This window comes from Sardina pilchardus, chromosome 7 (assembly GCF_963854185.1).
Source record: "Sardina pilchardus chromosome 7, fSarPil1.1, whole genome shotgun sequence".
Taxonomy (NCBI): Eukaryota; Metazoa; Chordata; class Actinopteri; order Clupeiformes; family Clupeidae; genus Sardina; species Sardina pilchardus.
In genome coordinates, this window is record NC_085000.1 from 19,770,381 (window position 1) to 19,906,631 (window position 136,251).

Below are 136,251 nucleotides of genomic sequence, written 5' to 3' on the forward strand. Positions count from 1 at the left end.
TATACAATTGACATTGTCATCCATATAGGCTGTTTGGTTCCTTTGGTTGGTGTCTTTATGGAATCCCATGTGACTCTCCTTCTGCAGCACCTCCCAAATCTTCCACAGGAATTTCCATAGAGATTTGTGGACATACTGTACACTCACATTCACACGTGGACGTTTTCACAGTGTCCGTTATTACTTCTGCAGACAATTCAGGACAAATGATCTGCTACCCTGATCTATTAGTTTGGTTTTATGAGAGTCACCATCACAGTCAGTTACCAAAGATGAATGATCTGCATACTGCTATGGAGATGGAATGCCCGACCACCGCCTGTGTTGGCCAACTGTACAGTTACAGTCTAGATACAGTAAGCAAAATGCAAAAGTGATGGGGCGTGTGAAAAGAAGCAAAGCATGGAACATATGTTATGGGGTTCTTAATCTGAGCATAGTACCCTGTGCTCACGACGTGGCTTCAGAGTCACAGGAGGACTGAAGAACAATCAATGAAGAACACGCCTTCCACTTTCTGTCATATCCTGTTGAGACCTACATCCTTGAAAGCTAAAAGGTGGTATAACGAAAGACGCAGAATACTTGCCATAACAGTCTTTTCCTTTGCAAATGGCTGAACACCTAGTAATGGTCAAGACATCCCCAGAGGATTAATTCCTGGAAAGTCTTATGATTCAATTTGTCAAGCACTGGCTATGAGCTCAGCTAATTAGCCCCACAGAAGAGGCTTTTCTTCACTGCTTGACTGGGGGAAAACATCTTCCACACATGTTACGCTATGTGAGCCCACCCTTCAAGTCCAGCCTGCACCACTAGTCTGCCGAGTCCAGAGTAGGAATGCAGTAGACTCCAATTAGGTGTCTGCGGGTGAAATAAGGAGTTGGTGAAAAAAAAAACCCTTGAACTTCGAATAAACGAGCAAACTTCTAAAGCTTTAGTATCAGATTTTCAAAGCCGTGTTGTTAAAATCTCTGTGGACTCAAGACATGCCGAATGCTTGAGCGATATGAAACAATGATTTGTCTATCACAGTACAGTAATAATGGCATTTCATAAAACATGGTCTTTTAAAAAAAAAAAAAAAAACTGACAGGAATCTGCAGCAACTGTGTCATTAAGCATAAGTGCACCAATGCATGGAGTTATCATTGTTTCCCAGAGTAAATTCATAAATAGATCTCAGAAGAACTCTCACTAAAGCAAATGATCCCTACTGTATGTCTCCCGGGAGTACATATCGTCTCCTAACATCAACGTACAGACAAGCATACTCAGAACCAGACTCAATTGCTAGAGGCCAACAAAAACACTCAAGCTGAGCCAAGTAAATAGATTGGAAGTACGAGAATTGTTTGGAAGTACATGCTTGTTGGCTACTAAATCAGAGGAAATGGTACATCCGTTACATTTGTACCTCTGTTGAGTTGTCCAAAGGGGAGGTTTAAATCGTTCTCTGCATTCCTTTCTGTCCTTTTTTTTCTCGTCTGGTTTTGTCTTCATGAAGCTTTGGAAGCCTTAAAGGGTTGAACTCCTTCAAGTGCCACGTGCCAATTAGTTTCCTCCCACACACCACACATCCAGATGCTTCTTGGAGTAATGCAGAGACAACTAATTAAACTCTGAAGGGTATTTGTGTGTATGGAAGCGCTGAATGAAGGGGTGTTCAGCAGATATGCGAATGTTCCAGTGGAAGAGAGAAAAACAACCACCCCTCCCAGTTCCACTCTCAAAGGGTTGGGAGAGGAGAGAATAAAATAGCTTAACCTTTAAATTGAAGGTCACCCTGGTTGAAATAATTGCATCGCCCACATGTACTGCATTCCAAGGCTAAGCCCAATTGATCAGGCAATTATTCATAATTACATTAAAAAATACATATCAAATTAAGGTGCATTGAAACTGAAGAAATTGTTCCTTTTCTCTTCCTTTTCATTTATTTCTGCTCATCCTCGACCAATTGTTTAAGCTAAATTGTTGCAATGGGACTAGCTCGTAATGAGTGTGAGCTTGCAGATTAAGTTAAAATACCTAACTTATAACAGGCCTTATAGAATTAATGTTGAATCAAACTAGAAGATAGGGCTATTCTCGGTAAGTGACATTCTTGCAAAATAGTTCCACCTCATTTTATCATGTGTCATTGCATTAATGTAAAAAAGCATGCTCTTCATTAATTCCATAGTGCTGAATTATCTTAAATCACACCTGGTGTCTGTCTCAACTGTTCTGTATCCTCATTTTTTTGCCAAGTGCACCCAAGTCACTTTCTGGAGGTTAACTGCAAAGAGTATACGACTTGTATGAGTGTGTCAAGGCTTTTCAAAATATTAGCTCAACTGAAATCTGTTCCCCTTCGGCAAAGTTAGACGTGAAGCGACGTGGTGTCTCTGTGGAGCGCAGCTTCCTCCCACACCCCTGCAGCTTTAAGATCTCTATAGGCTGCCGACGCTCACAAAGGGGTCCCTCTCTGCCATCAAATCCTCTGTCTGATAACAGTGGAGGGGAGGCTTAGGTGCAGTGCCCCAATTTTGCTGCGGAGACTTTGTTCACGAGGTTTGCGAGGGTACAATATGCAACAGGAGGGAGGGAAACACAAACACTGGGCTGTGGCTCAGAGAGGACAGAATCTGTTCTCCGTTAGTTTGTTTAGGGCAGTGTTCGTATACAGTCTGTTCTGCACATTTACATAACACAAGGTGGAACAAATGGCCTCTATCTGCAGTTATTGGCTTCTGTGTACAGTGACAACTTTAGAATGCTCTCACCACAGAAATTCTTTCTTAAATGTTGTGTTTTTCTAATGTACAGCATGCATCATTACATTAATTAGTTAAATCATAATATAATACAATCATATTATGATTTAACTAATTAATGTAATGATGTTTATTAGTTTATTAGAATGCTACCATTACATCTGTATTTTAAAAATAGCCTGTAGCGCATTCAGATAATGGGTATGACGCTGTATGTACCTAATAGTGTTTTCAGCCTTTCTGAAGGAGGAATTAAAAAGTTTAAGTGTGAACATTCCTGTCTAGAGAGTACATTACCACGTCCAAAAATATAAGTGTGTTTAAATGTGTCAGTCAGTGTACAATGTGTGTGTGTGTGTGTGTGTGTGTGTGTGTGTGTATGTGTGTGTGTGTGTGTGTGTGTGTGTGTGTGTGTGTGTGTGTGTGTCTGTTTGTTTGTCTGTCTGTCTGTTTCATGGAAGCTTCACTGACCATCTGCAACTCTTTGGCTTTGCCAAATTCACTCAGAGGGACTAGGCAACGGAGAAGAGAAACAAGCCCATACACATTGGATCTGGAGGCATCCTGGCTCCATCTTGGACGTGTTGGTGGACTGTGCTGTTCTCAGCAAGTGCCTGCCTTATTTGCTAAAGTTCAGAAGTGATTCATTGAACCCGGGGTCACGTCTGTTCTCTCAATATTGAAGGCTGTTTGTGCCATGGCCATAACCTTCTGAATTCTCTGTCAAGCAAGGGTGATTTTGAGCTACCCTGTCGCATCTTTTCCCAGTATACTGTAAGCCACATTATTTTTTTCCCTCACATTTCCATTGCTGGTGCATGCAGGTTGGCAGGGTTTTCTTTTTAATTTGCTTGGAGACAAAATATTTAGGCAGCAAGCCTGAAAGCATCAGAGAGGGTGGTGATCAAGCGAGAGCCATGTGACAGGCTCATTGCTGTCCAAGCAGTGTAGATAAAAGGCATGGAGAGGAAAAAAAGATCTCTTCATTCCAGAGAGATTCAGGGTGTGTGTGTGTGTGTGTGTGTGTGTGTGTGTGTGCGTGTGTGTGTGTGTGTGTGTGTGTGTGTGTGTGTGTGTGTGTTTCAACCTGTGTCTGCTGAGACACACCAAAGTCTTCAGATTCCATTGCCCCTCACTGGAAGACACATGATTAATATCTCAGAAATACAGGAAATTAATCAAATTCCAAATCAGGTAACTGTATGATATGGGATGCATACTGTATGATGCAACAATCTTATCATTTTCATTTTCTGTCCATTTATTCCAATCTCAATCAAGAGTAACCAAGTGTGTCTCAGAGTAATATGGATCTTTGTCCTATACGGTCTCAATATTGTCATAGTATAAAGATAGTAACTTCACTCATAGGTCCAAATAAATGGGCCCAAAGACGAGGACACCATTTGCCAAGTCACTGAGCCACTGTTGTGTTTTATCCATCATTAAATGTATGTTTTGGCACAAGGCTACTTTTTTACAACATTCTCCTACTCACTGTGGGCCAAGGGAGAGACACGTCACCGCTCAGGTGATTGCAGTTTGCAAGGCAGGATGTTAGTTTTAGATTTCATCATGCCGTCAGGTTAGTGGGTTGGATTCAAACACAGGTCAGGAGTTGTACACTCAAACCACAATCACCTGAGTGACCCAAAACAAAGACAGACATCAGTTACCAAAACAAGGTAGTCCAAAACAGGCAAACAGTCCAAAACAGGAAGAGAATAATCCCAGAAACTGGACCAGATACTCCAACACCGAGTCCGGTATACTGGCAAACAGAGAATTCGAGAATACAAAATCTAAACAGCCAAGGACTCAAAATCCAAGCAACAGAAACAGTCAACAATGGCAACAAGAACACGCTTAACAAATAAAGATTGCTTGAAGGTTGGTACAACTCTCTGCAAATACACAGGGAAATTGCACATAATGGGAAACAGGTGCAAACAGAAAAACAGGGGACTGGACAAAGGCGGGAAGAACAAAGGTACAGTTGGCATGGTCAGGTGACACAAGTAAACAATAACAAACAAACATGGCAAGCAACAACAGGCATGGCCATTCATGCAGAAACTCACACATGCATCAAAGAGGGCTGAAAAAGACTAAGGGCTGTGTCAGCTGACAACGTTTTTATAATGCCATCAAGGCATATCTTATGCTAGGGGACATTGGACATTGAGGGTTAAGGATAACCATGCAACATCTGCACAGACAGAAGATAGCCTACCTGTTTTGAATGCATCCACGTTCATCCACACTGGGCTGAGGCGGCTATGGTAGCATGGCGGCTAAGGAGCTGGGCTATAGTATTGTAGCCAGGTGAGCTCAGTTTCCCAGCTGCCACCGTTGTGCCCTTGTGCAAGGCACTCAACGCCGAGTTAAGTCCTAATTCATAATTGAGGAATGTAAGTTGCTTTGGATAACAGGGTCAGCTGAATGAATAGTTCCATAAGAATCAGCAGGGGATACCACAGAAGAGCTAAATCTTTCCATCTTGACTTATGGAGTGATGACTCATCCCTGTACCTCATTAGGGTGCCTTGAACTGCAGCAAGACCAGGGATGGTGCTTTTTGAGTCAAGAGAAACATAGCTGCTTTAATAACAACATTAGTAGTCCCTGCCATGTTCCACTAAAAGTACGTTGCTATGAATAGTATTACATTAGACGTACAAGCAAGTTGTCTTAAACTAGCAATAGACACTAAACATATTATTTAATATATTTATTTAGGGTCATTACGCATTTGTATGGCGAAGCTTATGCAGCAACTTGCTGCGTTAGCCTCAAACTGTATCATTATCATCATCATTTTCTTCTCTATTACTGTCTTAGATCTTGCAAATGCACTTTGAACTGCAGTATGGAAGGTGCTATACAAATGAAGGTTATTATTATTATTATTATTATTATTACAAAGCCATGCCTATCTGTATTGGCTGATATACAGAAACAAAATGTCAAATACTAAATAAACACTAAATTATCTATGCAAAATATTCACTCTGGATTGTACTGAACCAATTCGCTACTCCTACTAGATGTTCAGCCTACTCTGCTTGAATTCGTTTAAGTGTCACTACCTTGTCAACCTTTGACTTATGTCTGACTTCTAACAAATTTACTTCTTACTGGGGGTAACACTTTTGAGTATTTTTGTCACTGCTCACTGTGGTTTGCAAGGAGCGAGGATTATAAATGAGAAGCTATGACACAACTGAAAATGACACCTAGGAAAAATCAAATGCAATGTTGGATCACTAATACAACAGGTGGAGAATTTGTACTTCCACATTAGCTCTCTCCCCTTGGAGAGGTACAAAAATAATTGCTCATATATTGTGGCCAGACCCCTGCACAAATGTGTTGAAATGAGCTTTTTATTCATTGTAATATGTCTTGAGCGTTTAAGCTCAGGGTCATTGGTGTGACCCATGTCTGACAGTGTGAGGCATTTAACACCAGTAACTAGGTGTCGAGGACATTCAGCCAATCTCATTAAACTGGACAGGCACTGTGAAATCGGACAGGCTTTCTGATTAAAGTGTTACTGCTCTGAATAAAGCCTTCAAAAACCACAGGGATCATAGATCCTGGGGCCAGCAGGTATGCTAGCTAAAGCATGGGGGCACCAGAAATGTGGGGTGTAGTGTATGACAGGCATGTGATGTGTGAACGGAGATATGAACCCCACACCTCCACAGCAGGCTTTAGAAATAGTTCAATTCACTTCTGATCATCACTGTAATCTTTTAAACCTAAATGCACAAAAACAGCTCGATCATGTGGATGTTCAGAGCTATCCTTGAGCACTAGCTGTGCTTGGCTGTATACTAACGCGGAAGTAGTAGGAGAGGACAGTAATGGGAGAGGCCATTTCTCAGAAGTGTGTAGGAGTGTGTAAGCGGTGTGTACAGTACAGTATGCACACTACATGTGATACATCAGCATGAGATGCATGGCCATGTCAATGGGACAACGTGGCAGGACTTGAAGCCACGTTCCCCCTTTCTTTCAAACGGCACAGATCCATCAATGTAAGAATGTCTAACCTGCCTGGCGAATGAAAAGACTACAAAAGACATACTCGTGATGATGAGGCTGAGAGAAAGTCTGCTTCACAGAGCCACAGCCAGAAATGGAATGGATTGGAGCGAAAGTTAAAGTGAGGGGGAAGAGAGAAGGCGAGACGCAGAGGGTGAGGAGAGAAAGGAAGAGTGAGAGGAGAGGAGAGGAGAGGAGAGGAGAGGAGAGGAGGAGAGGTGCCACTGCAGCACCCACTTCTCCCTTTATCAGCCGCACAAGACTCAGCGAAGATGACTTTTTGGGGTTAGTGCAGCAGGGAATCCCTCCACCAGGCACCTACAAGCTGCTCGCCTCAAGACACACTTCACACAAACGCATGAGATTAAAGCAATGAACCAGCCCTGGGAAAACACATACAGCTTTACTTTGGTGTTTATTACGCAAACCAAAATAATTACCCGTGCAATAGAACGTTATAATTGGTTGCACCTATTGCCATAGAGAATCATGTGACTTGATTCTTTAAGATGAGCCATACAAATGCTCTTTTATCATACAATACACAAAATAACATGCTAATTTGGCTGGGGCTAACTAGGAAAGTGTGAATCTGTGTAAATTGGAATGAGATCGTTACTGAAGTCAAATGAGCTGTTTTCTCTCACTTGGATATCAAAGCATGTCACAAGCGGTATGAATAACTTCTTTCATTTCAAGTAGGATGAAAAGACACAAGTTGGCACCTTCTATGGGTGACTGCTACCAAGGGATCTATTAAACCTAAGCTTTTCACTGTGAATAATGAACACGTGCAGCAAGGAGAGCAAGAAAGAACATGGTTTTGATTCGAATGAAAATATTTTATCCCCCAATCTAATATTTTGTATAATGCCAGATTGTTATACGTCATATAGTGGACTATTGCTCATCTTGGCCTCCCATGGCGTGGAGTGATCTTGCACTGTGTTTTATTTTGTGTACTGGTCCTTGTCTGTTTGTGTTGTAATGCTGTCTCATCTGTTATTTATGAGCTTGTGTGTTGTGTTGTTGGTTATGTGTTCTTAACACCTGGCTGCAACTCATTTCGCCCCTGGGGGATAATAAAATTGACTTGACTTGACTAGTGTTAATGCTTTGGTGTTTTTGCTCATTGCAGCGATAGCTCTTGTCCATGTCTTGTCCATCACCAAAAAAAGAAGTGTGAGCAAGTCAATGGAGTCCTAAGATTTGGATTAGGGTCATGTCTAAACAAAATAAAGACCTGCAGGGATGAATACATACTGTACAGTACAAGCCTTTCCGTCTTCAGCTTCAGTGGCAGGGTAAAGTGATGTGTTTTTGCAGGTCAGATTGCTGGATAGAGAATTAAAAAGGATTGTGGTTAAAAAAAAAACAGTGAAATATGTGACTGACAATGACTACATTAGCTGCGTTTCTAAAAATATGCCTCCTGAATACGTCTGGAGGATGTGTAAACATACTTTGCACAGACTAATTTTAAAAACTCACCGTATCTTTTCCTTAGCCTCAAGGAGGGCTGGAGGTAACAAATCAAACAAGGAGCCGGGCCCCAAAACATTCCCTCCTGGAATCAGCATCTTCCTCTACAATGGTTCCTCCTTATCTCCCCCAAAACACCTGCCATGTTGGTTCCTACTTATCTTGTGATTACAGCTGTAGCTATTTTCCTGTAATTCACCGCAAAATTATTGAGGAAATAAATAAATAAACAAGGCAGTGCAGTGACTGTGGCCCTGTTGACTGAAATACTCTTTGAACATGTTGCACTGGGCTTAAACCAAATAGTTCCCTTTAACATTCAATCCTCTCTCCTTTTTCCAAACAACCATTGCTGAATTAGTGGATGAGAGCAAAGGTGACTAGTCCTTAAGCAGAATGGACTGACATGGGAGCTGTGCCAAAGCACCCAAATGATCTCTGTCATGGTGTGATGTGGAACATTCTTGAAAGACTATATGAAAGCCCATAGGGACCATGCATAGCCAAAATAGGTCAATTGTTCTTGACATCAGGATTTTTAAAGATGGTATTTTTTACATACAAAGAAGGCTTATGAATTGAATTATCTGTCATCTATAATTGTAGGTATGCCACTCTATAAAGAAAGGTGACAGCAGATTCCTCACATGTGTAGAGACAAAACAACATGTTCAGGAAGAAGACGTACATTTTTCTGTATATAAAGGGAGTATGAGATAAAGTTGTATTGTGTTGAATCCTGGTGGTCTTTCAACCCTCTCTCTAATGTGATAAGTACTGGGACATCCACATAATTGCAGTTTGACAAATTATGACACACGGACGGTAAATTATGCTACCATATAGTCACATTATCTCTTTGAAAACAAAAGCTATTTCACATAATTAATCCCACCTCTTTCTGGTTTAAATCCAGCAGGGATGTGGGATTTGCATAAAAGTTATTGTGCTTTTCAGGATCTTTCTTTGTGTTACATCACTGATGTCATGTAGACACATCCTAATCTGTATGTAAAGAAATAGAATACATACACCATCTCACACAGCCATCCCTCATCACAAGATATCAAACTAAAGCTATGAATCCTTTTCCATATTCTTGGAGGTATAGTAAACGTAGGTATGGACACCTTCTTATGGGTATGAAGACATATTCTAGTCTTGAGTATATCAAATATTAATAGATTGGTAATGGATGACACTTCATCATGCAATATTTATCTATGGACAGCAAGGATGGCAACACAGTTAAGGCAATGATGTTAAATAATAGTGGATTTAGGCTACAGTAGTTACAGGGCTCATCATGTCTGAGTATCTGTGTCCCTATAGACAACTAATGATGACAATCATTAACTGGTATGAGGCACAGAGCCTGAGTATCAGTGTTGGATGGCTGGGCCGTGTGTGTGTATGTAAAGGCATTGACATGAACTGATAAATGTCTGATAGGATGCAGTGCCTTGCTGCCCAATCAGAGCCACTCTCCTGATGCTGTGCTGAGTACAATACTGCCCTCTAGTGTCTATTTGTTGGCATGGCTGCTATTGATTGACAAAACATTTCACTGAAAATAATAGCTTGTAAGTTGAGGTCTACCTAAATCCCTTTCTTCCATTGTTCTATGTTGATGTAATAGTATTGCATAATCAAACATGTTTTACTTTTGCTTGCTGTGTCAGATCTGCAGAATTCCTGAGGAAAAGAGTAATAAACAAGTCTTGAGTTAATATTTGACTATACGTTATAAACCCAAAGGACCATTTTTAGAGGCCAGCTTGGGCTCTATGGCACTCACATGTCCCTCACACCTAATGTAAGGTTCTGGTCTGTGAAAAGCCCATCGCATTAATCAACCCTGTAGGAGACCTCGAGGTTTGGCAATGTTATCTAAATCTAAATCGCATTCCAAATCAAAATCTTATATATATATAAAAACACTGCAGTTTCTCGCCGTTCATTTTGTCCTGTGAGCTGATGTCATCCCACTTGGTGTCGTTAGAAAAGTCATTTCCTCTATGTCCTCCATATTGTCATTGAGGTCATTTCCATATAGTGCTGCCACAGGATAAAGCATTCATCATAATGAACCTCAATCCCACAAGTTATCTCGTCCAGACACTTTTGAGACAACGAGCACAAACAGGCATATTCTCATTTTCATATTATATATTCAAACATCAGTTTTGTCTCGATGGCAAAGGATCCGACAGCACCATGCTTTTGCTCTCTCTTTGGCCAACAAGTGTATGTGGGTGTTAGTGTCTCAAAATGGAGGAAATCAATTAAGTGATATTACTGAGTAAAGTTTTTCTCAACAGTCCAATGGGTTGTCAGACTAACGGTTCTGTTGAAACTTAAGAAATGGAAGCCAAGAAGAGGAGTATAAAAAGTACAAAAATCATTCTAGTCCGTCTGGAGAACTATGTATTCATGGGTTTCCCTCCTAATATGACATTTAACAGAAAAAGCACTGTGCAGTCAGCCTTGAGTGGGTTCTGAAACTACTTAATTGGTCTGTGCTTGATTGATTGTGGGATTTCAGGCTGGAGATGACTGCAATGCTGACCTAAAAGCTGGAAAATGCTAAAGAGGGTTTAAGGAATACAATAGAAAAGGTCAAAGCACTGGCAGGGAAAGGGCATTGTAAACAGTCTATTAAAAGAGGATAATTGACACAGTAAGACAACTTGCTTGTTTTACTAATTTCCTCAGTGTCAACAGTATGCTTGTGAACATACTGATAAAAAGGCATTGCAGACTTTCAGCCGGCACATTTATACGGTAACAGCAGGATGGGAAGATGTAAACAGCCAAGGCCTAACACAAGGTATGGACATAGACTCGTTGCTCTCTTTTGAATGAAATCTGCACTTTGCACATCCAACCAAGTAATCAATGACTGCGGTGATGTGTAACCAGTCATCCTTGTAGGTGTATAAAATAGTTATTTTCAAGATCAATGAAAGTATGAATATGTAGCGTCTTTGTCAAAAAGCTTGTTTGTTTTGCAGCACAGGTCATCATTCCTTTCATCTAACCCTCATAGTAAAAATGTCTCCACTGAGAATAGAAAACAGACATGTCCATTTTTTTTTTTTTTTGAGAATGCTGCCTCTCATCATTTAAACATTCACATCTGTTTCAACAAAGAGGGGCACTGGAGCAGTATGGCACCTAATAAAGCTTTAATAGCGTATACAAACAGGACACAAGAACCAGATGGCGTCTCTGAATTCAGCACTGATACGTAGATTAAACTCTATTAGTGTTATTATTTAAGCAAATGCTATGGAGGCAGCTGCTTGATCTCAGAGTCTCTCCCTGGAAGTTAAATAAGCACGATAAGAAAAGCGAGCGAGCGCACAACTGCTTCCTCTGGATGACAAGCGAGGAGCCCAGAGAGCTATCTGCGGCGGCTCTAATTCTGACATTAGACCTTGTCCTCTCACGAGCACAAGCGGCGAGGGACGGACTAGAGAGGAAAAGAAAGGAGCCGTGTCTAAGTTGCAGAACTATAGAAGAAGATAAAATCAGCTTTTTTCCCCCTGAAAAACCCTTCAAGAAGATGATCCCATTTTGTCCAGCCAAGCATTGCAATCCATTTGAGGTCCCACTGTTTGGCTACAGTGGCTGCACACCACAGCATTCTGCAAACACAGACTGGGCCCCATGCAGTGATTAATGTATTGAGAGTGGAAGCCCTGGTGGGACCTAGTTATTAACCACACTTGCTGTCACAAGATATTCTCGTGTTCCAAATGTTGCCACTGCAACGGCGGTCCTTTCCCAGCAAGAACACAGTGTTTCTGCATTGTTGTTATTTTTTTTTAGAGACCATTGTTTTGTGTTTAGTTACATATATTGTTTACACCATTTGCAGTGCCCTATTTTCTTGCATGTGTTGAAAAATAATAATGCATGTTCAGTCATGGACACATTTAGAGGGAGGTTAAGGAGGTCTGGATGCACTTAAAACCAAGAAAGAAGAATCTTTATGAGATGTCTGAACACAGCTCTGTATGCCCCCACACTACAGCTTAACATTTTATGAGTGGAGACATTTATGAAGTCAGACTATTTATGAAGTAGTTCAATAGAGTTATGGAGGTTGTTATGCTCCAATATGAACGCTTAATAAACATTTATGAATGCATTTATAATGCTTTAAGGGCACATAGAGAGTGCTAGAGTATCCTCAGCATTCTCATAGGGAAAGGGCAAAGAATGAATTCACACATTCAATTGAGATTTTTTTTTTTTTTTGCTTGCTTGTTAAATACTGAATATGAAAACAGAGATGCAGGTGGTTGGATAGTTGGAATAGACCACGCTGTTATATTGGCAGCCTGTCATTGAAAATGTCCTCGGCTGGCAGGAACTTGCTTACAGAGGCATCCCATTCTCTAACATAATAGCAATTTTACTCTGCTTTCCTCCTCCACAGTAAAAATGCTATTCTAATTAACATCCCCACTGACCTGGAAATAAACATTTATTTTCTCATCTTCGGCACAAGTCATGGATTTTTGACACCCTCCTTTGATGGAATCTATGATTTACATGTCCCCACCCCTCCCTGTCTCTAACTAATTTATGCATCAAATTCATGCATAATTAATTTTGAATTTACCACTGTCTGAGTTCTAAAATAGCCAAACAAATTCAACAGTAATGGAGGTGTGTCGAGTAAGTCTCCCTCAAACTAATATGATCTCTTTTGCAAATAGATGAAAAATATAACAACTTTTGGAGAGAGGGTGAGATGGCAATTATTTATCTAACTGTCAAATGTCTTTGCTAGAAGCCTGAATTAACATTTTGAATAAAATGTTTCCCTTGAGTCAAGCTGTAAAAAGCAGAAGCTTTCAGAACAAATCATCTCCAAGGATTATATGGCAAAATGTCTCCAAAACCATCTTCCATCAGAGAATTGAAAATGAATCAACGTGAGAGATGACACAGCTGAGCAGTTATGAATGAAAACAATCATACATATAGCTTGTATGTTTAGCTGTAGCATCAAAAGCACATGCATGTGTTCGACACATGTACATGACTTATAAGCAACAATTTATATTCGTCAAGCTCCGTTCTGGTTCACACTCTAAATATTAACCATTTACTGTATAGAGCATTTCAACTCAAAATAAATTGGTTTAGAACCTGAAACGTTGGTGTCGGCACCAAAAATCAGTTGTTTTCTTCCTGTGAACTGTGGTGGGTGTGAAATTCTTCAGTTATGCACGCAACACTCTCAGCTAATATGATGCATCCTTAGTTTTATTCAAAAATAGTGGAAGTGTAGGCCAGTTCTAGATACTGTAACACCACATCTCACATTGATGGACCAGTATTGATTACTGTATGTGGGAGATGTAACGGACGGACGGAGACATTTTAGTGATGGAGCATACGCATTCAAACAAGCAGACATTGGCAGAGTATAGTAAAGATGACTATGTACAGTATGTGCCTTTAAAATCTCTCCCTGACAAGGGATCTACACACCGGTGCTGTAACAACACACTGTCGCTGGCTGGACTGTGTACTGTACTGTACTGATCATGGTCTGTTCTGTCTGTTCCAAACTTCGGACAAAATGAGGATTCAAAACAGATTTTTGGAAATATTCCTTCATACTAGATGTGGTAGATCACAATAAGCGAGAATAAACCCCAAAAGAAACATGTAGAAACAGTCCCATGAAAATGCTCAAACCAATATGTTCAATGCACATGATGCTTTTATAAAGTACATTTATTTTGAATGTTAAAGCCAGCTTCATCATATATTCAAGAGAGCTTATTCAATGAGGTCATTATTGTTTATATGGTAGGAAATGAGTAAAAACATCAAGTGTCTAATGGATGCAGTGTTTCTTTGTCTCGGCACACAGCATTGTCAGGGGCAAATCATTGCATACTTTCTATCTGGCTTCAGAGGGTCCTTCATTTCAACAACAGCAGGATGCATTTAGTCTTGCACACAGATCAGCATCTGCAACCACAGAGTCTATTTTCATTTGTCACTCAGTAGCAGTGGGTGTCTGGGAGTTATTTTGCAAGATTACATGGTGTGTGGGTCTCATTTTAAAAAGTGCTTGGTCTTGTTTCAGATGGGTAAACAATATTCAAGTGACACAGTCAAATGATAGAGTGACAAACAAGACAAAAGAGGCATTGGTAAAAACATGATTTTGGTGCAAATGTCTAAATAAAACAAGCATTGTTGTTGAAGTTGAATCGAGTATTTATGCATGGTTGGCTGCATGTACTTCACATCTCATTGTCCTATGCAAACTACAGTGGGGGGAACATGTATTTGATACCATGCTAAAGTTGCCTAAAAAGAGGAATATAAAAATATAAAATCATTTGACAATATTGATCTTAATGCCTTAATTAAAAAATGGGTAAAAATAAAACCACTAAGGACACCAAATTGCTTTGTGATTGAAAAAATAAATAAATGTTCTTCCTTAAGTGCTAGGGGGCATTAAGTATTTGACTCAGGGGCGTCACTAGGTGTGCCAAAGATCCGGGGCTATAGCCCAATGTTTTTTTTTTTTTTTTTTTTTTTTTTTTACGGTCCGGGGGGGGGGGGGGGGGGGGGGGGGATGATTGGGCTGTTAAAGATGCCGTTTCAACGTAATTTGAGAATGAAAGGAAGGATATTCGTTGGGGTCCTCCTCATCATATTTTAATAACAAATAAAGCTAATTTCCCTCACTAGACCTAGGCTATGGGTACTGGTATTTATGGGGGATTAAGAGGGGGGAAAATTGCTCAGAGACCTCACACCCAAACATTTTTTTATGCCCGTGACATGAATGAATGCGTCATTTCCAGGTGCCACTTCACATTATCCCCAACAATCCCCACCCTATTCAATTCAATTCAATTTAATTTTATTTATAGAGCGCCAAAACATTACACATGCTCACCTTCAAAGAGAGCCCATGAGCAACAGGGGCAAGGAAAAACTCCCTAGAATTGGAGATACATATAGGAAGAAACCTCAGACAGATCTACGACTCAAGGGCCCAACCCATCTGCCTAGGGTCAGTTACAGTAGAGTAAAGTCGTTTGCAGTATCAGAAGGTTCAAACAGTCCAGTATAGGGAACAAATAGTCCATCAGTAATCCATTAGTAATTTTGGAGGGTAATGGGTCGCCGGGATGCGTGGGCCGGGGCCCGGGGATCCTGGCAGGGAACCACAGCAGGTAATGGTAGGGCAGTCATAGGGATGATGATGGCAATGGCACTCAGGGGGATGGGACTTCAGGTGTGATGAGGGCCAGGCACAAATATGTATTTAAGATCTCGATGTTCGTCTTGGTCTTTGTTTGATCAACTACTGTGAGATAGTGGTCACTCAAATGGTTTTGTTTGTAATGCTCATCGGACCATACTTATTTGTATTGAACGTGGTGCCAGTGAGACATGGTTGGTTATTCTGTAGAAGTAACAGATACTGTATGTTTGATTACAAACATCCTTGTTGTGTATCAAGACGCGGATGTCATTATCCATCACATGAAGTTGGTGCTGCTGAACAAAAGAATCATATGTCTTTAACCCCTCATAATATTAGGCACACGGAGAGAGAGAGTAGGTCTCTATGAATAAACTATGGCTGAACTATGAACTATGTCTAAGTGTGGAGGTGACCTCTACTATGGAGGAAAACCTGCTGAGCTTCAAAATGAAAGGCAAACTATGCAGGTTTGGCTATTTCATCGCCGGTTTAGTTTTTTGTTTCGTCCCGGTGGCACAAAATGTGCAGGTGTGTTTTTTCTACTCAGAGGGGCTAGGGGAAAGCGAGACAGCCATCACACAACATAATAAGTCAAATAGCCATTCTAATGACTCCGAAGCTGATTAGTTAGTAAATTAAGAGAAAAAACTTGCTTCTGCTTTAATCTAAATATTTTCTATTTGCATTTGAATGGCTGAATTTGAGCAATTGAAATCCCAATTTAAATAGTGTATTTTGAAATTGAAAGTTTGAAACTAAATCCCAGTAAATTGAAACTGATATAATGCTTTGACTCAATCAAATGCATTGATCCAATTAGAATGCAGGAAATCGCTTAACTTAACCAACATTTCCTTCTCTGATTTCTGAGCCACCAACTTGTGTGACTGCATTCGCGACATAATTTTGGTCACTGCTGACAAAATATATTAGCCTGTTCGATGCTCATTGAGCTCAATGCAAATCAAACAGGCTAACAGGCCAACTGGGAAAAACACCATGCCAATCTCTAGCTATGGTGAAGGGTATATGTGATGATGTGGGGCTATTTTAATTCCAAAGGCCAAGGGAACTTTATCAGGATAATATCCTGGATTCATGAAATAGCTGGCCTGTAAAAATAAAAACATATACAAAATCCTCCTGCTCCTTTAACATAGGGGTCAAATACTTAATGCCCCCTAGCATTTAAGGAAGAACATTTATTTATTTACGATGCATTCTTCAATCACAAAGAAAATCGGTGTCCTTAGTGATTTGATTTTTACTATTTTTTTTAATTAAGGCATTAAGATCAATTGTCAAATGATGATCTTATATTCCTCTTTTTAGGCAACTTTAGCATGGTATCAAATACATGTTCTCCCCACTGTATATGTCCTTGATCAAAATAATATATACAGTTATTAATGAAGGTTTCTCCTTCCTGCTTGAAACACAGTCGGGTAAGCTAGACTACTTCTTGTGTAGATCTTGTGTTCGTCTTGGTCTTTGTTTGATCAACTACTGCGAGATAACGTTCACTCAGATGTCTTTGTTTGTAATGCTTATCACTGTACTGGACCATACAGTACTTATTTGTATTGAACGTGGTGCTAATGAGACATGGTTGGTATTTCTTTTTGTACTATTCACTAGAATTTAAGGATATGTTTGATGAAAAACATTGACATCCTTGTTGTATCAAGACACGGATGCCACTATACGTCACATGAAGTTTCTGCTGCTTACAGAAATCTGGCAAGTTTTCACATATGGTTCGGTGTCTCAAGGTCACAGGCTGTCGGTAAGAAGAAAAGGGAAAAAAAATCAAGTCACCAGCTTAAGTTGCTACAACCAGCAACGCCACCAGGCAGCTACAGTGCATGTAAAACTCTGATTTCTCCTTTAGGCTACTGTAATATGTGGCTTGACCATTGTGGGAAAACATGCTGTGTGTCAGTATGAATGGCGCAACTGTTGAAAAATGTTGAAAAATATCCAGTCTCTTGCAATCAACCCCATGGGCTCCACACTGTATATTGTACACTGGACTCCAATGAAGTTGTAAGCATCTCAAGGATCACTGATAGAGGTAGGCTGCACCAGAGCTCAATTGCAAGTGTCATAACAAAGGGTTTGAATGCTTATGTGAATGGAATAGATTGATGAGAAAAAATATATAATCCATTTAAGATGAGTCTGAAACATAGCAAAATGTGGAAAACTTGAAAGGGTCTGAAATGAATAATCCACAACCCTTAATTTGATCAGAAAACTCAATTTTCCTTAATTTGACCGGGATTCTCCACCTTAATTTGATTGGAATGCACATGCCTTCATTTGATTATGGCTTATTCCAACTATGACCTTATTCAGTTTAAGGCAATCAGAAAGTGCTGTTTGGCACCATTTTATGGAATATTGTCTTGATTGGATTAATAACAGAATATTATTAGAGATGTAAACATGCTCAGTGTTTTGGCATTCCTTGAGAAGGATGCCGTGAAGGAAGAGGAGCTCTTTCTGTGTATTCTCACCATCCAACCATGTCTACTTTCGTTATCAAAACAAGGAAACATTTGCTGTTGGCAAATATCAAATTTCCACTGAATACTGGTTATTTTAATAAATGTATTTACCTGATGGAGCTGCTCTCCACTGATGACTATAAAGGCAGCGTAGCTGTCCTCATCCTCACCAAATCTTCCAGTGGCTTCCAGAAGATCCCTTCATCTACTGAACAGGTGAGCATCACACCACCGACTTTGATATTTCTCTCTAAGATCATGTTACATTGTAAAAATGTAATTGTTTGCTGGTATGTCACTGTGTGTGTGTGTGTGTGTGTGTGTGTGTGTTTCAGGATAATTAACCGCCATGGCGATTTTGCCTGTTATCTCTCTTCTCTATGCCATGTTTGCTTTGAGCATGGCTTCAGGTCAGTAGAGTGCACCATTAAGCAATCTTGCTGTTACAGTCTCAGAGGATTCTTTGAAAGTGTATTCAAAATGTGCATTGATATGAACAACAGTCAATATAATTCATTGGTAACACTTTATAATAAGGGTACAGGAATTCTCATGAACTAATGCATGAATTAATGCATGAATTATGCATTAGTTAATCCATTAATATATCATGAATCATTATGACTTAACATGAATTCACTGATTGTCATTAATGAATTAATACATAAATAACTCATCATCTTAAGCATTAAGTACGGTTGGCACATCATCATGAATCCTGATTAATTAAGCATGATCATGATGACTTTTTGTCAGACAAAATTTTGGACATCACCGTCATGGAGAAAAAAGAAAAGTAATTACACATGAATTCATGTTAACTAAATGTCATGAATTATCATGAGTTAATTCATTAACTCATGCATTAATTATACATGAAAATCTCATTAATAAACATGAATTAATAGTATGTCATTAATGACATCAGGTATGGACAACAAATTCATGTTGAGCATTAGGTACAGTGGGTAAATCATTATGAATAATGATCAATTACACATGATCATGGTGATTTCTAGGTTTTTGAAATGTGCTCCAAGGGGTAAGTAAACTATACATTAACTCATCATGAACTAATTAAGACCATTTTCAGAGAATATCGAAGAATCCACTTCTTTCATCAGTGATAAAGAAGGGTCCATTTACCACTTTAGGTGAGGGGCCACAAACATGATGAACTCATGAGTAATTCATCATTAATTAATGTAAATTGACCATTTTTGCATGACTTCAAACTTCATGCATTTAAAGCACCACCTGTTCATCACTTTTTCTGAGGGGCCACAGACATGATTAACTAATGAAAAGATAATGCTTAGCTAATGAGGACATGCCTATATTTGAACGATGTGGATTCTTCAATATTCTCTGACAATGGTCTTAGTTAGTTCATGATGAGTTAATGTATAGTTTACTTACCCCTTGGAGCACATTTCAAAAACCTAGAAATCACCATGATCATGTGTAACTGATCATTATTCATAATGATTTACCCACTGTAATGCTCAAGATGAATTTGTTGTCCATACCTGATGTCATTAATGACATACTATTAATTCATGTTTATTAATGAAATTTTCATGTATAATGAATGCATTAGTTAATGAATTAACTCATGATAATTCATATTTAGTTAACATGAATTCATGTGTAATTACTTTTCTTTTTTCTCCATGACGGTGATGTCCAAAATTTTGTCTGACAAAAAGTCATCATGATCATGCTTAATTAATCAGGATTCATGATGATGTGCCAACCGTACTTAATGCTTAAGATGATGAGTTATTTATGTATTAATTCATTAATGACAATCAGTGAATTCATGTTAAGTCATAATGATTCATGATATATTAATGGATTAACTAAGGTGTAATTCATGCATTAATTCATGCATTAGTTCATGAGAATTCATGTACCCTTATTATAAAGTGTTACCAATTCATTTAATTCAAAAAGAACTGGGTGTGGGGAAACATACTGACACACTGACCCTCTTGTTCTCCAGAGGCTGTGTCTGATGGTCCAGGTGATTCTGAGGCGTCTCCAGGTGAGCTTGTATTTCCTGTTCCATAATTCAAGTTTTTGAAGAATAGCGTAGCATCATGAATATTTTATGTGTGCTTGTTTTGGCCAACTAGTATTTTACTAGCTATTTTACTCATAGCACAAACTGAGTTTAGGCAGCTTTAGTGCTTCACCACCCTTAAATTTGAATATTTATCTTTGAATACTTATTTGAATATTCAAAGAGATGAACAGTGTAAATTTGCCAGATATCTGATATTCTCTTACATTGTAAAGTTGCACATTTCAGAATACAAACTCCTACATTTACGAGGAATCATCTTATCCTTCACTCTGCAACATTGGAGAAGAAGCTTTCTAGGCTGTAGGCTAGGCTCAAACATTGCACAGGATTACAGATCATTTAGGCACATTATCTCACTGCTTTCTTTGATATGACATGTATGATATTACACTTAGGCCAAGTTTAGCTTTTCTCTCTCTCTCTCTTCACTAAGGCAGGCCAGATATAGTTCAGGCTTGAGCTTGGCAATGCACAATGTCAAGAAAGGCTATTCTGAGTATTCAGTATTGTCTTCAAATGTATTTGATAATTTCAGGCACAAATATCATATGTCCTGTCTATCAGCCCTGCTAGGTAGTTCTCGACCTGCATTAGGCCAAGGCTTGGTGAACCCTGCCTGACCTGCTGGTGAATTTGGATTTCACTCGGCAGCACAGGCCGGAAACCTGCCCATCTATCTCCCCTGCTTCCTGTTCACAACCTTTGGGTCCAATCACAAACTAGCTTATCCAAAAGACGCACTGGAGCATTGGTCTGATTGGTTGAAGGACTATCCAAATGTATGGAGCCATTTAAACAATGCCCATTGACCACGCCTCTTGTGCAGTAGAAATAAAGCGCAGACTCCCCACAATAATGTTCAATCTTAAAAGATTGAGCTTAGTATGGTGATAGCCAGTATACATTAGGCCTATTGTCTACTTCCACCAACAGCTAAAGAAATGCAACAGCATTAGTAAATAGATTGAACGCACAAGTTCAAATTCATGCATGGCAGGATGTCAAGGAATAGCCTAAGCGAACGGTAATCTAATGCACTAACGTACAGTATGTTATGATGTAGTCTAAAATGTCCTGTACAAAGAAACCAGGCCGTCACCTATGGTAGTGGCAGGCAGTGCAATCACAATACATGCCGCAATAGGAAATTGTTAACTCTTGTTCTTTAAATCTTGACCTGATATGTGAAGCTGTACAACAACAAGACCGACTACATTTCCACCCTCAATATTCACTATACTTGTAGTAGCAGAAGTAGAAGTAGTTGTAGTAGAAATAGTAGTGGAGTAGTACTGCGGTCTCCATGTCATGCTGCACTTGGTGATCTCTCAGTTGAGAGTGTTGACCTCCAGATCTGATTCTCTTGACTGCTGTTCTCAGAGCTGACCGGTGTGGACAAACGTGCTGTGTGTCAGAGTGGATGGAGTAGATGTGGAAATCGCTGCTTTAAGTTGTTCAGTAACAAGCTTACTTGGTCTGAGGCAGAGGTGAGTGACAAAATGTTAAAACAGAAAAGCAAGCAAAAGAACATATTTCATAATTATGGTCTTTCTCTGTTTCTGAATGCTGCCTATTTTTTTATAACAGATTTAATATTAACATAATATTTGGTATTTGGATTGACTTAAAGGAATATTTTGGTATTTTACACTTTGAGCCCGTTTTCTGTATAGCCTAGCATGAAAATGAGTGTTTGTGTGTAGTGGTTACTGGTCTTCAACAATCTACTATAGCAAGTTTAGCAGCGAAATTCAAATTCTGTTGTGTTATATTAACACACGGTTGTGAGGTATCTGAAAAAGTACTTCCGGGATTTCGAACATCATGACAAAAGATGACAAGCTGTATTTCGCTGCTAAACTTGCTATAGAAGATCGTTGAAGACCAGTAACCACTCGGTGAGCTGCACATTTTTAAAAACGAACATTTAGGGGTGTTTTAAGGGCAGAATAGTGCATGCACAAAGGCAAAGCGAGCAATGTTAAAGCAATACAGAGCTCCATTCTAAAGCTGCCAAATTCCACAAATAGGCTCAATCGTCGAGATTTCTGTGTCAAACACTCGTTTTCATGCTAGTCAATAGAGAAAATGGGCTTAAAGTGTAAAATGCCTAAATATTCTTTTAATAACCTGCCTTGTCTCTATTTCAGTTATATTTGAATATGCCTTATGTTACATTCTGTGCCATGATCTGAATGCCGGTTTACCTTCAGGGACATTGCGTGCGTCAGAGAGGTCATCTTGCATCCATCCACAGCAGGACTGAGGCAGAATTTGTAGGGAGATTGACAAATAATAAGGACTGGACGTGGATTGGGGCTGGGGGATCCTTTGAGGTAAACTTTCGCAGTGTGTCTAATTTATTTTACTGTAGGTGGTCAATTGTTGACTATTTCAGGCTTTACTGTGTCATTCCTAAATCCTATTTGATTGAAAAGGGTGAGCTATTCTGATTTAGCTAGACTTGTCATTTTTGTCAGATGTCCAAATGTCCATATTTACTTTGGGGTAAAGTTGAAAGAGACCTTGTTCTGTTTGCAGGGTCACACATGGTACTGGACTGATGGCAGCCCATTTGACTACTCCAACTGGGCTGCATGGGAGCCTAATAACTATCGTGGAAACGAGCACTGCGGCCACACCAACTTCATAAGTACTACAATTTACTTGTACACTCTATTAACTCAGATCAATCTGTAGTCTGTCCATTTTCTCAACCCTATCTCTGTTCATCATGAGTAATATCCTTTAATTGTTCCTAACTTCCTATATCCTATAATAATGAGTGACTAAACCTACACTTGCAAGATGGCTAACTAGAAAGACTTCACTTTTTTTTGTAACCTGACCTTTTGGTTTGGTATTTGCTATCTATGTCATATGTGTATCTGTCTTTGATAGACAACTGTGTCTTCTCTTCCAGGTACTGGTGTTTGGAATGATCTTCCCTGTCACGAGCGTCGCCCTTTTGTGTGCGCCAAGTGATCAGGCATCTTGTGTGGAGCTCCACCCACAACCTGTGATTTGAAGCCTTCTTTCCTTCCTTCCTTTGAAATTATAACACAACATTGAGCAGTAGGGCTCTTAGAGATCAGTCACGGGTGGTGTGTGTGTTTGTGTCTAAGATCTGTGTGTTTGAGTGTGCTGGGGGAAGTCCAGTGGTTATGACACCTGGCAGCCACTTGTGCAGTCATCACCCTTGTGTGCACCACACACACCTGTGTAGTCATCACCCTTGTGTACTCCACCTGAGACTGCAGCCAGTCCAGACCAACAGGTGTTGGTGTACCTCCTGCTGAATTCCTTCTTCTCTTTCAGTTCAATCTTTTACTGTCACAATTCACAAATCTAATCAATAAATGCAGCATCAAAAGACAATTCTGGTGTTTTTTCTTCTTACCTCTCCATCTGTGTTCTCTTTTGTTAATGGGTACAGGCTCATAATAGTGCACATAACATTGCAGTTGCAGTTGCAGAATAAAATGATATACAGTATGAGCTCAAATGAAGTTGTCAGTTAGAGATATAGCCTACACTTCATCTGAATTTTAGGAGGAGATATGAAATATGAACTTTTCCAAAATGCCTATTTGTTAAGGTGTTACAACCCGCTCCCGGTGATTTGGTGGAGTGTACTGATCCAAAGAGGTTCTGTAGACATGTGAGCATGGGCTGCACACCGGCTCAAGGATGTACAGTAGAATTGGGTGGGAGTGGCTTATAGCAAGCAACTGCTGAAGTGGGTGGGCGTGGCCTATATCCAACATCTCGAGATCTGAGAAGGGGGTACTCACGGTATTACAAAAAGACTCTGTAGTAGTCGACACTGCTGTAGTCGAAATGAATGACGAACGTTGGGAAATCCCATTCAAGTCAATGGAGCGTTCTACTTGCATTGTGAAGAGCTGTATACTGTAATACAACAGGTCAACTGTGGTAAGCAAAGCTGGCAAAGAACCTCAGTTCAAACTTATTAAAGACTAAAGAAGGGACATCTCAGACTGGACAATGCAGACATGTAGTCTGACCCTATGTTAAATTCCCATAGGAGCAAGAGGATTTTTTTTATATGTTTTTTTCTATTTTTAAAGGCCAGCTGTTTCATGGATCCAGGATATTATGCATCCTGATAAAGTTTCCTTGGCCTTTAAAATTAAAATATCCCCACATCATCACATACCCTTCACCATAGCTAGATTGGCATGGTGTTTTTTCCAGTTGGCCTATTAGCCTGTTTGATTTGCATTGAGCTCAATTAGCATCAAACAAAAATTAATGTTCCCTTTGAGTCCATTAAGCTTTTGCTCATAACTCAACTGGCACAGCTTTTAGGTTTAAAGCGTTGATGACATAAACAAAGTCATTTGTTGGATGCAAAACTCCCTTAAGATAAAGCATACTTATTTCCATAACGCCCCCTAGATAACTAATTATCACTATTAAGGCTCGTTCACACCAAGAACGATAACGATAACTATAACGATAACGATAAAAGCGTCCACACTGGCCAACGATAAGAAGTGTCTCTCCTCATGTTAATGAATGTGATGGCTAGAATATTATGGGTTCTGATTGGCTGTTAGCTTTTTATCGTTCTCAAAATCGCTCTGAAAGTGATCAACAACGATATCGTTCTTCATGTCGTTATCGTTATAGTTTAGGTGTGAACGTTGTCATTCATATTAACGAGAGCGATATTTGTTTATAGTTATCGTTATCGTTATCGTTCTTGGTGTGAACGAGCCTTTATCTTGAGTGACGGGAATATTTTAAAACAAAAATTAGGGATGCTTGATACTGGAATTCGGCAGATATTTGATATGTATTTTCAAAGCATAGCAGCTCTTTCGCGTTTCGATTTCAAAAGGTGGGAGGGGACAAAACTATGACCTTCTAGGTGGGTAATCGCCTACAGAGGGCCGTTCAGACAATGACAGAAGTGCCGTTAGTCACTTTGAGGTTGGACATTTTGAGGTAAAAAAACTGTTAAGGATGCCTTTAAGAAATAGGGAAAATAGGGGAATAAATGCAACATGGAGCAGATGTCAAATGTGCAATTTGACACAACCTTTTCAAAATAAAAACTGGGTCTCATCCTGGTTCATGCTTTGTCTGACGCTTCCTGTGAAACTGTAATAAGTTGCGCTGAGTATAGTGCCAACACCAATGCTGATAATACAATTCTTTATCGGTCAATGTTGTATCAATGCTGTACCAATGATATTGTGCATCTCTAAGAAATACAGTATTTCATGAGGATAATGTGGTCTACGAAGGTACAAGAATCCTTGTTAGACAAGTTCTACAGTAATGGTGGTGGATGAGCAGGCACGTGGTCCAGGGTTAATGGCCTGCAACATCAAGAACTGTAAACAGAGCTATAAGCCGGAGAGGGGAAGAGCAATAGGTCTATAGGAGGACAAGAAGGGGCCACTAAGGGGGCACTTTTGAAAGGTAAGGCTTTTGAATGTAGGTACGCACAGGTTCAATGATCAATATATATTAAAAAAGAAATAGATATAAATACAACCATATTTTAAAATAGTTGTCTCATGGTTGATTAATTTGCTATTTATACAATTAATTTTGTTTAAATAATTCCACAATATAATTGTCTCTTATCTTGTCATTTTACTCTTGTCATCTGCGATTAAAAATAAATGATCAAAAATGAATAGGGGGAAACCTAACGGGGACAAAAGTAAGAGCCTAAAAAAAGCCTGGGGGCCTAAAATGACAGTTGCTTGTGTACAGTTCCTGAGTCTGTTATTTGTTTTGTGCACAAACTCAATTGAGCATGACTCAAGCCATAGAATTCCACTGAGCTGTTGCTGCTAGTCCATTTCCCTGCACCTTACTTCTCAGACGAAGAGGAATATGACAACATATCTCCACAAGCTACGGATATATCACAAGATGCCTTTTAAAAAAATGGAACCACTTGAAATAAGCTACACATAATTTTGGTCAGATTGCTGTCGTGTTCCAGGCCCTTTCATATGTGAAAAGAATGTGTGCATATGTTGATAAGGGACAGGTTCTAGTGCAAGTTCTGCCTCCGATTCTCATTTTGGAGTTTGTGTTTGGCGTCATGGGCAATGGCTTGGCCCTCTGGATCTTCTACCACATGAGGCCGTGGAGGAGCAGCACGGTGTTCCTCTTCAACCTGGCCCTGGCCGACTTCCTCCTCAACGTGGCGCTGCCCATGCGCGCCGGCTACTACCTCTCCGGCATCGACTGGAAGTTGGGCGATCCTCTCTGCCGCGTCTCGCTCTTCATGCTGGCCATGAACCGCGGCGGCAGCATCCTCTTCCTCACGGCGGTGGCGGTGGACCGCTACTTGCGCGTGGCGTACCCTCACCACGCGCTCAACTCCATGACCGTGGCAAGGGCGGCGTGCGCGGCCGCGCTGCTCTGGGTCGTCACCATCGCGCTCAACGTCTCGATCCTCGCCGAGTCCAAGCTCAAGGTGACCAACGACACGACGACGAAGTGCGAAAGCTTCGGCGACGAGAACAAGTACCACAACGTGGTTTTCTTTGTGATCTTCCTCATCTCGCTGAGCATCATTATCTTTTGCACGACTCACACCTACGCCCAGCTGCGCAGGAGACGCATGGACAGAAACGCGAGGATAAGGCGCATTATGCGGAGTCTCACTCTGGTCACGGTGATGTTCACCGTTTGCTTTTTGCCCTGCAACATCACACGGCTGCTCATCTGGCTGAGAAACGCACAGTCCACTGACTACGAAAGCGTCGAGTCTCTCGAGATGGCCTTTTACATCACCATTAGCTTGACTTATCTCAACAGCATGCTGGATCCTGCACTCTACTACTTCTCTAGTCCCCCTTTTCAAAAGACTCTCAATGAGATGGTGACCAACCTCACGCAGAGAAGAAGAAGAAAAACACTTCAGCAGGACCAGAGAATTGAAATAAATGGACTATTCACTGCAATACTGGATTTAGTGCATTTGAAGATATGACTGGTTCAAATCTTTCACATAAAAATGGGCAATGGAAATGTGCAAGAACATAACTGCAGCAAAAGATACAGCCAAAGAAGTGATGATGAAATTGCGCCTGAAGGTATTATTGCTTACACTTATTTACCTATTTAGATATTGAAATAAATATTTCAGGTTCCATTGGTACCATTCCTTTAGTTTGTTTTATGTGAGAAATCTCTACTTAGAAATACTACGTATACTAAATAACTTTTGAGGTTAAACAGCTTAGCTTTATTGCTATAAAGTGAACAGTATAGACCTGGTGGGGTACAGTGCAGAATACAAACATATGTGTGCTGAAATACTGTATACTCCCACTGAGGTTTAAAGTTACAGCAAGTAAAAGTAGAAGTCAGCTACAAGCCTAAAATACACAATGTCTGAATAACTGTGATGTTGAATTTTAGAATTTTTTTCCATGCCTGCTTATTATCATATCCTGACTATTCTACTGTGCATAGTTACTATACACCGGTAGTTATAAAAAACATTACTGTACTGTTCAGGGAGTTCCCTCTGGCTACCTTCAAAGACTTTTCCAGAAACAGTTGCCATTAACTAAACTTAACTATTGTTAACTAGACTGGAAAGAGATTTTAATTTCCACTACTGGAAAGGAATGTTGCAAAGTAGCTGGATAAATAGCTTTAATATGACAAAGGTGCAAATGACAAAGATAATATAATAGTAGAAATAACGTTTACATGTCTTTCTGTCCTCCCAGTGAGTCCAAGGTCTTCTCCATATACTCCTAAAGGGGGAGGGGGAAACACTGACTTTCAGAGGAGTCTGTACTGTTTACATGCCTATACACACACACACACACACACACACACACACACACACACACACACACACACACACACACACACACACACACACACACACACACACACACACACACACACACACACACACACACACAACAACGAGCTGAAGAGGAGTTTTTAAAGGAGTCATGCTGCAAGGAACCATTTTTGTTGTTGTTGTTGTTGTTGTTGTTGTTGTTGTTGTTGAAATAAGAGGTCAATGTGACTAGGGGATGTACTGGACTTTTCAAAGTGGACTGTTCCCTTCCTTGCCTGTAATGGCCATGGAAAAGACAGTCATAGAGCATGGGCCAATTAGGAAAGCACGTAGCTTCCTCCACTGATCTATAAAGAATAAATGGGGCAGCAACAATGAGATAGTCTATCCAGGTATTCTTTATAGATCAGTGGTTTCCTCACAGAAACTGCACTCATCCATAACACTCTGTCCCCTTGTAACATTGGGCTGCCCATAGCAATCTGAATCAATAAGACTGAGCCATAGCAATCAGCAGTCTAGTGACACAACTGGAAAATGCCTAAAGATATTGGCCAATCAGAGCCGAGCCAATTATAAATGCAAATTCAAAATATAATATAAAAGCACAACCGCAAACCATTTTTTCCCCTCTCTCTGTAAAATGTCAAGAGAAAAATGAGCTGAGGCTCTTTTTCCCTCCTAATAAAAAGCGCTTGCAGACTTAACTTTGTTAAGGAAAGTGGTAAAATAATTGAAAAGTGCATGACATGACTCCTTTAAGGCATCCCAGGTACTAAGAAAAAGAAACATTTCATGGAGAACTAGAGGGCAAATCATTAATTGGGTTGAATCATTTTAATTTGACACTTGTTTATCATATGAGACTCATTACATTTTGAATGTGGATATTGTGGCTACCCAACACTGGTAAATAATAATAAACATTTTTATTGAACTCAGAATGTGGGAGATGTATTGTGACTTGTGTTACTTACAACAAACTACCACCGTGAACTGCTTACCTTGACAGGATCATGTTGTGACATTTGTTTTCCGTCTCGATGCTCCATGGACTTCAGATAAACCTTGGCTAGGCTGATGGCGTCCTGTTGCCTACATAAAAAAAAAACAATCTAGCTTTATCTTTCATTTATTCAGATCCTGGCTATCTGCTGCATACATTACTGGTGGGGGAAATATCAACATGGCCATGTACCGTATTGTACAACTGCTTTTTGCGACATTATCAATATGCTGAGGCCAACAACTGATACATTACCAGAGTCACTACTCCATGTATCCATAGGGTGGCGCCCATCAAATGAATGAGGGTAATCCTCTATACACTGTCCAATTGTTTAACAGTCAGTATATCACAGGGATGCAAACACACATGTGGTCAAAAAAGAGAGAGCCTCGGAGCGGGGGGCCATCTTGGAGGAAGGCCTATATATGGTCACTACGGTGAATGTAGGGGGGTCATGATGTTCAGTACCTTTACTCTGAGTCAAAGTTGCTGTACCATCATCATCTTCTTGGCAAACTACTGCACCTTGAGCATGCAGTGTATGCCGAAAAAAAGCCATTGTAGTAATGTTTGGGCACTGAAATCTTGAAAGAACACCCAGTGCAACCTTTTTTTGTTTTGTCCAAAATTATTTTTGCAAATTGCAAAATCCCCCTAAACTTGCTGTTTAGGCCTACATAGCCTATTAGCCCATGCCTACACATTCTAAGGTTTCAGTGAAATATTGGCACACCACTAATAATATAGACAAAACAATTACTGCCAAGTACAAACAAATGATGGGAATACTATGTTTTATATAAGCTAATGTCCAACCAGCTCCTCTATAAGACTAGCTCTTCTCAACATTGCTGTATTGTGTTCTATATTCTATACTATAGCTATTCTTTATGCAAGTCCCATATACACTCCTACAAGTTTTTTTTTTTTTTGTCAAGGCAGGTTGCTGCACTGCCAGCTACATCTAATCCAAACATAGTAGGCCAATAAAAAAAGAGGATATAGTTGGTTGGTAATCTAAATGCAAAAAATGATAATGGCTAAACCAAAATGATGCTAATCGCGATTATAGCCACATTGCTACAATTCAAACGATGTTGACATACATTAACAACTACTAAACAACATAACATGACAAATTAGCCTCACTCACGTAATTGTCTTCCCATAATAGGCTAAGTAGGCATAGTCTAAAAAACAATTCTAGGTTATGCTCCACAGTAGACCGATGTGCTCCTCCCGACACTTAAAAGACTAAGGCTATTTTTGGACATGTTACGGTAGACACAGAGCTGTTTGATCTGATCTTAATCCTGATTTTATTATTGATGATATCAGCAGTCAGCTTTTATAACCCATCCAGAGGTGTGCATGACGAACTTAACTTTATCCACATGGCAAGCGGAGGACATGCGTAAAGGTGCGTAATCTGGTTATCCATAGGCAAAGTAGCCTTCTACCGTTCTCCGTCGCTGCCCTCAGTGAATTCTTTGATGTCATTAGATGGTACGGAGCCCGTGAAGGGTCAGGTGTGTGAATATTTTTGAGTGCACTTTTGCGTTCCCTCGCAATACTTTTTGCGTTCCCTCGCAATACTTTTGCGTTCCCTCGCAATACTTTTTGCGTTACCTCGCAATACTTTTGCGTTCCCTCGCAATAATTTTGCGTTCCCTCGCAATAACTTGTATGTATGCCCTTAAGCCGCAGGTTCCGTTTGCGGAGTGGGAGGGGTAGAGAGGGAGCAAGGGTGTGTGTGTGTGCGTGTTGGTGTGTGAGATTGGAGTGGAAGAGAGAGGCATGTTACAGGGACCTGAGTGATGTGAATGTAGGCTATATTATAAAGATCACAAAATAAATTCTCTGATCCAAACCACTGTGCAAGTTATTAACCCGCTGCTGTTGTGAAGGAGAGAGGGAGTTAACCCGAGTCAATTCAAGTACCTCGGCCCTGGAGCAGCCAAATATAAGTCTCCCCTGAAATCTCAAACTACTGAGACGTAAACAAAAGTTAGCATTGGGCTCCGTACAGTGGCTAGCCCAGGCTACAACAGGTTAATCCGCTGTCAACTCTCATGCTGCGTCGAAACAAGCCGTTTTTCTTTAGGAGACGCTTCAGAGTTTTCATGCTTATAATCACATTGTGTCTCACAGACAAATCCGCCAGTATATTGCTGTAGCCTATGTGAGCCCCAGGTTAAAGTAAAACTTAATAATGTCCAGATTATCCATGAGTTGAACTGCAGTCCATGTAAACCTGTATGGTTGGCTAATGCATGGAGCCCAAGTTGACAGGAACACATACAAGTTATTGCGAGGGAACGCAAAAGGTATTGCGAGGGAACGCAAAAGTATTGCGAGGTAACGCAAAAAGTATTGCGAGGGAACGCAAAAGTATTGCGAGGGAACGCAAAAAGTATTGCGAGGGAACGCAAAAGTGCACTCAAAAATATTCACACACCTGACCCTTCACGGGCTCCGTAAGATGGTTCCCCTTGTCACATGCAATTCAATGGACAACTTCGAAGTAGAAAGAATTGTTTTCTTCTTCATTTACTGCATCTCAATTATCTACAGACCCCCCCCCCCCCTCAAAAAAAACCTCTTCGGATTTGCATGATTCACACAAGTCCCACAAAGCGACGTGAAAAAAGCGGGAGGCGCCGAAAAGCGAGCTGTTTGCATCCCTGATATCAGTAAGCCTGGGGTGGGCTACATTTTTGTCCAGAGGACCATAATGACTTCAATAAAGTGAGACACGGACCACACATTTGACGACAAATCGCATGATGCTGCATTACAGTAGGCCTTTACCTACAGTAGCCTGTTACAAGCCCATTTGAAGGCCTGACCTTCATATAGCTACATGTCAGTGTTTCCCACAGATTAGAAGGCAATGTGTGGTGGTCGCCCCATGTCTGTCGGGGGGGGGGGGGGGGGTGGGGGGGTGCACCCATATTTTTCATTGCATCGCCTTTTTATCGCTCTCCTTTCATATAATGTAAATAATTTTTTTTACCAAGATGTGAAGCTTGTCTTTATTTGAAACACACACACATTATGTAATTATTTACATTATATAGCCTACTGACATTTCTGATATTCATAACGGCAAACTTTATGCAGATTATAGCCTACTATTCATATTACAACTCCACTTCTTAAATTCAGCTGTCTGGTTGAAGCCTCAAAATATTGTAAACAAAGTAGCAGGCTAAGCTTATACTCTACTGGTTGGACTGTTCAGTTTACCCACATGTGTTTAAGTTTCAAGGTAAGCTAATACTTTTTCTCCTTGGGACAGGCCCTTTTAAGTCTTGGAGTTGAAAAACATTGTTGGTCAGTCAACTTGAATGCAAGAGTTTTAATCAAATGTCTGCAACATAGCCTACTTATGATGCTAACCGAATATAACAGTAATTTAGCTAGCCGTCTTCTGTGCGTCAATGCGTTCGCGATTGTGAATGTTTTATTTGGATTAAATGTGCATGTGGAGGGCGGGTGTCCATTGCGCACGCACGAGAGCGGGCCAAGGAGAATGAGTTTACTTCTACTGTTTGGTAATTAAGTTGCACGCATAGTCTACAAAAGTTGCGGGAGAACTTTATGCTTCTACCCGAGCAGCGTCAGGTGCATCAGTGCGACCACCGACCACGCTTCCAGGGATGATCTCGTTGGTTTTCATGGAGACAGACAGCAGCGGTGTGCACGGAGGAGAGGGGCTGTGTGTGTGCGTGCGTGTGTGTGTATGAGAGACAGACACGTGAGTGACAGAGAGGGAGCGCAGGGAAAGGAAATTCAGCTTTACGAATGCTGCGTGTTTTTCAATAGCGTTTCAAAATAAATAAATAAAAGAATAACGAAACGCAATATGTGGCGGCCGGTGCTGAATCTGTGGCGCACCGCCACAAATTTGTCTATGTGTGGGAAACACTGCATGTATCAACTTAAAATGCTGCATCAACTTTTAGGCCATTTAGCCTGCATCTGAACACTTGCATTATAAAGCAATATTTCTATACTTTGACACAGCAAAACAGGTTAAAGGTTAAAAAAATAATAATAATTAAAAAAAAAAACACAAAAAAGATGTCTTCATTACTCACAGGAGATGATGCACACCTTCTTAAAACGGTAATTTGAGGAGTGTGTTTATTTAGCACGATTCCAATCGTAGAAAGCATCCTCCTTAGCAGTAGGCTACAGTACATTAACACTTCTTTCTCTGTGATGTTGCTGGCCTGTAGTTTGTGGGTGGTATGCTGCCCATGTGTGCGCTACACTAAAACTCTAGGCACTTTGTACATCGCTTCAATTCGATTGTGAAATGTAGCAAATAAATACCTGCAGTAATACCAGCTTTTCCCCCATTTTTCTTTTATCGTGATTCGTGAAGTATCGTAGACTCTTTTGCAATAGAGTATTGCAGAATCACTGTATCGTGACGTTATTGTTATTGCCTGCAAAGTATGGCGACACCATTGATTCCTGAGAACTGGGATTCCTAGCCCTAGTAAACATGCCAACCATGCTGCTACAGTGCAGAAAGGTTTATGAAATATTACACGTATTAAAAAAATAGTGGTCAGAGCTTACACACTCACCTCTTACAGCTGACAAGGTAGTCAACCAAGTCCGTCATCTGGTTTGGAGGGCATTTTGTGATAAAATGTTGCTTGAAGTCCTGAAAATGCTCAGTCTTGATCAACTTGTCATACTGCCGTTTTTGGCATAAGTGTGTGAACACGGTGCCCATAACCTGCATACAGGAAAATTATTAACAAATGTCAAAACGTCATAACTGATCTGAAATCTGCTCCTTATACCTACACAAAAACATCCTTGTTGGGAAAGGGAAAGGGGCTTTAAACTCACCAGGGAGGGAACTCCAGCCAGCTCTCCAGTGCACATGTGTGTCTTCACCTGATCCAAGATCAGGACTGGATCACAAGACATCATGAAACCCTGTTTCATAGAAAACAACAGAAACAACAGAAAATCTCCCTTTACAGACGCCCATATAACAATATGTCAAAGAAAAAGTTCTCACAGTGACTCTTGCACAATTACGGCATTATCATATTAGTATAATAATTATATTATTATTAGTATAATAATATTAAATTCATATGGCGCCTTTCAGGATACTGAAGGTCGTATACCATGCTTAAAGTCAATGAACAATACAGACACATTTACATCCGATGACAAGTGTCACATGTTGAGATACAACATGTCAATATACCTCAAAGTTTGTATCTAAATATTGCTTTTTAAATGTTTTATTTTAACCTATCATGCAACATGCTTTCTTTTCCGTATCCATCATGTTGTGCACAAAGTATTCCAGTGTATGTGCATGAGCCACTGGGTCTTTGGTATTATTTGCCCTCAATGGTGCCTTCCAGGCAGCGCTGCCTTCAAGGCACTACTCCCCTCAGTTTAGGGGTAGGATGAGGGTTGAGGGGGTTAAGGTTAGGAATAGGGTAAAGGTAGTGCCTTTTAGGCTGTGCTGCCTGGAACAGGGGGTCAGGATTTGACTGATTAGCTTTGCCGATTAGCAAGGCACTTCCTCGTCGCCATTTTCCAGAAATACATCATGTCCGGTGCCGTTTTCCCTGCGTTTTCCTCATACTGATTGGTGGCTGTTCCACTCTCAGCTCATGCACGAGCTTAGTGTCAATCGGTAACCTGGCACTTAATTGGCTAAGTAAAACGGCACCGGAAACAAGCCCCTTGAAACGCCATGTTGAAGCCTGAAAAAATCATTCAATTTTGGCAATTTTCACTAGCCTAGCATTCCCATTGAAATGAATGGGGGCGGGACTTGTTCACTCTCTCCAGTTTTTATAATACCTCCATGGCCTGGAAGGTGCCATTTGGGGCAAAAAACACCATTGAGCATGTGCACTGTGCTGCTCACCTGAATGTGCTGCTCCCTCTTCTTGGCACATGGGATGAGCAGGAGAGTGCCCAATGAGTAGGCCGGCATACTGGACTGAGCAAAGCGCTTGGCAACACCAATCAGATCAAGGTTCAACAGAAACGGGCACCTTTGAGGAAACACACAAAGAGAACGTTGAACTAATGTAGTTCATTTACAGTTACAAGAAATCTGACCTCCACCAATTGTTCAATGCAGTATAGTGAATGAATACTAACACGCTGCAAATGCACAGGTTACCAAACCCACGCAATGAAAGACACTGAACTAGTATGTTGTACCGTAGGCCTAAATCATTACATTACATTACATTTGGCTGACGCTTTTTAACCAAAGCGACTTACAACATGATAAATCATAAACACATATTCATACAGCATAAAATGGCGGCAAAATTCAACATGAATAACTTCCTTTAAACCTGTACAATGTGTGTGGTCTGAACAAGATGGTGTGCTGTGCTCCGTCCACACTTACTTGAGGATGAGCACGAAGGTCTTGTAGAAGGTGGCCTGCTGCTCTGGGTTCAGGGGCACTGAGGCTAGAAGAGAGTTAGCAGGAAAAAACACGTCACACTACAAGCAGTGGCACAATTACATGTAGTCGCAGTATGCCTGATTATTCCTGAACTTCACAAATAGGGAGCTTTGACATGCACTGAAAGCCATCAATTACCAGAGGTGGACATCCTGGGTTCCAGAAAGTAAAAGTCATGCCACATATTATTTCTACCTGTGCACTTAACACAGGTGACAGGTCACTAATTATCTGATCTACCTGGCTGCTAATTAGGATGAGCTGGTTTGCTTTATGGTGGGATCATACTTGGCAGGACTTTTACTTTCTGAAGCCGGGATGTTCACCTCTGTCAATTACCGTTCATGAAGGGGATGAGTATTACATTCCTCCACGTCCTCAGCAGACTGGGGACCTACACACAGAGTGGAGGTCAGAGCAGTTATCACTATGGCTATGAGAGAGGCTGAATTCGTGATCAAACGTCAAACAGGAGATTTCTTACCTCCCAAAGACAAGGGATAGTTCCAATGGTCTCCAATAGCTTCTGTAAGTAGCTGTTCTAATGGGTGAGAAAACAGTTTGACAAAAGTCTTAATATATTGCATATACAGTATATGCACTGTGCTCTGTGAACGAAAAACATTCACACATCTGCAGGGCTGATGGGACAGGAAATGATCTGTGCCTGAAATGATCAAATAGATCCAAAGACAGTATAGAGAATAGCCTTTCTTGACACTGTACTGTACCAGTACGTGGCCGAGCTCAAGCCCGAATTCAGGGACCACGCCTGAGCTCCATCAGGCCTGCATCTGTCGGTTCGGGAGGGAGGGAGCATCAGATCGTAACTCACCATGTTAAAGATCACCAGTTTCTGCAGGATGCCGTTCCACAGCTGGGTGTCGTACATTTGGTACTCGATGGACAGATCGGCCACCAGACGGACCGCCTAGATACAGAGGACCAGCATCAGGACACACACTTGCACCCATAAACACACACTTGCACCCATAAACAGACAACAGAGAGCGCGCTGCTTTACAGACTGAACAACTGAAACACTAATCATTACATCACACGTGCAAACTGCCTTTTTTTTGTGTAAATATGACATTTCTTACACCTTCTCTGCTTTCAAATCTGATGTGAATAGTTTTCTTTTCAGACACTTTGCTTCCACCTCCTATTTTTTTTCTTTGCAAAATGACCTTGGGTTTGTGAAAAGTGCCTTACAAATGTGAATATAAATGTAACTCATTATTGATTGCTACACTGTCAACAACACGTTCAGGTTTTTGGAACAGGTATTGATTCAAGCTCAAAAACAAGCTCAATGCAGACGGTTCTTCCAAAAGCAACTAATTGATTTAGCCTGACAAGTATAAAGCACTGCTCAACCAGGTACCTAGATTCAATGTGTCATGTTTACATTATCAATTGACTGTGCAATGTCCAGATGCATAGCAGTAGCTTTCGTAGAGAAAGCCTGCCAACTGAATCAAACTAATTGGTCTTATCTCAAGGGCCACCATGACCTAGAAAAAAGCCATTTGGAGGTCATGAGTCAAAAAGTTTGAGACCCACTCAGAAATACCCTGGGCTTCACGCAGCACCACTACTCCTGGAGGAGACAGAGAGAGAGAGAGAGAGAGAGAGAGAGAGAGAGAGAGAGAGAGAGAGAGAGAGAGAGAGAGAGAGAGAGAGAGAGAGAGAAAAAAAGAGACCTTGGGCTCATGACTGTGATTCTTCCACAAGCCTTTGATCATGCCCTCCTTGGGTTTTTTGAGGAACAACTCCAGGGTGTAGGGGATATTCAGCTTCTCCAGTTGAGAGAGGTACACATAGCACTGGGTGTACTGCCTGCCGAGCAAACCAAACAACACCACTGCATTAGGAGCAACACGGCACAGTGACTTCAAGGGAAACCTCAGCCAGCAAAGCATATGACAGAACATCCCAAGAAAAAAAAAGCTATTCCACTGGATGAGACCATACAGTAGATCTGTTCATTCAGCAACATAAGTATGACTTATTTTGTGTTTCAAGACGTACAGTAAGACTTACTTGACTTTGCTTTTGGGGATCTGCAGGAGGCCTTCGAGTGTGGCCCCATCAGCAATGTGGCTGAGACAATACAGGGCACGACTCCGATGCTCGAAGGTTAGACGCGACCCCGAACCTCCCAGAGGCTACAACAGTAGAGCATCAGTGTCATTTGACCACGTATCACATCATTCGTTTTGGACAAAGGAGTAATAGCATTACCATAACAAATAGCATAACCATAACCATAACCATAACATAACCATAACGTACGAGTGCATGTTTTGACATACCCAGGACTCCGCGGTGAGGACGGGGCACAGCAGCCGAGCACTCATGTCCATGGGGTGCATGCGCAGCAGATAGACCACTCTAGATTTCATTAAGTACAATAAAGCGCAAATGGGAATTACTGCCTCCAAATCCACAACACAGCCAAATTATCGAAGAAACGGTGCTGAATACAGTCTGATGACTGAGCGAGGCCTGGGGGGCTTTAGCCAGAGCAGACATATTCACAAGTAATTGTGGAAATGGTCGTTGTTGTGGGATAGAGAGAAAAATAAATTGAAGACGTTTTAAGACATTTTAGGGATTTGTGGAGACACTGGAAATTATATTTGTACTTTTCACAGGCACGGAAGATTGACAGCTCAGAGGCTGCAGCAAAAAGGTATAAAAGTATCCAGGCTGCCATCCAGCTATTAGGACAGTAAAAAAACCAGCACTCTTCCTTCAAAATGCTTTTCATTACACTTAACCAAAAGGCACTCTTCCCTCCACATGCTACAGTGCAGGAGACCAGGCTGGTTAAATATAGGTATATATCTATTAAACCACCCCGTTTGATCCCATTTTAAACCATTTTGATAGACACTTGAAAAGGTGGTTGAAAGAAGCTATCACACACAGAAACATAGATTGTTGTGTGTGTACCTCCAGCACTACTGGATAGATAGTTTGTCATCAATGTAGCAGACAGAAGTTTGACAGGTCTGAGCTTGTGTATGTAATAATAAATACACGTTGCTACTTCAGTTGCCACACAATCTCTCACCGGAGACCCAAACAAGAGCGTCAACAAGCGCGAGATGAAAAGAGCACACTGCACCCAACGGAACACACGCGCACACACACGCCCACACACAATACAGTGTTGTTACTGTAGGAGTTTCTCTGCTTGACATGCCCCTTTACATTTTCACATAAGAGTGTTTGTGACCTCTCCATATAACTGCCATTACAGTACCTCATCATGTCTGGATCACTCTCGATGTCTGTGACAGAGTCCTGGTGGTCGTGCTCCTGGAAAAAGGCAAGTCCACATTAGACTGGCTGGAAGATTATTACAGAGTATATGAAGACACATGTCCATATTTGATGAAATAGGAACTGGATAGTGGAATTTCAGTTTCAATTTAATTTCACTTCTACAGCGCCAAAACATTACACATGTCTCATTGTGCTTTACATTGTGTTAAACACTCAGAGAGAGCCGACGAGTAACACTGAATGGACACTTTGAAAGTAATAAAACACATGAAACAGTGATTATTGAATGCTGAACATTTCCTATAGGAATGGGTATGGTTTGTACGGCACAGCACTGGTTGATACTTAAAGGAATTGTGTTGTAGAACTATTACACTTGCTGAGTCACATGCAAACTTTACCTTTGGTGTAGAGGATTCAATTTTACAGAGCCATTTCTCCAGCAGAAAATTCCGGACTTTCAGCAGATCAATTCCACTGATGGTGGCAATCTCTTTAACAATGGCATGAATATCTGAGAAGAGGCAAACACAGATCTCACAAAGGACATTTTTCTTGCAATAAACAAACACAAAACTTCAATACAACACTGTCTCAAAAAATGAAAATATAGAGTTCAGTGCTGGTTACAGTACATTCACCGTGATAACATAATGGTAGATATTACAAAACCTATGCTAGTTTTCCACACTGCTGTCCCAACCATCCATTTCATTTCCATCAGCTACTCTCAAACTCTCATTAGAACTGAATGGCAGCTGGTCTCTTGTTTTTTTCTCAATGAGTCTAGGCAGTTGCCATTTGTTGAAAGCCTAAAACATTTGCAAATGCGCAAGTCTCGGTTCCAGTGGCTCGAGGCCCACCATGGGCTTGCTGCTCACCAGGGTAGCTCTGTCCAGCTGGGTTCTTCATGCACTCCTCTACACTGCCGTGCTCAAACAGGGCTACGATGAGACGGCCTGGCTGCCCAGTGAGCTTCAGCAGCTCCGGAGAGCTCAGCTGGCTGGACATCACCATGTTCTCGATGGCCGAGCGCTGGTACTGATGCTGCATCTTTGAGATGATGGTCTCTCCTCGCAGTCGCACCTCCTCCTGATGAATGGAATAGCAGCGTTCAAGTCAGAAGGAAAAATAAATAAATAAAACACCATAACTGTGTGAAAAGTCCAAAATAACAGTTTGGAGTGTGGGTATGAAAACTATCCAACCTCAAGACTCGGCGATTTCAGCAATTTGTGCCCAAGTTCCAAGCAGAATTTCAAAAATGCTGTCTTTTCCGTTCCTGTGGTGAATAACAAAGAAACATAATGTTTAAAAACATTTCAAACCTTGATGGGATAAATCATTGAGTGGTGATGTTTTTTTCATACAATAATTTGACTAGAAAATGTTCTCCAACCTGCTGGGAGCTCTTGCGCAATTTTATGGACCGTGGCAGCCGCCAGCTCCAGATTTTGTATGCAGAGAGTATAGTCAAAGATGGCTTTCACCACTGCATCAGTTTCATCATTCTGAGTATGGCAATGCCCTCTCTTGGCCCTTTCTATGATCATCGGTTTCAGCCTCTTCTCAAAGACATGATTCACCACCAGCATGTACAACTTATCCACGCTGACCTGCACAGAGACGAGTCACGAGGGGCAGACGAAAGTCAGTGGACTGAGATTTCTGGAATGGCACATTAACCCTCCTGTTGTGTTCTGGATAGTATGTGTTCTTGTAGACATTCTCTCCCTCTCTCTCACACACACACACACGCACGCATGCACGCACGCACACCCGCACGCATGCACGCACGCACACCCGCTCACACACGCACGCACACGCACAGACACACACACACACACACACACACACAACCCCTCTTTGCTTCTATGGCAGCCCTCATGGAAACCTTTCCCCAATAGAATCTTTCCCCATCTGATTTGTATGAGCTCAGGTCAATGAGACATTCAGGCCATCAGTAGCAAATGGAACTGGAAATATTCAAAGAACGTATAGTGATGGACAAAGGTCCATCACAGCATTCAATGATAATATACAGTATGTATATTGTATCCTATTTCCTTTATCCTGTAGAATAAACAACAAAGCATGGAACTGGGAACTCAAAGTTCATAAAGATTAAGCAAACACAACAGTAGGGTTAAAAACATCTGAAAACTGGTTATACGTATTTCATAAGTTATAAAATCCATATATAAAATAATGGTACTTTACCTTCATCAGTTTGCATATTAGCAACAACGTGGGGAGGGTTTCTTCACTTAGCTCTGGTGCTGCAAGAGGACAATTTGGGTCACTATGCTTATTGACTGACCTTGGGTCATGTTGAGCTTAAAACATTAGGCCAAGACCTCCTTCAAATTCAATACACACAACTATTATATCAAGGGGAAAGGAATATTCTACAGCAAGAGGACTACTGGGTGAGATGTCATAGACAGACATAGATAGATAACATAGATAGACAACACAGATAGACATACTGTAGATAGACATCGATAGACAACAGCATGGCTGTTACTTGTGCTACTCACCGATGATCTTCCAGAAGAAGTGATTGGTCTCAAGCAGCATGTGGAAGGGAAGCCGTGTGTTGGCCAGCGGCGTGAGCTCGAAGGAGTTCTCGAACAGGTAGGTGCTCTCCATGTCCGTGGCAGGAGCGATGCGGCGGTACGATTTCAGGTGATGCAGCAGCCCGGTCATCTGTGGGCACGCACAGACAGGAAGTGGTCAACGCAGAGATGAAAGAAGAGAAATCATCCATTTCAATCAGGAACTAGAAAAGCACTCCGAGAGCGCAGACCTCCACCAAGCGAAAACATAAAAAAAACGAATGCGAAAACCGCTTCCTGGTTCCAGACGGAATGGATCCAGATGGATCACTCCAAAAATGTAATCGTTACTTCCTTGGGTCATTTCAGATCTTCCCTGAAAATTTCGTCGAAATCCATCCATAACTTTTTGAACGAACAGACAGGCAGGCAGACAGACAGACAGGCAGACAGACAGACAGAGAGACAGACAAATAGACAGACAGACAGACGAAAACATAACCTCCTTGGCGGAGGTAATTATATGCTGACCAACCATCTACTGGCGGATCTTTCCCTAGTGGAGATGCAAGAGATCAGCGCCTCACCTGGCTGAGGGGGAAGAGGCTGGTGCGCTCGTTGGCTGCCTCTAGCGTGTTCAGAATCCTCTCAATCTTCTCATAGTTGTATGGGCTGAGCTGTGACGTGGAGAAATGGCATTGGGTTAATCGGGCGGTCTGGACAAGAACACGCATCACCCAAAAACAGGACACAGGTGGGGGGTTGCAGTTTCACTCCATGCACACAAGCATTTTTCAATCACACAGCGATGACGGTGTGTAAAGAAATCGTTTAGTATTTTGCATTACATTATTATATTGTACTAGGCATTCAGTCTGACCTGTTTTGGGCTATCTTTTAACATGGACACTTGTTCAAATGTATAGCCCATTTCTTTATGCAAAGGCTGACTGACTTTAATAAGCTCTGAATGAAGAAATAAAGCCATGGTGCTATTGAAGAAGAAACGTGCTTACAGAAAGCACAGTGAAAGTTATTATAAATTCTTTGTCACACTATACCTTTCTCCACTCACACAGCCTGAATATTTTTGGTAGGAACTCGTTTTGATTTGGTACTAAAGCTATGTTTGAACTGTTTGTTACAACGTTTTTGCATCGGTTAGTTCTTAGGCTACAAATTGAATGTTAGGCCTACGCCTCCTAAGACCTGGAGGAGGAGACATTGAGAATAGCATGGCAAATAAAGATGAGTGGGGCAGTTGTGGGCAGACCTTAGGGATGACCGCGTCGAGACTGACAAAGATGTCCCTGGTGGAGTGGAGCTGTGGGATGACCTTCAGAGCTCGCTCCAGAGGGTCAAGAGGAGCTCCGTCAGCCCCTGCGTCCCCTGCCCCAGCCTCCTCCACCTCCCCGTCCTCCTGGAGCAGCAGGGTGGTGATCAGCAGGTTGATGGCCTGCTCACCGTCCAGTCTGTATGTGCTGCAGGGGAAGAGTTCAGAATGAGGAAACCAACTCTGATCTCTTACCTACTGTACAGTATAGGGCTCGCCAACACAATGTGTGCCTAGCACTACACTACCTTCAACACAAACACCTTTAAAGACCTTTAGAGTCCACTATTTGGCGTGTCAGAATGTTATTGACACTGGAGCTCTGCAGCCAATCAAATTACCCCTCCCTTCAGTCGTACTGAGTGGCTGGTGTACTATGTTTGCTTCCCATTTACAGAGCCAAAGCTGTGTATGAGAACCAAGTGTTTTGAACACCAATATGGAACAGATATCTTGAGGACCACATGGAAGTATTCGGTGAATGTGATTTTAAAAAGTTTATGGCCTTAGGACTGGGCCTGGAGTATTACCTGCAGTACTGCAGTATGATGTCTGGGGTGATGTTTCGGTTCTTAACCAGAACAGGAATAAGATTCCTCTTGGTCTCAGGACACTGCCTGAACACAGACTGAATGGAAACCTAAAACAACAACAACAAAAGGCATATGCTTAACCAGCTGCAGGCGGAATGCGATAGAGGGTCGAAAGGTCAAACAGGATTGATTTGTTTGCTTACACCCAACTTTCCCAGTCTGCTGCCCCACTCGGCATCAGTTATCACCGTCAGGAACTTCTGTCTCTCCACCTCATCCTCATATATGCAGCAGACATGTGCTCCAACTCTGGCCACTTCCTAAAGCACAAATACCCATGTGAGCACATTCGATTTATGGACCACTTGCTTTATGCAGAATGTGTCACACGGTACTCTAAACAACATTACCGTGATCTTATCATAGTTCTGCCAGGCACTGGAGATGATCTTCCACAATATGGGCAACACCTCAGCTTTTGGCAGGATGGTGCACAGCCCAATGGCCAACTCAAAGTCTACCAACTTCCACTTCAGAACCTACAAAGCAATACAATTACTTTTAAAGAGCATGCAAATAACCAAATAGGCCTCTTTTTTGTCATGCCCCATCTTTAATAAAGGGTTTTTAACTTAACTTAAACATATTCCTTGGCTCAGTGCGAGAGTTGCCTGAAGGAGGCCATAGTGGCTACCACATTTTTTGAGCATGCAAATAACTTTCCTATAACAAATAACAGTCTAATCTCTTGTAATGGGCATGTAAATATTCCACACTACACACAACATCTGTCCCATACAGTTATTGGTCACCCTCTGCAGTTGTTTCCTGTTCTACTTGAGCCAAATCAATCACAAATACACATAGGAGAGAGCAAAAGTATTAGAAACCCTTCATTCCATCAAATACAAAGAGAAATAATTCTTTACCTTCTGCAACAATGACACCACAATCACGTTAAGAGCCGAGAATGCCGTCTGCCTCACGACGGCGACGCGCTCCTTCACCTTGACACGCCACTTCTCCTCATGGTCCTGTTCAATAGCAAACAAGCAAGTCATCCTCGTCAGCAGCGTCATCAGCATCACCACCATCATCATCACCACCACCATCATCATCAAAATCATCATCATCATCATCAAAATCGTCAACACCATCATCATCACCATCCTCATGTCTCACAAATACAGATGGGGAGCATATCAAACTGAAAAAAATAATTGCAGTGGTGAGCATCCTTGCTCTCGATGTGCAACAAATACAGAGATTCATTTCCATGATGTGTAAAGCCCAATTCACACCAAAGACTCCCGACGAGACCGAGTTAAGCGGTGTGAACTGTGAATTAGAAGTTGCACGTAGTTGCAAGCTGTCCCAGGCCATCACAGAGCATTCCACATGTTTAATCACAGTTGCAAGGTTTTAGAATGTTGCGGCTCGTCTCGTCTCGTCTTTGGTCTGAACCCTACTTAAGAATCAACCTCTACGTATGACCACACTTTCATAGAGGCTTCTCTAGCTCTGGCCTGCTGACCTTGTCACTGGAGCCGGCGGTGGTGGTGGTGGTGGTTAATTAATGTGTTTGTTTGGTCCATGTCTATGTCTTGTCCTTTAAGCCTTTAATGTTCTTTGAATGCCTGCTGCACACCAAATTTCCTTTTTTAAAGGATAAATAAAGTAAACTTGACTTGACTTGGCCTGCTGACCTGGTCACTAGAGACGGTGGTGGTGGTGTAAGAGGCCACATGGTGAAGGATGGTCATGTAGGAGTCCAGCAGGAGGCCCAGGCCCAGCTCCAGCTGACTGCTCTCCTGAAGGATCTGCAGCATGCTGACCAGGGGGCCCAGCACAGGCTCCAAGAAGTCCTCATCTGGGCCATGTGACACAGGGAGAACAGAACAGGCACCCGGAGAGATCAACTGCCTTGTCTACTAGCCCTTACAGTCATTTCCCGTGTATAAGCCGCATTGTGTATAAGCCACAGACAGGGCAGTGTTTTATGCAAGCTTAAAGAAACAAAACCATAGTAATACCATATTAACTGTCCTCGCGTATCGACCTCATAATGTAGAGGAAGAAATTCTACTAAATCAATGTGTAAGCCACGGCTAATAGTCAGGAAATTACGGTGAACATCAGACTGCGTTCTGTAATATGTCTTATATGTGTCTCAACCACCAAGGACCATGTTGGAAATAAGTGTTCACACTTTAACATGCCATCCTTTGGATTATGTTGTCTGTCTAATCCAAAATAAATCAAATTAAAAAAAAGTGTGTATGGTGTAAATGTGTGGTCTTCAGCCAACTAATCTGCAGAAAGTGTGTAAAGATGACCAAGTGATACAGTATATTATATTATGAGGCAATGCTATAAGACAGTAAGACCAACTGTAAAAACTTACCCCCATTTAGAGTACAATAGGCCAGAGAGAAAGTTTCCAGAGGGTACCGGTACATTTTAGAATCTAAAAAAAATAAAAATAATACGTTTGAGTATTCATTGGTAGCCCCTACAGAAGCAATGAAAAAGGGCAGGGATTTTAACATTCAACTAGACACATGCAGGTACATGACTTCACCTAGTAGTAGATTCCTGTCATCTAAAAAGGCCATCAGACCCTCTCACCCCAATGGCACCAGCGGCAAAAAGCCTGGTCAGATCTCAGCCAATTATCTCTGAGATGTATCTGTGTTTATGTTCCATTGCTGTAGAACACTCTAAATGGGGCTCCCAAATTCTTGCAGCTTGATTGGTGTACCCCACGTGTCAGTTTCTTTGAATGAAATAGTTTACAAAACGCTTTTGCACACCTCTTCTGTAGGGACAGGTGCGTCGGAATAGGTTACCCAGTTAAACTTGTGAAAGAGAATTCCGCACACTGTCCATTACGCATGCATACGTTTATTTAGAATTCACAACGTTTCGGTCATAGACCTTCCTCAGGTGAATTTACACCTGAGGAAGGTCTATGACCGAAACGTTGTGAATTCTAAATAAATGTATGCATGCGTAATGGACAGTGTGCGGGATTCTCTTTCACAAGTTTGAATGAAATAGTAGCAAGTGACTTGAGTAAATGTAGATACCAGAGAAGAGGGGCATGAGGCAGGTGGTGATCTTGTACTGAAGAGGCAGGGCAGTGACAGGATCAAGGACTATCCCATCCTCACTGAAGAAGTTGTTCAACACCAACTCCAGGCGTGCCTCCTGTTCACCACCAGGCTTGGGACTCTATGGACAAATCATTAAGCTTAACACAGATCAAAAAGTAACTGCACCAAAATGGATGTCCATTTTCAAACATTTTCTCATTGCTTTTTTTTCTCCCCACTGGATTTTAATTACAACTGGTTCATATAATGACAAATTGAGGAAGAAAAAATAATTTTAGGATCAAATGGAACTTCTAATTAGCAATGTACCTTAGCAACAAGGCCATAGTCATCATCAATGTGACACTGGCAATACAAATCTACAGCTCTCTGTGTGTTTTTGCTGAGCTCCAGACAGTCAAGCAGCAAGTCTGTAGAACAGAAATACTTTAGTACAGACAGTATACTGTACATACTGACAACCAAATTATTCAGACCTAAAGGACGTACAGTACATACAGGGCTGATAGACAGGAAATTATCTGTGCCTGAAATGATCAAATGCATTCACACACATACAATTAATATTACTTTGTAGAAATTTGCGTTCATTTTGACATTAAAGAGGTTTTTTTTTGTAAATTATGAAAAAAAAAATGCCAAAGATTTCATTTATTAAAGCAATAAAAGGGGAAATATCCAAGAGGGGAACTGTAAATGACAAGTTTAACACTGCGAAACCTGAGCTGCAGATAGCCATGGCCTGGCAGGTAAGCTGATGAATGACTGCTGGCAGGTTGAAGCGCTCAGGAAGGATCATGGGGACATCATCCCTCAGATTGTGGCACAGGCGCTGGGCCGCCCGGAAGAGAACCATGCCCGTGTCAGAGTCTGGATGCTGCTGGTAGAGTTCTCTGTGGGTTACATAAGGACCAGGCATCACTACCAAACAGTTACAACACACCCAGGCCCAAAACAATGACAGATATTACAACTACAGTGTGTAACATCAGAAACGAAGAAACGGGGTCTGTAACACTACTGTCTCCACAGTCAAATTAAGCATCTGTGCCACTAATGTCTCCACAGTCAATCAAGCATTTATCTATATTAATATATATATATAAAAAATACTGCATCCTCTTTTCACCGGATCAGATACAGTATGTGCTGTGCTGAGCGCAGCCCCTGACCTGAGGATCTTGAGGGCCTTCTCCACTTTGCCAGCCTCCAGGGCGCGGTGTGCCATGCCCGCCCACAGCTCCTGCTCAGTGAGCTGCAGGCGCCGCGCCAGGCGGCACAGGCCGGCCTCGGAGAAGGTGGCGGTGCTGGACAGGCCGTTGACCGGGCTCTTGATCTTGCCCCCGGGGTCTTGAGAGGGCTTGGCCGCATCCTCAGCGTGGCTGGAGGAGGCGAACTGCTTCACGCCTTTTGTGTTCTCGTAGGCTTTAGACACCTGCTCTTCGAACAGCTTGCGCACCTTCGGGTCGTCCATCTCGTCCGGCGTGAGAAAGACGTCAAAGTCCTCCTGGGAAAGGACAACATCCTCGTAAGTCACAGAATGTAAAAATCTGACTATTTCTAATCCAGCAGCACAACATAGTCATTCTTAATTGACACTGTCTAGATCACAGTTGCAGAAACCACAATGTGGGAGCATACCTGGAGGTGAGCAATGGTCATGAATCTCTGGAGGTCATCTAGACTTCCTATTTGCATAACTGAGTTTTCCGCTATAACAAAGGCAAAGGGGAATAAAATGGTTATATGATGTTTGCATGTCAGCCACACAGAGCTCAAACACTTGGCCCCTGGATGGAGCTCATTCATTGATTAGTCCTTGCAGGAAGGCATGTACTGTATGTAGGCAAGCCTGTGGCATGAATAAATGCCAAACAAATGTATAAGACAAAAAATAAATATCTATATACAAAACAAAAACATGAATTAAATAAGCCCAAGCATATTTGACTAAGCTCGGATGGTTAACATAAGAAACATGGCTTACTTGTCTGGAAACTCCGCAAGTAGCTTAGTGCCTCCACTGCCATCTTTGTGACCACCATTTTCTTTTTCTTATGCTGTACCAGAACAGAACCAGTGTAAACAACATTTTGTGATCTGATGGCAATGCTTGTGTTCACGTCTACACAAATCTATGGTTTCTTTAAGAAGACATTGCCATAATGCTTGAACTAAAGGTTTACGAAACTACAAGAAATAAAGTATGAACATTTGAACAACCGTGCTGCTTACATTGATACTGTAGATTGAGAAATTCATTGCTATGAGCATTTTTGCATTATGAAAGTTGTTGGTACATGTACATCAAAAAAAGATCTCACCTCCTCCGAAATGTGCTCTTTGTCTGTGAGGAACACTGCAGCCCAGCTGGAAAAGCGATGAATTGTCACTTTGGCCTCCACAGGGTCCATTCGTTTGAACAGTGCCATAATCTCATCCATCTGAGGAGACAGACACATGACAGAAGACACAGTCAGTAGTGTGTTAAATCCAGTCCATCATACTACATGACCAAACTCTCAAGGATCACTTCAAGGATGGCTTTGAGGAGAGAGAGAGAAACTCTTGAGGTGCTTCTCAACATGCCTCCTCGATCCTCGATGCTCGATCCTCGAGAGGCGTTCCCACTGATCTACAGTATAACTAACAGTGGATAGACTATCCCATTGTTGCCGCCCCATCATTTCTTTATGTAGATCAGTGAGGATCGAGGTCCGAGGAGCGAGGGAGGACACGTAAAAGCCCAAATGAGAGGCACCCATGGTGAGGTCTGAGCGCACCTTGTTGTTGTCCAGGAGCTGGAGGATGTAAAGGTAGTGAATCTGGGAGGAGTTGAGCTGGTACGCCTTGGCCAAACACAGGGCGTCCTCCAGAGACGTGGAGAGGTTCTGTCTCAGAATATGCCTCACCAGCATCTGCACAAACAAACAAACAAACAAACAAACAAACAAATCCGCTTGACATTACTTCAACGGAAATACTTATTCATTTACAGTTCCAATTATGATTGGAACGTGTCCATTCTGGAAACCTCACCATGATGTCAGTTGAGCGGGAGAGGTTACGAACGCCATAGCGGCTCAGGAGCTTCTTCGTCTCCATGCAACGGTAGCTTTCCTTCAGCAGCTCCTGTCTGTGGGAACACATATACCGGTATATACCATAGACTGTAAAAAGGAAAACACTCATTTCCACCTCTGCGCTTTACAAACCTCCAAGTGCAAGATTGAGCAAGGTGGACTATCCAATGAAAATAAAAGATGCAATAACAAAACTTTGAGAAAGACTGCAGTTACCAAGCAACAGCATCATTAAGCAACATCTTGCTTTTCCTCTTCACATTTGTAAGCCCTGTAAAGGACTGCTTCCAGTCGAGGACACCCTGATCTAAAGGGCCATTCACACCAGGAACGACAACTATAAAAAATAATGAGTATCTTCACTGACCAACGATAAGTCTCTCCCCTTGGGTTGATGAATGTGATGTCTAAAATTGGATAGATTCTGTTTGACTTGTCTGCTTTTCTATTGTTCTCAAAACCGCTCTGAAAGAGATTTGTCTGACTGCATCAGTCCTCATGTCATTCTTGTTCGTGTCTAGTACGTGTGCCTGTGCTGTTTTTACTAACTTGGGGTGCTCCTTCTCCAGGTACTGCTGAACGAGACACTCCACGGTCTCACTCCAGGGCACCACAGCTTTGAACATGATGTCCAGAACAGCATCCATCACCAGCTGCAGAGCAACACAATTAATAGTCTTCTTCTGTTATAATCTAACTTTTAGAAGACTTTAAAAAACATTTTTTTTTAAAAATCCAAAACACATTTGCAAAGCACAAAGATGAACAGAAGAGTTGCCACAGTTTCCAAGGCTCTTAAGTGAGCCATGTTACCACCGAAAACCATGCTTCCATTAGTGTGTGTAATGTCAGAGGCCAGTTATGTTGTCACAAGAAAGAAAGCTTTGGTCTTCTTAATGGCAGAGAGATTGGCAGTGTTAAAGTGACTCACGTCCGTGTTGGTCATACACCGCAGAATAGCCACTGCTTTGTCCTCCCACTCCGAAAAGATAGTTGTCGCCTGCGAACTGCAAGAGTCTGACAGATCCTAAAAGGAAAAGAGAAGTTGAAAAAAAGGGACATTAATGAAAACATCAGACCACAGTTGGTGTTGCTCAGTGGCCGGAACAACTAGGCAAGTGTTTAAAGCAGAGGTTTGGTATTTTTTAAGGGTCTATTTTTGGATGATTCTACTTTTTTTGTTTGGGACCAGAGCGACGCCCATCGGTGCAGTCCAGAAAATGCATTTAGACCAAAAAGCCATATAACTGGGCTTGGGGGTAAATGTAAACAAACCAACATATTCTTTACATTTGTAATGTAATAAAATAGTAGTATACATGAAGCTGTTTGTACAGTCCTACTCTTTCCTGTTGCTGCCATAACGCAATAAAGGGATGAGAATAATGCAATAAGGGAGAGAGAGAGAGAGACAGCTACAATACCTTAATGTAGAGCAGCAGTGTCATGTTGAGGTCGAGGTTCTGCTCCAAAGCGTAGGGCCGTACGCTGTTCTCAATGACGGAGGAGATGAGCTCTGGAGCCAGGACCTTATCCAGCATCAAGAAGGCCATGCTGCGCGTGTTGCTCTACACAAGAAGCACAGGCACAGATCATCCTCAACACACAGCTAAGATCTTTACATTAGCATGCTTGCATGGGCTAACCAAACATTCCTCTACGTGCTACGTGCTACGTGTTCACACACTCACATTTGTTTATCTCTAACTCAAGATGGACAAAGATTCATGTAATTCATCTAGAGTGGTTAAAAATTCAGAAATACAACTTTTGCATCCAAGGAGATTAATTCATGCCGATGTGCTTCTTCAAGAGATAGAGGCAGGGCGAAGGCTTCATACCATCTCAAACTCAGACAGCGTAAGCTTGCAGTTGTACTTGACATAGAGGTCACACAGGTGACGGAGGTTGACAACCAGAGCTTTGAGAAGCTCCATCTCCTCTACACCGCTGTCCTCCTCCTATGGAAAAGAGACAACGACAGCATAGAATGGAGCAAAACTCTCATCTCAATCACATCTAGCATACAAATGTAGGTTATACTCTTATTCAATTACATAATTACAGTGCATGAAAATGCACTGTACTGTTCTTCCTCGGTCTTCTTCTTATTATTCTTCTTCTAACGCACGCAATTCAGCTTCAACCGCTTAACGTAGAAACTCCATTCAAATTTTGACGCGTAGGTCTTACTTACGCGATGTGGGCTTTGTATTTTTCAACTTTGTAACTTTTATACTTTTTAAACTATTAGTTAAAAACTAGAGAATGTAATTGCAGGGAAATTACGAGTGCATGAAAATGCAAAAATTTATAGATACAGTAGATAATGTAGATATAGTTACTAAGGTGTAGCTTGGGTAAACATGGTGGTTGCATAGTTTAAAGAAAGCTGATAGTGTGAAGGTAGACAGTTTAAAGCTTAAACATTACAGTTCTAACTGAACTAATGATTTCTAGCAGTTATTTTAAAAATGCTAACAATGCTAACTATGCTTACAATGCTAACCAGGCTGATTAGCTAACTTAGCTAATCATTTCTAACAGTTATGCTAAAATGTTAACTATGCTAACAATGCTAACAATGCTAACAATGCTAACCAGGTTGATTAGCTAACTTAGCTAACCATTTTTAGCAGTTATGTTAAAAACGCTAACTATGCTAACAATGCTAACCATGCTAACTAGCTAGCTTGCTAGTGAGGACTTTTATTTTGAAACATTTGTTGATAGGCTATCTATGGTGGCCACTATCAGGAATAAAGAAGTTACTGTAGTAAAATCATGTTGGTTGCTATGGAAACGGTCATAAACGCTTAATTTTAATGGTTGCTATGTTGGTTGCTAGGTACATGGAGGTTTCATGTAGTTGACTGGAGGCATAGTTGATGATAACTGACAGTTGGAATGGTTGAACAGTTAAATAGTTGAGTAGTTTCAATGGTTAAATGATTTAATAGTGTATTATTGCAGTGAGGACTTTTATTTTGAAACAGTTGTGGACAGAGGAAACAGTTTAACAGGATATGTGTAGTCTTCAGAGAGATTGTATGCTTAAAGCCTGAGAGAGAGAGAGCTGCTGCAGGTGGAGCTGGCCACCTGGCATAAGATTCTAATTGCCCTATTATGATGTCATAATCCAATGTTAAGTCTATGGGAGAAAAAAATGGTTTAAAAAATTAATATAAATTCAACGATAAAGTTTTCAAAGTTGAAAAATACATAGCTGAAGTCACCTAAGTAAGACCTACGCACCGCAGTTTGAATGAAGTTTCTACGTTAAACGGTTGAAGCTGAATTGCGCGCACAAAAACGTTAGAGGAAAAATAAAAATAAAAAAAAATCGGATAACAGTAGAGTGCATTTTCATGCACTCTAACTATTACAATTTCCCCCATAGACTTAACATGGCTCATTATGACATCACGGCAGCAATTAGAATGTTACCCCAGCTGGTCAGCCACCTGGGCACCAACTGTCAGTTTCTCTCAGGCTTTACAATCTCTCTGAAGACTACATATTCTGTTCCCCTGTATCCTCTGCGCACAACAGTATCAAAATAAGTCATCCTAATTCCATTCAACTTTATATCCATTCATCTTCTTCAAACCATTCACTCATCCACCCATTCTAAACAGTCTGCCTATCAACATCAATTAGACGCTCTACATTCAACTTTTAAACAATCTACTCGGTCTCAGGCTGGCTCTCTTAAGCCAGTTAAATCGATTACACTTGTATCTGTATCCACTACTCTCAGTAGAGAGCTGTGTCTCTCCATTCTACAAGAATATAAGGCACATTCCATTCAACATTCTATCCATTCATCTTCTTCAGACCATTCACTCATCCACCCATTAAACTGTCTATCAACATCTATTAAACAATCTGTCTATCAACATCCATTAAACTCTCTGTCTATCAACATTAATTAGACTATCTACATTCAACTTTTAAATTATTTACTCTGTCTCAGGCTTTAAGAGTACTCTGGCTCTCTTAAAGGAATACGCCACCCAAAAATGAAATTAAGCTAGTCTCGGTCACCCCCAGAGTTAGAACAGTGAAAAAAACCCGGTTAAAATCCGTCCGGGCATTCTCCTGCTTTGGGAGCAGCGATGTTAGCTTTAGCTTAGAACAGTTGCTGTAGATGAAGGGTGTCAGTGAGCACGTCCTCCAAAAAAGTGACCGAGACGTCTACATTTTTTTCTAAATATATTTTGGAAGCCGTGTGTTCAAAACGAGTACAAATCATAATGCAAAATCGAACGAGACTATTACCTGGGCAGATCTTTACTTGGAACTATTTTCAGCCTCATCGCCGACGAAGCACCGCTAGCTAGGCGCAAAGTTCTCACGTAGCAGTCTTGTAAACTCCCAACTAGATTCGACTGGAACTTCACAAGTGGTGCTACGTGAGAACTTTGCGCCTAGCTAGCGGTGCTTCGTCGGCGATCAGGCTGAAAATAGTTCCAAGTAAAGATCTGCCCAGGTAATAGTCTCGTTCGATTTTGCATTATGATTTGTACTCGTTTTGAACACACGGCTCCCAAGATATATTTAGAAAAAATGTAGACGTCTCGGTCACTTTTTTGGAGGACGTGCTCACTGACACCCTTCATCTACAGCAACTGTTCTAAGCTAAAGCTAACATCGCTGCTCCCAAAGCAGGAGAATGCCCGGACGGATTTTAACCGGGTTTTTTTCACTGTTCTAACTCTGGGGGTGACCGAGACTAGCTTAATTTCATTTTTGGGTGGCGTATTCCTTTAAGACTAGCCAGTTAAATTGATTACACCTGTGTCAACTACTCTCAGAGAGCTGTATCAGTGTCTCTCTTAACAAGAATATAAGGCACATTCCATCCAACCTTCTATCCATTCATCTTCTTCAGACCATTCACTCATCCACCCATTAAACTGTCAATCAATATCTATTAAACAATCTGCCTATCAACATCCATTAAACATTCTGTCTATCAACATTAATTAGACTATCTACATACAACTTTTAAAGTATTTACTGTGGGTCCCTCTCAAGCAGCGTTTATATGTCCTCCCTCGCTCCTCGATCCTCAATGATCTACATAAAGAAAGATAGAAGAAGGGCTAGACTATCCCATTGTTGCCGCTCCATCATTCTTAATGTAGATCAGTGAGGAGCGAGAGAGGACGCGTAAACGCTATATGAGAGGCACCTTCTGTCTCAGGCTTTAAGCATACAATCTCATTAAGACTACAGATCCTGTTTCACTACGTCCTCTGTCCACAACTGTTTCAAAATAAAGGTCCTCACTGCAATAATACACTATTAAATCATTTAACCATTGAAACTACTCAACTATTGAACTGTTCAACCATTCCAACTGTCAGTTATCATCCACTATGCCTCCAGTCAACTACATGAAACCTCCATGTACCTAGGAACCAACATAGCAACCATTAAAATTAAGTGTTTATGACCGTTTCCATAGCAACCAACAGGGGCGTTTCTAGACTGTAAGAACAACCTGGGCTTAGCCCCTAGTGTCAAAGAAAATTTTTTGAAGGGGGACATTAAGGGGTGCGCGAAATGAAGAAGGCAATGGAGGATTTACAGTAGCCTATTACAGTAAAATATAATGTTATACTCCTACATTGTATCTTTTACAAGGAACACAAGATAGCCTATAGGAAGAGCACTATTGAGAGAAAAATTAGGCTTATCTGACTATAGCTGTTACAACTACCCATAAGCTTACACTATCCAGAGACACACTACAGTGTACTACCAGTGGATGACAAGGAGTCTGAGTAGATATAGCATAGCCTATTGTAGGTCTAAATCAAAACATACAATTTTCCTTTTCGAAGTTGAACTTTTAAGCCTATAGCCTACACTCATCTGCTCCTCTCAGAATGTGTGTAGACAAACACGTAGTCCTACCAACGATTCATATCAAGCATCTGCCATGGCTATATGACAAACAGGGGTCTGAATAAAACTTCTGATATGAAAAATAAATTATTTTGAAGTGGGGGAAATGGGGATGTATGAAAAAATGCAGAAATTTGATGTGATTTCAAAAAAGGATTTCTCGTGATTACCGCTAATTATACAGATACATTCTACACGCCATTGGAATCAGTAGGATCTCCTGTTTATTTTGATATGCAGTTTGCCATAGGGCAGTAACGAAATCATGAGATATTTCACAGAGAAGAAAGGGTATGACGCAGAACTGCATGTGACATTCATTTTTGTATGTACAGTAACTGTAATTTTCAACGCTAAGTATCTCGCGAACCGTTCATCATAGAAACTAGTGGCTAGTGCCACTGTAAAGGCCAGGTTACGTAGTTTCATATGATATGCCTGTTATTTCTATGCGAAAATATCTCGCAGCAATATGACTGAAAAGAATGGGTGCGGCCGCGGCCGCATCTCTCGTAGAAGGCAGAGAGGCCGGCGGCCCCATGGTAATAATCTTCTCGCGGCCCGGTAGCCTACCCATAGATTGAGAAACAAACACTGGGCTAGCCCATGTAGAAACGTGAAGTTGTATTGTGATGCCAATCGATAGCTTGCTTAGCCTACTACTGGTGGTGCTCAACATTTAGCACCAGGCAAATGCTGGTTGATTTTGAAACTGGCTGATAGATTCAAGCATTACAAAAAATTACCCCGGGCTCGGCTCAAATTACCCCGGGCTGAAGCCCCGGTAAAATCGGCTGGTGACGCCACTGGCAACCAACATGATTATACTGCAGTAACTTCTTGTTTCCTGATAGTGACCACCATGGATACCCTAGCAACAAATGTTTAAAAATAAAAGTCCTCACTAGCAAGTTAGCTAGTTAGCATTGTTAGCACAGTTAACATTTTTAGTATAACTGCAAAAAATCAACAACTAAGTTAGCTAATCAACCTGGTTAGCATTGTTAGCAAATTTAGCATTGTTAGCATAGTTAGCATTTTTAGCATTACTGCTAGAAATCATCGGTTAAGTTAGCTAATCAACCTGGTTAGCATTGTTAGTAAAGTTAGCATTGCTAACATAACAAGCATTTTTAGCGTAACTGCTAGAAATCATTAGCTAAGTTAGCTAATCAACATTTTAACATGAATAGAAATCATTAGTTAAGTTAGAACTGGAACGTTTCATCTTTAAAACGTCTACCTTCACACTATCAACTCTCTGTAAACTATGCAACTACGATGTTTACCCTAGCTACACCTTAGTAACCATATCTACATTATCTATCTATTTTTGCATTTTCATGCACTGGTAATTCCTTGGAATTGCATTTCTAGTTATAGAATTATGTATAGACACTTCCCACCCAGACTGCTTAATTTGCCTCCAATGGTGCATTCAACATGGCGTGTCCATTCTACTCATTCTAATTTCATTTCACAGGCACGGCTACTGTTTACTAACTGTACAGCTGTTTATCTGATCGATCACTTCTGAGCTGAAAACATACCAGAGGCATTGACATGGAGGAGGGGAGACCCAGCTCAGCCATCTTTAGTCCGTTGTGTGGCCAGTCATTCTACACAGCGATCAAAGAGAGGCAGCGACATGCATTTAATAAAAAAATAAAAAATAAATTAAAAAATAAACATATACAGACAGAATCAAGTTTAAACTGGTGACAAAATGCATTGGTGACATTGGTGTGTAGAAACTCCAGTTCAAGTACACACACCGAGACATTTCATCATACTGTAAGTCAAGGCAAAAGACATTTAGCATACTGTACATCCATTCAATACCTTCTCTGTCAACTCCAGGTTCCTGGCCCTCTGCTCCAACCACCGAGCCAATATTTTCTGTCAATACAAAGAGTATATGCTAAACACAAGGGGGCTATGGGCTGCACAAAACCTTTGAATGGATCTTGTACATAAACATCATGTGTCGACGACACCGACAGAAGTTTACGACAAAGCACAGTACCTGGCTCTTTGGGAGAACTCTCCATACAAACGGGGCAATGACAGCTTTAAACCAGGGACAGAGCTCCACGGAGGGCACAGTCAGGGGGATTGAACCCAGCAGACACTGCAGACCGTCCTCATCAAACTGCTGGACAAACTCACCCTGCAAAGAGTGTATCTCTAATAATTTAACTATTTAATCATTTATTACACCGGTCCGTTAATGCTGTGATCATTCACTGAAACTTCAGCGAGCCATCAATGACAATATAAAACAATCAATAAGCTAGTAAAGCTTGTTGATCAAGCACAAATCGTGTTGAAATGATATGAGGATTGTGTGTTAACCACCGATTTGCAATTATACTGTATGTAGTACATAATACAGAGTAAATGACTGTACCTCATGTCGGAGCCACAGGTGCTGTGCACCGCTGATGTTCCCAGACCTCAAGAGGCCAAAGATGTACTTCAGGTAGTCATCACTTTTGAGGAACTCAATCCACAGTGCACCCCTGCAGACCATCACCATTGACACACCAATTAGAATTAGAATGACAGACAGACTTTTAACAGAACACCCGGAAAGAGCTCTATACTGAAAGTTAAAGCATTCTCAAGGCCACCACATAATTTCTCAAACACAACTTCTCATCAAAATCAATGTGAGACATTAACAGGCATGTATGGCACACACGTCACCAACTCACGATGACCACACAAGGACATACTTAAAGTTGTCAGGGCCATGGAGATTGCAGAAGGTTGCCAGTTTAGCGAGCGCCATTTGGATCTCTGCAGATGGGAAACGGGTTGCAGCGTAACTCAGCATCTCCTCTGCTGCGTCAATGGTGGGCCACACAGCGGTCAGGCAGTACTGGACCATATACTGCTCATCCTACGTAACAACACAACATTTATGGAACGTGTGGTTCACTTCACTGCGTATTCACTGTATGCTGTGTGTGTTCACTAATTTCCCTCACGGGATTTAAAAAAAAAAAAAAAAAAAAAAAAGTACATACTTATGTGTGATATTTTAAAGGTATTTTAAGAGTGCAAAGAAGCCCCAATTAACAACAAAGAAGTAGAAATAAACGGAAGAATACCGTAATCTTCATCAGGTTGGACTTTGCCTCCTCTATTAGGTCAGACCATTTAGTCAAGTCCTGCTGGCCATAGGGATGACAGGCCAGTTTGTCCCCAATAGCATCAAGCTTCACTTTGTACACCAACTGAGTATGAGGGAAGCATAGCAAAGAAGACATTTTATACAAGAAAATGTACGCCTTGCAAATACAACACTAGGGAGGTTTTGAAGCATCTTATCTAATGAAATATTGATGCTGCTGCAGGGCCATTCACTACCAGCATTCAGACTGGTCTCATTTGGTCTCATTTACAAAAATGTGGGTCCATTCACCTCGACGTCCAGTCCAAAGGTTATAGCAAACTGCTCAGCTTCTTCAAACTTATGTTTGTAGAGGAGTCTGTTGAATCTTTAAACACATGAACAGAGAACAGGCCTATTACAACAAATATTGGAATACAATGCTGGAAAACATAAACAAAAAGGTGTTGGCATTCACTATGAATTCCTATTTGAGAGTACCTGTTTTCCGGTAAGGCCTCCGTGAAGCACCTCATTACTATGGCTGATACGGCACTGTCTGGACTGAGATATTCAAACGAGACATGTTCAATAAAGTACCATTTCAATAAGTAAACAGTTACCCTACCAGCACATGCTTTAAGCAAAAGGAACAGAACATTTCATCTCAACAGGACACTATTTGTAGAAAGCTGAACTGAGATTATTTTCTTGCCATGCAATGTTTGAGCACTCACCTCTCTTGGTGCTCCACAATCCCCTCCAGCAGATAAATTGTGTCCTTCCGAAAAAGAAAAAAAAAATCTCTATACCACTGACTGGTGACTTTCCTAATAAACTGAGAAAACCTGCTATGTTTTTAAAAGTCACAAACGCCAAAACAGCCTGTGTATGTACTACGTAGAGGACAACATGCAAACAGCTTGCCTTGGCTGTAAAACAAAACAACTAGGCTGTTTTTGCTATTATAAACTATAAACTCTTACTTAGCTAGTATCTTACCATGTTCATCCCACTCTGGACCAGGCAAGACACCCCAGGGACCTCCAGAGAATACACAATATCCATGCATGGTAGTGAATGCACCATAAGCCTTCTCATCTGAAAACAATTAACATGTGAGGAAATAAGTCAATGTCAATGTCAATGTATTTGTATAGCACATTTAAAAAAAACAACAGTTGAACAAAGTGCTGTAGTGACAATTACTGATTCTGTGACTAGCTGCTTAACTGAGTCCAGTGTCAAAATATCCAATCACCTGTTTATCATCTATGGTGCCGAGGGTAATAATTTTCACATTAGTGCTCTCTTGCCTGGGTTATTTTGGAGAACAAAGGGAACACACAAGTCAAGTTGAATTAAGTAATTCAAAACAGAAAAGGATGAAGAACAGTAGAATATGTCCAGTCATAAGACACTCACGATGTGGTGGATGCAGCGTCCCCCTCGGTCATGAGAAGAAAGTCTTGGATGACAAGATCGGGCCAGCAGCAGAGCATGACCAGCGAGTGCACATCCCACACGCTCAGCATGTTCTGCATACAGGAGAACAGATGTACTGTAAAGGCACCGCCAGGAAGATCGGTTTATATGTCACTATGCCATTCGTTTGCTCATCGTAACAGTCACAACTTCAGAGAGCGAAAGCATCTTACCTTTTCATCCAAAACATATATTACATTCCCCAACACTTGAACCTTCCTAACGCCTAGTATAGGGAGAGGGAGACAAGGAGTCAGGTTATAGATACTGTAGATAGATAGAGAGTATAGATACTGTAGATAGATAGATAGATAGATAGATAGATACGTTATTGATCCCCAACATACACCACAATGTAAACAGGATAATACAAAGCAAATCAAGAAATCAACATGATTGGCCCCAGTCGTGGCGCGACTGGCTGGGGCACCTGCACCGCACGCCGGCGACCCGGGTTCGATTCCCGCCCCGTGGTCCTTTCCGGATCCCACCCCTACTCTCTCTCCCACTCGCTTCCTGTCACTCTACACTGTCCTGTCACATTAAAGGCATAAAAGCCCAAAAAATATACTTAAAAAAAAAAATTAAAAAAAATCAACATGACTAAAAGAGCAGTAAAATACTAAATACTAAAGATAAAGATGTGCATGTAATGAGGATTGGTACTGTGATCCAGTATGAGGAGTGTGTCAAGTTGGTAGTGCAAATAAGTCCAACAGTGCAAGGTTACAGTCTAGTGCCAGCAATAAGTATGTTTATAGGTTATGTCACATTATCCAGAGAGGGAGAGGGCAATCATCAACAACTGCCATTACCTGGTGTTAAGGTGGAGTCCAAAGCAGCGGTGGAGAACAGAGAGCACTGACTCTGATCCATCTCCCACTGAGACAAAGAATTTTCTCCTTTCCCCTAAAAAGTTCAATAGCTCCATAAATGATCAAAACTATCAAAAATGCATAGGACTAGAATATCTGGCTACCAACAGAACCTAACCATCTAACCTGAGACGAGGGAAATCCCCAACAAAACACATGATAAATGGAAATGGAACACCCTCCACCCTTCCTCAATCTGCAACATGCGTTTTGCCCTGATGGACCCAGACCAGATTAGGAATCACTGATAAATAATTATGTAATATAACCACATAGTTCCCACAGAGACTCAAGTGGCTGGCCAAATTCAGGCTCAATATTTATATGACGTCCTCAGCATTAAACACTGAAATAATACACGTGTGCATGTGTGCATAGGAGCTACAGAGCACCCGTATCAGCAGATACAAGGACAGTTTCTACCCTAAAGTCATTAGGGTGCTGAACCGTCCTTGGAAATCCCCATATAATGGCACTTAGTTTTTTCTCTTCCTCCTTCTCTCTCCATTCTTTTTTTATCTATTTATTATTTATTTTCTTTTAATTTATTCTTGAAGATGAATGGACACTTGAGCACAATGAATTCCAATGCTTACAAATGCTAATTTATGAGTACACGACAATAAAGTTTGAACTTTGAACTTGAACAGAGTAGGAATACCCCAATAATGAGCTGCAGTCTGTTGTCCAGGTCAGCCATCATCGCAGTTGTACAGCCTTCATCATGAATCTCTTTAGTGGAGCAGAAATCCATTCTGATGAGTCCCTGGAGCTTTGAAGATTTCAAAATGTGTTAATTCACAAAAGCAACAATGAAAAAAAAACCCAACATGATGCCATTCCATAGTGTGAAGTTGATAGAAACAACAATATATTTCCAAAAGCACTAACCAAAACAAACTAAAAGATTGACACTGTTTCCTATAAATACATAGGATTGTGTGATGCAACTGTCAGTTTGTTTCAACTACTGTAACGTATTTCAAGGCTCATTGCAGCAAGGGGGGCAGGTACCTCATTCAGGGTCTTAATGTCCATGTTGTCAATGGCTACAAAAAGAAATCACAGCAAAATATTTAAAAAATATACTTGACAGATGGAAAATGGAATTCATTGAGCTCTTTCCGATAAAGCATTAAGTTTGCATACCTTTCTGGGCCTTACCCAAGTCAAGGCCAGACATGACCAAGACTCCATCCTGAACAGAGAGGAATAGTAGGAATGTCCCTGTTCAACAGATGATTGTGTGTTAAATTAATTCCCACATACTGCACAGACACCAAAAGCAGAAACGATATCCTTGTTAAGATGATCAACCATGACATATTTATCAGGTTCAATAAAACTACCCTTCATCTCTCAACCACCTACTATCTAGGAGGGGTTGACCCGACAGGCTGTTCATCACATCATTTACTTGGCTGTTCCCTGCTCAAAATGAAATGGTAACACACCTGGGGAATCAGAGATCTCTTGAAGAATGAGACTCGTATACGTAGAGTCCTCACCATTGGAAGGGGACTGCTGCAATGCCTGTTAAAATAACAACAGCATGACATCCTCCTGCTCCCCACAAAGTAGTCCCAATAGGCTGTTCAACAATACTCTTGTTCATGCTTACATTTCTACAAATATATGTTTGTATTCATAATAAATGGAATGTCTGATTCTTGCCTTTGTCATGACAATCTTTTGTTGAGGAACATAAATAAGATGAAGATTTCCATTTCTCTCGCCAACCAGCAAAAAACTGCCCTCTGAGCATACAGCATCTACCGACGTGTCTGAAAACAAGTACCAATTTGATGTTAAAAGCCTATTGTAAGAAGGATAAACCAGGGGTTCTCAATCCTTTGGGTTCCAAGGACCCCCTGTTGGAGAGACAATATTCTGAGGACCCCATCATAATCGTAAAAATGTTTAAGCATAATGCCATTGTATTCTCTTATATGGCCAGGTTCACCATCCTGTTTTCTGGCAAGTGTGCAACTTTTGTCTTCTTTACATTTTGCATCACTTAACAACATGGTCTGACTCAAACATTACTCCACTTTCATCAGCTGGCTATTTGGCAAATATACTGTACCATCTAAGCAGCAGCAGTATGAATGGTTCTTCGTTAACTGATTCAAGATAAATGTTAATATGAGTTGGAGCAAAGAGACACGACACACATTTACTTGTTGTATTGTGAAAAGGGTCATCATCAATTATGAAACCACAACTTCATCATAATTTAAAGCAATTTATTTTGTGGGCCACTAGGCTATGGGTTACGGACGCTCAAAGGTCTCCACTGGGGTAAACTGATAAAAAAACAAAAAAACAACGAGTTCAGTGAAAGCTGAGCAGGACTGCAGACCTATTCACAAAATTATCAGAAAAACATGCAACATAACGAGAAAATATGATGCTACTGTGTCATTCTGTCCTGGTGGCATGGTTGCCACCAAGTCAATAAAGCAGCATCTCAGACCTCTTGATCAAAATGAAAAGTGGTGCTTGCTTGTTGCAATACTTTACCAAAGTACAGATGGAGTAACACCGTTTGAAAACTTGAATCAAACAGGACCACAGATGTGTCACAGACGACGATGCAGCTGGTGGAAGTCATAGAGCCACATAGTTTTGGATTGGACACAGCCTGCAAGAGGGGGGAAGTATATTGAGAAATAATACTAGACAGCTAACTGGGTCATCATGATACGTTTGTGTTCCTAAACATCTTCAATTCACAAAAATGTACACAAAGCATCTTACCTTTTCCGATGAGGACAGTTTGACCAATGTATCAACTTGGTATAAAGCGCCGTCACCAAGTTGCGCTGAGCCATTTCCCAAACGAACAGTGTTTGTATCATCATTGATTAGAAGTTCCACTTTGTTCCACATTGCGACAGTTGTTCTCCGGAATCAATGCCCACTGCAGAATTAATGTATTTCCAACTGAAGCTAGCTAGCTAACTCAGCAAATTGACAGCTCGCAATGCTAACTAATGCTTACTGTAAATGACCTAATGTCACAAGTTAGCTCACGATAAACAATCGAATCCAGATATCTAGGACTGTCAGTGCTAGTTAGTTTGTGCAAATGAACACAAAAATGATCAACAGTGCCTGAAATGTTCACGCCATTGCTAACTAGAAACTCAAACGGTATCTGATATTTTCGATGGCAACAAATGAAAACAAATTCCCGCCATACGTCTGAACATAATATCCCATCATACCATGCGCCCTTGGCATTGTTGTTCTTTTCCTCCATCCAATCTTCCAAACCCGACTGGTACATTAGCGCCACCTCCTGAAGCGGAGTGTGTCTGAACAATATATTTTCCATCAAAGCACCCATCGTGTTTTTTATTATGAGGAATTCAAGCAGCGAAGCTGCGGTAATCGATTAATCTGATGGTTCCAATCGTTCTCCCTCTTAAACTGTTTGGAGCAAAAACCGCAAGGCATGCACCAAGAAATTCAGAATATGGTCCCAGGCCCCTAATCTGAATATAGCCTACTGCAGGTGGCACTAGCCTACGTTTTTAATTTCAGCTCATATCTAAAGAATTCTTGCATCATCTTTATAATGGCTTATTCATTCGGGGTTTTGTTTATTTTTTAAATACATTTTTAAAGACAGAGTAGCTACATGGAGGAGGAGGAATCAATTTCGTCAGCAATACCAATCAACAATAGAGTCAATCATATTTCAGCGTGGTCCATAGTCGTATGCCACTTGAACTCAAAAAATGCCACTTTGGAGTTAAAAAATGAGCTTTGGATTTGGCATAGAAATAAAGAAGGCTACAGATAACAGCACCTACATAGTGTTAGACATTACAACAGAAGACTGAGTGCTGTTATGTTGGCAAAGAGGAAATAACACAGCGCTGCCAGTTCAACAACTTGACCCTGAATGTCAGCTGAACTAAGGAAATGGCGGTGGACTAATGGAGACAGCAACGCAGTTACACTCCATCAAAAGATCAGTGAGCAGCCTGAGAGGGTTGAACGTTTTAAATATTTCTGTGACCTGGGGACCTCATGTGGCCCACTAACATCCAGCACACTCTAAAGAAATCCAGACAAACATGTACTACTACTGTACATCAGAAATTTAAGGCGTCAACATCCATCTTGAAGGCTTTCTACTCTTCAGCAGTGGAAAGGTTTCCAACAGGTAGCATCATCACCTGGTAACCTGTGACTGCAGTGTCCTACAGAGAGTGCTGAACGCACCATAGCAGCACTTCTCCCCACCCTGCGGGATATATACACAAAAAGGGTACGAAAAAGGGCCAGTAATACTTTAAAGGAAGATTCAAATCCTGACCATGGACAGTTCAAAGTGCTGAGGTCAGGCAATTGTCTCTATTCTCACAGGGCTCGAGTTTCTTCTGTTAAGCCATCCGCACCCTGGATACAAGACGCTCTCTAAATACACACTGCACTTACACACGCTGCACTTTTTACTTTTTACCCTTTCTTTTAATCTATTGATTTATTGCTTATAAATCTTTCTTCTTTATACCTAAACATCGTTAGTGATCCCATGTGACAAATAAAAGCCTTGTATCTTATTATTTATTTATTTATTCATTTATTTTTGGGGTGAACAAACATTCATAGAGATTAGATAAACACAGGAATTTAACTCAGCCAGGTGGAAAAGTGCTTCCAAGTGCATTCATATCTTGTTCAGTGAGGTGATGTCAATTTCACATAGATAGATAGATAGATTGATACTTTATTGATCTATGTGAAATTGACCTCACCTCACATGACTTCTTGATGGGCCTCCCATGCAGTGAGCTCCAAGTGACAAAAGTCTCATACATGTATCACAATCCTAGTGTGTGCAGCAAAGCAAGGGCTGAATCAATCATTAGAAATATATTATTCGTGCAATGCCTGACATCTGCAGATCATGCAAGAGCATCTCACCGAATTCCTTAAAGCGTATAGTTGGAAACCTATGACCACTTGTCGTTCTTCAGCTGCTGAGAGACATACTGACAGAAGCACACGCCACCTTCCAAGTGGCCATGTGAGCTGGAGATGTCGAAGGGGAAGTAACATTTGGCCAAACAGCTGGCATAGCCTGAAGAGAAGTGGAGCAGGGCCCTTTGGAACATCTCCTCAGCAAGGGCTGACTGGTAAGTCTCATTAAACATGAGCTTGCATCCATCCACAGATACATACACAAGGTGCAGTTTGGTTCGTGACTGACAGCCCATTAGAATCTTCTCCTCAGAAAGAGCAACATTAGCTTGGCCAGTGCACTTCTGCATTTCATGTGTTATATATTTATCACTGTCTATGTGCAACAAACATAGTCTATAGATAAACGCCACTTGACAGGAGATGTAAATCGCTGCTGATGGACCATATTCTCCAATACAAATAGCTATTGGGAAGCCTAAAAGTAAAATAAATGCTATACCAAGAAAGTATAACAACAGCCTAAAGCCCAGAGACCGGACCCAGACTTTTGTTTGAGAGACATTGTTAACCATCTTGATAGCTGCCTTGTACCTCTCCTCATTCTGTAGCACTAACCGCAGCTGTTCTGGAACTCCTTGGTCGTTGAACACACCAGCCTCCCACCTGTGGAGGCCCTCCTCATTCACAGCTGTGAGAGGCGGCAGAGATTTGCCATTGTAGACCGAGGGTGGCTGGTAAGGCACCACACTGGAACCTCGCATCTGGTGATTTGGGGTGCAGAGTACTTTTAACAGTTTACTGTGGAACTCCGGGTCTTTGGCGTCCAGGTATGTTAGGTGGCAGAGGTGCATTGGAATGGTGATGTCACGTTCCAGTAGCACCGGTATCAAAGGCTTGCACTCCAGGCAGTCTCTGAACAGGGACAGGTTGGCCTCCAGCAGACACCAGCGACTCCTCACAAAGTCCTGACTGAGGACAAGGAGCACTTTCTGACTTTTCTGAATGCAGTTTGTCATGTTGTCTAGGATGCTGCAGCCTGGAACAAAGTCTCTCTCATGGTAGGAGGTCAGTAGACCACACTGAGGTGATTCCAGCCAGGTGATGAGGTTCTCTGTCCATTGTGAATCACAGCTGCTGTAGCTGATAAAGACATGACAGCCATCTTTATCTCTCAGCTCAGGGCGTGAAGGAGGATTGTCCAGAGCACTGAATGAAGTGATTGAGTCAACTTTCGCATTTAAGGACATTTCAATCCTGAAATAAAAAAAATAAAATAAAATAAAAAAAAACAGCTTCAATTCATTATTTTTGTTTACATTCCTTGATGCTAATGACACTGGCCATATCTGTTTTAGATACAGTACTATGGAACAATCTCAGATGTGGGGTATACAGCTGTGTTATATTGAATGCAACAGACTCAGAGTTGCTTTCCAGATCCTGTGATAGTTTTGAGTCTTTTAGAGAAGGGTCTAAAGGCATCTGTTCAACATGCGCTTAGTTTAGAAAGCATTTCGTATGGGTTATATATACAGTATATTCATATATTTTAATATTTTTTCTGTTTGGGTAGGCATGCATCAGAAGAAAAGTACAGTTTGCCATCTAGGCTAATAGAACTCGATGGACAATAGATAGCCTATTCGTTTGGACCACCTGACGTCACAGTAACTTTGCGCCGCCATCTTGCCGACCGATTCGAGTCGCTCACTAGGCGGCGCCATTCACTCATACATGGATATCTTAAATAATAGAAACTTTCCCCTTCGTCAAAGATCATTAAGGGGCGGAGCAAGATACTTCATGAGAAGCCACTTCCTGGAACCCGAATCGCAAGAGGGGGGGTCAAAATCCCCCTTTATGCAGAGCAGAGGCAGCAACTGTTCCATTGAAGTCTATGGACATAGATCAGAATTTCAACTATATGCTAAAATCTCCATTCTCTAGAGTTAGGAATGTGAATTTTGGGCACGGTTTCATGACCCTCAACCCCTTCTGACCACTTCAGGTACATTTTTAGCATTTTTGAGCATTCCCGTCTGGAGAAAATCGACTTTATATCAGGTGTGCCCCTCTTGTTTATTCTGCTTGTTGGCCGGTTGCTACGTACGCTCTACCTTGACAACACATTAGCCAGCCAGCTGAACCAAATCCTGATTTGTGCTAATGACGATCAGATGGCGCTGGGGTAACTTAATGAGAGCAGTGACATATTTCCATTATTCCATTGATGTTTTTATTCAATTCCTTGAAAGTGTACATGCTTTGTGTGTGTTACTTCCATATTAGAACTAATAAATGTAGAGGGCTTGAAAGAGCAGCAAGATTATTTTGGAACATCATCAAGCATTGATAATCGAGTGCTTGATTTTGTACACCTGTGGAAAGGGACCTGATGAAACCCATGAATACGTCTGACACGCAATGACGCGCCTCTTTATGCAGAGGAAGTGATCCCCGTTTTGCGCCCATAGACATGAACTACGACGACGTATCTTGCTACGCCTGAGGATCTTTGCCTTCGTTTGTTCCCTTCGTTTTACACGCAAACGGCGATTTCGCCTCTGAATACGATTATTTCTAAACAAAACTCGGGCAAAAGTGGAGATTTGGAAATTCATTTCGCGTTGTATTTAAACTGAGAAAACCGAAGAAAAAGTGTGACCACGGGGCCACGGAGTGACCACGGAGCCAGCGGCTCGAGGGAAATGATTAGCTGCTAACAAGTTCAACAGGTTAAGGTCACATAGTCATGTTAGCTATGTGTTGTACAGTTGAGGAACCCTGAACTGGTATGTTATGCTAACGTTATACCAAAAGAAAGAAGAAAGAAGTAACTGCCATTCGAAGAGATGTTTGGATAACCACGATACACCCTGCAATGAACACTTTCGTGTCAGGTAAGCGAGCCTTCTCAACTTAGTAGCATCTAGGGCTAACAACAACAAGAGACACGTTTGGACAACACTGACAAAACTTGATTGACTATATCAATCAGTCAAGTTCATGAGGTTCACACGTTTTGTAAACATCACGCATGATATAATATCTTATGCAATGCGTTTGTGTTGTGTTAGCTGCTAGTAGATGGTAGCTGGTATGGTGTCTATTATTTTAACGTTAGCACATTGAAATTGCAATCTTGCAATGTCTTATTCCATTTGATAGCCTACTAAAACCTATATTTCACATGAACACAAATGCTGAAGTCGGATTATTCTATTGTCATTAATGTAGTATCATCAACTTTGAAATTGTTACTGTTAATTAGCTTATAGCCCACTGTATCGTTGTTATTTGTATGGGCGTCTGCTAAATACCGTAACCATAACTTAATTAGGCTATTATGCTATCCCTATCTTTTACTGTCTCTGGCTAAACCCAGTAGTTAACTTCCTAATTTCTGTATCTGTCCCTTATTAAGACCTACATCGTAAATCCTCATATTATACATACTTTATTTATAGCTGAGCCTCGGGTAATAGCCGTGGTCGTTTTGAACAAATCCTGCCCCAAATAAAGGTCTGTGCTTTGCGCAGCCTCTACTTAAAAGACCCTGGCCATGTTAGGCTAGGTTCTAAGAGAAATATATTTACTCAGGTTGGACAATGTAATGTCTCACACATGTCGTGTTTTATTTTACTCTGCCCTGACTTTTTAGGAGCGACTGCTTTGGACTCCAGTTTTGTGCGCAGTCTTTTTGCACACACCTCGGCGAGGGAGAAGGACAAACAACATTCAGCCAATGAAGCACAAAATGCGTGACTTGCAACAATCTCACTGGCTGTTCAACCACCAATGTGGAGGAGCATGAAGAGGCTACTACTTCTACTGACCATCACAGTGACCACAACTATGAAAAGACCTGGCATCGGAGATGTCAGCACTGGAAAGTGAGTGTGTGTGGCTCATGAGTTAAGGGCCAGGGATGAGGAACAGTCCTTGAATGAATACTTTTTTGCTCACTTTTTTGGAATATCTAAATTCACTGTCGTCATAGTGTTCATTAGCACATTAGATGTAATGTTTTTCAGATTCTCAGATCTAATCTTATGGCCACCTAAGGAACAGCAGTGAGATCACAACACATGATTGGTACAGTGTATCCCCAACACATCACATGATTGGCACGATGTATTCACATGTCATCTTTTGGATCTTTCAAACTGGATTGTGGATCCAAACATTGTAATGCTTTGTTTGACACTGTCTTGACAGGTCTTAAATAAAATATGTTGAACCATGAGTTGAGTTGTCTAAATCTATTGGTGTAAAATAATTTCTAAATTAGTTAGTACTGTTTTGTAGTCATAGATGTTAAATGTTATTTTGGTGAACCTACAAACCTAACAGTGTTGCATACTGTAGTTTCTGCATAAGAGTAAGTTGTGCTCTCAAAATCTGTCTTTATTTTCTTATTTGTGGTGCTCAATGTCATCTTGTCAAGTGGTACATTTTACCTTATCAGGTGCTGAAAGGTCACTGTCAGTTCAATCAGTTTTAATTGTATTATTTAAATGTTGCAGAAGACACTATTACAGATGGTGAAGTTACTCAAAGTAGTATGAAATCATGCCTGTGAATGAGTGTATTTGAACACTAGAGGTGTGTTGTGGTGGAATTCACCTCTGTTATAGTGTGACCGCTGTTGTTGCGGTAAGCTTGCTCCTGTCGTTAAAGGCAACCTACCTACTAACTTGCTATTGTAGCAGGGTTGATTAAGCTTCCCTGGATTTCCCCTTATTCCCTGCATGTTCTGTACAATGTTGCATGGTGAAAAACTGTTTCATACTCCTCTGGGTACAGTAAATAGTAGGCTATTGGGTGTGTGTGGCTTGGGTGTGGAAGGAGTTGGTTCCCACGCTGCGGAGGACCCCTTACCAGTTTTCATGTAGGCCTAGCCCAGAGGGTGCTGCGACAGTCCTGAGGCAGAGGTATGGTGTCATCAAAATGCGATCTAGTAGAGTTGTAGTTTGTGCTGTTTCTGTAATGTAGTCTATCTACTTGTATTGTGCTCATTATATACACTGGCTACGTTGTTTTTATATCTTGCCAATGTTAGTTGGTTAGAGTTAGCTAGTTTGCAGAGCGTGCGGTTGTGGCTGCTATCGGTGTGAATGAGATAGGCTACATGTAGGCCTACAGAAATCGATGCGTCTTGCGTGATGCATGTCTGATTGGTATTTTTATATTTTGTGCTTCAGACAGAGCAATAAACAGCAAATTAAGGTTACACCGTGTTGCTTGGTTTTATGTAATAAAACCTGCCTGTAGCCGGCTACTTCAGCAAAACCCAGTTTCGATTTCAAAAACGCTATTGCGTGAGAGGGAGAATGCCTCTTTTCGGCTATTTATTCAATTAGTTGGGGCACTAACAATGAGATTGCTAGCTGTTGGCCACTTAACTAACGTTACCTAGTCAGTAAACTACCACTAGAATCATGTTTTTATTATAGCCTAGGCCTACGTAGGCTAGCCTATTCCCATGCTGATGCATCGGTGCAGTCTCCGGTTTCCTGTAGCCTACAGCCCCCGGTTTTGGTTGCCCGACCCGGGGAAAATACAGTAAAGCTACCTAGCCCCCCCGTTTTTTGAAGACAAAACTTATATGTATTTCAATCGGATTGAGTCAACCTGAAAATGTCCCCGTTTTTATCCCACATTTTTGGGATTATCTTCCCGGTTTGGGCGGTCTCGAACATCGTCACCTTATCTTAAAATAGCCTAATTAACACCACTGTATGAGGGGTTAACTAGATAAATGTATGATATGGAAAGCCAATTGGAACAAACTTGGGGCAGACAATAAGGGATAAAGGAAAACTGGGGGTAACAAACAAATAAAGATCGGAGCCTAAAATTGAACATTTCTCTAGATCTATCTGTCTTTCTCTTCCATTCAAACGGGCAGTGTGGGCAGTCATATTGGGCGAAATCGGTCGTAAATATGGCGGCGTTCTACTTGATAGTGACGTAGGTGGCACAAATGAATTGTCCATCGAGTTCTATTAGCCTAGCCTAGCTTTCTAATATATAGCCATAGTGCAATATCAAATTTCCAAAAGTCTTTATAACCTATCATAATGAGAATGAAGCTAGATAAAACATTTCTGATGCTCTAAACCTTCATAAAATCATGCTTAGGCTACTTACTTCAGAGTTTGAATGGTGTTCTTGAAGATTAATTTAAAGGTATAGGCTACTATTATGCAGGATTGGCGATTTCATCGCCGGTTTCGCTTTCACTTTTCGTTTTCGCTCGTTTTATGCTTGTATATTTCTCTGCAGAGCTTCCCCCTACAGCTTTAGCGTGTATATTTTACAAAACTCCTCAATTGGTCGGTCTGCCGGGCATTTTTATGAGACTTTACATGACACTTCCTGCCTGGAGTAAAGCATGGGTGCGTCCCCGAGGTCTCCTGAAGTTGCAAGTGGTTCTACCACTAGGGCGGCCGAAAAAATGGCTTATTCATTCGGGTTTTTGTTTCTTTTTAAAATACATTTTTAAAGACAGAGTAGCTACATGGAGGAGGAGGAATCCATTTCATCAGCAATACCAATCAACAATACAGTCAATCATATTTCAGCGTGGTCCGTGGTCCTATGCCACTTGAACTCAAAAAATGCCACTTTGGAGTAAAAAAAATAGCTTCTTGACTCCAAATGGTCAAGGTGGATTTGGCATAGAAATAAAAGGCTACATATAACAGCACCTACACAGTGTTAAATATGATGGAAGATCTGATGCTGTGGGGCTGTTTTTCTTCCAAAGACCCAGGCAATATTGTACGCATAGGCTACTGTACATGGCATTATGGATTCCAAAAAGTATCAGGAGATTGTACATCTAGTATATCTGGCCACCTCTGTGTTTCTGCTAAAACGTGGTCGTGGTTGGATCTTTCAGCAGGACAATGATCCAAAACACACATCAAAATCCACAAAAAAATGGTTTAATACACACAAAAAACAAGCTTTTGGCCATCAAGCATGGCCATCCCAATCCCCTGACCTTAATCCAATTGAAAATCTGTGGCTTGACCTCAAGAAGAGGGTGCACAAGAGAAGACCAAGGACTCTGCATGATTTGGAGCATTTGCATCGAGGAATGGTCCAAAATCCCTTCCTATGTGTTCTCAAGCCTTTAAAGACATTACAACAGAAGACTGAGTGCTGTTATGTTGGCAAAGAGGATATAACACAGTGGTGCCAGTTCAACAACTTGACCTTGAATGTCAGCTGAACTAAGGAAATGGCGGTGGACTGAGACAGCAACGCAGTTACACTCCATTAAAGATCAGTGAGCAGCCTGTGGTGAGGGTTGAAAGTTTTAAATATTTCTGTGAACTGGAGACCTCATGTGGACTAACATCCAGCACACTCTAAAGAAATCCAGACAAACATGTACTACTACATCAGCTGTGGAAATGTAAGGCGTCAACATCCATCTTGAAGGCTTTCTACTCTTCAGCAGTGGAAAGGTTTCCAACAGGTAACATCATCACCTGGTAACCTGTGACTGCAGTGTCCTACAGAGAGTGCTGAACGCACCATAGCAGCACTTCTCCCTCACCCTGTGGGATATATACACAAAAAGGGTACGAAAAAGGGCCAGTAATACTTTAAAGGAAGATTCAAATCCTGACCATGGACAGTTCAAAGTGCTGAGGTCAGGCAATTGTCTCTATTCTCACAGGGCTCGAGTTTCTTCTGTTAAGCCATCCGCACCCTGGATACAAGACGCTCTCTAAATACACACTGCACCTACACACACTGCACTTTTTACTTTTTACCCTTTCTTTTAATCTATTGATTTATTGCTTATAAATCTTTCTTCTTTATACCTATACATCGTTAGTGATCCCATGTGACGAATAAAAGCCTTATATCTTATTATTTATTTATTTATTCATTTATTTTTGGGGTGAACAAACATTCGTAGAGATTAGATAAACACAGGAATTTAACTCAGCCAGGTGGAAAAGTGCTTTGCATCCATACCAATTTCACATGACTTCTTGATGGGCCTCCCATGAGCTCCAGGTAAGTGACAAAAGTCTCATACATGTATCACAACCCTAGTGTCTGCAGCAAAGCAAGGGCTGAATCAATCATTAGAAATATGTTAATCGTGCAATGTCTGACATCTGCAGATCATGCAAGAGCATCTCACCGAATTCCTTAAAGCGTAGTTGGAATCCTATGACCACTTGCCGTTCTTCAGCTGCTGAGAGACATACTGACAGAAGCACACGCCACCTTCCAAGTGGCCATGTGAGCTGGAAATGTCAAAGGGGAAGTGACGTTTGGCTAAACAGCTGGCATAGCCTGAAGAGAAGTGGAGCAAGGCCCTTTGGAACATCTCCTCAGCAAGGGCTGACTGGTAAGTCTCATTAAACATGAGCTTGCATCCATCCACAGATACATACACAAGGTGCAGTTTGGTTCGTGACTGACAGCCCATTAGAATCTTCTCCTCAGAAAGAGCAACATTAGCTTGGCCGGTGCACTTCTGCATTTCATGTGTTATATATTTATCACTGTCTATGTGCAACAAACATAGTCTATAAATAAACGCCACTTGACAGGAGATGTAAATCGCTGCTGATGGACCATATTCTCCAATACAAATAGCTATTGGGAAGCCTAAAAATAAAGTAAATGCTATACCAAGAAAGTATAACAATAACCTAAAGCCCAGAGACCGGACCCAGACTTTTGTTTGAGAGACATTGTTAACCATCCTGATAGCTGCCTTGTACCTCTCCTCATTCTGTAGCACTAACTGCAGCTGTTCTGGAACTCCTTGGTCATTGAACACACCAGCCTCCCACGTGTGGAGGCCCTCCTCATTCACAGCTGTGAGAGGCGGCAGAGATTTGCCATTGTAGACCGAGGGTGGCTGGTAAGGCACCACACTGGAACCTCGCATCTGGTGATTTGGGGTGCAGAGTACTTTTAACAGTTTACTGTGGAATTCCGGGTCTTTAGCGTCCAGGTATGTTAGGTGGCAGAGGTGCATTGGAATGGTGATGTCACGTTCCAGTAGCACCGGTATCAAAGGCTTGCACTCCAGGCAGTCTCTGAACAGGGACAGGTTGGCCTCCAGCAGACACCAGCGACTCCTCACAAAGTCCTGACTGAGGACAAGGAGCACTTTCTGACTTTTCTGGATGCAGTTTGTCATGTTCTCCAGGATGCTGCAGCCTGGAACAAAATCTCTCTCATGGTAGGAGGTCAGTAGACCACACTGAGGTGATTCCAGCCAGGTGATGAGGTTCTCTGTCCATTGTGAATCACAGCTGCTGTAGCTGATAAAGACATGAAAGCTATCTTTATCTCTCAGCTCAGGGCGTGAAGGAGGATTGTCCAGAGCACTGAATGGAGTGATTGAGTCAACTTTCGCATTTAAGGACATTTCCATCCTGAAATAAAATAATAATAATAATAAAAAAAAACAGCTTCAATTCATTATTTTTGTTTACATTCCTTGATGCTAATGATACTGGCCATATCTGTTTTAGATACTATACAACAACCTCAGATGTGCGGTCATAGTTTTGAGTCTTTTTAAGAAGGGTCTAAAGGCATCTGTTCAACATGCACTTAGTTTAGAAAGCATTTCTTATGGGTTATATACAGTATATTCATATATTTCAATATTTTTTTCTGTTTGGGTAGGCCCTATGCAGCCACCTACAGTAGGCTAATAGAACTTGATGGACAATGTGGTATAGCTTTCTATATTACTATAGCCATAGTGCAATATCAAGTTTTCCAAAAGTCATTATAGCCTATCATAATGAGAATGAAGCTACATAAAACATGTATGATGCTCTAAACCTTCATAAAATCATGCTTACTTACTTCAGAGTTTGAATGGTGTTCTTGAAGATTAATTTAACGTCAAGCTAGTTAGGTAGCCTAATAATAGTCAAAGAAATCCCAGAATTGGCCTACATTCATTGTATTTCTTGTTTCAACAGCTCCTCAATGTATTCAAGTTGACAATTGCTGGTACTGACACAATGTGGCACCTCTCAGCTATGCACCTTAAGTAGGAAGGATTCCTGATGTTACTGAACTGGTTAGACAACTTTATCTAGATTCTAGGCTAGGGCTCAGAGCAAAACACAGAGCGACACTCCCATGAGACACAGGCCGTGTGGTATTTTTTACAGTCTGGGTTTAACTACTGCATGGTAAGCAAATCGAATGCAAATGTGAATCCAAAATGAATCCAAAATCTTACAAATAAATGTAAACTGTTTAATATAGCCAACACTGTCTTACACAAAATTGCCCAATATAGCATTGTTAATTGACAATCTAAGTAGGCCTACTGTAGGCTATTCTGTTGGCCTACACAGTAACAGCTCTGAAATTGTGCAGAAATGGTTCTGTCCACAGGTTGTCGCGAGGGATTCTAAGGATCTTTGATGCTACATGACATCTCAGTTGCTAAGCAACCACTGAGCGAATCCGCCAAATAAAGTAACTTTGTTACTGCCTAGAATCAAGCGATTTTCGTGTTATTATATTCCTGATATAATTTCTATTCGTGAATTGAAATCTATCTAAACTATTCTCACCATCGGCTGCAAGGATGAATGCAGGTGATGGACCACATAATTACAACGAAGAAACTGGGACACACACGCTTCAGGAGGCTGATAAGCCTCTTCATTCTCTTATTTTCGGTCCTCGTGTATTAAAAAACTTTAGCCAGCCAAAACAACGAACGGACATCACAGCCGGTAAGCCTATGTTGAAACCGAACGTTTGACAACATGGTGCATTAGTCTACTTGTCCACGCTGAATTGACGTAGGCTACATGTAAATGTTTTTAATCCAGGCATAACAGCTAGGTTAGGGGGTTAGAGTTGATGTAGTTTAGAAAACAGGTGGTGGATATTTTAGAAAGTCCATGTCTCGTTAGCTGCTACCACTTTGACGTGTCTGACTCTTCCCCCAGTGACCTACAACAGCAGAGGACAGAGGCTCATCCTCCTGGACTCACGAGGTTGCTCTAGCTGGTCACTGGCTCGCCATGTTAATTCGTGTGAGTAGGCCTAACATAGGCTACTTGCCCCAGCTGTCTTAGTCCAATACATCCATAACCACAGTGTATTTGATCATTTTCTCTTTATAGTACGCAGAGAGTTGACATTTACCAAGCATTTCAACATCCTCATAAAAATCCTCTTCTGCAAGGAATGTAATGTCTATTTTGGCTTGGGAAAGGACCGCTCACTGAGGGTATGAACGCTCAGTTTATTCCCATTACCTCAAGAGTCAGCATCTAAAAGCAGTTAGGCCTAGGCCTAAGCAGTTGTCTCAATAACAAGAAGGCTTGTAATTTGGTTTACACATTACAGGTATATAACTGGAATTTTGAGGAGACACAAAGAGCTTGCACAGATGATAGCTACGTGGTCTCTCACCTTCTGTTCAATCCTGAGCTGAATGAAGTGATCACTGGTGGCGACTGTGTGCGGGTACTCCAACATTACATATTCTGAATGATATTATTCATGGTAAACTGTTATAAACACACTGTCAGCTCTAACATTTAACAATCCTCAGAGGACTTTTTGAATTTCCTCTGGCACATTATTCACCAAAACTACATTAGGCCTACTTGGAGGAGGCAGACATATGACCATTATTAGTTTATTACCATTTGACAGTAGCCTATGAAGCTCCAAAAACACCTTAAGTTACTATGAGGAGGATGCTCATATTCTAGAATCAACTGAAGTCAAAATAATGCAACTTTCCTTTTTTTGTGGCCCTCAAAGTTCTGGAGCTACAAACGTGTGGAGACTAACAAATTAAATTTCCTGCCCATGTCCAATTATCGCCTCGTCCTCAGGTACTCACGACTGTTTTCAGCAGTTCTGGGCTACGTTCATTGAATATACATGGAGCGGGTAAAACGTGGCATATCCTCACTCTGCTGTGCTGTATTTGTGCACATTCATGTGTTGGCTGGATGTGTAGGCATGAGTTTTGTCTGGAGGAGGGACGATGGTGCACCCACATGGAGCTGGATGTGCCACAGCAGCGCCTCTACTTCTTCTCCCATGTGAACATCCTGTGCTGCGATATGGCGGGCACCATACTGACGCGTCTCAGGAACACCCACAGTGGCATGGTGCTGGCCTCGGTGTTCTCTCCCTATGCCAGGATGCTGCTGACGGCCGACATAGAGAGTGAGCCCCCCTGGCAGCTAAGCACCAGCGTAACATTTAGTTGTGTAGTTTAAAGGCTTGAAATGATCCATGTTGTCAGTAAATCGGTTGCATATTATGCTACTTTCTGTGACCTTTGAGTTATACGAATGAAGATGGAATAACTTACAGTAACTGCTGTGCTCTCAGTCAAAGCCTGGAGTGAGGCAGGTCACCTCCTGCATGTGTTCCATGGACATAACCGGCCAATCACCAGTCTCATCCTGCATCCTACTACACCGGCGATCTTCATCTCAGCCTCTCTTGATTGCAGTATTCGTCTCTGGTGCTTCAACTCGCTCACCCAGATCATAAGGTGGGTTGGCCAGACCACCACCACTGACCAAAACATCTGAAGGTGAAATGTTTTGCAAGGACAGTGCAGAATTAATGAAAACATATTGAATGTATATATGCATGCATATTGCATGGATTAAGTAGACCATAGACACTAAAGAAAGTTGTTGAAGGATAGTTATGATCAAGAAAAAATATGTTGCCCAGAAATGTTATTCAGTTATTCAGTTCTGAACCTGTTTTTGATTTGTCAATGTCGTTTTCACTGTTCATCTGAAAACTACAGCATTCCATGTTTAGAGGGAGTATTAGGACTCGGACTGACTGAAGAGAAGCTGATGTTCTCGTGGTCTCTCAGGAGTGTGCAGCTCTACCACCTCAACCACTTCCTAGATTTCTGGGGCTACCTCCGCTATCCAGCCCTGTCCTTTAGGCTATGTAAGGCCCCGGGCAAGACCAATCGACTTCTCACGTTGGGAGATGGCAACAGGTTGGGGAAAGATCCATTAAGTATAGGCATGTCAAGCTGAGTTCAGAACAAAATTGATAGTTGCTGTTTGTGTAAACATAAATGTAGGTTGTGTTATATTGTCAGTAACATGTCAATGTGATCATGAATATATTCAACAATGTGTTTTTTCTTCCCTTGCTGCCCAGTAAAGGTCGCAATGCACTAGCACTGTTATCAAATAACTTGTATAGCTTATGGGTCAGCATGCAGAATGACAGAAAAACGTTTTAATTATCCCACTGCTTTTTTGGTCAACAGTCTGCACATCTTCTCCTGTGCCACTGGGAAGAAGCTTTGTCTGATGCCCCCGCATCCGTTCCTCTCACCCCTGAAAGAGTTGCCTAGCTTTGCCTATGACCGTCAGAGTGGCCTCATTGCTTTGCTGCTAAGTGCTTGGGAGGTCTGGATGTATACAGCCAGGTCAGGGGTTAGTGTTATGTAGTGCCATTGTGGTCATTTTATTTTAGGACTGTGTTAGTTACTGTAGTTATTTATTGTTTTAAAAAATTCTTTGTAACTCAGACAGTCGAGGACTAACCTACAACATGGTCATGAACTTTTCATGTACTGTACATTTCAGTGCAAATCTTTTCAGCACCCTTGCTTCAGTCTGTATTTTCTCCCCTTGATGTTCACAGAACAGACCCTACGTGCAGAGTAGCTGAGTTGGATGTGAGACAATTCCAAACGCAAAGCAGAGCTGGTCGGAGTCGACAGTGTCTGTGAGTGTGTCGCCTCCCCATACTTATACAGTGAGGATCAAAAGAGCCTTCACTTATTGTTTTCTTCAGTTCTATGTTATCCTCAGTTTCTGGAGAGGATTGTCTTATATAGATGACTGATTCTGCAGTATACTGGTCATACTGATATCCTACTAAAGTCTTGTCGGAATGGTTTGAAATTAGCATGGTGTAAAGTATACTTTAGGTATACTTAAATACTATACAGTATATAGTTACTATAGGTATAGTTGCATTTTCAGTTGCATTGGTGGATATTAATTGACTTTTCTACTTGTGAAATATAAGTACACATTGTACATGACTGGATCTTCGGCGTGGAGTTTATATGTGGGCTCTCTCCGAGCCATGTTGGTGGTCAAATTTTTCAGTAGATTTGAAGAACTGAATTCACCTTAAATGATAAAAAAGTCACATTTGAAGTCTGATGTGCACCTCTGTTGTTTAGAGATGAAATTGTTCACCTGCCGAAAACCGATGCTGTGGTAGAGAGCTGCACGAGCCTGACCTTCCTTAACTCTGTCATCTACTACCAGACAATGGAGGGGCCTGTCTGTGCAAATGCCACTAGCTTCCTGCTGTGTGGCATGGCGGTAATGTGGAGCTGATCTGACAGATAAGCTGGTGTAAACCCAGCCCACATTTACAGTACCTTTGTTATGAAGGTTATGTGGACTGTTTAGCTAAATACTCTACATATCACCTGTAGTCCTAAAATAAACATGCACATCGTTTGTATCAATTAAATTTCTCTGTGCAGGATGGACGCATACTCTTTATGGATATAGCCATACGTAATTTGATGTACTATGAGCTAAAAGTCCACAAAGATCCTGTAAGTTTTACCATTGAACACGATACAATTTTTACATCATGTAAAACATTCAAGTATTTATAATGTCCAAAGTGAAGCCTATTGTTCCCTGTTCTAGTGCTAGACATTTTTTTTCAACGTTATGTCACCATGTGTTTTGCACAGGTAGTGTGGCTGTGTCATGACATGGAGCAGAACTGCCTGATGACCATGTGTGAGGGGGTGGGCAGACGACAGTTCCAGACCTGGAGTCTACCGCAACTGGAGACTCTTCACCAGATAAGTGTTCCCAGCAATATCACAGCATTCACCTGGATGGTAAGGGAACACCATCAGAAATGAACAGACATGTTTGGGAGAGAGTTGAGTCTGAAATGAAGCACACCTGGATATGTCTGCCTGCAGGAGGACCTGTTCTTTGTGGGCTTTCGCACGGGAGCAGTGAGACTGGTCAGCTTGGCAGATTCAGGAGATGGGAAAGGGAATCCGAGGAGGTGGGACCAGCTCCCTGGATCACACACTGCAGGCAGGTGTCCATCATGGGTACTAATGGAAACAGTCTAGAGTGCTAAAAGAAAGAGCGAAAGCACAACTAGACCAAAGCACAATTAGACCAAAGCCTATGGGAGGCCTCGATATTTAGCTACAGAATGCCCTTTACAGTAAAAGGCCTTTTGGTTGTTGAGCATGCTCTTTAATGAAAGTGTTTACTCCTCAAGTATATAGTTCACTCCTCTTGTATGTAACATTGTCCTTGATAAAAGAGTCAAGTCAGCTCTCATTCTGAGGATACCCCCATCCTTTTTTAAGATGGTGAAATGGAGTTCAACCCCTGCTTGAGACAAGACCACAATGGGGCGGTACTCTCTGTGGACTCCTCCTCCTCCTTACATCTCTTCCTGAGTTGTGGGTGAGTCATAATAAGAAGTATGGCAACAATCCCACAGTCCCTTTCACTTTGGAATTATTTGAAGATATATCTGTGATTTCATGTGTTTATGATAATGTCAATTTAAACAAAATAGTTATCATATCACTCATATTTCTCTAATACTACAGCAAACTGATGTGTTTCTGCTGTAAGTCTTTGGTTTATGAGGGATTGACAGCCCTTGTCCTGTACTGTAGGTCGGACACGCTGATTAAGCTGTGGGACAGACGGCGCACCCTGCTGGCCGAGGTGCAGCTGGACTCCTCGCTGAGCTGCGCGTGTTTCCTCAACCCCAGTGGTGACCTGCTGGTGGGCTTCCGCCTGCACCTCTACAAGCTGCCTCAGCGCCACCTCTTCTCCTCCCCCAGGGGCCTCATGCAGAGCTCAGACTCCCAGACCTCCTTGACTGGTGAGCTTGTGGACAGCTACATTAGGCCAGTTTAGCACTTCGGTCTTTGGTATTATTTGCCCTCAATGGTGCCTTCAAGGCAGCGCTGCCTTCAAGGCACTACTCCCCTCAGTGTAGGGGTAGGATGATGGTTGAGGGGGTTAAGGTTAGGAATAGGGTAAAGGTAGTGCCTTTTAGGCTGTGCTGCCTGGAAGGTGCCGTTGGGGGCAGAAAACACCATTGAGCGTTTACTTCACTGTAAATGGGCTCATTTGGTACATTGTGACTCTAGTAATTCAGTGGTTATAGGTTAAACTTAATACCCAGTCAGTGAACACATACTGTACATATCTGGATGAAAATGGAAGCTCACTATACCCGTACATGTAGGACATTATTGTGAGGAAACCCAGATGAAACCTGATAGTAAATTTGAATTTGCATTGCAGGTCCAAATTTGCAAACAGGTTCATCTGGGTTCACCCAGGCTAATCTCTTCTGACATTTGAAATTAAAGTAATTATAAAAGATTTGTAATGAAGAAAAGTCAGGAAGTACAGTAGCTGTCCAAGTACTATCTACAGTATGAGGATCGTTTAGCTCTATTATTCTTGTGTGGCAGCAAAGTACTTTTTACTTGTAAATTTTGTGGCAACAGTGGCATTGCTTTTGGTGGATGTTTTGTATTTATTTAATTTATTTACCGGTACTAATGTTTCAGTCCTTTTCACTAAATCTTTCACAGATTCCTTTATCTATGAGAGACCAGAGTTAACATTTGATGGAAGGCATGACGACCCAATCAACATAGAGAGCTACATTGTATGGACAAACATTTGATTAGATCTGTACATACTGTACATATGCTCCTAATAATCTGCAACGCAACTTTCATGACTATAGGTTGAACCTGTAAGGTTTAGTGGAAAAATCTGTTCGCCATTTTCTTTTCACAGGAGCCATACAAAGGGTTTGACTTCAGTGTCCCTCCACAAGACGAGGCCTCATGTAAGGCTGATGAAGAGGTGAGAAGTATTCACTGAAGAAACACTTTATCCACCACACACTACCACATGTGCTGGAGGTGAGACACTCCTGGCAATACTAGGAGAAGCCTATATATTTTATACACCCATTTATGTACTCACAATGCTTTTGTCTCATTTAAGAAGTACTACACTTCTTTTTTTTTTATGTCAACTAATTTATAGTGTGCATCTTAATGAACGTTTATGTGCATACATACAGTATGTGTATTTTTTTCTGCAGGATTTGGAGTCAGATTGGGAAGTTCCTCATGCTCCATCCCTAACTTACCAGTCTCTGGAGAGTTGTCTCTCGATTTACTCAGCAGCCTCGTCCCAAAGCCTCTACCTCACGCCCGGGCAGTCCCTCACAGACATTGACAAACTATTGGGCGAAGAATGCATACAAATCGGTCTGTAAAGTTTGGAAGTGAACGTTTTTTATTAGTTTATTCGTTTTTGTAAATGTGTGAAGAGATTCAAGGTGTCATTTTCCCCTGTAGACCTGGAAGGACCTTCAGCACAGGAGCGTCCCTCTTGTCTCTCAACGACTGACGTCTCTCCCAGGAGCCAGACAGAGGGCCTAGACCTGAGGGACATGTCCACGATTCCGGAAGCTTGGCCCATTGAGTCACCTGATGTGATAATAGCTGCCAGTCCCTCACTCAAGTTTGAGGTCCTGACTCAACAAACCTCACTTGGAACAAGTCAAACAGTAACACATGTTATACTGTTATGTTACATGTTATGTAATGTAATGTAACATGTTATATCCCTTGAATTACTTTTCCCTGCCGCTTACGACAGGGCATGTAACAGCTACATTTAATACTCTAACAGGCATGGGCTATGCAAGCTTTGTAACTACACACATGATTAATATAGATTTTACGTTGTAGTATTCATTTGTAGTTGTTCAATCTGGCTGATCCTTTGGTCATGATTAGTTGCTTGTATTTTTTCATGTTGCTGTGATGTTTTCTACAGAAGACTTCTCCACCCCCTGACATGAACAAGCCCCCTGGAGATCAGGAAGATCAGGGACTTCCAGTGTCTCGCTTTGCTAGTATCTGCATCAGTATTTCTGACATGAAAGCTCAAGCGAAACCCCAAGTGAAGAAAAGTAAATTGGGTGGTTGTGCTTGGGTGACCTTTTATATTTGTTGAGTTACTTACCTTACATTATACAAATATAACTTGTCTGTTATGATAGTGGCAGAAGGGTTCAGGTGAAAATGAGTTTGCTTGTATTTATAGCTGTTCCAGAGCCTCCTTCTCCATCTTCCCCCTCTTGTCCTCCTCCTCCTCCTCCTCCTCCTCCTCCTCTTCCTCCTCATATGCCACCTCCTCCACGTCATATGCCACCTCCGCCTCCGCCTAAAGGCGTAGAGCTGAAAAAGCAGGTCACTGGTTTGCCAACTGAAAGGTCTGGCACCACCAACATTGCTGTCTCGGCTAAAAAACAGGTGCGTGATCTCATAGTCTGGTACCTGTCCATTAGGAATACTCCTGACTGAGTATATGTCATACACTGTATAGCGTGTATTTTGTGTACCATTTTTCAGTCATTATTTAAGATGCTTTGGTGGGACCCCTTGCTTATTCCTCCATAGGTTTCAAAATCCAAGCAGTCAATATCCAAACCTACCCCCTCAACAACTATAGCAGTAAAGAAGACATCTCATATCAAGGCAGCAGCAACACAGAGACCAGCCAAAGTACCCAAGCAAACTCAGGAGCCTCAGAGACCAAGAAATGGGCCCGTGGGCACGTCTTCTAAGCTGAAAGAAATTCTGGTAAAGGACGCCCTTTCAGTAAATCATCAAACAAACCGAAACAAATACTGGCACTACATGAAGGTGTTCAGATGGTGGAACTGGCGTCATCATTATGAATCAGACACTGCATTACTTTCAGAGTTCCACAGAGTGAGGCCAGTCATAAAGTAGTGCAGAGCAAACACCACAGTTGTTAGTACCATGGTAGGAGCACATTCATAGCAAGCAAAGCTAAGTGATTACCGTAAGCAGTTATAAATTAAACAGTAGTTTCATGTGTTTTAGAGGGACAGGGTAGATGGCGAGGTGAGAAAGGTGACTTCACGGACGAAGAAGGAGGTGGTGGAGAGCGGCACCCCTCCGCCCAGACCCTGCCCTGATGCTCAACCACAGCAGGAGAGCAGCAGCTCTGCTGTAGGTGAGTTCCATGCCTCCTTGCCCATTAGATTACAGTGCACTGTCAGGTCATTGTGGTTTTCTTTGGATCACTAAAGGTATCTTTATAAAAGTGGGCTTTGCTGTCTATGTTTATATATGGATATGTATACTGTATGTATATGTGCCTACGTGGCGAAGCATGCTTAGTCTTTTTACTTGTTTACTTATTTACTTTTCTGATAAGTGAAAAAAAACCACTATTTGATCGCACTTTCACTTGAGATAATGGAAGACATGCCATGTTAATCAAAGTGTGGTGAAAAATCTCTTGTTCATGTGGATAGGATGAGACAGAGCTGTGTTGCAATGTTAGTAATAGCGTTTGTGTTATTGGATAGGTGTGTGTACTGCAGCTGATTACAGCCAGGGGGCGCTGAGGGGGCCAGGGAAGCAGGCTGATGCAGCTGGAGCTTCTCCATTGATGGTGCAGAAGAAATGGAGTCAGTGTTCCGACGTGACACTGACTGATGCCACACCAAAGCAACACTCCGAGGACCAAGGCCAAGAGGAGGAGAGAGAAGATGGCGAAGAGTCTTGTGAGCCGACAGAAATGAACAAACAGGAGTCTAGTGGCCGCTTTAGTGACTTACACGCAGAGCCCGCGGTCAGAGAGCCAAGCCCTGAGGAGCGTGAAACGATCACACAGGTTGATGTAGCTCTGGGATTAAGGGGTAGCGCCATGGCGAGGCTGTATAGAGGGTTGGGCACATGTGAGCAGGAAGATAACTCTGACGAGGAGACCAGCAACAGCAGCAGCAGCAGCTCAGTGCTGAGTGGAGGAGGAGATGATGCTGCTAGTGTCAGGAACGAGGAGGAGGAGGAGGAGGAGGAGGAGGAGGAGGACAAGGCCAAATCTGTGCAGCCCAAGTGTGATGTAAGAGCTAGAAATGTAAAAGCTGATGACAGAGAATGGTGGTACTTTCTGAGATGCTGAGCAGGGCTAAGATGTTATTATAAGGTACTTTTTTGGAACCCATGATTCAAACATAGATCATAGATCTACAGTAGGTAGATCATCGAGAGTATGCCGACAAAAAACATGATACTGTAGGATGATCTTATTCTTACGTTACACAGTTACAGTTAGTTTCTTTTTGGTGGATATAAATAAAAAAATGCAAAACAGTATCTCAGTATATACAGACCATTGTTAGAAACAACATGTGCAGTATGCATAAGACGTGATTGGGAATAGATTGTAATACTGTATGTTTCCTTAATACATGAGTAGCCTATCTTTTGTATGCTCAATGCCATGACTCCTCTGCCCCCTGTGCTCATAACAAAAAAGGGTTTAACTGATAGAATGCCAGATATGTACAGTAGCTAACATTGGTGAGAGTTGTAAACACCCTAATTATATACTGTAAGCAACACATGTGCAATTGTTAGAGATTGACTGTTCAGTCACGTAGTATTTTGTGTAAAGGCTATGTGGTAGGAAACCATCATTCCCACAAATCCACCCTGTTGTTGTGTTGGTGAGAGTGTCACACCCAAATGAATTGCGAGCACAGTAGAACCATCTACCATATATAATTATTATTATTATTATTATTATTATTATTATATTATCACTATTAAAAACTGAACATTCATTTTATGACTTTAAGATGTTTTTATTTTTTATTTGGACAATCAAAAAGAAAATTAGGCCGCAGGTACTGGCACTGTATATTATGTGAAAAAGATTATCATTTCTTACAGTCTTCACTGGTTCACCCAGAAGTTTCCAGAACCCATCATCACCTCAGTGTAAGACAAGGTAAGCCCCACTATACATGCTGAAACAGCATTGAAATCTGAAGTGTACAGTACATGTAAGAATGCAAAAAGTACAAAATTGTACTAGTTAGTTTACTCTTTGATGATGCTGGCGAGGATGATCAGTCAATCATTACATCAGTTTCACATTTGAAATATTATGCACCAGTGCACAAATAACTGCTATAATTTCATTAGAAATGTTTAGTACAAGAATACAAAGTAATATGAGTGTAGTAGTTTGTTGTATAAGGGAGGTGCCTTTGTTGCAGAGATTTTGTCTAAAATATTCAGCAAGAGCTCCATGTCAGGAAATCATGAAGATGGGCAAATTTCCAGGAGAAGCTCTACTAGATTTGGTTGGTACATTAACATCCATTCTCTATACAAATTGTTTTTGTAATCCCATGCATCACTAACATGAATGCCTACACATATCATTTGCAGGCAGTTGGGTATCGCGTGCGGATATCAGGGTAGGACAGTGACTACAGCATGGAATGTAAATAGTCTTTAATCAAAAGCTTACATATTTTTTGGTACAGTAAGAATTTTTCTTTCTCCCCGTAGCATTTTGACAACGATGTCACCCCGGCTGTGAAGTATGAATTTTGCATTTCTTTTCAAATGTAGAGGATTTATAGAAACTGAGAAATGCAACATTTGAAAGTGAAATATCCTCACAGTTTTAAAGTCAGTTGTTTTTAGCTCCCAAAAACAGGCTTCGAATGAACCTGTACAACACATTTCCTCTGAAGACCAGAAGAGGTTGCACAAGAAGAAACGACTCAATGAGAGTGATGAGAACTGGATTGACCAAGAGCTTCGCCGGTATGAGAGTGACATAGAGAGAAAGAGCCATTCTTAACATATTTTAACATTAAACTAAATAATAAGAATCGTAATTATGTATACATTTGCATCGCACAAACATTCTTCTCTAGACAGTTGTATCTACAGAGGGTGCGGCGACAGAGGCAAAGTCAAGTCCAGGAGAAGAGGACTGACCTTGAGCAAAAAAGACTTCAGCGGTTGCTTAAGCAGCCATACCATGCTTTTTGTGGGAATATCAATACAGGTCCCGATGGTAAAGATTAGCAAATTTCATACAATTCTAATATACACGCAGGCTTGTTATTTGGATATCTGTCCAAATGATTGTCCAAAAGATGAATTTTCTACGTTGTGGGAAAATAAAATGTTACATACTGTAGATGCCATAGTGTTGATTGTGGTGATTCATTGTCTGATTTATGATCTATTCCACTCCTAGGACCCACGCGGCATGACATTAGTGGTCAGCAGGGGGTTTGCTCAATCTGCCAGCAGCCCTTGGGTGGAGGCTCAGGACAGGGCCTTCCAGGCGCCAGTGGAGCTGCGCTTCACCAGAGAGCTCACAGTCATACTCAGGGATTGGCGACAGATCAGCCATACAGGTTAGATGTGGAGTGGAATGAATCATGGTCAGTGGTGGTTAAAGTAGTGATACACACGTTGTTCTTTCCAGTCGAGTCCGTTTAGATCGGTTCAATATTTGGCTTAAAAGGGCATGTTTTGTTATTGACTTATTGTAATGATTTTGACAGACTGTCTCTGTCTCTCTCTCTCTCTGTCTGTCTGTGGTGTTTGTGGTGTGTGTGTGTGTGTGTGTGTGTGTGTGTGCGTGCGTGTGTGTGTGTCTGTGTGTGTCTGTGTGTGTGTGTGTGTGTGTGTGTGTGTGTGTGTGTGTGTGTGTGTGTGTGTGTGTGTGTGTGTTTGTTTTATCATGTTTCTGATCAGACTTCAGATCCCCAGTGTCTCTAAGACCTGGGATGATTCCACTAGGCAGAGCTCGAAAAACCAGAACAGAGTCCTGCCTCTCAGACCTCACTCTAGTGCATCTATTCCCAGTAAAGGGTGAGTTTGCCATAATGTGTAGAATGACTTTTTCATGGAAGTAAGTAAGCAAGTTTGTAACTGTATTTGTGAAGTACCTTTCAGAGACAAACATCACAAAATGCTTTACACTGAATAAAGAGAATATACAGTAGTTTGTGGGGGTGTGGTGGTGTCAAACGTTTACTGTGAATGTCACTATGTTAAAATTATACATGACCATAGACCAAATTGTCTTTAACAACGGTAGCCTACTTTAATACATAACACGAGTAATTAATTAGTAATTAATAATGAATTAAAGATAAAACATCAGCATTTGTTTTTCAGTTCAGGAAAGCCTCTTGTTTGATGGATATTTTCATGATTTTTTTAGGCATTTTATGTTGACTCATTCCCCCCATGTCCCGGTCAGTCACCCACCTTCACAAATAGAGGAGAGACTGCTGAGAACTCGCTTCCCCAAGTATTACAGAGCACTGTCAGCCAAGGGAATAATCCCCAGCCAGCATCACACCATGCACTAGCAGCATTCAACAAGAGATTCTTTACCACAACAATAAGTAAATGTACATCATTCCTAAGTGTAAACTGGTTTTGGATAATTGTTTGTCTTGTGTTTCTATCTAAGCTTTATCATCATGAATGAAACAGATTTCTGAACTGAAAAGTTCTGAACTTGTCACGGCCACCAATCATACACAGACTCTTTCCATATTTTCAGACCTTGGATGAACTTAGCTGAGCTGCCACTTCGTTGGGAAAAGAAGCCTCACTGCAGACTACTCACAATGTATCCTCTTGTGGGGTTCAATCTGCATGTTTGTATGTGTATTATTTTAGACTGGCCTATGTGTCCTGCTATTGTCCAATAAAGATGCATTTAATTTAATGTGGTGGAATCATGTTTAGTGTTATATTCAGAGGGCACATTATTGTGTGACATTTTTTTTTATAGCCTTTTCATATTTTGTGTTTTAGAAAATAATGCCGCCAGATGTCGCTACAAGTGTAGATAAACAATTCTGTTTCCGCTATTTCAGGGGATTCCAGCATTTAATTGCGTTTTGTAGTATGGGTTCTTGGACATTTTACACATGTGTAGCCTACTAATTAACGTATTAATTAGGAAACTGCACTTTATTTAATTGAACATTTTAGTGTAGCCCGACTAAGCTTTTGAGGGCGTCATGACATGAACCCACTTTAGGGAAAGCCCATGGCTCGCGTTACGCATTGCATGATAGTGCCGTGGCTCTGTATAGCGGGGGGACTGACGTCATGGTTCAAACTTTGAAACCGTGCCCTCCATGTTTTGGGGAAGTAACACATTTTGACAGCGGAAGACAAGTATCAACGAGAACGATAGCATACTTCAGATACGGCAACCTAGCAATATTTAACTGTCAACATTTATTTCACTTATAGTCTTCAGTACCCTATTAACAATTCCTCCTCAGTAGGGGTAATAGCCTGTTAATCGAGGATGCATTGGATACAGCTTAACATTTGTGCAAGTATGCCTTTTAGGTTTAAATAAGTGTGCTGCACGGATGAACTACACGTTTAGTTGGAATCACCAAGAACTTTTTTACATGGAGATTGCGTCGTCCGTGAGTCAGCATCGGACTGATTGCCTCGCATGAGCCACTGTCGGACGACGGCGGGGCTCATTCCGTTCGGAGAATAAGGATGAGAAAGCCCAAAGTGGGACGACTTTTTCTGGCAACGTGCCTTGGTTCCTTTTTCTTTATTATATTGTATTTCCAGAACAGTTCAAGATCGGGTAAGTATGTTTCTTTGTCAAACAAACCATCAGTTATTGTTTTTGATCGTTTAATCTAATATCGCTATTTAAGCCAGAGCTCAGCTAGTGTGATCAGTTGTCTGAATTCAAAGTTTTTAAACTCTCGCTCTGCTGAGTTTAGTGCGCATACAGAGACCCCCATGACAATGCACACTCCTTATTTAGAACAAGTGTGTGTGAACCACATACGCATTTTTCAGAAAACCTACATCTTGTTAGGGAGACAGTTTTCACATTTGTCAGGATTGTGTCCAATTAGTTCAGCTGTTAACAGCATTAAAACCACTAATTCATAAGGATGGGTGAAACGTGTGGGGTAGGCCTAAGCTACTCCAGAGTCCAGACCAAAATCATGTTAAAATTGCAAATGTCTTTGTGCCAGTGAGAAATGATATGATTAGTGAAATTAAATGATTAGTGAGGAGTAGTGACAGAGTGTTACAGTCTACATTTACGTGTTTATCATTATGCAGTTTAATTGCGTTGGTGCTGAACTTTCTGTCTAGATCCTTATATCACAAGGGGTAGTGGTGACTGAAAGACTTTCCTGTGTGGGCATGTTGGAGAGATGTGTTTTATGGAACAGATAGTTGGACAACAAAACCACTAAGAATTTATTCTAAAACTAGACTTTTATATTTTATATTGTGCTATGATTAGTGTTTATTAAGGTTTAATCATTTTGGTTTGTGAAAAGTTACTGGTGTGCACTGTGCATAGCTCACCCCTTGGGGTGAGCCCTTCTCTGCTTCAACCCCTGCCCTTAAAAACTGAGACCATATGGGACGTTTTTATCACCATACATTCTTGACTGACTATAGGGGCACTACATTTTGAACCACAATGGAATATCAGAAATAGTGGTCAAAGATATAATCAGTCAGTTCCATGGTGTATACATGTAGTAACCAATGTGATCCTTGCTATGGCTTTCTTTCGGTCTCTTCCCCTTTCTTTCACATGACTACTGCTGCTCACCCATGAAACCACAAAACTTCCTCAACTGCTTCCCCCTCATTTGCAATTTCAGTACAAATACACGTGTGCGAAAATGATCGCGCTCTTGTTGATGGTCTTTGCATGCACATTAGGAAGCAGCCACCTACTATTGTGTCTCTTCCGCCACTCACTTTCCCCAGGAAGAGTGAACACAATGTAGCCATAATATTCGTTGTCAGGCATAATAATTGTAGTTATCAGGACCATAACCCACTGGTTGGGTGCATGGTTACAACAGATCTCAGGAGCAGTGAGATCTGCATCCACAAAAGACCTTTCTGGGTCAGTCAGGATACTGCACTCGCGGAGCCCTCAAACTTCAAGGATGAAATTGAGAATTCTAAAACAGCGAAACACGTCCATTGACGCAGATGTATTTTTGAGTCATGAGTCATACTCTCTGTTCTGATCTGCTATTTCCCCTTTGCCTCCAGCTCACCCCCTTGAGAAGCAAGGTTCACAGGGGTAGTCTGAGTGAGGGTAAACGAATGATAAACGAAGCTAAAAGGACAATGAGAGTCAACGTTGCTGCGTCAGCACTGTTTGCATGGCTTGCAACATGATCTTGGTGATGTCTTGGTGCCTTGATACCACATCTGTACTGAGGCCTCCTATCTCATAATCAGCTCAGATATGTCTGAGACACTTGTGTTTGCTTTAAAACCTCCTTATAAGGAGAAGATGAAAGATTATACAGCATGTAAGAGTATTGAGAGTCTTATATCCACTCAGATGAGACAAGTTCAAGTGTGGTTCACTTGCTTGTAAAGTGTTCCTGCGTCTTACTGTTATCTTGAGATGCTTATTTCCGTCAAGTAAAGATCAGTGCTGAAATCTTATATTTACCTTAAATGTATCTATCTTCTGTCCAGGAGCTATGGGCTACACAATTATTGTGAATATTTTCCTCTCTTCTGGGTTGTACAATAATCATTGTATGACTGTGCTAAGAAATCATACCTGTTATTATGATCTTGTGCATCATACTGTAAAAGCAGTATGGTGGAGACAGGACTGATTCTGTGCATATCTTGATGGTTTAGAGTGGCATTAAGCTGTTGATTTGGGGCCCCTCTGACATCTCTGAAGCTGTCGTCAGTGGCAGGAAGCCTGTGCAGAGTTCCAGCAGGCTTCTTTTGTCCAGGCAACTTCGCCTCAGTTGACTCCGAAAGGCTGTGCTCATTGTGAATACTAATTGAACTACTCTCTGGGCCACTCATTGCTACTCACGTACGTGGGCTGAATAGTTCAGAGACGTTCCCTGCTAACCCTCGGGAAGTTCCAGGTTTGTGAAGTCACCTAAGGGTAGGCCATTTATTATTTCCTTTTAATAGAGATGCATTTAATTGACAATTCCAACCTATTTTGAAATCACGGCCTGTATTTCAGATCAAATAACTCAACATAACTCATCTGGGTAGGAAGCAACAGCTGTCTTTTTTCCCCTCCATCACCCAAAAACCTTTCCCTCTGATAAGCACTGAACAGTGCTACAGAGTCAACAAGATGAAAACAACAAGAACTCTGTGGAACCCTATCAAGTACCCCTGAAAGCCCCACCCCTACATCCTCTTTGTCACAATTTCCATCCCATCATCTGATGTTCCCTATACGTTTACGATACTTTCAATAGGCAGGCTGTCGTTTGTTTAGCCCGAGACTCAAACCCAAGGGTCTAGCACCCAAACCACCTGCTCCTGGCTCTGCTGCTGAGAGCTGTACTGTACCTGCCCAAAAGGCCCTCATTGAAATAGCACAGGCTACCTGTACCCTCCTCCTCCTCCTGCCCCTTTGCCTTTAACGCCTCAAGTCAACAACTTTCAGCTCAGACCACACTGGTCAGTGAACGCGACTAGCAGCAGTAAGATACCAGACATTGATTGCTATAGGATGTACGGTATAGTACTGTATAGTATAGTACTGTAGATGGTACTAATATTTGTTGTGGAAACAAGCTGGTATGTCTGAAATATTCTCTATTCTGCTATGGATATCATTAGAAATAGAAATAGGAATTGATTCAGTGTATGAGGCAAACAAGTCTATTACATGTTACACACATCAATCTGAACATTCGATCTCTTTTAAAGTGTGTGCGTTCATTCATTCATAGATTCAGAAAACAGTGACAACATACCAAACAGCTAGATGGACTGAGCTTGATACGTTCAGCTTTGCATTGTATGTATTGGGGCCAAAGTAAAATATCTTGGTCATACTTTGGATCTTACGACCACAAAAGGTCTCAATGTCTCTGACAGGTGTTAAAGGCCTGGCTATATCTAATCATTTCTGTATGTTCTACTTTCATGTGTCTATGTTCCCCACGACACAGATTTATGACTTCAAGAAAGTAAGAAATCATCACACAAGTGAAATCGACTATTTTATATTTGACTAAGCTCTTGGTGTCTTGTCTTCACTTCCTTGTAATGCCATCAGATTGAAAGATAAAATCTTGTTTCCTCTTTCAGCATGCACTGAGCACATGTGATTTTCCCTCTGATGATGACATGCCTATTTCAAACGCAAAACATGTATTATGTGATTGTTTAAATGTATTGCATATAGTATTAAATTGTTATGCATGTCTTGCACCCAAACATGAATAACATTAGTTATTAGCTGTTTTTTTTTTGCTTAGTACATAGTATAGATCAACATGGTCCTTGTGAATCATCTGGTTCATGATTGTTGATAACCATAACATCTCTTGAAATTGCTCGCTTAAATCCACAACTAATAGCCCTTTTGGCATTGGGCCTCACCTTCCATAGCAGTCAGTTGTAGTGTTAGATAAACAAACATGATGGTTCTGTAAACTTTTGTCAAGATCGGGTCTACAGTCATTGTCAAAAGTGTTGTCACCCCATGCTAAAGTTGACTAAAAAGAGGAATATAAAATCATCTTTTGGAAATTGATTTTAATGGCTTAAGTAATAAAATTAGAAAAAATCCAACCTTTAAGGACTCACCAATTTTCTTTGTGAATGAATAATGTATCATAAATAAATAAATGTTCTTCCCAAAATACTGGGGTCAAAAATCTTGTCACCCCTATGTAACCCTATGGGAATTTAACACATAGGGTTAACATAGGGGCAGGCAGTTTTTTATTTTTAAAGGCTACTTATTTCATGGATCCAGGATACTATGCATCCTGATAAAGTTCCCTTGGTCTTTAGAACTAAAATTGACCCACATCATCACACACCCTTCACCATACCTAGAGATAGGCATGGTGTTTTGTTCAGTTTCGTTCAGTTAGCCTATTAGCCTGTTTGATGCTCATTGAACTCAATGCAAATCAAACAAGCTAATAGGCTAACTGAACAAAACTGAACAAAACACCATGCCTATCTCTAGGTATGGTGAAGGGTGTGTCATGATGTGGGTCAATTTTAGTTCTAAAGACCAAGGGAACTTTATCAGGATGCATAGTATCCTGGATCCATGAAATAAGTAGCCTTTAAAAATAAAAAAACTGCCTGCCCCTATGTTAACCCTATGTGTTAAATTCCCATAGGGTTACATAGGGGTGACAAGATTTTTGACCCGAGTATTTTGGGAAGAACATTTATTTATTTATGATACATTATTCATTCACATAGAAAATTGGTGTGTCCTTAAAGGTTGGATTTTTCCTAATTTTATTACATAAGCCATTAAAATCAATTTCCAAAAGATGATTTTATATTCCTCTTTTTAGTAAACTTTAGCATGGGGTGACAACACTTTTGTCAATGACTGTATAGTATACTTTTGAACTGTGCACTAGAAGTTTGTCAAACTCTGGATTTGTCAGGACATCTTAAAACAATAAAGCTGTCCTTAAAACAACCATGCTGACAATGTTGGCCATTTTGGTAGTGTTGATTAGATTCTTACACGAGCAGGGCGATTCCCTGCAAATAATGCTGATGTTAATCATTTTCTGCCAACTTAATGCTATTCAGGTTTAGACATGTAAACTCCACTGCACGCCTGTCTGCAATCATTTCGAAAGGCTTCCATATCCTCAGTCGCAGTACAGTTTACATGCTAGACTTGTGTTATACAACGCAAGTTAAAATACCAGTCTCACTGCTGTCTGTCTACTGTCAGCGCTGATATGCCCTAAAGTTATTACTGTATATCATGTTGATTACATAATCAAACTACAAGCTTCATTTCTATGATATAGTTCTGGATAGCATTCATGCATTACAGATGGCTGGAAGTAAACCCATAATGGTATGCTAAGTGGATGTTAAGGTTGTTTATTACAGAACTGAACCTGTTGTTATTACTTCCCATACATTATTTACACACAGTTTTCCTGCCCATGCATGAGACATGGCTCACATTCAATCATCGCACATCATAACATCAGCACTGCATGGTGTGGGAATAGTGTGGGAATTCTTTATACAGTCTCCAGCAAAGCATTTCGGGTCCCAAAGACCTTTGCAAAGCTTGCTTTTTCTGCAGCATGAATCTAGCCGATTAATCTGAAAACACTGACAGTAGGTTATAATATGAACATTTGAGACATTATGGAAGTGATTAACTTTCACTAACTTGACTGTTCCACAGTCTGGAGAAACTCTGTGTCTCGTCCAACAGTAGTATTCTATCCTCTCTTGCTGGATCTGTGAACTGGATTCGTAAAATTTGTGTCAATATACAGTACAGTAGAATCAGCTGACAATTAACTATCCACTGATAAAAATGGAAGACTTCACCAAATCATGAATTGCTTTCACAAAGGCTGTCAGGGCCAGCATGGGCGTTTCTCTGACTTTGAGGAGATATGTATTTGTCAGTTGCCAGGTTGCCTCAGGTTACTTGGTAATTTATTCACGTTAGCTGAACATCTGCTACACAGTCGACTTGCATCTCCGTGTTAGTGAACTCTGCATGATGTGTATGATGAAATATAAACAGCTGTGAGTCGGAGCTATACAACCCTAGGTCCACCCCCTCATATGTGCGCATCGGGGGCAGTGAGTGCATTCCTCCCCCCACCCCCTTTTTCGTGTCTCTCTCCTCTGCTTGCCTGGCTGACCGACCACATCACAGACCCTCTGCTCTGGCAGGCATCTCCGCCAGCCACCTTGTCACCTTTGTCACCATCTCTGTCACGGCCTGTTGTTGTTGTTTATTTTCGGTGAAGTGACTTCTCTCTCCCACTGTTGGCCCACGTGCAAAGCCAATCATTTGCTCCTCACCAGGGCCCCAGCACAGGCATGCATCTCGCCTGGAGGGGTGGAGGGATTGAGGGCGGGAGGGGAGTGCAGGGGAGAGGACTTGGACTGCTGAAAGGAACAAAGTGTTCCTATAGAGAATGTAAATCTGAGGGAGGGATTTTATGGCTCATCACCAAGGTGACAGAGTCAAGAAAGTCAGTAATTGGTGGAATATTACGGACCGCTCTCTCACCTCCATATGTTTCACATTAAACGGTATTGCAAAGTACACTAGTCTGTTACGAGTTAATAGCTATGTCATCCAAGTTGCAAGCCTATATAAAAGGGGTATAGGCTCCCATTTGGGAAAGGATGTATTTTCCTCTACAACATATATTACAAAAAAATCATAAAAAAATTGTAGTTCAGCTAAAAATCCATTGTACACTGAGCTTGGAGATGGACTGTTTTCTTAAGAATAAGAATAGATAATGCTGCCAGTGAAATACTGACACACAAAGGAAAGAGAGAGTTAGAGTGAACAGTGTTGTATGCTATGGTACTCATGTATGTTTCTGATTTTTATTGTATGTGTCTTATCTGGTCTGGATGTGTTTGTCTGTGCTCACAGTGATAGCACTTGGTGGAGCGAGGAGAAACGTCACAGGGAAGTCCCGGAGAAATCCGCTGCACACGTCACACGACAATGATCAGGTAACATCACTTACTGTCATTCATCATACCAGTGAGTCATAACAGCACAGCATTTTGCACGTCTTAAACCAAACATCTTAGAAGTGTGCATTTGGCTATCAGTAGAAACATGCACTTACGTATACAGTAAATAAATATTAATGTTGTGAAATCCGGAGAGTGCCCCGTGAAATGCATCATTTCTCAAAGTATGTCTGGGTTCAGTCTGGTTCATAGACTGGTCCGTGGGGTATGCCATGGTGGTGGTGGGGGGCAGTAGAGGGAAAAACTGAAATTACTAAGAAAACACCCCCCCCTCTCCCCCTCTAGCACCACCTGGTATGCCCCAGGAATTTGGGCCTATTGAGTGATCTAATGTTGAGGGGGGGAGAAAAAGCCAAGCATCTTGTGACTGAGCTTGTCAAAAGGACTGTAGAGCTCACCAAATAGTTCTCTTATGAGAGTTCCTGTAGAATTTTCATGAAATCGATCTGTGAAAATTAAGTGTATTTTCGCCTTATGTCATCTCATGAAAAGCTCATCACCTTAAAGAACCTTGCAAACTGCCATGATGAAATCTGTTGCTTTAATATTAAACAGCATTATATTAATGCATAGTTTATATTTAAGACAGTATAATATAATTCATACATTTGATAAACCATTATAAGTTTAAAGTTATGAGATACAGTTTGAATAATAACTAATACATTTCATGACTTGCATAACATTTCTGGAATAATGCTGGTAACATTCATTATCCCTTAAAATGGTGGCTTGAAAAAAGACAAATACACAAATACCACGAAAAGGGTCCAGGCACATTAGTCATGGGCATCAGCCTTAGTTTATAGATGTAAATCTAGATCTAGTGTAAAAAAAATCAGTGGTCAACAGATTTCAGTGGTCATTGTCCTTCATAATTGGATGGACTGACAGGAGTTAATTATGAACCAATATGGCATGGTGTTTAACCCCTCAAAACTGCCTTTGCTTGTCTGATTGCTCTGTGTCCTCTCCCCTGTCCTGCCCTGTGCTGTGTGCAGCTGGAGCAGTCTGCTGTGCAGGCGTCCCTGCTGGGCCGGCGAGAGCGTTTGGAGGAGGTGTGCCGCTCGCACACCCACAAGAGGCGCGTGCTGACCCCGGAGGACCTGCGCCACCTGGTGGTGGACGACGAGCACGGCCTGCTCTACTGCTACGTGCCCAAGGTGGCCTGCACCAACTGGAAGCGCGTGCTCATGGTGCTGACGGGCAAGGGCCGCTACCGCGAGCCGCTGGCCATCCCGGCCAACGAGGCGCACGTGCCGGGCAACCTGCGCACGCTGTCGGAGTACTCCGCCGCCGAGATCAACCGCCGCCTGCGCAGCTACCTGAAGTTCGTCTTCGTGCGCGAGCCCTTCGAGCGGCTGGTGTCGGCCTACCGCAACAAGTTCACGCGCAGCTACAACACCGCCTTCCACAAGCGCTACGGCACCAAGATCGTGAGCCGGCACCGGATCGACCCCAAGCCCAGGTCGCTGGAGCGCGGGAACGACGTCTCCTTCGAGGAGTTTGTCTACTACCTGGTGGACCCACGGACACAGAGGGAGGAGCCCTTTAATGAACACTGGGAGCGGGTACACTCGCTCTGCCACCCTTGCCTCATCCACTATGACGTAGTGGGGAAGTACGAGACGCTAGCTCAGGACTCCCACTATGTGCTCAAAGTGGCTGGGGTGGACTCAGAGGTCCACTTCCCCACCTCGGGGAAGACCACCCGCACCACGGGCGACATGGCTGCCCAGTTCTTTCGGAATATTAGTCCTTTCTATCAGAGGAAGCTCTTCAACCTCTATAGGATGGACTTCTTGCTTTTCAACTACACCACACCAACTTACTTGAAGTTAAGATGAGGATAGGTACATTTTCCAACCAATGTCAGTATGTTTACTTCTTTGTGAATGTTTTGTGCTTTTTTACTGATTGCCCCAAAATGCAACTTCATAAGGGAAAATGGCAGGACAATTGTCATGGGGCATATCTCTCTTGTGAAAAAAAGTATATTGTGAAGACATTGACACTGTCTGTGACATGAGAATTTAACAAAATGGCTGGGTCTTTTATGAACTGGAATTAGTGCCTTATGTGTCAGTTTTCTAAGGGATCTAAAGCCCAATTCACACCAAAGATTCCCGACGCAATTCCCGAGTTGCAGCGGTGTGAATTAGAAGTTGCACGTAGTTGCAAGCAGTCGCAAGCCGTCGCAGAGCATTAAACGCATTGAGTCGCAGTGGCAAGGTTTTAGAACGTCGCAGCTCGTCTCGTCGGGATGCTTTGGTCTGAATCCTACTTAAGGCAGTTAGATGTTGTGGTCACAGCTTTCTTTTGAATTCCACTCCACGCATGTTTCTTGACTTTGTATTTATGGTATTGTCAAAAATATTTATTGTGGATTATTGTGGGTGAAGATTAAATTTAAACCATCCCAGTAAATGACATTTCGTAGGGTTCAATGTATGTTGGGTTTAAATGGAAAAAAAAAATATGGACCAACAGCTTTCCCTGTTGACTACTTGAATATAATAAAACATCCTCAGATCCTGAAAAGAGCTTGAGTTTAGGCTGAACTTAGGTTAAAGCGTAATATTACTTGATTCCCTAACAATAATGAAAAAGATGAATTTCCAATTTTATTCAAATTTGAATTAAAACAATTAAATGATGGTAAACTGCGGCAGTCTTGCTGTATCTGGACAGTTTCCACACTAATGAATGAAATAGCAAAGGTTCCTTTTCACCGAGTCTCTCTTTATTTAGTATGATCAGACTGTGTAAACAGTGCATAGCTGTGGTTTGGAGAAACGTAGACCCTCATCAGAGCCTTCCTTGTTGAACCTTACAGGGAAGTAGGAGGGCTAGACTACCTGTTGGTCACTACAGATTGAAATGAGAAGATCTGTGAAAAACACCCATCTCCATCTAGATATGGCCCGACTGAAAAGCTGTCAAGTCGCTGAATAAACGTGTATTGGTTGTCGTACTGTTGCATAACCTATCCACCAACACCTGTTCTTTTTGAAGCCCATTACACTTGATTGAGGATTTGTTTTGCTTAAAACGAATCAATGTCTGGACAGGGGTTACAGATATCAAATCTGAAATCCAAAGCTGACCGATTTTTGAAGAGAGAGATGTGCAAAGTAGTATTGATCGTGTAGCTCCCTGTGCACCATGTAAGACTAGTAATGTGGACCCATGCAAAGACAGGAGGAGGTGCAGAGTGCACCCAATCTGTAACTCTTTGAAGACTATATGTGAATCATGCTCATATACTGTATATGTGACTACCTGGTCATACGATGTGGCTGTAGTCTTTTACACACACCAAGAATCCTGGTCATATACTGTACTGTGAAAACAAACCAAAATTCATGAAATAAACTAGCATTTTGTTTCCATTCTATTTTTGTGATAATCCTAGATTTCTTGCCCATAAACAGTGGAGCTGAAGGAAGTTCTAACATGACACACTCTTCTAATGGTAGGATGTCTTTATTGTCTTCTCAGCAATGATACAGCGAACATTCAAGACCATCAAATCCACACATGTGAATGTGAATAGCACGGAAGCTTCTCTATGGAGGGAGCACTTGTGAACACTTTGAAAACAAAGTGTGTGTAGATTGTATTTATTTGACTGTGATACTACTGCCATATTTACAAGAAAATGTCACAAAAAATGTACAATGTTTAACAATGTTTAAATATATGGAAACAAACATGAAACTATTTCATACTGATATTACAAATAAAATAACATTTTTCAAATGTAGAAGTTAATTCGGGATTTACAACAAGAAGTGGTACTGAATGTGGTATCAAATGTAGCATACCTTTGTTAAGGAAATATAAAGTCAAGTCAAGTGTATGAAATGCTATATTCCTTCTGTGCAAGCAAAGCACACATGATGTTATTTTGTTCATAAGCTCACCTCATGGAGATGGCAACCACCAGCCAGGGTTACAGACATCGTTAAAGCTCTACTACAATGTTATGCAATGCTTATGTGTAAGAATGTAATTTCACCCAACGTACTGTAATTTCACTATTGGGTACCAAAAAACTGACAAGAATGATTTACTGTAACTTATACCCCACTACACTGTGCAAATAACCAATGCTTCCTGCGTCCATAATACTGTAAACATTATCCAATTCATATCATACGTGGCACACAAGTATCATTTTGGCAATGACAATTAAGTCAATGAAAATCAATGAATCCAGTCACTTCTAATCCAGTATAATCCAGTTGTGTGTGGGTGGGTGTGTGTAAGCATTTATTATAATTAAATAATTTAGATGATGCTTCCTGGTAAATGAGTTGTCACCAGCGCAGGTAGCCAGGTTTTTTTCCAGTCAAGTAATACCCTCTTGACGAGCCAAGTGGAGTCCTATGTCCTTGTATCACCCCAGTGGGCTGACGGCCTGCTGCACTGTGTGTCAGGTGGGAGAGATAAAATGCCTGGCATCTGAGAGCCCCAGATACCAGTCACATGGGGAGACCACCAGGGAAGGGGCCTAATGTTCAAAAGCCAAGGCCCTCCACCAGCGAGACCAGATGGAAGCACAGGGCCAGGAAGCCCGTCCCCAGCAAGTCCCCCAGGGCAGTCAGATATGGGATGGAAAAGTTGTCTGGGTCCAGCCCCCTTCTCCACATGAATCTCACAATCACGTCGGCCACATAGAGAAGGATCCCCACCTAGAAGTAAGCATTCACCATCAAGGCACTCACTTGACACTACCGACTAACAACCACTAACAACTATCAAATCCAGTGTGCATTCATGTCCTTTTAGGAATATGGGCTACTGCTCACGGAGTATCCCTTTACAAATGAGCAGACTTTCTATTATTTGCCACTCTTTTGATCTATTGTCTACATTAAAGGAAGCCAAAAGTTTTTTTTGTTTTTTGTTTTTTTTGGGGGGGGGGCGGGGGGGTTCGTTACTGGATTCCCCCTACAGTTGCAGAGTATTTGTATTCAACACAACTATAGTAAATACCAGTCATGGCTTGTACTCATTCCCCTGGACACTGTACATGTGGATTTGTTTACAAAACGGCAAATATTATCTACGAGGGGCCATGTTGATTTACAAGGTAATATTAGACGATTTCAAACAAATAGTAGGTTACTGCACAATTGGCACAAAACAATTTGTGATTCTCCTGGTTGGGTAAGAGCGAAAGTGCCAGGCTGGTTTTTCATAGAGAGAGAGAGGTAGGGTACGGGTAATAAGGCCATTCTCCCTATTATAAAGTAGTTCACCATCAAAATGACTTCAAAGCCGTTATATCAAGGTAAAACACTATTTGATACCTTTAATAAAGCTAACAAAGCTAACACTGTCCACAGGGACTCTGTTGCTCAATGTAAAAAGTCTGTTCCATATTGTTTGTTTATCCAAATCCAAAAGCTTTTGTTCCAACAGTCCCTCAGCACATTCACAGCCAAGGTGAATCATTAACTCACAGGCTGTCAATCTCATTTGTTGTTGAGTCTGTAGGCTTGTGTAGAATTTAAAGGTTACATACTGTAGAATGGAAATTTTTGTCTTGGTTTTGATAAATTAGGAGAGGTTGTGCATGACCAAAGAGATATTATGAACACGAGGCACTGCTAAAAATGGGCGGATTAGGACAAAGCCTACTTGTGATGTCAAATTGCCAAAAAGGGGACCATTTAGTCAAACGGACCATTTCAATACCCAGCCTAGATATAAGGTTTTAATTGGGCTTGTAAAATTGCAATTGAGTTTAATTTTTATGAATCAAAGTTGAATATACTATTGTAACATCAGAGAACAGAACACAGTACAATACTCGATTCATTCTGGGGTGTTTATGAACGCATTTCCCTCCACACAGAACTCCACAAAAGCACTTACCTGAAGAAGAGCAGCGAAGAGGTAACAGCAGGTAAAGGCAACCGTGATGGCAGTGTGTCCTCCCTGAAGGAGATTTATTGCTGACAGGAAAACTAAATGGCCAGGCACCACCAGCAGAAACAGTACTCTTGCCGATTTGGAGTTCACACCTGCAGTATGGCAACATTGAACCAGTACAGTTTAAAATGGTAGGAATGTGTCTGATAATACACAACATAGAATTATGAACATTGTGAATTGTGAATATCTCCCACTTAAAGTAATTGTGCAAGTTGTGCAAGAGAGTTTTTTATTGTTATATACATATATAAAATAAAAAAGTTAACTTAGTATCCATAATATTACACTGCTGAGCTACTTTGACTATGATGTCCTGCTGGGAGTTGAAATGCATTTGTTGCACTGATGATGGGGTCACCCGAAACGTTTGCGCTACACATGCACTTTAGGTCTCTCTTTACGGAAGCCCTGAACCGCAAGTGAAGAACATTTTTTTTGAGATGCTATCTTGTTATTTCGAGATCATATCTAGTTATTTCAAGATAATATCTCATAATTTCGAGATAATACACATATGTGACCATTCAAAGCGAAATCAGTCGTTTTGCGCACATCGTTATTTTGAGAAAATCAACAAAAACTAACTTCCGGGTTAAAACGTTTTCGCATAATTCGGCTGTATACAGTCTACAGTTTCATATCGTGAACGCATTTCACTGAAAAACCTACGTTTTGACTGTTAAACCCGGCGAAGATTCAACACATTTGCTGTCATTCCCGTTGTGCACGCACTGCTTTAACAGGTGATTTCTCCTCTTCTGGCATATCGTGACAGGAGAACCATGTCAACTTTGGATGCGGTTATCTTAGCGATAGTTTGTGTAATACCCTCGATATACATATCGTTGGAAAGCTTAGTTTATGGCCGTTCACGTGAGCACAATAACTTAATTCACTAAATTTCACCGAAACGACTGGTTCCGCTTTACAGGGTCACATATGTAAAAAAAAATAAGGTTTTCTTTTTTTTTCCCTTCAGATATTATCTTGTTATTTCGAGATAATATCTCGTTATTACGAGATACTATCTCGTTATTTCGAGATAACACACTTAGGTAAAAAAAATAATAATAATAAAAAATAAATAAATAAAAATAAATTTACTTTCAGATATTATCTCGTTATTTCGAGATATTATCTCGTTATTGCGAGATACTATCTCGTTATTGCGAGATATTATCTCGTTATTTCGAGATATTATCTCATTATTTTGAGATGTTACTTTTATCTTGAAATAACGTGATATTATCTCGAAATAACGAGATAATATCTCAAAATAACGAGATAATATCTCGAAATAACGACTTAGTATCTCGAAATAACGAGATAATATCAGAAAGTAAAAAAAAAAAAAAAAAAAAATTGAATATTTTTTTTTTTTTTTTACCTAAGTGTGTTATCTCGAAATAACGAGATAGTATCTCGTAATTACGAGATATTATCTCGAAATAACGAGATAATATCTGAAGGAAAAAAGAAAAAAAAAAGAAAATCTTATTTTTTTTTTACATATGTGTATTATCTCGAAATGATGAGATATAATCTTGAAATAACGAGATATTATCTTGAAATAACAAGATAGCATCTCAATTTTTTTTTCTTCACTTGCGGTTCAGGGCTTCCGTATCTCTTAAGTAGTGGTGGGCCAATAAATCACTTTTGATGTTAACTCTCGTTTTTTTAAGATATGCTTTTTGTGAGCAAGCTCCATTCCTGTTTTGGTTTTTTTTCATCTAGAAATGCATACTAACATACTGTATGTCTTTATGTTGAAGTATTACCTGAGGAGAAAAAGGTGACACAGGGATTGGGCCAGTGCTGCCTCATCTTGTACGGCAGCACCCCTGGAACACTCCAGAAGTGGAGATAGGTGGAGATGCGGCTGGCCTGAATGGCCACTAAGTTCCCTCCCACACCTGCAAGCAAGGGAGATGACCATTAACAGAGGCTGGAACAAAAACAGGACTGGCCCAATATATGTATTTATAAACTCTCAATTCAAACCACACATGATGTGAAGGGATGCCATATGTTTTTAGCATACGCATTTGGGTGGGTGTTCAGGATTTCATATGCACAGCATACATTTTTCCATACTGTCCTGACAGAGAATCAAATTTCCTTCTGATTTATGGATTTTCCAGCTTTCAACAGTATGCCAGCTTATGGTTTCAACCACTACCTTGTTCTCTGCGTCTGAAATATTTAACAACCTAATGATTTATCAAATAAATGATTTAATTGCATCACTGCACACTTGCCAAGTCTAAGCTGGTAGTCTGGAAAATCTCCTAGAGAGTTGCCAGACAAGTGTGCGTAATCACTCGTCTTTTACACACTCCAAGAGAATATTCTGAACCAGAACAAATATGAGGACTATTGCAGAAAGGAGAGTCATTGAAGATGATTACACAACAAGCCTTGCTATTATGACTAAGATGTCTGAAGGGACAATCGCAGCGCACAAACAGTGTCGCCCCAAAGAGAGGAAAGGGAAATCGAAAGCAGTCATTCCGCTGCGGGCTATTTTGCTATTCTGCGTGTTCCTTCACCCTGCCAATACTGGACCATGACTGTACAGTTTGTGGGCAAAAACATCTGGGCAGACAGTCTTAAACAGATGCATCTGCTGCTTCAGCTTATTCCTTTGCAATATCACCTGAGACACCAGAGAGACTAGAAAGGAGGAGAGCAATGACTGTAATCAAAATCCTCTCCACACTGAAAACTGCTTGCATATTAGAGTAATTATTTAGCTCGGCTGAAGTACCAGAGAGTCATTTTCCTCTCAACCCCCTTCCAGAGACACTGATAACTTAACCCTGCCAAAGGACACATATTATCACATATTGAAATTCCAAAGATGGAACTAACAAACTCATAGAGGACAGCACTAACCAGCTCTGAAGGCTACAAAACACCTTACCATTGATGACGGGAGTAAAAACGGCCATCCCCTCAAACTTAGGGTCACTGACTGTCTTGTCAAGAATAAGACCTCCAAAACTGAAAAAGAAAAGTACCACATTTGTAGTAGCACTACCGTACCGGTAATTTCCCAACGATTAGCCGTGGCTTATACACTGATTTAGCAAAATTTCCTCAGATATGAGGTTCATACACAGTTGTTATGCTATTAATATGGCTTTGTTTCGTTTAATTGCATAAAACACTGCCCTGAGGCTTATAAACAATGCGGCTTATACAGATGGTACGGGTTGAGAATGCTCCTTTCTTTCCCGCACATCGGGACTCCCGAAGCATCGGGAAAACTGCAACCGCAAGGGGGCAACATAGACCGCCCTAATAATATGAAGGTTCGGCTCATGGAAAAACCCGAGGACACCGCGCTGGTGACGAGCGGAGAAAAGAGACATCACGCTCGGCATGTCAGATTGCAGTTTCAGAGTTTTCGAATGTTTTACAGCCTACCTCACAGCTGGCTCTCTCACTCGACGTAGCCTATAACTCAGTCAGTCCAGCAGAGATGCCAGAGCAACGTTTTGGTCAATGGAGAGGGAGAGAAATGCTCCGCATATCCGTCTCATTTAATCCGTCTCATTTAATCATTAAAATGAAGGTGATGACTGGCGAAATTATAATCAAACGACGTTTCAATAAACCATTGTTGAAATTAATGAAAATGGTTTTAGAAGCCTTCAATTCAACCTGAAAGACTCGATAGGCAACCTTAGATTAATTCATTAATTCATTACGGTTACAAACCGCATTTCCGTGAATAGGCTATTATTGTCAAGGCGAAGACGAAAGAGATGGACAAGATGGACATTTAGGCTACATTTATGCTAGGAATACTTAGAAATGTGTAGGCCTATAGGCTATTTTAAAACGGAGGCATGTTCATTTTAACCGGCGACGCTGGGTAGCTTACCCAGCACTTTATCACAGATTTTGTCCCCACCACTTTTGACAACTGAAAATAAAATGTATTTAACAGAAATATCTTTAATAGGCATACATGCCTATCATGTCACTTTACTTATAACCGTAGGCTACATGCATGGTGAAGATCGCGCATTTTGTAACATTGTATGGATGGTCAGATATGCGATAGGGCAGTGAGGGTGATTCATTGTAACCATCGACTAGTAGGCCTAGTTCCGCAAAAGAAGTTTCTAGCAACTTAGAATATATGGATCTCGTTATGCATGTTCATGTTGATTCAGAGATAGACATAGACTACCGTGGGCTACTGTGCGTCAATATAACAGCATTTTATCATGTGGTGAATTAATGACTAACGTCAGTTTAACATGTCAGAACTTTTGATCGGCGTTTCAAGTGCATGCTGCGAATAAATGAACTCGACTGACTGAATCCTTTATATTTGTTGGCTAAGTGCGAAGATATTGATACTCGAATGGTGGCGTAACTGGATGAGGCATCTTAATCACACGTCAGCGACCGGGGTTCAAAACTTACTCTACGAACCTCCGGAACCCATTAAGACAAGAGGCATTATTTTATTAAAAAGTCTTGCGATTTTTTTTATGATTGCGATGTTTGCTGAAAAGAAAAGTTAATATGTGAATTCGTGGTTCAGCGCGCGCGCGCACACACACACACACACACACACACACATTTTTACATTTACATAATAGGGCTCGGGCACACGCCTTGAACTCTAGGAATATCGCCGCCATTTGGTAGCGCACTGAACGTAATATCCATTCATTCAGATGCACAAGACAAGAAGCAGAAATATAGTAGCGATTTATTATTTTCCTCTTGCGATCGTGGGTTGCACTGTTACACCCCACTACACAGCAACATACGACCAAGAAGGCAAAAACTAAGTAACAGGAACACACTAAAAGGCGGGAGTAAATCCATAGTAATCCATAGTAAACTAAGGAGTGAAGCTGCCAATGTGGCTGTGCCCGCGAAGTTTTGATGTCATGATCCCGAGCCCTAGTGTCAGGAAGTGTCTGTCGAGAGAGAGGGGGGTGGGAGGCAATCGTCCTCAATGCAGCATATAGGTAGGCTATAATGTCTAGTGAACTGGTTAGACAAGTGTGGGGGAGGGGGAATGATCGCACAAGACAATTGCTCTTCATGAAATGGGTAGTCTCACAGACGTTTGTCGATGTTTAAACGTAGCCTACTACATCACTTGCGAAATCGGACGTGGCACATAGAATTATTAGGCTACTGGATTTAATATAGCAAGTCCATATACTTTAAAATGTAATGTGCTGCGGGGAAGCATTGGGGAAGTCAGTTTAAGTTGTCTTGTAACAATTTGCCTCTTATTATAATCAAGAGTAACACGAAAAACACAAATATCATGTATTGTGTCGTAAACAGTTAATGACTTCGTGGCCACTATGCGCAACTGCATCGCGCAGTGAGCTGAAGGATAGGAGGACCGACACTTATTAACACAAAGCTTTGTAAAGCACTAACAACCACCCCTCAAAGTTCATTGTCCATAAGTCCAAACAATAAGTATAAAAATTCGACAATCCAAAACGATAACGAGATCTCCCAGAAACGAAAAACAAGTTTGTTGAGTAGCCTAGTCCTTCCAACAATCTCAGCTTTTGCGTTTGTTAGATAAAAGGCATTCTGTCCTGCTGTATTCCAATGAGAAAAAATCATCCACAAGGTAGGCTAAGGGTCACGGTAATGCAGCATGCAGGAATCTATATACGCACAAAACGAATGAATGGGTTATATCGGCCAAAACGAATGAATGGGTTGGGAGAGTCGTCTGGCTGTGTCAGCAGACTGCAGTCGGTCTCGAGGGGTTAAATAACGCACGTACTTGAATTTTAATCTGAAGAAGACCACACGGTCGAAACGTCATTCCTTTGTGATAAAGAAAATAAAATAAAATCAAAAAAGAAGGATTTCAAGTGTGCGAACCTTTTTCCATTTTTTTTATGATTTAGCCTACTCTTGTTCTGCACCTTGACCGGGGATGTGCACAAACTTTTTTACTACACTTGAATTTTAAACCAACCATCCTATAGCCATACTTTAATAATCAGATGTTATGCTCATTTTTGTAGGCTACACCTCACCGGCAAGCACGCACGCAAATGCTGCTTTTATTGCACATCTACAATATTGGCCAGGCTATATAGAATAGGCTTTTAGGACTGTATTTTGCCTTCGTGCAACTTTAGTTGTGCTCAATCTAAATTATTGTCAGTAAGAATAGGTCATATTACCAAATGGCGAACCTCGAAAAGTATTTAGGATATAGAGCCGTGTCCATTACGCATGCAGTTATTTTTTAGGCTATTGTTTTATTTGAGTATTTTTGTCTACCATGGCAAACATAGTTGAAACGTTCGCTCTAAACTTATGTATTTCCAATCGGCTTTCACAATCAGCTACAGCTGCGCATGAAAACTTGCAATGTCTTTACAGAACTGCTTTCACTTCCCAGAGTCGCGAACGCAACATGCACAACAACCGATATTTAGCAAACACATGCATTTCCAGCTCTCAAAACCGATGAGGTCCAGATCTCAGTGGACTCAAAGCTGCCTACAGCCATGCATAGTAAGCCTAATGATAGCCTAATAGTTATGACATTAATAGCCTATTAATGTTTAGTGTTTAACTTTCTGTTTAGTGTTGACAACACAAAGGCCTTCACGTTGTGTGGCAGTGCTTGCTTGCCCTTCGATCCATCCCAGTTGGTGGTTTTGCACCTGTCCCTGAGTTATAGTCTATATGAGTAAGCGCTTGTGCTCTAACCGCATAATAAAAGAAGCACCTGCAGCAGTGCTTATGGCAAGGCTATTAACACCTGTCACTGAGCTATGGACAAGCAGTTATGCTCGAAAATTATCATAATAACAGACACACCTAATTGTATGGCTCTATGTTTGAACACATCAAATTAGCAAGCATTTCCTCCCGATAGCAGCAACGTTTGCTTTTTTTTTCTGTCGGTCCGCGGTTGCTTGGTCAATTGCGCAGCAAATTATCAGATGAAGCGGACCTAATTTCACTCATGTCTCGCGGACCAGCAGCAGTCTCCACGTTTCGCGGCCCATCGTTTGAGAAACGCTGCATTAAAGTGTCATTCAGTTGTAGGCTATATGTTTAGTGTTTTCTTTGTGTGTTTTGCATTGTAGTGTGTTTGCATTGAGTAGTTCCTTAAAATACGGAACAAAGAGCGTCCCGTAGGCTATCTGTTCAATACAGAAGAAGACTTTTACTTATATATTTCTTATAACGAAACGCGAAGAAAAAATACGAGGACTGACCATCTCGCCTCTCCGCGTTTCCCCCAATATCATGGCGACAAAGAGAAATAAATATGATTGGACATTTTAATGTTTGTAGCGCGCCAGTTTACCCAGTGTGTGTGCATTGAGTAGTTCCTTAAAATACGGAACAAAGAGCGTCCCATAGGCTATCTGTTCAATAAAGAAAAAGACTTTAACTATTACTTATATATTTCTTATAACGAAACGCGAAGAAAAAAAAATACGAGGACTGACCATCTCGCCTCTCCGCGTTTCCCCCAATACCATGGCGACAAAGAGAAATAAATATGATTTGACATTTTAATGTTTGTAGCGCGCTAGTTTACCCAGTGTGTGTGCATTGAGTAGTTCCTTAAAATATGGATCAAAGAGCGTCCCGTAGGCTATCTGTTCAATACAGAAGAAGACTTTAACTATTACTTATATATTTCTTATAACGAAACGCTGCATTGAGTAGTTCCTTAAAATAGCCTACGGAACGAGCGTCCCGTAGACTATCTGTTTAATACGGAAGAAGACTAACTATTAGCCTACTTATATATTTCTTATAACGCTGGCTGTAGGCGATTTCTATAACCATTTTCATTCATTTCAACAATGGTTCATTGAAGTGTCGTTTGAATGATTTCGCCAGTCATCACCTTCATTTTAATGATTCAATGAGATTAAGGAGTCGACTATTGACGGATATGCGGTCTTCATCATTAAATGCAGTTGAAACTTTCTGCCACCTGGTGGTTGTTTGGGTACATTGCCTTAGCCTCGAAAAAAATCGGCTTGACGCACTGCGGGATCTCTTCGGGAGTCCCGCGGGAGAAGGTGCATTCTCAACCCGTACCCACTGTACACTGGAAATTGCTGTAGTCAAGATTTGTCACCTGTATCACCTGTATGTGTCACATTTTACAAACATGACAATACTGCCAGATGTGTGAAGTGAAAGTTGCGTTTTGTGTGTGCGACTGCCGTGTTTCCCCCGTGACCGCTACCTGCTGATGGACATGGCCACGATGACCGGCTGCCAGCCGGACTTGAGCACCTCCCGGATCTGTGGGCTCCGCCGAGCGATCACCACCCACACAGGGATCAGGGCCAGGAAGAAGACGCACACGAGAGGGGCCAGGTACCACACGTCTGCACACACAGGAAGAGAACAGACCCAGAGCAGCATCAGAGAGCGCACTCTAAAGGCTAACACTGGCCTTTAAACAAACAGGGAAAATGGCATGGAGTTGCTTTTCACACACCTATACTGACCTCTTCTGGCGAATGGATGCCTTTGGTAATACTTTATTTGAGAGGATACATAACATTGTTTTTTTCACCAAGTGCTAATGATGAATGATACCATCCACTTCTCAAGTAGAGACTATTACATGTTACTAACCCTACTGTAACTCCAAACCTAGTTCTTACTTTAAAGGTAGCATGCACCAAGATTAGTATACAGAAAACGTATCAATGAACAAATCATGAAGTATGCTGTTCCAAATTAGCATGGCTGTTCACAAAATGGTAGGAGCACTCTGAGAAAATATGTGTGGGTGGACACAAAGAGATATAGAGAATTATAGCATACCTCTGTGTTCAAACAGAGTGCTGCCGACTCCAGCTAGCAAGGACAAGGTGATGAGGTCTCCTAAGCTGGCTGCAATTGGGGTGGCCACATTGTCTGGGTTGATTCCTATCTTCCTGGAGCCAATGATCACTCCAATCATCACCAGGCCTAAGAGCAGACACAGATGGGGGAAAATCACAGAGGACATAACTAAAAAAGAGGAGCCATCGGCAGAGTGGTCCGTCAACAGCAAAAGGAGTGGTAGAAATCTCCAGTGTCGGAGTGTTAAAGTCCGATCATGTATTGGCTCTACCTGTGCACTTACAGTAGGTGGTCTCATCAATTAGCTGCTCTACCTAGCTGAAGAGTTGTGATAATTAGAATCAGCTGGTTTAAATGAATGGTTGACACAGACATGTGGTAGGACTTTTACTTTCTGAAACTGGATTTTTCCACCTCTGGATTACAGTTAGCTCCACGGATGGTAGAGAGAGAGAGAGACCGTTGTGTACAATTGAGTATTAGAAATAAAATGATAAACAACAACATTTTTGAAAGTCCAGTGAGTCCTATTCTCGGACATTTCATAGTCTTGGTATTGTTATTGTTGTTCAGAGTTGTACCTAATGACAACGCTGCCACAAAAGCAGTGGTCACACTACTAGCACACAGCACGGCCGCCTGGTCCAGCTCCACTCCACCTCGAGAGAACGCCCCCAGCACCACCGCCGCCAGAGCAGCCAGGAAGCCCACCACTGTGGCCTGAACCTGGAGCAGAGAGGAGGAGGGGGGAGGAGAGAGTGACGTTAACCACACATCACTTTGACATTTGAAAACGTCTTTAGTGACGCTAGCTGTATAGCTCCTCCAGTATGTAGACTCCATTGTACCCTACATTGATTAGTGACTGAATGCCACAGGTTAATCCGCAGGGTGGGACACTTTCTGACATCTTCTTGATGAAGGCATTCGCAAGAATGCTGCTCTACAGTCTAAACCCATTTTCACTTTCAACGTACAGAGATAACAGATCATTCAAAAAGCCAACGTCAATTCAGTAGTATCTTTTGAATTTTTTACTATGCCGCTGTATTATAAAATTATATTATCTATTATTTAGTGTACTGTATCTACATTACATCATTCGAATGAGTCTGCTTACATTATTCATTTATGAACAGTGGGTGAGGACATGAGCCTTTTTTTTTTAAATGAAGCACAAAACTAATGAGCACCTGTATCAAAGCCAGATTACTGGACACCATTATCCACTGCTGGTTTGGGTCATCCATCTGTCCAGTGTTTGCCTAGTCAATGGGAAGAGATCAGGTCATCTGAGAGCTACAGTACATTCAGAATCAATACACAGTTGAAAATGCATTTGAAAGTGGTAACATAATAACACACTGAAAAGTGACGTTCTCTCCTGTCATGCGGCAAAAATAGAGCTTGTTGTCTGGGCCTTACATGTTCACATGCATTTTTTAAAGCAACGTGGCAGTATGTCCAATATGGTTTAACGGACACATGCTTCCATAAAAACAATACTCTTTGATATCAAGACATAAACGATCCATAAATTGACAATCTCCTATTCTGAAGGAGAAATAACATGGTTTGCAACACAATGTTTTTTATTGTTAATTGTTTTTAGTCAAAAGTAACGTTTATGTTTTCTGGTGGACTTACAGCAGTGGACAACCTAGCTGCTAGGGTCATCTCCAAGTTGCCCTTCAATCCAACCAAAGCTGGAACCAGGATAAATATTTCAGTGATGACTTTAAACACCTCCCAGTGCTAAGAGGAAAAGTAAATAAGAGTGCAGTTAGCTCAGTCATCTTACAATGGAGCATCAACATATCACACCACTTCAAATAAAACATGCCAGGAGTAGTCCTGTCAAAACATAGCGCAACATTAATAAAGATGGAAGGATAGGCTGTGTGGGTAATTGTGGCAAGGTCGTCGTTTTTGTAGCCATGCTACTCAGATAACAAATGGCACTTATTTAGAGCTGTGGCTATCATTGTGATCACGTAATCCACATCAAATCCACTAATTGGTATGAGCAATGAAAACAGCATGGACAAAATCCTTCCTGTGAAGATCACATCATATCAATTCAAATGAGGGGGACAAAATAAACCCCCTGCTCAAGAGTGGATAAAATCAGAGAGAGAGACTCACTCCAACTCATCTGTCTAAAAAGCACCCCAAAAATAGACAAGTAAAAAAAAAATGATTAGATAAGGAAGCTTGTCTACAGTGTCATGCCGCCAGAGTATTTTTAGGTGCTCTTGAGCGCTGGGCTATCTGTCACATTACGCCGCTATCCTGGGAGCTGGCCCAGTTCTCCTGCTGCTGGGTGTCTGAGACAACAGCCCTCTCTGCCTCTCCACCTCTCAGCCACTCTGTCAGGTCCACTCCTCAACCACCAGCTGTCCTCTGGATCACATCTGAGCACTGTTAGATGGCGAGGGCCCCTTCCAACACCACAGACGTATTTTACGCTAAAGAACACCGCTCTATAGACATCCCTTTAACATTGAAGCACAGAGCTCTAAAACTTGTGCTGCACCACAAATGTGCTAAACCCTTCTGTTGCAATTTCCAGAAACATTTGCTGAAGGACAGCAATCTCAGTGATGAAAGACAAACCCAATTCATGAAGAACTGACTCCTGATATGAAAGTAGATGAGGGCTTTCCAACACAGAGCATATACAGTAGATAATGAAACATGGTCATTCAAGAGTTCTGCTCTCTGAGTTGGTTACTCTATGATCACATGAGAAAAGGAGGCCATAGCCAAATACTGTATATTGCTGAAATGAATCAGTCTGCATATTCTTTCTATCAGTGCCAACTGTGACGTGTATGTCCCTTCAAACCAGGTGAGTTATCTGTTAGCTCATCAGTTCATCAGAAAAACACTCCAGCATGCCTCTTTGAACAACATGTCTCAGCAATTATTTTCTTTGTTTTTCCAATGTTAGAAGAGCTAAACCAAAGTGTTAAATATGACTAAACTATGATAAGACACAATATGGTAACAGGGTATGATTATGAAATATCAAATGGCACACAGTTTAAAGTAGAATTCTCTAAAAGGACCAATGTTGTTATCACCGTACGGAATCCAGAATCAAACTTAATTGTAATTTTACAACATGCAATGTGTAAATATTGTGGCATATGGACAGTATTTTTATGCACAAAGTATAAATTGTCTTTGTGAACCATACATCATTTTACAGCATTCAACTGTTCTGTGAACATTAAGAATTGATAAAAAATATCTTATTTGAGAACCATACTTGCACAATATCCATGACAATACCAGCTGCTACCATGCCCAATCCAGCCACCAGGTAGGGCACGAGCACCTGGAGAGCAATGAGGCACGAGCTCTCAGGCAGGACTCCATGAGGAGAGCGCGTCAGCTTACAGGTGAAGCCCCTCAGCTTCTGGCCCTGATAGCACAGCTCAAGTTCCAGCTGTGTGACCACCATGGCCAGTTACCCCATCCCCACCAGCAGTGGAACACAATAGAGTGGGTGGAGAGGACCACTGTTGATCCTGTGGCTGGCCAGTGCCTCCAAATGACTTTTCTATGGTTCTTGCCAAGTATTCATGGAAACATGACTCAGTGTCCCAGTGAAATGTCCTAAAGAAAACGCTGACGTTTCAAAAAAAAAAAATGATGGGTTCTTGTGTTCAATCAAGACACACTTGATCGGTGCCAAAATCGCTCTACTTGACTGACAGAATAGTCAACTCCTTCAGTCATTTCTGACAGTACAAATATCCTTGTAGCTCCACAGATGAACCTCACGCAGCAGGTGCGCCACTCAATCTTCAGCGTATTGGATCTCTTTTATAAAGGTAACTGTGTTTCTCTTCTCAATGAGCCCATTGGTTCCTTCCAGGCTAACTGGTGGTGAGGAGAGGCAACAAGCACCTTCCAGTGCGGGCGCCCCTGATGCCCTTGGTGAGAGAGCTGCCCTGCTCCAGGCTGTCCTCCAGGCGGTCTGGAAATGAGAAGTGGTCTCCACGTGGGGAGGGCTGGTCAGTCCGGAAGCGAGCAGGAGCGCCCGGTGTCTTCGTCACTGTCGTCGTGACTCAGTGTTTCCAGGCACAGCCTCGTGCTCTGGGACAGATAACCCCTCTCTCTCTCTCTCTCTCTCTCTCTCTCTCAATCTCTTTGTGCTTACAAGCACACACACAAACACCGCATCATGATTAGCTTGATCTCTCACTCTCTGTTTTCTCTCTCTCTCTCACTGTTAAGCTTTCACTCACTTTTCTCTAGCATTAAAGCATGACCACTCAGACATGTTGCTTCGGTCTCACTGGGTTAACAGGTGTAAGACCTGACAGAAACACATGTCAGAGGTCTGCGCTTTTTTTTTTCTCCTGGTGGTCCTGTTTAAAGCCCCTCCCTTGTCCAGTGAATGGCAAAATGGCAAAGCCCTCTACTGCCGGCTTCTCCCTCTCACTGCTTTCCTTTCGTCCTGACTCATTCTCTGAATCTCATTCACACACCACTCCCCTCCCCACCACCACCACCACCACCACCCAGCCAGCTCTCTGAGGTCCTGCTGCAGACTTCAGACTTCATGGCAGTGTTTCCCCTGAAACCGTCATGGTCAGAAAGAAGGGAGGAGGGAGAGAGAGAGAGCAAGAAAGACTAATGTACTGCAGAGAATGTGCAAGAGAAAGGGGAGAGAGGAGAAAGAGAGGAGAGAGGAGAGAGGAGGCAGACAGTACCCCCAACACAGCAGGCTTTATAGCTGCTAACGCTGGCTGTAAGAAAGCAGGAACAGAGGCAGGGGACACCCCCACCGGAGCGATGACTCAGCTATAGTGCACCTTAAGGATGAGCAGGGAAACACAGAGCAGGGTTGCTCTGCCCCAGTCTTCCCTACAGCTACACGGCACACTGAACATAGTTCCTCTTGTGCCAGTACACGTGTAACTCCAGGTCCCTCAAAAATCATCAGAATTATGGGAATTAAATATTAATAATACTTAAACGGCTTTATACACTGATTAATGAATAATGTTCTGATCGGGACAAAATATGATTACTGGGCAAGGCTTACAAAAAACGTTTAATAACATTTCTGTGTTAACGTTGTCATGAGAGCTGCTGAGCTGAGCAAATCACTTACTGGACATCATCAGGGTCATTTGAGAACCAGGGCAGCTTCTTCTAATAGGGGGCGGCATCATTTAATTCTTTACCACTAAGAAGTCTAATAGTGGAATCAATGCAACAGGACTAGCTGCCAACGAGCCCCTGGCCATGATGTCTTTACTCAACAGTCAAATCACACTGCACAAATGGAATAGCAAAAACAAGATGTAAAGCAGAGTAATTTCATTGTTCTCATTAATTTTCACTTCCGGTGGGGATTAATATGATATCAAGAACTATGATGATGATGACTGACAATAAGCTCTCTTCGCCCAATTCACTACCGATTACTTTGGATGATTCATACAGTTGCTGTTTATAATGCACTTAACTGATCTTCACTTAACTGATCTTCAACTTCAACACATTCATAGCTCAAGAACATCTCTGGAATCCTGTTGCATTTTGCTCAATCAATACGTACATTCAGCGTTACGGTGAATAGTCACACAATGTTTGTAAAATGTGAAATATAAAGTCTAAATTAAGCATATACTGTACTGACGTTTGAAACATTTGCTTGTCTCTGCCATCTAGAGTCATCTGCCAGTCCACCCCTACCCATTCTGGTTTTGGATTGACTGTGACACTGATGTGCTGTTGTGCTGAGAGCTCGCACAGCCCTTTGGGCACCTTGAGTACAGTAAGACCATGTGTTGATCATTATCACCAGACAACCACCATCCACCAGTTTCACACTGAGTGCCATCAATTAACAAGAATATGATGTTAAGATGTTTCAGAGAAGGTGTATGCTACTGAGAGGAGGAACAGCCACATTTATCAACTAATGATCAGCATCACCAGAGAACCACCATCCGATGTTTTAAGTGTGTTGCATTTCTTGTTACAACAAAGTCTGAAATATCAAATGACACTTAGCTACCAAAGAGAAGGCAGGTTGTACAGTAAAATGAAGGCAGTTGCTGGGGCTGTGTGTGCATTATCATTCATACGCATCAACAATATGAGTTCATCACCACTGCCCATTCCAAACAAGTGCCCCTGGTCTTCATAAAATGCAGAAATCATTAACTTCATTTGAAGATGGAAACCATCCATATAGGATGCAAACACTATCAAAGGTTTCAAATGACTAACTCTGATCAATAATTACTGCCGTTCATTATCATAACAGTCCTTCTGCAGGGACATACGGAAGTAGGCATCTAAATCCTTATTTACATGTTCGATTAGCATTCAGGTGCCAGTTAACATCACTATCTGGTGCCGTTATCCCTTCCATCCACCTGAGCAAGACTGTCTTCTTTGGGACATACTGTACAAGACAGACAGTATATTCTGTGAACCTTCAGATGAGCGTTATTAAATCATTACCAAAAGAAAAGGCTACATGATTACTCACCTGTACAGAGTCAAGCACCATGCCAGCCATCACCATCCCCATCCCTGCAAGCAGGTAGGGGAAGAGCACCTGTAGGCCAATAGAGATGGAGGACTCCTCCTCAGCTTTGGCCTGCGCGGGCTTGACCTTCTCCTCCACAGGCTTTTTAGGTGGAGGTGGTGGAGGAGGCAGCTGGGTATCATCTTGGGCATCAAAACCTGCCAACTTCTCATTGGTGGCAATAACCTGACCTTTGCCCTTTCCCTTTTTAGACTTTCTGGACCGCCCTTTCCTCTGGCGGACTTCATCTCCAGGCATGATGGCGTCTCAGTTACGCTGCCACTATAGAAAGAAGCACAGTATAGATAATAAAATTATCAATCACATTAATTTGTGTAACGTAAAAAAAAAAAATGGAAGGCTGCCCACTGTAGCTTCATACTCAGCCACGTGAATAGTGATATTTGACTGACTAAATCTTGAGTAGCCTTTAAGCAAATGTCAGTTTGTAGTATTGAGCCTGTTTTTTGATGAATAGGTTAAATTTCCACCTAAATTCAGTAATTAGCATAGCCTAATATGCTTAAGACTTTAGGTACCCTATTAGGCTTTTAATGACAGTGCATTCCAGAGGCCTCATAATCAGCAGATGGGCAAATGATTTACAGTAGTAAGACAGGAAAGCCTGTCCGTGATTGTTTTGGCACAAGTGTTTTGCTTCGTGCGCAATTCTGTTGACTTCTAATCTAATCAATTTGACATTCTGGACAACATTTTCACTCTGGGTGCCAGAATTAACGATATAGCCTATTATTTAAGCGATCTCAAGGTGCAAAAAGGATAAATTAATACACAAACAGGAGCCTATTCAATAACCGATTGTAGCCTACTGTACGTTACAGTAGGCTACAATCTTGAGTGAACAAGGTAATAAAACGATATCAATTGAGCCAACCTTTAAATCTTTTAACATTTTGGTCCATCAAATAGATACCCTGTATCCAAAAAGTGTCTTTACTGGAGGCCCAGATCGATGAAATCGGGCGAAGTGACTCAAACCCTCGAAAGTTCAAGTAACCTAACGTTATTCCGGACACCAGGCAGACAGACTATTACATGGTGACGAGTTAAAAAATGTATCCAAGTGTGCGTTCTTAAGCAATGTTGTTGATCGAGATTTTTGTCTATGAAGATCATGTTGACCAAAGATAACAGAACGTAAATCTATGGTCTTTAACGTGTAACCTACACTGCCACAATGTTGAGTGAGACGCCATGTTCATATTCCAACCGATGACGTTACACGTGAAAAGGTTTCCCATTTCAACTTAAAAGTTTGAGCCATGATATAAAATCGAAAGTTCCACTCGTTTGGCCACTGTGTGTGTCAGCGGAATATTAAATTCTACTGGATGTAGAACCGTCCACAGAAAAGCGCGAATTGAGACAGAGGAAAGCATCAGACTGACAAATGTCAGATTGTATCCAAACTGATTTTGAAGTAGCCAAAAATGTATGGAGTGTAGGCCTAGAATAGGTTGTTGGACATTGAATTATGCTACATGTAACGCAGAACTAGACTATAGCCTATAGAACAAGATACATGCACATTACCAATCACTCATGGAAATACGCTTTAGGCTATGCCAAAATGCGTTAACCCACCCAATACTTACCCTAAATGTTGTTTCAGTTATGAATGAGGTCGTCACAACATGGAGGAAACTTTTGAAAGGCACTAAAAATAGTCTAATGCTGTATGAAGTAGATGGACTCCTCCCTGACAGTGTGTAGGGCAGAAAGTGTCATCTTAAATTTCACCTCAGTTGGCAGATTGGCACCAGTGTAGCCTATTTGACGACATCTGCCAACAGCGACCAACACACGCATCAGCTAGTGGTCTCAAAGGCAAGTCTACTATTGGAGTATGGGCCTATGCATTTCTTGAAACTGCAGTGCTTCCACACCAATTGATTGATTGTATTGTATTGATAGTATTTTTTTTTATCTGGTCATTTTACAAGTTTTATGTTTCACCCCATGTGAGCAAATTATGTTAAATATGTTTAAATTGAGTGTCATTATAGTATGATAATGGAATACCATTAGGCCTACATATTAAACAGATGTCCACATCTATGTTGATGTAGATCTGGATGTCCTCTGGAGTTGTCTGTGACGTGCCGATCGGTAGAGCGCGTTATTCTTTGTAGGCTACCACAAGGTGGAACCCTCGTATTGCGTCAAAGCCTAGAACATAACGAGCCTTGGGGCCCGAGGGCTTGGCTTATTCTGCGAGTTTGAGCTCGTTTTTCCACTCTTTCAACTCTGGTAGACTTGCGCATCATTTGACTTCACTCAGAGGAATACATGGATATTATGTAAACGGCATTACATAGCAAATTATGAAATCAAAATCGGAACGGTGAAGGTTAAGAACATCTGTTTGGCAAACTCAGTGCTGTAGGTCTATGCAAACTTGCCCATGAATGAAGAGTAGCCTATGATGTAGCTTTACCCCCACCAGAGAGGCCAAATTCTGGTTAGAAAGAAAGAAACAAACAAACAAACAAACAAACAAGCAAACAAGCAAACAAATAAAGTTGTCCTTAACAGTTATTTGAACTCTACTAGCCCTACCTGGACGAGGACACACATGGAGAAATGTATAGGCCTATAGGACTTGTTGAGGAGATGCATGCAATCCATACAAAACTTTCTCCCTTTCTTGCACTGACATTAGCAATGTGGAATTCCTAGTTGCTGGGGTGAAAATGCACATAGGCTATAAATAAAAGTCCTCTTGCTTTGACAAACTGCTTACACCTGTTGTCTGCCTATCAACAGCTTTTCCGACCTCCAGTTACTTTCACTTTTACCAGTGTTTCCATACTCCTTGAAGTGTCCTCAACCAATGTCAGCCCTGCTGTCTCCCTACTTTCTCAGTGAGATCATGAATGGATAGATAGATAGATAGATACTTTATTGATCCCCAAGGGGAAATTCAAGAAAATCACAACAGTGAAAATGTAAATATTGTATTGTAGGCCTGCTTGCCATGAATGTTTGTTTTGGGTTTTTTTTACAGTGTAATTAACTCTGTCTAAAGCCCTGGGCTAGGCCTACAGACCTCAATGAGAATGTAGTTTTAACTGTAGTTTTAATGACATCAGTCTGGACTGGAGTAGGGCCTGATTGGTCTCGTTTGGTCAACCAGCCTAATTCAGGCTGCGGTTTGTTGCTTTGTAAAATAACCTGAGGAAGGTGGAATGAGAAACAGATAGAAAGATATGGATATGCATACAGTAGTTAATTAGGTATGGCTCCCTATGGATACCATGAAATATGACACAGGTTTTCACAAAAGAGCTGTTCTTCCCATTCCCAAATGATCCACCTAACACTATGATCAAAATAAGCATTAAAAAAGTTACCTTATTTCTGTATTGTGTTTGTTTATTGAGCGCCATTTCTTTATTAAATGATAGGGTGGAGGGTGCAATTGATCTTTCATCCATCCATCCATCCATTCGTAAATCCATTAATTCATCCACTTATCCATTCATTCATTCACTCACTCATTTAGCCTAAATAAAGGTCACAGCTCAAAGTAAAGGTACTGTAGCACACACCATAATGTGATGAGCTAATGCTTGAAGTTGCTTGAGTGTTTGACACCCCCTGTACCCATAATGACAAGTTTTGACACCTCCAGTAACGTCCTCCATAATGACGTGATTTGATTACCAGTATACCTCAAAATTAGTTAAATTACATTTAATTCATTACATATTAAATACATTTACCCAAATAAATTGATAGTTAACAGTCTCATCTTTACAGATATAATATGTCTATATTTCAGTAAAATTTATGATGGTAAAAGTCATTTATATGGAGGTTTATTTATTTTATGCAAATATGTTCCTTGGGTAGCCCTAGTAACATACATATATGGGTTGCTCCTATAGGCGTCCAGTGGGGAAAGAGTTAATGCATGTTCTGACAACCCATGCAAACTTTACAGAATTTGTGAATGCTTAAAAAAGGAGGTTTGCAAAGTAAAGCTAAATCTGTTGTGTATTATGTGAAAGAGTGCTTGTGTTCCTTGATTTTTCGAATCTTCTTAAACTGCAGTTCACAAGTGAGATAGAACAGCTGTTATTGTGCTATGTCTCCCACCCTTTCTGTGAGAGTGATATTACATAACTTTACAGTGGTTGATTGATGACCGCCTCAGTTTACTGTCTGTCTGTGCCAAGTCTCTCCCCACACATCAGGAATACTCGGTTCTCTTCCAGACAAAAAGAGGAAACCTAACATCACAATATCTATTTTGGTACCAGGAAAGGGGTGAATATACTGTAACTCATCTTGGGAAACATAACCAACTAGAATTACCATGTTGCAGTGGTTTGCCTCTGCGTAGCTGTGAATGTCTGGTTGACATATACTGTAGGCTACAGTACATCTTTATAGCGTGGCATGTAATGTATTGATTATATACAGTATATCTCTATAGAGTTCAAAGGAATCTAACCAGCTGCTCTTTCAGTCCAAGTGAATGTTCATACCAATTTCCTAAGGACACAGTGACCATGACATTTGACCTTTGATCTCCAAAATCAAATCAGTTCATCTTAGAATTAAAGTTAGAATTAAACATTCATACTAAATTTGAAATACTTCCATCAAGGCATTCTTAAGATATAGCATTCACAGGGACTTTTATGGAGACAGTGATCATGAACTTTGACCACTGACCTCAGAAATGTAACCTGTTGATCTTTTAGTCCAAGGAAACCTTTATACCATTCTAGTAGAGGATACAGTGTGTTTTGTGCAGGAAGAGCAAGAGAGGAGGCATGGTTCTTTACGTGAAAACTAAGTATCATGCCACTCTGTTGAAATCCAAGAGTGTCACAAAATGACTATCGATCTGAATTTAGGAAATACCAGTCTAATTAGGTGTTGCCACATGATGTCATAAAGTGGGTGGCGGTCATGGTGTGATTTAAAATAGGATTGGATGAAAGATTATTCAAAGGACTTAAAGGCGGCTTACTGTGATTCTGTACATTTAACATAAGTTTTAAATGTTCCAACCTGCCCAAACACCAAAAGGACCTGACAAATGCACGCAGATAGGTATTTTTCCTATGTGAGTGATATGGTGTTGAGATGATTAAAAACGGTAAACTTTTGAAGACACCTCCACGAATAGTGGAGAAACTTTATTCAATGACCTTTATGACCAACAAGCATTTATTCATGATCTTTATCATTACAACTGGAATAAAGTATTATTAATACCTGATATTGATTTGGCATGCACTTACTTTAAGGATCTATTTATATTATGAGAGTTTCAAATAAACATGCACCTCTAAGGCATTTCAAGGTTAGAAGAAGTGATAACCCCTGTTTTTTTATGCATTCTCCTCTCTGTCACATGAGAGGGATCTACTGTAGCCTGAGCAAAGACAAGGCAATCTGGCTTAGAAGATGATGTCTATTTTCCGATGCTTAAGAAACATGTACAGTAAGCTACTGCACAAGTAAATCTATTTCACAGTTTTGCTATAGATGAGTCTACCAGAAATGTGCAGAAACCAGCTACATTTGGGAAAACTGTTAAGTCTTTCAAATCTAATTTTTATTTTTGATTATACCTAAGCAAATTAGTGTAGATACTGTACTGTTTTAGCTAAGCGCTACCTTTCTTGGCCAGGGCTCACTTGGAAAAGAGTCTATTGTCTCAATGTGACTACACTGGTTAAATAAAGGATACATAAAATAAGAAAAAAGACCAAATTTAAAGAACGTGCCTCAATGCATTCTTGGGATATTGAATTCATGACAACATAAATATATCCACAGTGTCCTTGAACTTTAACCTCAGACCTCCAAAATCCAATCAGTTAAAGTCCAAATAAAGTCCTAAGCATTCAAATTCATTCATGGTCACATTGACCTTGAACTTTGATTTTTGACCTCCAAAATCTCTTTGGTTGATCTTTCAGTCCGATCGAAGATTCATACCAAAGAAAAATACATTCAAACTTTGGTTTAAGCCTTCGTGACATATGAGACATGAGAATGCACTGTCATGCATTTTAAAGTTCATATTTAAATATGTGTGTTTGGCTTTATGATTCAAGATATAAAAAGTACAGTACTGACCAGGGTTGAGCACGCAATGGGCAGAATTCTAACACATCTGAGTGAAATCTGATGGATTTGGTTCCTGTTCTCGACACATTTCAAATGAAAATGAAAAATATTAGCTGTGTTCCTTTGTACATCAGCAGCAGACCCATTTAATGTACGGCTCAGAGATGTGTCTGAGGAGCTCTGATTGCGTGCATAACTGCATGATGGAGAGAATTAAGAAGATGTTAGACAAATGAACTGCAAATAGGATACGGAAAGACATGGATGTTTTACAGGCACTTTGCAACCTCAGACTGAAAATGAACAACAATATCCTATATGCCTGGAACAAACAGACCTTTGGGAAGTAAGTATGCTCCAGAGACCCGAGAGATTAATGAGATAGATGGCTGGAGGAGCCAAGTGCTTCTTGTTTGTTTATGTCCGTATGAATCCACTACTGTATAATGTGCAACATTTAGCCTACACAGTGTTCCCTGCATATTTGTGTACACACCCAAACACATTTGTCAGGGGCGTGAACACACACAGGCAAGCCTGCAAAACACATAGACATACCAGATGTATCATGAATAATACTGTACGCACTGGGCATGTTGCACCAACTTCATGAACAACACCGAAACAGTGTACAGTGCACACTTGTGTACAGTTTATTGCTAACTGCATTGCAAAGAAGGCCAACTTACTGTAGGCGAAGTACTAAACAGTAAACAGTAGAAAAACAGTATATATTAGTATATATCTTTGATTATTTCATTCAGAATTGTGCTGTTGAAGGATATCTCTTGCAGTGCTGTGATACCCTTATTCTGTTGTACAGTACCTGATAGTCTGATAGTAACTTTCACTTCAATGCATATAACTCAAAAATCTACGACTGTATTTTCATGTTTGTCCTTCAGTATTGTTTTCAGATGTTATTAAGACACTAATAGCTGATGTTTTGAATGATGTATGTTTAAAGTTTCAACAAGACACTAGTCCATGTTTTTTTTGCTACCCCATGTGAGTCTTTTCATCCAAGAGTTGTGCGTGTATTTGTAAAGAAGCCATTATTACTTCCAGAACCATTTTATTGCTTTGTTCCCTGGAAAATCTGTTTGTTTGAGAAATAAAACCTGATGTCCAGATTGTCCACACTAAACTGGATTTCATTGACAACGGCAAATGAAAAGTATACTTGCTTGACTTGATCTGCTGTGGCGTTCAAAGCACAGCACAGTGCAGAGGAGCTGTTTCTCATTTTCCGGCAATGCCGAATCCTGCTAGCCAAAACCTCAGGCTGTAATATCTCATCTAGCTGTAACAAAAGGGTCACAGATTACAAGCAAGATTAGAGACAGAGAGAGAGAGAGAGAGAGAGAGAGAGAGAAAGAGAGAGAGAGATTAAACCAAACAATGCAACACAAGTCTCCCTTTTCCCACACTAATTGAAACATGGATTGAGGCCAAAACTGAATGACTGGATCAGATGATAGAGCCTTGTTCTGTTGATAAATAATTCAGACACACCAACTAAATTACTCTCACACACCAATTTAAATCAAACTTAACGTGCTTTAATTTCAAGCACTGAGACTGGAGGGACTTATTGGCTTTCATCGTTGCCATCAAACTGATGAGTAACATCTGATAAGTTCTGGTGAGTAACATCTCTGTTTGGCCCTTCAGGACTCGAATATTCTGTGTTGCCTTGTGAGAGGAAGAAGAGAAACACATAACATTTGGAGGAAATATCTGTGTATAATGTGAGCATTTCTGCATGTTGCTCCATCAGGCATTTCCCTCACTCATACCAGACAGATATAGGTGTGTGATAATATAACAATGTGCAAGAAGAGTATAGCTGTGTGCACATCCCACCTTGCAGGTGCAGGACAAAAAGGAATATAATGTCCGCAACACTGATATTTGCTCCCATTTAATGTTAAACACAACGGGAGCAAATATCAGTGTTGCGGACATTACAGTATATTCCTTTTTGAATAGAACAATATGCCACAACAATTATTATACTCTATCAGCTTCATACTAATTTTGTGAGAAACCAAACCAAGCCAAAAGGAATAATATTACTGAACAAACTGGGCTGTTGTCAAATGAAAAGCTGCATGATATAGGCTAGGCCTACACTGGAGAATGACACAAAATACTGTATCAAATAAACACACGCTCCAACAGGCCGCATAGAGTCATGGCCAGCCTCAGATTACTATTTGTCCCTCTGGATTGTTCCTGTTTTTGATTTTCTCGACTCACTATGGCATTTAGGCAGGCTGTGGTGTCGGTTACTGCCATGGCGAGCGTAGACGGCATTGCTCTGACGTTCGCTAAACAGCGGAGAAGACAGGGGGAGCACTCAGAGCTCCGGGAGGAAACGTAAACCACGACGTGGAAGCCGATGACAGGCTCTGCAGCACACATTTCTGGCTCCCTCGGCCGCGGATTACATAAGCCACTCGGGGAGCCATTGTGCTTTGTGTTATGTCTGTGTTAGTCTGGACCATGCAGACCAGCTGCCTGTACGTTTACTGGCAGCGTTCGTTTGAAAAGCTGTACACAAAACTGTTTCATGTTCCTCGGTCCTGATTAACGATTATTATCTTGCTCTTAGGAGAGCTTGGGATTTAGTGGTAATTATGGCCCCACGAGCCTGTGCTCTCACTCTTGTCTTCCAATTGTGGGATTCTGAAGCGTTTTCTGCATGCAAATGTCCGACTAGATGAAAAGAAATATTTATGCATGTGTGCATCACTTAGAACAGCTATACTGTTTGGCTATCTGGATGCCTCGGAAATGAAGCCAGAATCCATAGGCTCTAACTGCTGAGCAATCTTGCCTATTTAAATCAGTCCAGTAATAGCCTTCCACTCTGTGGTGGACAGCAAAATTGCACTCTGGTAAAGCTTAAGGCCAAAGGGAACTAGCGTGGGTTTCTCTTTCACACATCTGCGCTCTATCAGGGCCCTGTGTTTCGCATGTGGTAGCATTTGAATCCTTGCAGCCTCACGGGCCCTCTCTACGTTCACAGGTGCCAGCCATTCAGCAAGGTCTCACAACTGGAAGCCATGCCAGTGTGCATCTGTAGCACAGCCAACACCCAGGACCGGTGAGACGGATTACCTGACACTGATGTCATAGAGCAGCGTTTAGCCAGCCTTAAGCGGAGTGACGAAAGCAAAATGTGGACATTAGTTGAAAGGGCCCCTGTTTTCATTTGGCGATTTAAATCTATGATTGGTTATTTTGCTTATAAAATGCTTTCCAGACCAAACACAGCCTTCCAGAACTAATTTCAACTAATTGCCCTGGTTAATAGCAGCGCGGAAAAAAAAGAGAATTAAACAGAAATTCTAATGAATGACATCCCATCCACATTTATGTGAAAAATACATTGGGCAAGTAATCTACTGTCTTATTGTTAATTAAGGAGCGCTTTCAATCAGTCTTAGAGAAGAGTACAATAAAGACATCAGGGAACCATGAGCAATAAGAAGAATCAGAGTTGTTTTCAGAGGCGGATCACCTGACACAAGCAGAAGGTTAGTGACCTACTGCATGGGTAAAGAGACATGGCTCATTGAGGGAAAACATAAGTCAAATGGTAAAATGGTAAATGGACTGCATTTATATAGCGCTTTTATCAGCTTCTGTGAGCACCCAAAGCGCTTTACATATCATGCCTCACATTCACCCATTCACACACCGATGGCGGAGGCTGCCATGCAAGGCGCCAACCTGCTCATCGGGAGCACTGGGGTTAGGTGTCTTGCTCAAGGACACTTCGACAAGGTCAGGAGGAGTTGGGCTCGAACCAGCAACCTTCCAGTTACTGAACGACTCCTCTACCTCCTGTGCCACTGCCGCCCACAAGTATCATGTCTAAGTCAAGTATCATGTGTAATTTATTTGGGTTATTTTTCCATACATGGATGATGGGGACATTTTTATCTGCTTTCTGTGTCTCTCATGATAGCAGAAGCTTGCAGGTCTCTGTCCGGTCACATGGTTGTGGCAGTAAGCATGTGCCTAATAATAATAATAATAATAATGTCAATAAGCTTTTTTTAAATAGCACCTTTCATACAAATAATGCAGCGCAAAGTACTCTACTTTTGGAACATTTAGCAAAAAAAGCTTGCACTCTGTCATGGCGCAGTGCCTATCTGGCAAAAGGACTTCATTGCAAACCACTGTTACATAACACTTGGCACTGCACTGACCAGGTCACATCTCATTCACCTGTTTGTGTGATAACAGAACAAAGCTCTTTGTGTCCAGATGGAAAAAACTGCTGAGAAAATAAATGTGATAACTGCAGTGGAAATGAGTGACAGTTTCAGCCGATCCAGAAGGTGTGGAAATTGGAATACTTGATTGCGTAAGATATGTTGTTCGGTTGTTTGGAAGACATTTCACAGTCAAAAATTCATAACTGATTGTTAGTATATCAGCAACAACCAGTCATATCAATTTATATGTCTAATTCATTTATATGAATTGCCTCTGTTCGGTCTGCAGAAATTCACATATCATGAAAATCACACATCCTGATTTCATTAGCCTTTCCCCAAGGATTTCTGAATATATTCTTTTCATTTTCCTTACTGGTGTCTAAGTGGTTTGGGAAGCTAAACTGTAACAATTCAATTGGCCAAAAACAAAATGTGAGGAGTAAAAGAGATATGAACTATCACCCTGTTATCAGAGAGCTTCTGTGTCTGGCTTCAATTCAGACAGCTGACAGATGACTTTTGTAAAATGCTTCCAAAAATCCAATTTCCCTCAATTCATTCATCATACTTCCAAAAAAAGGTAAACATACCAAAACATTACTGAATACTCACCTGTGTGTAAGATAATTAACTACAAGTGTCTATACCTCGACAGCAATATGAAAGAAATACATGATATAGCAAGAATAAGAGAATAATGTACTTCCACCACATCAAATAGTCTTGAAACCTGGCATGTCATCCCCAGAGGTATCTCCCAAAGCTGATTCCTGACTGGGTGATATATGACACAACATGATAATTGCAGTAGAAACTGTACTGACGTGCAAATTGAAATAGAAGAACATAATGAATGTTTTCGGTTTCATTCAGTTACTTATGTGCTTCCTGCTGGATGGCTCACTAATGCGTGAGTTACCTCTTTGTGTTACTGCAGGTATGTGGTTTACTTAAACCAAATATACTAATGAGGGCTCTTGTGCTGGAACATAGCAAACAGATCTAGCATTACTGGTTCCATCTGTTTCTATAAACGGAATAAATTCAATTTAAACCACATCTACTTGACTGTCTAATAAACATAGTGTGGTTGTACCGGCCAATAGGGAACAAGTAAAAATGGTTCTCTAACGTGCTACAGTTAATTTCAGTAGTTGTAAAGAGCCGGTGCCAAAAGCGATGAAAAGAGAGCGCAGTTCAGTTCATTAGAGAGGCTGAGTACATTATAGAGGCGGGCCAAATGGTGGGGTGGGTTGGCAGGCGACGGCCGGTTGATCTAGGACAGCAGTGTGTGCTGCTGCACAGGCAGGGTGGGTACTGTAGGTATGGAGACCACTGCGCATGTCAGTGAAGTGCTCGCTGTGTACAGTGGCATCAAATTGGCACAAGCTTACAGTAAGTGAAGAGAACAGGAGAAGGAAGAAAGTCCAGATTTTCAGTATACTTATTTCATTACTACTTGCGGTACCAGCCAACAGATTTCAAATTTCATCTCAGGTGCTCAATCAGCAGGTCCAACGAAGACTTAAAACGGTGTAAGCTAAAGCACAAACTAAAAGTGAGCCAAAATGTGGTTTAGGATTTCCCTTAAAGGGGCATTTCTCCCGCAGTTTGATAGAGCCAAATACAACATTGATCACTCTACAAGGTCCCGCAGAAACCAGACAAAACATGTCATCCAAGCCCAGAATTGTAAAACAGAGCACAGGAGAGGACATGGTTGTACGAAAGAGAGAAATGTATGCACTACCAGACAAACAAACAGTAATTGTGTCCTTGCATTTAAATTACTTGGGTTTGCTGATTGAGTTTGTTTATGGAACTGGTCATTTAACCATACAGACCATAAAATGTTATGGGTTAGTCTACGGAATGCAAAAGAAAATATAATTCGACTCTATGCTTGTTGGCAAGTTGAAGGAGAGGTTGGCATTGTGATATGTCCTCTATGAAAATGAACAATGAAAGAATAGTGGTACCCAAATTCTGTGTAAATTGACCAAGATCCCTAAGGTGCATATAAATGCACTGTATATAAATGTACCCATAGTCAGATCACTCCTGCCACAAACAGGATTTCTCAGGATGTTTGGTTTCCTCCTGTTTTCCTGCTCTATGCCAACCGTCCTTCATCCCTCTGCATGAACCCCCCTCCAAAGACCGTCATTCCAGCCCAGCCACAAGCCAGGCCTCTTTAACCCATCCCATTGGAGCCAGAGGTCTGAGGGGGCCTGATTTTTTTTTTTTGACCGCAAATAATATGTTGAGAAGGAAAGCGAAAACCTCTGTGTTTGCGTTCCTCTGTGGTTTACTTTCACCCCCAGAGATTCCTTGCAGGCCTTTTCTGGCCGCCTGTCAGATAGACTGTTTTTGGCACTTTTTCTGTCGTCTCTACTTTCTCTATTCTCAGGCCCATAATGTTCCCCATTATTTTTCGACATCCCTGCAATATTAACTTCTCCATTACTAAGGAGGATGAATGGTGTAGGTATTATGATAAAATGAAAGCAAGCCCAGTAGATACTCTTGGCTCTGCCAAAATACAATAACTGGCATGCTGGCTAAGGTTAAGCTATAAGGTGTTATCAGATAGAGGGAGCTTAGAGACACTATATTTCACATAAGGAATTATTTCTTGACAATGTAGTAGCATTTTGAAGTCTTGGTTGCTTTGTGAGGACATTTTATATGGACCTTGTAAGGGCATTACACTTCAGTATATTGTGTGTGTGTGTGTGTGTGTGTGTGTGTGTGTGTGTGTGTGTGTGTGTGTGTGTGTGTGTGTGTGTGTGTGTGTGTGTGTGTGTGTTTGTATCCGTGTGTGTATGTCCGTGTGTGTGTGTGTGTGTGTGTGTGTGTGTGTGTGTGTGTGTGTGTTTGTGTCCGTGTGTGTATGTCCGTGTGTGTGTGTGTGTGTGTGAGAGAGGACAGTTAATTTGGAAAAAGCTGTATTACATTAAAAAGGATACAATAGTGTTTGCATCTTAAGATCTTCGTGCCTCTAGTCTAAACAAAAAGAATGAAAACAACCACTGTTTATCTCCTCTGGGCTGCATGAGAGCAAATGGAAATGATTCTGTAATTTGACCAAACACATTAGAGGGTTTCTATTTGAGTAGTGGCAAGCTAGAAGGCAGCACAAGAGGAAACATAATACAAAGAAGCAACTGAGTGATTCCAGACTAGCATGTGAGAAACAACAATGAAATAAGTATCTTTAGGAACTACCTCCGTTACGTATTTTTAGCTTGTTGAGGTACACACAGTTGAGCACTTGCCTCATAGACACATAATCTATAGTATTCATTAATAGGTTTAGCCTCAGCTCACCACAGAATACCTTAGCTCTATGCTTTTAGCTATTCCTGTTTGCTTGTGTTCATGTAAAGCACATTGCATGACCCTGTCTATAAAATACGCTATATAAATACAAGCTTACTTGACTTTACTTGACTTAGTGCCTTCCTCCCCCACCCTTATGGATTGTACTTGTGAGTGAATATCCAAAGCAGACATTCAACTGGCAGAGGCAAGTGCAAGACAGTTGGCAAGTGGTACAAGACAATAGGCGAGTGGCACGGGACAATGAACAAGTGACGCGTGCCACCATTAACAGTACAGTTTCATTTTTGCTAAAACTGCTACTCCATTTACTCACATTTCCTGAACTGCTGTTGATCTTGTGAAATAGGCTACTTCTGCCAAACTGCCCACTTGCAACACTTTCTCAATTGCAGAGTGGCACAATAGATCACCAAGTGACTTGTTTGACGATGTAGAGGTTTGTGGTAGTATCACTTAGCCTACTTCTGTGTAAAATATAAACTGGAAAATGGTGGTTAAATATCTGACAGAGAAGAAGAGTGGAGAGGTGAGATGCCCTCAGTTTAGTGAAGAAACTTGATTACAGAGAATTGCCATGAAAAAACTGACTTTATACTTGCACAATAATCCTCTCTTGAACCATCACTCACTATGTGAAAGTTGTAGAATATCATTGGAATTATAAAAAGCAGTAATTTCCTGTGTATTAGCCACATTGTGTAAACCGCAGGGCAGTGTTTTATGCAAGTTAAAACATGGAGGTTTTTGGTCGCTTCTAACTTCATCTCTGTTTGGATCCTAATGAATGAACTGGGCTGGCTAAGTGCTATCAAAGTAGCGCCGTGCGCCAGAGCCAGTGAGTGCACGCATTGAAAAGTGAGAGGTATGTATCAACTCATCTGAAAAAAGTGGATGTAAAAATTACTTAGCATTAAATTATTGTTATTTAGCATTTGATCAGTTTGCGCTTAACTACTAGCTACTACACTCTTGTTAACTACTAGAATACATTCTGTACATATATTCTATACAGGCCATATCATTGTCTATCTTACGTGAACAGTATTCAAACCGAAACAATTGCATTTTCTAACTCAGCTTTTGATCCTTTACTCACCCCATACCACCGTTCAGTTTTCACTGCAGTTTTCACTGCATCAAATGACATTGTCCAATGATTTCAACTTTTCGTTAAGCTACTAAAGTCACTCTTTAAGTCAGTCTTTAAATGGAAAAAAATATATAGTTAAATATTTTTTTTACCTCTAAAATTAAATATTTAAGAAGTGTACATTTTCATACCTTGAAATTATGTCAACTACATTTGCCTGCTATTTTGAATCTCACTCAGACATGCAGCCTCAGCTGATCAAACCACAAAAGCCTGCACTGCACCGCCAGTGCGTTGTGAAGGATCTGCAGTGTGTTCATTTGACTCCTCGAGAGCCAGCTAAGTGTGTTTGAGTAGAACACAGAAAGCACAGCATGTTTCTAATAGTTTTTCGGCGGCGGTGATTTGGGCAGCAGAGCAGAGAGTCCAACTCTCCTGCTGGTGTGGTCATGGACAGGCGGTTAGCTGTCCAGATGTCCCCATATAAGGCAGTCATGATAAACAGGTTCTCTTATTCACTGAGGACCAGGTAGCTGCTGCCTCTGGTGCTGTAGGACTCAGCCAGTTCTTTATTTGACTTGCTTCAAAACCAAGACAATTATTTCAAATAGGCCTAGCCATGCTCAGAAAGTCAGTAAAATATTTCCATAATTTAATTAAATACATTATCTACATAAAACCAATCAAACACTTTTATGCTAATGATCATTAATTTGATGCCAAACTAATTTGTCTAACACATTAATCTAATAGGTTTTCATTTCCTGATATGTTTCCTGAATTCTTTTCTGGTTGGATCCCGAGGGGACATTTTTGGCCTCTATGAATTTCCACCTTCACTTCCCCTGTGCTCTGGTCATGCCAGGCAGCTCAGATGTCCAGTCATGTGCCACCAGGGAGTCATAACTATTCTTTGTTGGGGGCGGCCACACTGACCATTTGCTGGAGCAAGTTCAGGGAGATACACCCTGGCTGATTCTCCTCCTGTCTTACCTCCTCATGTCTCCCCACACTCTTTAGAGTTGGTATAGGCCCGAGTGTGCCACGTGCCGAGCTGGGCATGTGTCTGTCAGTCTGTCAGTGTCTCTCTCTCGCTCTCTCTCTCTCTCACTCATTCTCTCTCTCTCTCTCTCTCCCTCTGTGTGTGTGTGTGTGTGTATGTGACTGCAAGTGGTTGCAACACACAATGGTAGAACTGGAGCAGCCAAACGATGCCCAGTGCCAAGGTAATCCCAGGTATCGTTTTATATGAATATGTCAACAAGCAAATCACTCCACAGCTTATTCTGTCTCACATAACACAGGGCCATGATTAAGAGGATCTGTTTCGCAATGGCAGGCCACTCATATTGCCCAAAACCAGTCTATAATTGTAAAATTATGCCCTCCTTGTGTTGCAAGCGTGTCTTATTTAAGCCTACAAATCTTGGTGAAACCAAACCACAAAATATGAGAGTCCAATATAATCTGAGGTGCTTGTTATTTTATGAAAATCCACTCTGAAATCATTGTAATGAAAACATGACTTTTCTTGGTTATGTTTGTGCTACTGAAATATATGCCTTCTGCTTGAGCATATACTGTACAATATCATCAAATAACCATGAAATATTTACTATACCAGTACTTTTACTGCGTCACATTTTTATAATTCGTTTTTTTTTTTTTTGAGCGAACATTCTTGATTGATCCTGTGAATTTCCTGCAAGTTGCCCCCAAGAGTAGTATAAGGGAAATCTACCTGTCTCAGCTAATGTATAACGGCACTGTAATGATGAATTCAGAGGAGTCGTGGGGAAGAAGCCAGCGAGAGGCCATGCATGAGGCAGAGAGTCTACACAATGAGAGAACACCAGCAGGCCCTAGCTCCACTCTGCTGATGTTCCTGGCTCGCGGTCAGTGACCTGATGGAAACTTGGGCCGGCCTGCCAGTGCCAAGCTTCCGAACAGTTGATCGCCCACCCTCTCTGTGTATCAGCTGACTGTCACACTGCCTCTGGTCAGCGCTGCTTGCTGAGTGCCATCTGTCAACATGTGTGCCAGTCAGATGCCTCCGTTGCCGAGTCACCTAACACAGAAATGGACTGTCAACGCACGCAGTAAAGTGGACTTGACTATGATGTTCCACCTTTCTTAGGGTTCCAGGAAAGGATTTGAGTGCTTGAAATGAAAGAGAATCTTCTGGAAAGGAAAAGCAATGTGATTGGCACCACCCCGAAGCTGATTAGCTCAGTATTTGAATTCAGTACCTGTTCCGTTGACATGACTCAACGTTGCTGCCCTGTTGCGCTCATACAATAAGATCTGCGTATTACACACTGACTCATCCAGCGCGAGCGTCCGTCTCAGAGAATCTTACCCAGCTGTCAGCATGTTTAGCATTTACGAGCAAGTGTTTACTCAAGTTTACATTGCTGAGGCCCTTTGAGCTTACTACATGAAGTGGTACCCTCTTTCAAGGACACCAGTGCAGTTTGTAATGCCAAATAAACAGCACCAACACTAATCCTCGCTTCGACAGAGCTCTTCTGTTAAAGCGTAATCAGTCGCAGAGTTGGAGTGTTTAGTTATTTACATTTGATTAGGAATGTTTAAACTTCAATTAATCGCACCCTCAAGAGAGAGAGAGAGAGAAAGACGCCAAGCAGGAGCTGGTTTGGCTGAAGATGCCAGTGATTGGCCTTGATTATCGCAATCTTCAATAATTCTACCTATTAGGCTTTTTTTGAAGTGGTAGCTCTCAATAAACGCCCCAATTACACAGTAATGGTTTGAGGTGCACGGAGCGAAGTGGACAGACTCCCTCTCTGAGTAAGGTGTGGTTCAGCCATTTCAGTTACACTGTCATCAGTCATACAGTAGTGTATGAATGCCCCCAATGTTTGCT

At 41.3% G+C, this 136,251-nt stretch overlaps 8 protein-coding genes and 1 long non-coding RNA gene across 11 annotated transcripts; 5 read left to right on the plus strand and 4 right to left on the minus strand.

The window, feature by feature from the left end:
• Positions 1-18,199: 18,199 nt before the first annotated feature.
• On the plus strand, positions 18,200-23,529 carry LOC134087545 (galactose-specific lectin nattectin-like). Its single transcript, XM_062541107.1, has 7 exons — positions 18,200-18,278; positions 18,398-18,472; positions 20,068-20,109; positions 21,532-21,638; positions 22,365-22,487; positions 22,693-22,804; positions 23,075-23,529. The coding sequence occupies exons 2-7, from the start codon at positions 18,412-18,414 to the stop codon at positions 23,134-23,136; spliced, it is 507 nt and encodes a 168-aa protein (XP_062397091.1). The 5' UTR covers positions 18,200-18,278; positions 18,398-18,411; the 3' UTR covers positions 23,137-23,529.
• Positions 23,530-26,046: 2,517 nt separating this feature from the next.
• LOC134087043 (hydroxycarboxylic acid receptor 3-like) lies at positions 26,047-27,139 on the plus strand. The gene has a single exon (XM_062540240.1). The coding sequence runs from the start codon at positions 26,162-26,164 to the stop codon at positions 27,137-27,139; it is 978 nt and encodes a 325-aa protein (XP_062396224.1). The 5' UTR covers positions 26,047-26,161.
• A 657-nt stretch (positions 27,140-27,796) lies between these two features.
• kntc1 (kinetochore associated 1) lies at positions 27,797-63,964 on the minus strand. Its single transcript, XM_062541109.1, has 61 exons — positions 63,532-63,964; positions 63,295-63,415; positions 62,446-62,555; positions 62,226-62,304; positions 61,921-61,998; positions 61,786-61,820; positions 61,433-61,543; positions 60,712-60,805; positions 60,070-60,122; positions 59,837-59,949; positions 59,673-59,727; positions 59,414-59,512; positions 59,149-59,192; positions 58,913-58,975; positions 58,724-58,799; positions 58,410-58,535; positions 58,032-58,198; positions 57,704-57,815; positions 57,320-57,463; positions 57,136-57,192; positions 56,844-56,912; positions 51,219-51,338; positions 50,802-50,945; positions 50,309-50,404; positions 49,927-50,030; positions 49,334-49,430; positions 49,078-49,212; positions 48,619-48,738; positions 48,282-48,354; positions 47,936-48,006; positions 47,467-47,801; positions 47,015-47,187; positions 46,604-46,704; positions 46,268-46,412; positions 45,583-45,645; positions 44,885-45,048; positions 44,108-44,212; positions 43,589-43,717; positions 43,382-43,498; positions 43,176-43,285; positions 42,586-42,793; positions 41,900-41,989; positions 41,295-41,463; positions 40,975-41,033; positions 40,154-40,370; positions 39,963-40,036; positions 39,636-39,846; positions 39,156-39,268; positions 38,732-38,787; positions 37,776-37,854; positions 37,504-37,628; positions 37,164-37,299; positions 36,293-36,388; positions 35,942-35,998; positions 35,797-35,851; positions 35,398-35,461; positions 34,900-35,029; positions 33,852-33,941; positions 33,581-33,735; positions 28,975-29,065; positions 27,797-27,914 (listed from the first exon to the last, which is right to left on the minus strand). Exons 1-61 carry the CDS (start codon positions 63,661-63,663, stop codon positions 27,864-27,866), a joined length of 6,666 nt encoding a protein of 2,221 aa, XP_062397093.1. The 5' UTR covers positions 63,664-63,964; the 3' UTR covers positions 27,797-27,863.
• Positions 63,965-65,382: 1,418 nt separating this feature from the next.
• LOC134088293 (uncharacterized) lies at positions 65,383-72,121 on the minus strand. The gene is made up of 2 exons (XM_062542218.1): positions 71,866-72,121; positions 65,383-66,966 (listed from the first exon to the last, which is right to left on the minus strand). Exon 2 carries the CDS (start codon positions 66,957-66,959, stop codon positions 65,742-65,744), a length of 1,218 nt encoding a protein of 405 aa, XP_062398202.1. The 5' UTR covers positions 66,960-66,966; positions 71,866-72,121; the 3' UTR covers positions 65,383-65,741.
• On the plus strand, positions 68,184-69,958 carry LOC134088292 (uncharacterized). The gene is made up of 2 exons (XR_009939944.1): positions 68,184-68,612; positions 69,374-69,958. It is a non-coding gene; the product is annotated as an uncharacterized LOC134088292 (long non-coding RNA).
• A 1,518-nt stretch (positions 72,122-73,639) lies between the features above and the next one.
• Positions 73,640-75,722, minus strand: LOC134088294 (uncharacterized). The gene is made up of 2 exons (XM_062542219.1): positions 75,580-75,722; positions 73,640-75,137 (listed from the first exon to the last, which is right to left on the minus strand). The coding sequence occupies exon 2, from the start codon at positions 75,134-75,136 to the stop codon at positions 73,913-73,915; it is 1,224 nt and encodes a 407-aa protein (XP_062398203.1). The 5' UTR covers position 75,137; positions 75,580-75,722; the 3' UTR covers positions 73,640-73,912.
• A 1,252-nt stretch (positions 75,723-76,974) lies between these two features.
• Positions 76,975-89,338, plus strand: LOC134087044 (uncharacterized). The gene is made up of 33 exons (XM_062540241.1): positions 76,975-77,007; positions 77,092-77,211; positions 77,515-77,588; positions 77,717-77,928; positions 78,097-78,262; positions 78,530-78,733; positions 79,013-79,174; positions 79,393-79,476; positions 79,943-80,087; positions 80,255-80,329; positions 80,474-80,626; positions 80,714-80,834; positions 81,119-81,218; positions 81,437-81,648; positions 82,373-82,449; positions 82,584-82,652; positions 82,897-83,065; positions 83,156-83,328; positions 83,640-83,775; positions 83,910-84,118; positions 84,266-84,448; positions 84,716-84,848; positions 85,207-85,742; positions 86,576-86,633; positions 86,905-86,991; positions 87,080-87,108; positions 87,203-87,234; positions 87,341-87,463; positions 87,577-87,719; positions 87,906-88,068; positions 88,412-88,528; positions 88,884-89,070; positions 89,232-89,338. The coding sequence occupies exons 1-32, from the start codon at positions 76,975-76,977 to the stop codon at positions 89,032-89,034; spliced, it is 4,449 nt and encodes a 1,482-aa protein (XP_062396225.1). The 3' UTR covers positions 89,035-89,070; positions 89,232-89,338.
• Positions 89,339-89,840: 502 nt separating this feature from the next.
• si:ch211-236h17.3 (carbohydrate sulfotransferase 11) lies at positions 89,841-100,614 on the plus strand. Its single transcript, XM_062541113.1, has 3 exons — positions 89,841-90,293; positions 97,113-97,195; positions 98,221-100,614. Exons 1-3 carry the CDS (start codon positions 90,200-90,202, stop codon positions 99,064-99,066), a joined length of 1,023 nt encoding a protein of 340 aa, XP_062397097.1. The 5' UTR covers positions 89,841-90,199; the 3' UTR covers positions 99,067-100,614.
• A 72-nt stretch (positions 100,615-100,686) lies between these two features.
• On the minus strand, positions 100,687-120,332 carry LOC134087547 (solute carrier family 41 member 1). 3 transcript variants are annotated; one of them, XM_062541111.1, is made up of 11 exons: positions 120,194-120,332; positions 118,539-118,859; positions 113,663-113,770; positions 113,209-113,280; positions 112,597-112,741; positions 111,995-112,141; positions 111,405-111,549; positions 106,092-106,171; positions 104,947-105,081; positions 103,106-103,254; positions 100,687-101,916 (listed from the first exon to the last, which is right to left on the minus strand). In XM_062541111.1, the coding sequence occupies exons 2-11, from the start codon at positions 118,833-118,835 to the stop codon at positions 101,743-101,745; spliced, it is 1,452 nt and encodes a 483-aa protein (XP_062397095.1). In that variant the 5' UTR covers positions 118,836-118,859; positions 120,194-120,332; the 3' UTR covers positions 100,687-101,742. The 3 variants fall into 3 exon arrangements, with proteins under 3 accessions (XP_062397095.1, XP_062397096.1, XP_062397094.1); XM_062541112.1 differs by lacking the exon at positions 120,194-120,332 and adding an exon at positions 119,767-119,786; XM_062541110.1 differs by lacking the exon at positions 120,194-120,332 and adding an exon at positions 119,473-119,760.
• Positions 120,333-136,251: the final 15,919 nt, after the last annotated feature.

Excerpts from the sequence above, each read along its gene's own strand:
- LOC134087545 (XM_062541107.1), top strand. The coding sequence starts at position 18,412 with ATGGCGATTTTGCCTGTTATCTCTCTTCTCTATGCCATGTTTGCTTTG. Across the intron at positions 20,110-21,531 it reads TGATTCTGAGGCGTCTCCAG|AGCTGACCGGTGTGGACAAA; the intron begins GTGAGCTTGTAT and ends TGCTGTTCTCAG. Across the intron at positions 22,805-23,074 it reads CGGCCACACCAACTTCATAA|GTACTGGTGTTTGGAATGAT; the intron begins GTACTACAATTT and ends CTTCTCTTCCAG.
- LOC134087043 (XM_062540240.1), top strand. The coding sequence starts at position 26,162 with ATGTGTGCATATGTTGATAAGGGACAGGTTCTAGTGCAAGTTCTGCCT.
- kntc1 (XM_062541109.1), bottom strand. The coding sequence starts at position 63,663 with ATGTGGAACAAAGTGGAACTTCTAATCAATGATGATACAAACACTGTT. Across the intron at positions 57,816-58,031 it reads CATGGCCCTGACAACTTTAA|GGGTGCACTGTGGATTGAGT; the intron begins GTATGTCCTTGT and ends GATGGTCTGCAG. Across the intron at positions 45,049-45,582 it reads CTATTGTACTCTAAATGGGG|ATGAGGACTTCTTGGAGCCT; the intron begins GTAAGTTTTTAC and ends CACATGGCCCAG.
- LOC134088293 (XM_062542218.1), bottom strand. The coding sequence starts at position 66,959 with ATGTCCTTAAATGCGAAAGTTGACTCAATCACTTCATTCAGTGCTCTG.
- LOC134088294 (XM_062542219.1), bottom strand. The coding sequence starts at position 75,136 with ATGGAAATGTCCTTAAATGCGAAAGTTGACTCAATCACTCCATTCAGT.
- LOC134087044 (XM_062540241.1), top strand. The coding sequence starts at position 76,975 with ATGAACGCTCAGTTTATTCCCATTACCTCAAGA. Across the intron at positions 79,477-79,942 it reads GGTCGGAGTCGACAGTGTCT|AGATGAAATTGTTCACCTGC; the intron begins GTGAGTGTGTCG and ends TCTGTTGTTTAG. Across the intron at positions 87,720-87,905 it reads TATCAATACAGGTCCCGATG|GACCCACGCGGCATGACATT; the intron begins GTAAAGATTAGC and ends TTCCACTCCTAG.
- si:ch211-236h17.3 (XM_062541113.1), top strand. The coding sequence starts at position 90,200 with ATGAGAAAGCCCAAAGTGGGACGACTTTTTCTGGCAACGTGCCTTGGT. Across the intron at positions 90,294-97,112 it reads CCAGAACAGTTCAAGATCGG|TGATAGCACTTGGTGGAGCG; the intron begins GTAAGTATGTTT and ends CTGTGCTCACAG. Across the intron at positions 97,196-98,220 it reads CGTCACACGACAATGATCAG|CTGGAGCAGTCTGCTGTGCA; the intron begins GTAACATCACTT and ends TGCTGTGTGCAG.
- LOC134087547 (XM_062541111.1), bottom strand. The coding sequence starts at position 118,835 with ATGCCTGGAGATGAAGTCCGCCAGAGGAAAGGGCGGTCCAGAAAGTCT. Across the intron at positions 113,281-113,662 it reads CAGCTAGGTTGTCCACTGCT|GCAAACACTGGACAGATGGA; the intron begins GTAAGTCCACCA and ends CCCATTGACTAG. Across the intron at positions 106,172-111,404 it reads GTGGCCATGTCCATCAGCAG|TTTTGGAGGTCTTATTCTTG; the intron begins GTAGCGGTCACG and ends TTTCTTTTTCAG.